The sequence below is a fragment of the Phocoena phocoena genome, chromosome 2, assembly GCF_963924675.1.
Source record: "Phocoena phocoena chromosome 2, mPhoPho1.1, whole genome shotgun sequence".
Lineage (NCBI taxonomy): Eukaryota > Metazoa > Chordata > Mammalia > Artiodactyla > Phocoenidae > Phocoena > Phocoena phocoena.
Window position 1 is genome coordinate 109,328,735 of NC_089220.1, and position 141,938 is coordinate 109,470,672.

Below are 141,938 nucleotides of genomic sequence, written 5' to 3' on the forward strand. Positions count from 1 at the left end.
TTAAAAATTAAGTAAATAAGCGTCAATAACATGTCTACACTGTTCAGATGTTCTTTCGCACTCTCAAATATGTAATGCAAGTCATGCTGGTTCTATCTTCAATATGTCCAGGATCTGACCTCTTCTCCCATGCCAGCATGGCTTCTCCTGGGCCACTGCAACAGTCTCCCACCAGGCCCCGCTCCCCGCCCTGCCCCTGCAGTCTGTTTTCCATATGGCTACTAGAGGGAGCCAGTTAAAACAGAAGGCAGATATGTCCCTCCCCCTCTCAGAACCTCCAGGGGCTCCCAGCTCAGAGGACAAGCCAAAGACCCACCAATGGCCTGTGTGACCCTATAATCTGCACGCCCCCTCCCCCTAGTATTTCTCCCATCTCATCACCTCTTTGATGGTCCTGGGACATGCCAGGCATGCTACCACCTCAGGACCCTTGCACTTGCTGTCCTCTGAGCCTGGAACATTCTTCCCCCAGATAGTGTCAGAGAGGTTCCCTTCACCATCAAGACCTTGTCCAAATGTCACCTTCCCAGAGAAGCATTCCCTGACCACTTTTTCTGAACCACATCTACCCTCTCCTAGCATTTCTGTCTCCTCTTCTCCATTCCATTTTTAACCTTGGCATCTTTATCTTCCAAGATGCTGGATACCTGATGATTTTGTTTATGGTCTGTCTGTCCTCCCACTAGACTCCTTGAGCTTGGGAATTTTTGTTTTTGCTTGCTGCAGGATCCCTAGCACCTAGAACATGGCTTGGCACCCAATAGGAGCTCGATGAGTACATGTCATGTGGGTGAATACAAAGTTCCATTCGTGCACATGTGCATTTTTCAAGAGAGAAAGGGTCCAAAGCACTCATCAAAGTCTCAGAAGGGTTGTCTGCCACCAAAGGGTACCCCAGCTCCCCCATTTGGGACCATGTTGGCCAATTAGATTTACTTTCTAAAGGGGCAGACAATACCACTTAGCCAGTTGGGCCTATAGTTTTTCTCCTGAGAGTTAATAAGTGAAGCCTTGGTTTATCCATTTGTTTTCTGTGAAGTGGGCTAGGATGAGTCAGTCTCCCTGCCAGTTCATCTCACCATAGCAAGAGGTGGCCCAGACTCCCTCTGTAATGCCTCTGTTCATAAGCAGTGGTCTCTAGAGCCTGCCTCTTCCCACCACCAAGAAGCAAGTTCTGCCTTGTATTATTTCTGCTGTTTCATACCTTGTGAATTCCCAGCTAATGTGGAAACATCCCAAGGGCAAAAGACCATGTTTTCTTTTCTAGGGTCAGATATTCAGAAGATGAACATTCAACTCAAGCAGCCTGGGGTTAATGTCCCATCTCTGCCACTTGTTGGCTGTGTGACCAAAGACAAATTACTTAACCTCTCTGTTTCCTTCTCTAAAAAAATGGATTAAGAATAAGGACTTCCTCATTATGCTGTTGGGGGGATTTGATGAGATAGTGCATATAAGTGTTTGGTATGGGATGATGATGAGCATGGAGCTTGGTGAAGTGAGGGGTTTTAATCCAATCATGTCACAAATATTAAGTGCCTGCTATGTGACAGGTGTTATGCTAAGGACTGGGGAGAAGAAATAGGGCAGGTGCTGTCTTGTGTGAATTAGCTTCTTTGATGGTACAGACAGAGTGGCATCAAATGGCCTGTTTCTGACTCGCTCAGTGGGTCTGTGGGTGGCCTGTGCCTGACAGTTTCACCATCTCTAACCACGTGGGGCTTACATTCCAGAGGCAGAGGAGAATGGACACGGGGTTGCATGGGTTTATGAACTGTGAGAAAACACAGGGTACTTTGGGGGAATATTAGAATAATGGGGAGGGGGCAGATTTAAATCTCAGGGGTTAGAGTTATTTCTTTGTGAGTTACTTTGTGAATAACCTGGCTGCAGAGACCTGAGGAGCAGCAGCTGGGACCCTACCTTTCTCCTTTCCTGCACCCTCAGGGAATTTGAGCTTATTCTCCAGAGGGGCAGTTTAGGAGGGTGCCCTAGGCTGAAGCTCTGAGGCCCTGCCCTCTGGGCACTGCCACACACACCCTCTAGTGGTCACAACACAGGCAGGCGCTAGGCTGGATGGGCCCTGGAATCCAAGGACAGTGGGACTGACTGTCACCATCCTTCTCTTCCTGATACTATCTCCATTGAGACTTGGTCTTCTTGGAATGAGGGATGACTCCAGGACCTCATGTCGTTTAACTTTGGTAACCAACTGTAGCATGATTCCTATTCCCATTTTACAGATGAGAACCCCGAGGCTTAAAGAGGCGAGGGAGGTTAAGTGGGGTCAGTACTGAACTCAGGCCTACTAGACTCTGGTTTCCATGCTCTTCAGGTGTCATCCAGCTGGCACCTAATGGCACCCCACCCACAATGCCACATCTCTGGGTGAGCAGGAGCAGAAGGCAAACTTTGTCCAAATTACTGCCCAGGGAAGAAGGCAGCCCTCCCCAGGAAGGTTCCTACTTCAGTCTCTCCTCGGCCTGAGGCCCCAAGCACCGGCCTGATATCCCTCAGGGTGCTCCACCAGGAACCCTGCAGAAAGGGATGCCCTGGTACCTTAGGGAGGTATGGGGGAATGGAGGGGGAAGGAGTCACAGTTCACAGATTTGCATCCAGGAGTGCTGAGCATTTGTGGAAGCCCTGAGAGGTAATCCATCCACCTGCTATCCTTTTCCTTTTGCTTCCCCTCACACACACATACCTCTTCCCCCAGCCAATGGGTTCAAATCCAACCTCTGCCACTAACTACAAGCTTGTGCAAGTTACTTAAGGTCTTTGTGCCTCAGTGTCCTTTAATGTAAATTAGTGGTGAATAACCATGCCTACCCCTAAAGTGTTGTTATATGGAGTCTGGGGCCTCAGCCCACAACACTTTGATTCAGCAGGTCCAGTGGACCACATTTTGGAAAGCAGTGTCCTGAAGGGTGTGCTCCAGCAACACAGACCCACACCACTTTCTAGCTGTTGGGGTGAGAGCACATACTGGTTTATGCCTCTCTGGTTTTAGTATCTTAGCAGTTTCAAGACTGTCTTCATTTCAGTGGCAAATTAAATGAGTAAGTTCCTGTTCCTCAGTTTCCTCATCTGTGAAATGGAGGTAATAGTACTAATAGGATTGTTGTGAGAATGACTAAAATCTTTGTAATGCTTGCTTGGAACATGGCCTTGCCCATAGTAAGCACAAGCTATTATTGTAATCCACAGCCAAACCAGCAGATACCCTGATGAAAGAAAACACTTTACATCACATTAAGTTTCTCCTTGCATTTTAAGACGCATTCATTTCCCCAGGGGTCAGAAGTGACTGAAAAGGGGCCACAAGATCCGTTGTCCTCTAGGTGTTGCTTACACAGGTGTTTTGTTCACTTGTGAAAATTCACCCTGTTTGCTTACGATTTGTGCACTTAAAAGGCACTGTCTCCTAGGATCCTCATGGTTCTGTGAAGAAGGCAGGGCAGGCATCATCATCTCCGTTTTTCAAACGGAGGCCAAGACAGCTATTTTGATTGGGCCAAAGAAGAAGGGGATGAGGGTTGGGAAGCTTCTAAGTCCGGCCCTCCATTCGCGAGAGTAAACGCCTCTCCCAGAGGGAGCGGAGCGAACAGTACCTGGCTCCAGGTAAAGCTCAGCAAAGGGTTCTAAGTCCTTCCTGCAAACACCGGCCTTCCCCCAGCGCACACACAACTCGGGCACGCCCTGGGACTAGCACCGCAGCACGCTCACAAGGCCAGTCCCACACGTGGGAACTCCCGAGGGAGGCCCGCGCGCCTGCAAACCCTCGGCCCCGGCGGGGCGAATGGCGTCCAGCCCCGGGCCAATGAGAGTAGCGGAATTTCTTTCATTCAGTGCTGGTCTGGTTCTTGCCCGGAAAGGGGCGGGACACCACGCCGGAGGCGGGGCCGCCGCGCGCCGGGGAGAGGGCGGTGCCCGCTCAGTGGCCCGGCCAATCGGCGCCGCGCCCGGGGTGGGAGGGGGGGACCAAGCCTTTTTTCCCTCCGCGCGGGGCCAATCCCGACTTTACAAGCTTGAACTTTTGCCACCCTCGGACTAGCAAGAGCGCCCGAGGAGGTACCCCGCCGCGCCGGCTCCAGGGGCAAGAGCGGCCTTAACCCTTACCTCGCCGGGCGGCTCGCTGCTGCCGCCGCGCTCCCACCAGCTCGCCCCGGATCAGGCGGGCCCCGGCCCCCCAACCCACCCCCATTGCCATGGTGAAACGTCGCTGGGGAAATCACGAGCCCTACCCACATCCCTCTTCGTGGTGCAGAGAATAAACTGGGGAAGGGAAGGGGGTGGAGGAGTCGCCCAGCCCCGGGACGGCTGGCGGCCCGCCTAGCTCCGAGGTAAAGAGACTTGGCGACCGAGAGGAGCCCGAGAGAAGACCTTCTCCGCCTCTACCCCACCCTCTGCAACTCCCCTACCTCGAGCAAGCCTAGAATCCCGCTGCGCGAGGCATTCCACGCCCCCCGGTTGGCCAGGCGGCCAACCCCTGACTTCGCGCAGGGGGTGTGGAAACCTCGTGCTATCACGCTAGCTCCCGCTACTCCAACAAATCAGCCGCCCCCTGCTCCCAAGAGACGCAAGCCAGGGAAGCATACACGCACACCCACTTTTATTAGCCTTCCCTGGGACGTGTGTTTGTAAGTTTGTGCACAAGCCAGGGAGAGGCAAAGCGCCCCGTTTGTGTCCGAGTCTTAGTGAGTCCGCCGAGCCCTCGAGGAGCCCGCCCGTGGTTTGTGTAACCGCGTGTGTGTGTGTGCGAGCGCGCGCTCGCATCCGTGCCCGCGGCGCACGCGAGCCAGAGAGCAGGCCGTGGGCGCTGTCAGGCCCGGGGCGGGGGGGCTGGGGCAAGCGTGGGGCGGGGGCCGGGGCTCGGCCCGCCCCGGGAGCCGGCCCCTCGGAGCCTCGGGCCCTGCAATGGGACGTGTTCTCCTTTAAGAGTTAAGAAACTTGAAACCTTGTTTGCGCAACAATCAGCGCCGCGGAGCCGCCAAAGTGTCTAGACTGGCATATGATGGGAGGCAGCCAATGACTCCGCGGCGCTCCTCCGGGGGCCCTCAGTGTGCGTTTGAGGAGAACAAAAAAGAGAGAGCCGAGCGGGGGAGCGAGCGAGGGAGACGAGCCGAGAGAAAGAGCCGCCGGGCGCTGCCTTGCCAGACCTCGCCGGGACCACGGGGCCGCCGGGAGGCACTTTTTGTGGAGGGGGGAGGGGGGCGACCTCTGCAGCCGCAGCGTCCGGGGCGTCCGAGCGCAGCGTGGGGCGGGCTACGACCTCTGCCTCGGTGGATTGCATTTTTAATTAAGGATTCCCAGCAGCTCTTTGGGATTTTTACAGTTTCCACTCATGTGTTGACACCCGCGTTCTGGAGAAATTCGCTCCAAGTGCATCTAGCGCCTGGGACCTGAGACGGAGTTGGCTTTTCGTGCATGCAATTCCAGGGATTTTGGTTTTGTTTCGGGTTTCTTTTTCTTTCTTTCCTTTTTTTCTTTTTTTCTTTCTGCAGGGAGTAAGAAGGAAGCCGAGGGTATCAACAAGCCTGCCTTTCGGATCCTGCAGGAAAAGCCCATGTAGTGAAGTGCTTGGGTTTTAAAGGCAGGGCTTCCCAGACACATTTGGGGGGTTCGGCGCGAGCGCTTTGTGCTCATGGACCAGCCGCGTTAACTTTTGAAGGCTCTCCGGCCCATGCGGGGTCTTGCTGGCGGCGCGCAGTCTGCAGTCCCTCTAAAGCGCCGGGGCTGGAGTTGCTGAGCTGCCCGGGCGCCGGGGTCCATGTAGTCGCGGGCCGAGCGCGGACTGCGGCTCGGCGTGCGCGCGTTCCCCGCCGTCCTGCCCTGGCGAGCTCCCTCATGTTGCAGCCCTGCGGCGCCCCTTCGACGACAGGCTGTGCGCGGTCTGCACGGCGCCCGGCGGCAGAGCTTCATGTGGGGCTGCGGCCCGCGCAGCCGGCGCCTCGCTGAGGAAACGGACCCCCGGTAACCGGAGACCGCCTCCCCCCCACCCCCGGCGCCAAAGGATATCGTATGTTCAGGTCCAAACGCTCGGGGCTGGTGCGGCGACTTTGGCGAAGTCGTGTGGTCCCCGACCGGGAGGAAGGCAGCGGCGGCGGCGGCGACGAGGATGGGAGCGTGGGCAGCCGAGCTGAGCCGGCCCCGCGGGCACGAGAAGGCGGAGGCTGCGGCCGCCCCGAAGTCCGCCCGGTAGCCCTGAGGCGGCCCCGGGACGCGGTGGGACAGCGAGGCGCCCAGGGCGCTGGGAGGCGCCGGCGCGCAGGGGGCCCCCCGAGGCCCATGTTGGAGCCGGGGGCCGGCTCTGGGGGCTCCCCGCTGGACGTGGCGGAGCCGGGAGGCCGGGGCTGGCTGCCCGAAAGTGATTGCGAGACGGTGACCTGCTGTCTTTTCTCGGAGCGGGACGCCGCCGGCGCGCCCCGGGACGCCGGCGACCCCCTGGCCGGGGCGGCCCTGGAGACGACGGGCGGCGGGCGGAGTCGTGAAGCCCGCTCGCGGCTGCTGCTGCTCGAGCAGGAGCTCAAGACGGTCACGTACTCGCTGCTGAAGCGGCTCAAGGAGCGCTCGCTGGACACGCTGCTGGAGGCGGTGGAGTCCCGCGGCGGCGTGCCGGGCGGCTGCGTGCTGGTGCCGCGCGCCGACCTCCGCCTGGGCGGCCAGCCCGCGCCGCCGCAGCTGCTGCTCGGCCGCCTCTTCCGCTGGCCCGACCTGCAGCACGCCGTGGAGCTCAAGCCCCTGTGCGGCTGCCACAGCTTCGCCGCCGCCGCCGACGGCCCCACCGTGTGCTGCAACCCCTACCACTTCAGCCGGCTCTGCGGGCCAGGTGAGCGCGCCGCGCCCGGCGGGCCCTCGGGGTTCCCTTCCCGCCCCCTTCCGCGGCCTCCTGTCTCTCCTTGACACCTCTGGCGGGCGGGCGGGCGGGCGGAGCTGCGGGTGCTCCCCCGGGTGCCCCTGGAGCGTGGGAGCTCCCAGTGGAGGCGCCTCACGCTGGCAGGAAAGCCGGGGAGTGGGGATGTGGGCGCACACGGCAACTTCGTCTTAAGGCTCCGGCAAACTCAGAAGGGTGCGTGTTGGAGTTTTCTCTTCAGCTTCAGGGACCTGAGGCAGGCTCCGGCTTTCCAGACGGTGGAAGAGGAGCGCAGGTCTAGAAGAGGCCAAAGACTTGAGCGCCCCCCTCCTCCAAGCCTATTTACCCCCAGTCCGTGCCCGGGCCTGTAGCATTTGTGTGTGTATGCCTATACCTACGGTATATTATGCTTTGTCGTATCCAGGTAGATATATGTCGTGAAATTGGGTGTAGGCAATTCATGGCCAGAGTCCAAAGTGTTTGTAAACTGTCCTGCTTGTTCCTGTCTATACTTAGGAGCAAAGCTTTTGCGGGGTAACCCTTCTCAAGAGTGGAGACCACTCTCTTGCTCTCTTGCCTCTTGATTGTTGCCAGCATCCCTTGGGTGTCCAATGCCAGGACCTTCTGTCATCATGATTCTCAATCCTGTGCCCAGCTTTTCTAGAGAGCTGAGGGTCCTGGAAGTGTCTAGGTAGGGAAGGAAGCTGGATATTTTAGTACTTTTGAGAACTGCCCCCCTTCTTTGTCCTCTTCTTGGGATTTTTCTGCACACACCATCTACCCAGTCCTGCTTACCTGAGCAGGCCCTGGGTGCTGTAGCAGAGGTGAGGACAGAAGGAGACTCCAGGCAGGCCGGAAGCTTGCATCCTCACACACCCCCCCCAGCGCCCCCTTCCCTTGCACTGCAGGGATCACACATTTTTAGCCTGTAGCATCTTCTGGGTGTATGCATCTTAAGTGGCACTGGGGGTTCTGCAGGGATGGGACTCTCTGAGGGTTATAGACTGTTGGGCCTGGGCAGGCTCTGAGTTCCTGTGGCCTGGCTCCTCTGGAGAGAGGCAGCACCCAGCCTGGGGGCATTTAAGAGGGTCAGATCACACAGGTCTCCTGACTCCCAGCGTGGAAGGGGAGGGTGGGGCTAGAAGCATGGATTGGTCCCAGGTGTCTTGTTGGTGTCTGGGGTGGTGGCTGGAGGGGAAGGACGGTGCCTCACTGGTGGTTCCTGAAGAGAGAGCACTGATGGGGGCTGGGGTGGGGAGAGGCAGCATTGATCTGGCTGCCCTGCGCCCCGCATGGTCAACTCCAGGCCTGATTCTCAGGGGCTTTGGGCAGTCGCTGGCCTGTGGCCCTCTGCGGGCTTTCTGTGCTCCTTGTTCTTCTTCTGACAGCTTTCCCTGGAAGTGGCTTTCTCTCCTCTTCCACCCTGGCTCCTCCCTGCCTCTGAGGAGGAGGGCCCTGTTTGTGGTTGCCCTGTCCCTGGTCCCGTTTTCAGGGGGAGAGAATTGGTGGGGGCCCCTCTGCTCTTCTAGAAGGCCCCACTGGGCATTTCCTCTCTCACCACATCAGTCTGCTAGCGAGTATTTGTTGAGCACTTACTCTGTGCCAGGCAGCATGCTGGGTGCTGTAGTGGGGAGAGTGGAGATATGAGTAGGATCCATGCCCTCAAGAAACAGAATCTTCGGGTTGTGGCGGGGGGGAGAGTTGGGACAGAGATGGGGGAAGCAGGGCCAGGCCAGAGGGTCTGAACTCTCAGACCACTGTGGGGTGTGCATGTAACAGGAGCACCTCTAGGAGCCTCACAGCTCTAACCTGGAGCGGGGCCTTGGAGGATGGATGGGTAAGGGGAGGTGGGTGTCGAGGGGGAGGAGGAGAGGGCCCGCTGGGAGTCAGGGTACCAGGCAGGCTCAGGTGTGAGGGTGGGAAGGGGTGGGGTAAAGAAAACTGGAGACAGGCAGGACCCACCCTGCCCGTACTCCTTGGATAAGTCAGCTTGGGTCTTGGTTTGAGTTTGGTGGCCTTGAGCAGTTTTAAGTTGATGGGCAAACTGCAGTGGAATGGTTCTGACCCATAGACCTGGTCCTAGGCTCTGCCCGGCCGGTATCGACAACTTGACCTTCGAGGAGTAACCTCTCCTCTTAGTCTTTCTGTGGGTCGGTGCGGGCGGCTCTAGAAACGTTCTCCACCTCAAAATTCCAGACTAAGCATTGGCACGTGACTCCTCTCCTCCTCCCAGAAGGAGGCGCTGTTGCAGGGACTGTGCCTGTTCTCCTGCTACTTCGTTTGCCGAAGCCCCGCCCCCCACACCGCGTTCAAGCCACCCCGGGGGCCGTTGGGAGGACTGGTGGTCTGGGAAGAGTTTCCGGTAGGCACCAGGCTGACCCTCTTGCTCCATCCCATGCCTGATGGCTTGGGCCGCCAGGACTGAGGACTAGGGGAGCCCTTTGCTGTCCACCCCACCGCCGCCTCCTGGCCGCCAGCCTGGCTCCCGGAGCTGGGCGGGTGCATAGCTGGAGCTCAGCCGTGCGCGTCCTGATAAGGAGACTGCTCCTTCCCGGGCTCTGGGGGAGAGGGCTGGGGCACTGGGGCAGGTACACCCATAGAGAGTACGCTGGAACACCCAGCGGGCCAACTGAGGGACACCCACCGGCCCCCCAGTGCCCCCCAGGCCCCCACCGGGATCCCTAGTGAGACGGCCCCTTTCTGGGCAGTGCGGCCCCCTGCTGCTCAGGGCAAACCCTGCTTCATCTTTCAACTTGCTTTGGGGCATTGGGGCCAATTCCCCTCTTTGGGCCTCTTTCCTCATCTGTAAAGCGAGCGAGTGGTGAACAGAGTCTCTGAGGGTCTGCTGGGAGGATTCCAGGTGACACAGCCCTGCCCTCTCCCCCATGCTTGTCTCAGAAAGTGGGGTCCTGTGTGCCCAGCTCTGCCCTGGGCTTCCCGCTCCCGTGGGAGTCAGGCCCTAGCTTTCCCTCCCTCTGGTGTATCTTTCTGTCCCTGGAAAAGCCAGTTCGCTGAGCTTGGTGCCTATGTGGACGGAAATGTGGAGAAATACTTTAATCACAGTTCTAACCTGTGTTTATAGAGCTCCTTTCTCCCGAAAGTATCCATTAACTTTGGAATAAATCTCCTGCTCTTTGCTTCACCACTTTTTTTTTTTCTGTAATTATATTCAGTAAATTACTATTATCCAAATTGCGCCAGGGAAAGAGAGACGGAGCGAGAGAGAACTTCTAAACGACTGGAGGAGGCCGCCTAGGAAAACACAGGGTTCCCAGGCCAGGACTATAGGAATTAGAATGGGCTAGAAAGTTTTCCTTTTATTTGGCCTGGCATTATCCCTTTGAAATGAGATCAATTTCAAGTTGGGCTTCCAAGCCCCCGCCCCGCCCCTCTGGCGGCCCCTCTGGCGGCCCCTCGGCCCTGCCCGCCCTGCTCCTCCGAGCTCCTCCTTGGAGGTGAGGAAGGGGTGATAATGTGCAGTGTGCCTCTTGCTGGCGCCAGCCTGCCGCGCTGTTTATCTGGCTGCCGGGGGAATCTGGGCAATTAGGCTCTGCCGGCCTTAAAGCACCAGGAGCTTCTCTTCTGTGTTTCCCACCCTGGGCCTTGGGGTTGAGCCTTCAGGTCCTGGGGCTGGAGGGGAAAGGCACCCAGGAGGGCACCCCTTGGGAGGGTGAAAGCTGGGAGGCCCAGGGAGGCGCGTGGACCTTTCCTAAGCAAGATGCTAGGCTGTACAGATCGGGGTGGAAGGTAATGTCTTCAACTGAAAGGTTACCAGGCAGTGGGAGAGGCTGTGAACTCTTCTGGCTTTAGAATTAGGGTCTAGATCCCGAAAGGCTAAGTACCCCCTGGGGGCTGACCAGAGCCTGAGCTGCATTGGGCTGAGCGCTAGCCTTCTGGTACACTCGGCCCCTGGCTGACTGCTCTCACTTCTGAAGGAAGTTGGAGGAGATTCCTGAAGTTGATGCCTGAGGCTGGCTGTCTGGGGGGGCTGGAGTTTCTGATCTCTCTCTCCCTCCCTCCCTCCCTCCCTCCCTCCCTCCTGCCTATGATCATTTCTTTCTGAGAGGCCTGCAGGGCTCTAAGAGTTCTCCCCTTAAAGTTTAGAGAACGTAAGTTATTTAGAAATCAACACAACTTTTCTAAGTACTAAGCTTCTAAGACGGGAGTGTGGACAGAGGGCCTGGAGGCAGCCTACACTTTCTCTTCTGACCTTTTGTCCCACCTGAGTTCATGTCCTGGGGCTCCATCCTCCCAGATCTGTGGAGGGAGGGTGGATGTGTTGGAGTGAGGCCGAGGTGCCAGTTAAAGGTTCCTCAGTGTTGTTCATAGCAGCGTTATTCCTGAGAGCCAAAAGGTGGAAACAGTCCGAATGTCCATTAGCTGACAGATGGATAAACAAAATGTGTGATATAGTCACCCAGTGGAATATCATTCAGCCATAAACAAGAATGAAGTACGATAGAAGTGACAGCATGGAAGAGCCTGGAAACCAGTATGCTAAGTGAAAGAAGCCAGACACAAAAGGCCTTCTGTTGTAGGAATCCATTTGTGTGAAACATCCAGAATAGGCAAACCCACGAGGATCGTCAGTAGATTTGTGGTTGCCTGAGGTTTGGGAGTTGGGGGAATAGGGACTGACTGTGAATGGGGCAGGGTTCCTTTTGGGGTGATGAAAATGTTCTGTAATTAGTTGGTGGTATTGGTCTCACAACTCTGAATGTACTAAGAACCACTGAATTGTATATTTTAAAAGAGTAGGTCTTAGGGTATGTGAATGATAACTGTTGTTTTTTTTAAAAAGTAACTTGCTGTTGGTCCTGAACTGGCCTCCCCCTTTGTTCGGCTGAAGAAGGATAACATCTCCTGCCTCCCTGTGTGGTCTTGGGTGGGCCCTTTACCTGCCTCCACCCCACTTGCCCCATCAGTTAAAATAAGAAACTGAGTTGGGGGGGATCTCTGACATTCTAAATCCCCGTGTCTTGGGGTGCAGTCTCTTTTTTACTTGCCTAGGGTGCTTCCAATCTCTGTGCAGGTCGTTTTGCTGGAACGAAGTGGGGTGTGGGTGCTGGTAAAGTCCCTCCTGAAAGCTTTGCGGTTCCTCACTGGCTGGTGTGTCTGATGTCCCAAGTCTGTAGATTTGCTTTCTGTCTCACTCATGCATTAGAGCCCCCAGCCCAGGTGTGGGCATGGGTGGTGGGTGTCACTCAAGGCCCAGACGGCTCCTGTGAGGGGGATCTTCATGAGCTTCCCGCCCCCCCCCGCCCCCCCGCCCTTTACAGGTCCCAGGTAAGCAGCCCCAGGCAGAGATGCTGGGGTTGATTACAGTGGCTTGACTCCAGCTTCCACAGCCCATAGCTGCCAGGTTTCACTTTGGGGGACAGATCTGGGGGCAGATGTCCAGAGCTCCCTACTATGTATGGACTGGGCCTCAGCCAATTAGATGTTTGCAAGAGGAACCCGGACACAGGAGTTGCAGACCTTCTGATAAGTTAGTGGAGTAGTGGAAAGGACATGAGGCTGGGGGTCAGGATACCTGGCCTCTAGTTCTGCCTCTACACCAGCTCCCTGTCTGGCCCTCAAGGAGTCACTTCTACTCTTCAGGCCTCAGTCTTCTCCTCTGTACAGTGGGAGCACTGGCTTCAATTCTCTTTCCCTGTGGAGCGCTAGCCCTACCTGTATTTTGCCTCTTGTCCTGACAGTCTGGTCTCTAGCCCCTCCAAGACTGGTGGAGGCAAATAGCCCCCCTCCTTGAGTCTTGTTTGAGGTCTCCTTTGGGTCACCCTTTTGGCCCCATAGGTCCTCTTTCTCCACACTTTCGTCCACCGATGCCCCCAACTTTACCATTATCCTTGTCACCATTGTCTTTGTCCACATCTGTTTACTGAACACTTTTCTGTGCATATGATGTACCAGACCCAGCTGGGATGAAGGGGTAGAAGATAGGGTGCCTCTTGACTGCCTGTCTCATTGGGTTGTAGAGCAGAGTCAGGCCTGGGCTCAAATCCCAGCTCCACCATGATTGGCTGGGGAACAGTGGGCAGGTCAGTCTTCTCATCTGTGAAATGGGAATGATAATGGTCATCTTATTAATTTTTAAGAAAGGAGGAAATGAAAATAGGCACCCAATGAGCATGATTAACCACTGTGTACCTAAGGTCCAAAAGAATAAAATACAATGAATGAAATTGAAAGGTCCCAGCACAGAGAGAGACACAGGGTACACATTCAGCAAATGTTTGCTTCGCCCCCAGTGGCTAATCCATGATTCATTTTCCTTCTCCCTATAACTCCAGTCCACAAAAGACTCCCTGTTTCTAGACTGCAGCGCCTTCACTTTGTTGAAGTCATTTCTAGCTGGAAAAGCCGGGGTGGGGAAGAGGTGAAGCCGCCTGCTCCTGCGACTAATTGTGCCTTATTATAATCGTGAAAAACACTTATTACCCCTTGTGTCATTCCTGATACCTGCCTAATAATAGTTATTACCACTTTACTACCACTGAGAGTTTGTTTTAGTTTGCGATTTGATGGCCTTTCGTTTCTTTTAAGGAAAATGAAGGGTCATTTCATTCGTGCAAATTGTTACTTAGTTAAGCAAATTGTTACTTCCCAGAAAGCAAGAGGCCTGAGGAATTCTTCTGAAGACAAAGTATATGTTTTTAAGGACAAGTATTTTAGGCAAATGAAAGGAAACCCAAAGAAAAATACCATAGACAATAAAGAATCGCAGAGGGTCTGATCTGGAAGGCCACGGAGATTGTGTGTACCGCCCCTTCTCTTTACAGAGGGGGAGACTGAGGCCAAGAGCTGGCAGTGACTGGTTTAAGGTCTCCCATCGGGGGAGCTGGATTTGGCTTCCTGGGTTCCAACCAGTCATGTCCTCCTCCTTGCCCTGAAGGTCATTTGCTCTAATGTAGTTTGTTTGAAAGGGAGCTCCTGTGTCTGTGTGGGCCTCTGCAGTCAGTCAGTTCTGACTAGAGTTGCCAAACTTAGCAAAGAAAATTACAGAATGCCCTGTTAAGTTTGAATTTCAGGTAAACAACACATAATATTTTAGTATAAGTATGTCCCAGATATTGCAAGGGACATACTTATGCTAAAAGTTTATGCCATGTATATCCAAAATTCAACTTTAACCAAGCATCCTGTATTTTAACAGGCCACCTTAGCTTTGACTTTCCCTGTACCCCTGTTTCTCTCATTATAATAATAATAGTTACTGTTTGTGGAGGTAGTTTTCTTCAATACCAAGAGCTGTACTGAGCATTTTACATACATTATTTCCTTTTGCCCTCCTGGCAAACCTGGGAGGTCGCTATGATTATTGTCTCCATTTTAGAGCTGAGGAAACAGGCTCAGAGAGGTGAGGTAACTTGCCTGAGGTCACACAGCCAAAGGTGACAGAGCAGGGATTGAGCCCAGGTCTGTACCCCAAGTTTGTGGCTTTCCCTGTTGGCCAGTGCTGTTCCAGGGGACTGGGGCAGCAGAGGTGCTGGGTTCCTGGGAGCTGGGTTTATTATTTGAGGAAACCAATAATCAAAAGCATGTAGAACCCCCATGTGTGAACTCTCCCATCCCAGCAGTGACATGTTGTCTCCTGTCTTCCAGAATCACCACCACCCCCCTACTCTCGGCTGTCTCCTCGCGACGAGTACAAGCCACTGGGTAAGTGTGTCCTCCTTCTGACCTTTGGGGAGGTGCCTCCTTCCCAGGCTCCCACAGGGCCCTGCCTCAGTGCTGAAGGGCCAGAGAAGGAGGGGAGGGAGGGATCACCAGCCTGGTTGCCTTTGAAATGGGATGGGTGAAGTTTTACAAACACAACCCCAGTTGGGCCAGAGCCGACCCAGCCTTTGCAGCGCCTTTGCAGCGCCTTTGCAGCGAGCTATTTACATCTTGAAATTCCTCGCTCATCATTAACCTCTCTGTGACCTTTAACCATGGGCCTGTGGGAGACGAATGGGTTTCAGCTTCAACATCTTGTTGATGCTGGTGGGTTGATGTTTCTGTTTCTTTTCCTCTCCTTCCCTCCCAGCCTTACGTGGTTCTCCTTTGGTGTGTGTTAATTAGCACTGTGACAGATAGGCTGAGCACGATCACTGTTGAGATGAGCTGTATGTTCCCCCCCCCTCTTTTAAGCCGAGAAGTTCACCTGGGCAGAAGCAACAGCTGGAACGTTTAGAAAGCAAGTGTCTTGGTACACCAAGCCCCTGGCATGGAGGGTACCCCTCAGTAGTAGTGTCATTGTTGGCAGGGCCCATTCAGAGGTGGAACGTGTTTTCTGTAAAGCCTTGGGGCTGAATGAGCAGCCCGTACGCTGGGGTAGATGCATGTGGTTTTAAAAGTAGAAACGGCTCATTTCCTGGCCCTCCTGGTTCCTCCAGTGGAGAATCCCAGTGGTGGGGTGAGTATGGCCTGAATAGTACCGGGAGAGTAACTTTGTGACCGTGGGACTACTGTGGGTAGCTGCCGTGGGACTCGAGCTTTAAATGTCAGATGGCGTGGCACTGATGCTGACACATTCCACCAGTGACCACAAAAAGTGGGTTTTGTTTTGTTTTTGGTAAAGGCCTCTTCCCGGTAGCGTGTGTCAGCATCATCTGGGAGGTCACTTCTAAGTGTCATAAACTCTGAGGCATCCAGTCCAGTTTTCCTTTCAGGCCGCCCTGTGGAGACAGGAGTGCCCACCGGGTCCCTTCAGGAGTTTGTCCTTCTCAGTCTAGGAGGACAGAGGCTGTCCCATGACGGTGTATGAGTCAGTGGCTTAACGATGGCAACTTCCTCATTGTTTTTCTTGAAGTATCGTCACACCGTGGATGGAGGAGCTTCATTTAGTTCTCCGGGGAACTGGAGCGATCATCTGGTGGGACCCTGTCACTTTGTAGACAAGGAATCAGGCCGAAGGTCAGGGAGAACCGCCCAGCTGATGAGCAGTGGGGCTGAGGCGGAAACCCAGAGCAGCCCCTGTTCAGCTCAGCGGTTCCCCATCCTTCCCTTCCAGGCCCGTCTCAGCATTTTTCTTTTTTTTTTTTCTTTTTTGCGGTACGCGGGCCTCTCACTGTTGTGGCCTCTCCCGTTGCGGAGCACAGGCTCCGGACGCGCAGGCTCAGCGGCCATGGCTCACGGGCCCAGCCGCTCTGCGGCATGCGGGATCTTCCCGGACCGGGCCACGAATCCGTGTCTCCTGCATCGGCAGGCAGACTCTCAACCACTGCGCCACCAGGGAAGCCCAGCATTTTTTAAGTTAACATAATTGCACTAGTCGCTTAGAAGATCCCTCATTCTAGTAGAGGAAAAGGAAAACCCTCAAACATTCTTAGTAAATGTAGCACCTGAGCTTGAATGTCAAGGATCATTGCCCCAAGGAATCGTGGGTCAGCCGGTGATAAAGCCACAGAAATCAGGACTCCATCCAGCGGGGCAAAGTGACCATTTGGAAATCAGCAGGTGTCCCGGTTATTTTACAAATGGACAACTGCGACGGAGAAAGAGGAAGTGACACTTGCTGGTGGTCATACAGCTCAAGGGTCCAAAAACGACAGGCCACCATTTGTTTTTGTGTGGCTCTTGGGCTAAGAGTGGTTTTTACTTTTTAAAACGGTTAAGAAAAAAAAAAAAAAACCACCAAAAGCAGAAGCATGTCTTTTGTGACATGTGAAATTCAAATTTCAGAGTCCGTAACAAAGTTCTGCTGGAACCCAGCTGTATTGTCTGCGGCCGCTTCCGCAGGACAGGAGCAGAGGTGGATAGTTGCGATGGAGATTGTAGAGCTCACAAAGCTGAAAATATTCACTACGGGGCCCTTTGCAGGCAAAGCTGGTGACCCCTGATTTTGCTGAGTAAGAGCGGAAGTGGGACTCGAACCCGGGGCTCCGGCTTCCAGATGAGGTTCTTCCTTGGGGCTCGAGCAGTGACCAAGGTTGGAGTGTTCTTTTTCTACAGCAGCCTCGTAGGGCCTCACTAGAAGCACTAGACGTGAACGTTTGGAGAGTGCATGGCAGGGACTTATAGCTGCGAAGGATGGAAAACACCCATCGCCCCCACTCCTGGAACGTTCATAAAGCTGTCTGTGTTGGCTCCACAGCGGTTCACTAAGAAACAGGGTTCGGCCTGGGGTGTTGCTACTTCAAACAATAAGTGGCAGTAAGACTTGGGGCCTGAACACTTGGGGAAGATTAGGTCTGAAAAGCAAAGAGGTTCCCACTTAAGCATTGAGGTTATTATCTTCTGTCCCTATTTTCCTCTAAACACATTTGACCAGCAGATAACTTTTTCAGGCCCCGATAAATAGTCCGAGTTATTTTTTGTATTATTTTCTTTTCCTTGCATTGTTAGTTTTTCATAAACAAAAAGTCATTTCACTTCTAAGCCACTGCGATCACATAAAACCAAAAAAAACCAAAATAAAACCCAGAACACCCAGTCAGCATCTGGCAAGTGGGAGACAAGAAAGAAAAAGAAAGAAAAAGGCCAAATTGTTTAAGGTTTCATCTTCCCGCTCCCCAAGCCACGTGGTAGAAGGAAAAAATTCCTACAGGATCGAATGGAATTCTAGCTAGCTAGGGCCTAGGCTAACGGTTTTTGTGCCAGGATTCCCCAGCTTGGAGTGGCTTTCCTGAGCCAGGTGGGACCAGCCGAGCCACATCTGGGTTGTGCTGGGTGAGAAGATGAAAGATACTACAAGCCTCACAGAAAGAACATGCCTTCCATCTCCTGGACAGACCTGTCCCTTAACGGGGACAGCACCCCGTTACTGGTAGCAGAGGCAGAGGCCCAGGAAAAACTTTCCAAGTCGGCCTGCCCCCCAAGGCATCCGCTTGTCCCACTAATAGCTCAGCGTTCAAGAGAAAACGTGCAAAAGAATTTCCCTTCCCCATCTAAGTGCACTGCGGACAGGGGAAAGCAAATAGCGCACGCCATGTGAGGTACTTAAAACTATTTAAACAACAATGAACGCCTTGAAAAAAAAGAGAAAAGAAAAAAATAGTCTAGACATTGAAAGTTGCTCTGGGAGTGGGTTTGGATGTGAGGGTAGGGGAGGGGAGAGAGAAAAAAGTTAATCTGGGAGCAAATGCTTGAGCCCTTAATTAGAGGGGTGTAAGCGGGACAGAGTGAGGATGGCTGGTAACTTGTTAAAACAGAGTTTCCCCAGCTCCAGAGGGAGGAAGGAAGGAAGGAAGGAAGCAAGAAGGAACAACTTCAAGAATTTTAATGGTTGTAATTAAGTACAGCAGCTATGAATTGTTTAGGGGCTTAATTTAACCTTACTCAAGAAGGCTCCAAGTTACTACTTGCTCGGTCCCCTGAACTTGGGTTATTTCTGTGGCCAGAGCAATTGAAACTTTTTCAGGTGCCAGGGCTGCAGCAGCCAGCATTTTCCAGAAGGGTTCCAGGGTTGGCTGGCCTGGTCTCGTGCGATCGTGGGGCGGGGAGTGGCAGAAGAAAGTTGTGGGGGACATACTGCCTTGAGAAAGAAGAGAGGAACACCCCACAGCCAACTTAAGTTCTCTTTCTCTTTCCTCCTGTAGATCTATCTGATTCCACATTGTCTTACACTGAAACGGAGGCCACCAACTCCCTCATCACGGCTCCGGGTGAATTCTCAGGTTGGCATTTTTTTTCCCTGTATGTTGCCATTGTGTTGAACTTTATAGGAGGGGGACAAGTGGCAGGGGCCTGACGGAGGTCTTGTTGATGTCCCCCCTCCTTTTCTTTTCCCTGGGCCTCCCACCCCTCGAGGAGAAGACTGCCAGGGTCTTCATCACAGGTGTTCTTGGGGTTAAGAACAATCTATATGCATGAGGCCTAAGGATGAGAACTTTTCAAGTGCCTGGCAATCCATGCTCTGACCAGTTTTCTCTTGTGGACATGATAAAAACCCAGCCCAGTTCTCCATCCCGATTTTGCGAGGGGTCCTCTCCCCAAGCTGGCTGAGAGGCAGCAAAATGGACGTGTTTGTTTACATTTGTCTTCTTGGGTTTCTCCTTCTGTCCCTGCTCTGGTGAAGGACCGATGCGCAGGGTCAGAAGAGGGGGAAATGGAGTGGGTAGAACGATCATGGGGAAGAGTCTAGCAAGCGAGGAGTTTTCCAGAGGCTGGTGGTTTCCGTGTCTCTCCCTGAGCACTGGGTGCTGGGCTAGGAAGCAGAGAGAACCCTGATTTGGAGCCTCCCCTACTTCCCACATTTAAGACTTGGCCATAGGGACCCTCACATTCTGGGGAACACTTAAATCAAGCTTTCCTTGAGAAATGACATGTTGGTGGTGACCCGGGGGCTTCGAGGGCCAGGAGGGGCTCAAGTGCCGAGGTCTGTGTGGCCTTTTGGGAGCATGGTGGGTAGGGTGCGCTGTGGGGACAGCTGGGGCTTGTGGCCTGGCTCTGTGCTGCGTTGGGTGACAGCCCCTCGGGCGGGAGATGCTTCCCCAGCAGGCATGGCTGGATCTCTTTGAGAAGGCCTGTGTTTGCCCACATCTGAGCCGTCCACCCCGGACCCCACACCCTGTCATAATGGCAACAACAGTCATTGTAGCTCTCTATTGAGTGTTTACTTTGGGCCACATCCTCTACTCGGGCCCCTTTAGAATCATCATCTCAGAACAGCAGTAAAGTGACTTGCCCAGGATCACGTAGGAGCAGAGCCATTTGCCACTATGTCACTATGCTTCTGACCACTGTTCTGTCCCCCACTTCTCTGCAAGGGCTGGATGTACCTCCAGTGAACTTATTTCTCACGAAGCTCTGTCATTCCTGCCGTACTCTCCCCACGCCTCTACGGGTGTCACAGTGTTGGCTGCTCAGGGCTGCCTGTCCAGTCCCCGTGTCCAGAGCCCTTCCCCATCCGTTCCATGTTCCATCACAGCCGTGGGAGACCACAAGAGTACGTCTGTTTCGAAGATAGAGAAACTAGAAACCAGAGCAGGAAGTGACTTGCCCAGGGGTACAGTAGAGCTTATGGCGCAGCTGGTACTGGGGTCTAGGTCTTCTGGGTCCCACTTGCCTTCTGGTCTCTGGTGGCCCCTCTCATTGGCCCACTTTGTTTTCATCCCCGCCTTTTGGCCTTACTTGTTAAAATGTCTTTCCCTGAAAGACCCGACCAGATGAACGCAAGAAGTGGACGTTTTAATCCATTCTTCTTCCTCTGTGCCTACGTGGTTGGAAGCCACATATAATTTTGAAGCAAGAGGCTTAAAAGTATTTCTGAATGCGAGATTCCACGTCCCTGCCAACCGTCAGAGTGTACTTAACTTAGATGGGTTGCGCTGGCGTTGGTTGTGTGGACAGATGGGTAGTTTTTCATCATCTCTTCCCCTCCTTGTTAATGACGGAAACTGCTGTGTGTGGAGGTGTCTTACGGGTTCATGGTGTGTCCTCAGATGTGATCTCTTTTGATCTCTGTCATCCCAGAGCTGGCCTGGTGTGTGACACAGGCTGGAGAGAGCAGACCCCAGAGCACCTGCAGGAGGCCCCTCCCTACATCCGGTTCCCAGGGGAGAGCACCCTCTGGAGGCTGGAAGGTCTCCGGAGACCCTGAGGCCATTAGGTTGGGCTGCCTTTGGGGCCCAGTGGGCCTGTGTTTGGGATTCCCACGCAGCTATCCCAGAGCGACCTTTGGTGCTGACTGGTGAGAAGGCCCTGATGTGGATGAGGATTGCATGGCTCTCATGAGGAAACCTGACATCCATTGCCTTGGGATTCTCAGGGACCGAAGGAACTGGGGAGGAAGTTTGGGATTTCCTTTTGGGGGTTGATCAGTCTGGGTTGCAGGTGGTCTCGGTAGGCGTTCCCCATTGTAGTTATCCGGGCCCCTCCCAGGGACGGCGTGGGTCTCCTCCCACTCTGCGGGCGCACAGTGCAGCGTTTGTAGCCTACTTGTGCCGTGGGGATCCCAGGACCGATGGGTGGGCCCTGCCCCTGCCTCCTGGATGCGTGTAGAGCTGGGGCTCTGGGTGGCTGTCACCTTGGAGGACAGGCTCAGGGAGGGAGGCCCTGCAGGGTGAGAAGAAGGCCCAGAGCGGGTCTCAGTGGATGGTGAAGCAAGACTCATCCTGCAAAGATGGGAGGCAGGGCGGGAGGCGAGGTCAGAAAGCTGAGGAGCACAGGCAGGTAGAATGCGTGGGGACAGACCAGGCGTTGGATGCTGATGCTGACATTTATCTAACGTTGACATTCACTACTTAGCACTTTGCTGACTGCTGGTCCTTCTTCATCTCGCTGACTCCTTATCACAACCCAGTGAGACGCATTTGATTCCCCCTGTTTCAGAGGTGAGGAAACCGAGGCTCATGGCCAGGCCAGCTGCCCAGATTCCCAAACTGTAAGTGGCAGGCTTGGGGCGGGAGACTGAGCAGTGTGACTGCGCAGCCTTCCACAGCAAGGATCCCCACCCATCCTTCTCCCTGAGCCACACCTGGCAAGGTGGAGGGATCAAAAGGAGGCCCGGGACAGCCTGTCCTGATTGAAGTACTAGGGACAGGGCTGGGGCCTGGCTAGAGGCACAGGGCCCTGTGCTTCTCCGTGTCCCCACCGGGTGAAGCTTGCCCACCACCCGGAGACCACCCGCAGCCCCCTCTGTGTCCCTGCATCCTGGGGGGTGGGGGGTGGGCGGCGCTGTCCCTGAGAGCCTGGCCTCTCTCAGCGTCTTGGGATGGGTGTTGCCGGAGCAGGGTGTCTGCAGCTCCGGGACGGAGGCTGCCCTTGTTTGTCTCGTACAGTGACAATCCCAGCACCTGACCTGAGGCTGGCTATTTTTATCCAGCGCCAAGGTCTCTGCTTCACTTTCCCGTCCTGTTGCTGAGGCCACGTTAGGGGAAATGGGGGGATTCTGAGGCCGAGTCACAGCCAGGGCAGTTGAGGATGCATCGGTGGGCAGGGTGGGGGGCAGCAGGACAGGAGACTGTCTTGTTTCAGCCTTCTGCTGAACGCTTGACACCCTCTCATCTGATCTCTGCGTCGGCTCCAAATGTCGATACGTGATCTCCACTAAACAGACAAGAAAACTGAAGCTCAGGGTGGCAAGTGACTTCACCAAGATCACCCAGTAGGGGGCCAGAACATGGAGCTTCCACTAAGTAAAGACCCTTACACCTGGAGTCTTCAGTGGGACTTGAAAGCCTAGAAGTCCCCTTTTGGGGTGCCTTCACTTCAGGTCCTCGACACTCTGGTTTCCTTGCCTAACTGCTGCCCCTTGACTGTCTAAGGGGCATCCTCTTCCTCTCTGCAACATCTCCAACCGCCCCCCCCATTCCCTTTATTTCGATCTAGTTTGCAGAGGAAAGCAAGATTAGCTGGTTAAATTCATACTAAGGTGTGAGTGGCCGGTGGGCAACTCTGCTTGGCAAATTAAAGGCAGGATATGCGATAATTCAAAGAAATTGCAGGATCAAGGGCCACATGGGAACGACCTCTCTGAGGGCTGGGTTCTCTTGGCTCCAGGCTAGAAGAGAATGAGCGTGACGCAAGGAGCTTTTTGCCCTGGATGAGGTAGGAGGAGCTAGGCCAGGCTCAGTGCTGGGTGCTGAGTGAGCTCTGGGAGTTGAGCAGGGCCCAAGGTGATGGGCTGTGTTTAGAAGCCAGGCCTGTCTAACTCCAGTGCTGTGGGGCTGGAGCGTAGAGCACTGGGCAGACTTCTGTAGGAACCAGTAACTCTCCTCTAGTATCCTATTCTAGTGCCTATTGGATAACCGTTCGAGTGCTTTATTAAGCACCCACTGTATGCAAGACATGGTGTAAGCTGCCTGTCATGGGGACCAGACAGTCCCTTTGTCTGACTTTGGTTGTGTGTACCAGTATCTCAGTCCTTGGAGCATGCCGCTTTCTTTAGAGTGTCAGTGAGGGCGAGCCCCTCACTTTGAAGAGAAGGCCCGGGAAGAAAAGGAGCTACTCAGGACAGTGTGGAGAGTTGGGGGCTCAGCTGGATGTGGGTATCTTTCCTCCACCAGCCAAACTCTAAGCTCCTCAAGGGCACAGATCATTCTCCAGGATTCGTGCATTCTGTAGATTGGCAGAGTTTGGGAACAGAGGCTCAGAGAGGTTAGGAGAGCGTCTGAGGGCCGCACAGCAAGCATAGGAGGTGGAGCCAGGCCATAACCTAGATGGATGGGTCCATGCTGCCCACCCACCTGCCACCTTTCCTCTCAGTGGTCCCTGAAGAGGTTCCCCTTTGTGGTCAGTGCTGTCTGATGTGTGTCAGTGCTCACAGAAGCCAGGAGAGGAGTGAGTTAGCGCAGTATCATTTCCTGCTGCTTCCCGATTCTAGGACCCAAGCTTGCTCGCCTCAGAGGCCCTGGTCCAGAACGACCCTAGAGCTCCTCATTCTCCGGGGTCCTCAATTCAGCTCCCTCAGTGTGTGCTGAGCCTCTCTAGCAAGGTGGGCCAAAGAGCATGGGCTGCGCACCTTTGGGCCCTGGGTTCAAGTCCCGGCTCTGCCATTTCCTAGTTGTGGGGCTTTGGGGCAGCCGCTTAACCACTCCCACCCTTGGTTTTCTCACGTGTAAAATGAGGATGAAAATAACAATGTGTCACCTTATGGTGAGAGTGAAATGATGCCAAGTGAATCAGCCAAGGCTTGGCACACATGTGGTAGGTGTGGCCATTATGGTGTGCCAGGCACTGTGCTTGGGCTGGAAGCACAGAGATAAAAATTACATCATCTCTGCCCTCAAGGTACTCACAGACAGGTGAAGACACAAATAGTAATAATGAGAAGTGGAATAAGAGGCAATAAAGAGAAAGAAGGGCTTAGTGACTGACTCTTGGTATGGTGGGGAGTTGACCCAGGAAGACTCCCTGGAGGAGGTGATATCCAATTGGGTATTATAGAACGAATAGGAATCTACCAAAGAGGCAAGGTTTGGGGGGCGGGAGATGCGGTCCACGTAGAAGGAAAGCAAGTGCAGAGGCCTGGAAGTGTGAAAACAGCCTGATATTGAGAAACCAAAGGAGGGTAGAGGGGTTGGGAAGCAAGGTACCTGACGTTAGTGGGAGACGAGGCATGAGGAGGCGAAGGCCTGGGTAATAAAAAACTTTCTGCTATAATATACAGAGTACACAGGTAAGTGTCTAGCTTGGTGAATTTTTACCAACTGATCGCACCTGGGTGACAGGCAGGTCCCGGATAACATTGCCGTCACATGACTGTGCTCAGTCCCAACATGTGACAGTGCTCAGAGCCTGTGGGTCTAGGGGTGCCACGTGTTGAGTGAGTGGTTTAGAAGAGAGAGTGGGAGGGCAGGGGGATTGAGTTTTAGCTGAAAAGAGGGTTCCATTTGGCTTTGGAGAGCAGGAAGGACGTTTTACCTGGAGTTTGGGGCAGACAGTGCCCTGACACTACTCGCCTTGAACCTAGGTAGGTCCCCTTGGGTTAAGAGGTGGCCTTGGATGTGGCCCACTCCTGCTCTGCCTACCCACTGGGTCAGGCTCCAGCTTGGAAATTTGTGGATGGGTTGCAGGACTAACGCTGGGCTCTTGGGACCAGCTTACCATTTCCAATTCCGAAATAGCCCCAGACTCCTTGCCTCCTCTTGGGGCGGGGGTGGGGAGAGGGCACACTCACCTCTGCTCTGGTTCCTTGCATCATATCTCTGCCGTGTGTTTTTGTTTTTGTTTTAGCTTTGGTCAACAAAAGAAAAAAAAAACCTTCTTCCCTCCCTAAAACCTCCCAGGTATCTCACAGGGGGACCTGCTCTTCCTGGGCTAGTTTTTTGGAGCTGGAGGAGAGGTGGTGAGGGGGTCAAAGGCAGGAATGACAGAGGACCAGGCATTTGTGGAGGAGGCCTGGCCAACTTGGTTTGCCAAGAAGCATGTAGGGTGGTGAGCACTGCACTTGCGTGGGTTCCAGGCTTGGCCTTGCCCTTTACCCTATGGTGTGACCTCAGGTAAGCTCCTCACTCCCTAGTCTCAGTTTGCTCAGCTGTACATTGGGGCCATTGGGCCACTGATCTCAGGGGCCCCTTGATGCTTATGTGTTCCAGGTGGAGGGTACCAGCTCCTAGGCCTTGAGGGGTTGTACAGAGAGCTGGGGCTTCTGGCCTGCAGCATCTTAGCTTCTCATCATTGTCTCAGAGCCAAACTACAGCCTGGGACAAGGCCATGCAGAGGGAGGGGGGTTGGTGTACTGCCCCCTACCCTGGCAGCCCGGTCCCAGAATATGAAAACTTGGGGACTAGAGTGAGGGTACACTTAACTCATGACAATCCAAGGCCCAGAGAAGGCGACTGATTCACCAGAGATCACACAGCTTTTACATCCTCCAGGGTCCCTGACAGAGGATCCCAGGGCTGGTGCGTTTTCTGACCGTAGGCTTTGGGGAGACAAGTCAGTGTACTGAACATGTAGTAAGAGCCTACTGCATGCCAGTGCAGCTGCTACAAAGTGAAGAAAGCCAGGACCTTCCCCTTTAGGAGCTGATAGTCTAGGAGGAGAGGTAGATAACAAGCAAAGAATGGTGAATGATTTTGCTGAGTGCTGTGGAGATGTGGGCAAGCCTTAGCACCAGCACAGAAACAAGAGCAGGGGACTCTGTTGGGGTGGGAATGAGGTGTTCAGGGAAAGCTTCAAGGAGAAAGTGATTCTGAGTTGGGTTTTGTAGGATGACTAGGAGTTCACCAGGAGGACAACAGGATATAGATGGCCTGTCGGATAGAAGGAATGAACAGCTTGTACAGAAGCAGAGAGGTATGCAAATAGCACTGTGTGTTGTGAGTTTATTTGTGGCTAGAAGGTTAATACATGAGAGATGGAGAATAGGGTAAGATGAATCCAGAGATGTTGTCCTAAATCTGGAGGAATGGACTGGAACCGAGAGGTAGTGGGTACTGGGCCCAGAGGACCTCTGGGATATACTTGGTACTGAAGGGGCTCTGAACCTTGCCTAGCATCCAGCACAGGGCCTAGCCAATAGCCGGAGGTCATCGTGGGAGAAATAAATGAATGAATGGATTTTTGCCTGGGACAAAGAGATCTAGAAAACAGAGAGAACACATAAAAATAAAGACAGATCATAACACATTTAATAATCAGATTTCTGAATCCTCCCAAGAACTCTATGAAGGAGAAGGAACTGTGGCTCAGAGAGTTTAAGTAACTTCCTGAGGTCTCCCAGCTAGAAAGCGGTGAAACTGGGATCAGACCCACGTAGTCTGGCCCCTGTTGGGTTCCCCAGGGTCTGGCGAGGTACCCTCTCTGCCCCCTGGAAGATACAGTACTCCAGTGATTCTTGGTCTTCTTTTGTGGGGGCTTTTGTGTTCCTGGGTACCCGAGATTCGGCATGAACAACTGTCACCGGGTCCTAGAGAGACTCTGCTCGTCGGATGGTTGCTGGATGAATACATGAGTAAATCAGTGAGATGGTGGGTGGGTGGATGGGCTTCTGAGTGGAGGCTGCTGGGCTGAGGGGGAGCCCTGTGCCCATCCAGGGCTGTGTGCCTCTGAGCTGGAGGCAGATGGCCCCTACCCCTCACTCTGCCTTGGGTGGCCTGCATCACTGGGGGAACCGGCAGGTTTTCTGAGGAGACCTGAAATTCCAGAAAATGCACTTGGTTGCATCCAGCCTAATCACAACCATCTGTCTGCCGGGCCCCATGGCTCGCCCTCCTCCTGTCCCCACTGGCACGCTTTCCCCGGGTGTCTGTAACAATTGGGAGCTGCGCTCGAAAGTTTCCTTGTCAGGGTAGAGCACCTGTTGCCAAGAGCTCCTCCTTTGATGCAGAAAATATATCCCGAAGGTACTTTGTCAGATGTTTTTATATTAAACATTCTCCCTCCGTGGCCCTTGGCTGCCAAGGGAAGCGGAGATGCATCGCTTTTCCAGTTGTCCTTTGTGGAAAGAATTCCTGGTGTTCACGGGCCCTTCCCCTATGCCCTCCCCTCCTCCCTCCACCCCCCCTCCCCCAGTCAGGGCCTGGCACCCCCAGCCTGAGAGGGTAAGGCCTGGGAGGCTGGCACCTCTGCAAAGCAGGTCCGCCCTGGCCCGAGGGAGGGACGCTACCCTCACCCCGTGGTGGAAGTCTCTGGAAAAACAGAGGTCTCATGTCTGGAGCAGACATCAAAGGCACTGTCCCAGACTGCAAGGTGAATCATCGCCGAGGCTTTAATTGATCTTTAAAAGGAGAGGGGGAAACTCAGAGATAGGAGCCTGGAAGCCGTTTTAATCTGAGTCGTCCAGGGTAGCGCCAGCTCTGGACAGAGCAGGGAGGAGCTGGGCTGCCAGGCCTTCTGTGCCAGGTGGGGGGAGAAGGTGGAGAGGTGGGCTCCCGTCACACAGTCACACAGCCTGAAATCGGGAAGGGAAGGGGCAGAGCCGGGAGCTGCATGGCTCCTGAGCAGCCCGGGGAAGCAGCGAAGTTGGGGGAGGAGGCTTTGCTGGGGCAGACGTGGTGAGTGGGGTGTGTTGGGAGAGAGATGGGGGCAGAGTGCAGCTTCTCTGGCTCCAGCTCCAGCCTCTTGGGGTGAAATGGGGCACCCAGCAGCCTGTTCATGTCAGGGTGTGTGTGCCCAGCAAGTCCCAGACTGTGTCCACCCCCCCCCCCCACATTCTACCCACATTCCCCAGCCCTCCTGTCCACCGCCTTACGTCCGGCACTGAGGGGACGCGCTCCCCAGCCCCTTGTTAGGTCCCAGCCTTCCGCTCAGCAGCTGTGTGGTCTTCCTCAAACTGCACATCTGCTCTGGTCAAGTTTTGCCCTGCTGAGTCGAGGGATGTGCAGGGTCACTCCCAGAGCTACCCGCAGGGTTACAGCAAAAGGCGACGGTGTTTCCAAGACAAGGCTGCTCTCAGAGGGCACACGTTGGGAATGGGGTTTGGCGGGCTTGGCTGTGAGGGCAGGGCCTGGGTCATCCCCACCTAGCACCCAGCTCAGGGCCTGGCATGCGGTAGATGCTGGGATTGTTTTGTGATTCACAGAAGGCCCGCCACCCCACAAAGAGTTTAAAACAAAATGGAACAGATTTCACAGAGTGGCTCTGGCTTCTCCACATCCCCGGACCCTCAGCTCACGTTGTCTGTCTCGAGCCCAAGGAGACCCTATTTGGTTCGGGGAGAGCCTTGTTTCTGGGCCCTCTGCTGCTCTTTGACCTGGGAGAGGAGCCGAGGAGGGCAGGAGAGGGTCCAGGTGCTTGGGGAGACAGACCCCGTCTCCTCCAACCTGGCTGCCCAGCTGTGTCTTAGCTCCCTGCCCTCTTCCCTCTCAGGGCAAAGCCAGACAGAGCCCTGGGGGCTTCCTCTGAGTTGAAAGTTAGTGACACAGCTGGCCCGGGGGCCCAGGAGACCCGGGTCCCAGTCCTGGCTCAGTCCCACATCTCTTGGTGGTCTCAACCTGCTTCCACTCGGCTTCTTTATCTGTAAAATGGGTCGGTTGGTCTCACTCATTGGTTCTCAACCCTCTTTGCACGTTAGAATCCCCTGAAGAGTTTTTACAAAGCTCAGGCCCCACTCTAGAAATGGTTGGGGGGAGACTGGGCATCAGGGTTTTAAAAATTCCCCAGGTGATTCTAATGTGCAACCAGGGCTAAGAGCCGCAGATCCAAATGGACCTAGAAGGGATCTAGAGCATCTGGGCCATCTTCCCCTCAAGACAGGAGCCTTAGCTTGGTCACTTCTGGGATGGGCGTGTGGCATCTTAAAGCGGTTGGCTGCCCGGCTCTAGTCCCGTCAGTTACCACTCGTGTTCTGGGGGTTAGTGGTGGGAGAGCACCAGTGAGGTCACGTCTGACCCTCCCTCTGAAAGTCACCAGGTGCCTGCTCAGCACAGCCTGGTGAAGTGGGAGTTGTGACCTCCAGTTTTCCGGGAAGAAAACTGAGTCTGGGAGGTGGTTAAAGTGATGCTCAGAGACACTCAGCTAAAGGCAAGCATCTGACCAGTGCCTCCATGAGAAGACTGCCGTTTTCATCTTGTGCAGGAAAGTGGGCTCTCTGTGGTTGCTCAGGAAAGCGGGGGACAGCCCCACCTGAGCCCTGAGGCCCTCTCCTTGCCCAGATGCCTCCCTTGGGTCTGAACAGCTTTACTAAAAAAATAAAATAAGCCACTTAGCCCCGCCCAGATCTGCTTCTAGACCTTGGAGTAGGATGTGGAGTGAGGAATATGAATGACAAGGGATGCTCGTGAACTCAAGAGGGCAAGGGTGAAAAGCCCAGGCCTTGGAGCCAGACAGACCTGTGATTTCAATCACTTAGCCTCAGGCTTCCCGGTGGCTCAGTGATTAAGAATCCACCTGCCAATGCAGGGAACACAGGTTCGAGCCCTGGTCCGGGGAGATCCCACATGCCGCGGAGCAACTAAGCCCGTGCGCCACAACTACTGAGCCTGCGTGCCTAGAGCCCGCAAGCCACAACTACTGACCCGTGTGCCACAGCTACTGAGCCCGCACGCCACAGCTACTGAAGACCGCACGCCTAGAATCTGTGCTCCACAGCAAGAGAAGCCACCACAATGAGAAGCCCGCACACCGCAACGAAGAGTAGCCCCCGCTCGCCGCAGCTAGAGAAAGCCTGCACACAGCAACGAAGACCCAGCACAGTCAAAAATAAATAAATTAATTAAAAAAAATTTCACTCAGCCTCCCTTTTGCAGCCTTGCCTCACTCCACTTCTGGCAAGTGGGCTGGGCAGCACCTCATGGATGCCATGGAGATCCCGTATGTACCATAGGTAGCAAGGTAGCTGAGGAATATTTAATTTTCTGTAAGTGGTAATTAAGTGAATTGGTAACCACGTATTAGCATGAGGGATAGGATTGTGTGACGCGGATACCCAAGGAAGGTCCTTCCCAAGAAACTTAGAATCTAACTGGGAAGATTGGGGAAAAAACCGCTTCCTAGAGAGGCAGGGAAAATGCTGTTTCCTAAGTGCATAGTGTGGGGCTGGGAGACAGCCGCTTTCTGGGGTGGCTGCAGGGCATGCTGGGAGAGGGGCTGGGTCAGGAGGCAGGGGGTGTGTCACCAGGAGGGGGAAAGGGCACCCCAGAGCCAGGGACATGCTGGGCAAGGGCAAGGCCATGTGATGATGCTTGCTCTGGGAAGGGGAGCAATCCTGGCAGGGCAGTAAGAAGTGAGGCCCAAGGGGAAGGCCTTGAATACCACTTCAAGGAAGGCTACACTTTTCTCTATGGTGGGCCATGGCTGTACATCCCAGAAATACTTTTGATTGCTAGGTGCTTTAGAGAATAGGTTTGCATGGCTCTATCTTGACTTGGAACACTGTCGACTAGTTTTCCTCTTTCTAGAGTTGGTATAAACAGAAGCATACACTGAGGGCTCTTCCTTTTTCTGTTTTCTTTTTTTATTGAGATATAATTGGCATATAGCATAGTATTAGTTTTAGGGGTACAAGGTAATGATTTGATACATATGTGTGTATATATTGTGAAATGATTACCATCTAAATTTAGTTACCATCCATCCCCTCACATAGTGACAAATGTTTTTTTTCTTGTGATCAGAACTTCTAAGATTACTCTTAGGAACTTGCAAATATGTAATACTATAATGTTAACTACAGTCACCAGGCTGTACATTACATCTCCAGGCCTTGCTTATCTTATTGCTGGGAGTCTGGACCTTTTGACCCCCTTCATCCACTCTTCCCCACCCCCACCTTTGGCAACCACCAATCCTGTGGGCTCTTCTTCAACATAGCAGATGTTTGTGAGACTCACCCATACTATCGTGAACATCTGTGATCACGCATTCATTGCCGGGTAATACTGTATGGGCACAGCCATGGTTCTCCTAGGCTAATGTATCCATTTTACTCCTGACGGGCACTTGGGCAGTTCCCAGTTTCTGGCTCCTACTGGTGATGTTACTAATAAATATTCTTGGACAAGCCTTTCTGTGGACATAAGGAGATGCTTCTCTTGGGTAATATACCTGGAAGTGGCATTGCTGGGCTCTCCATCAAACATGTGGTCAGCTTTATTCCATGCTTTACCAGACTGTTGTCCAAGACCATGACAGTCAGAAACACTTTTAAGGTTTTGGTTCATCCCACCCATTTTACAGATGAGACCAGAGAGGGACAGTGCCGGTCCTGGGCCCCACAGCTCCCAGGTGGCAGAGCCCGGTCCAGACCTGGGGTCTTCCCACTCCGTGCCCAGGCCTCTGCCTACATGGAGGTGGTGCTCAGCCCACCACTCAGACATCTGACCTCAGGTCCCATTCCCCACCTCCCCGCTACCCCCCAGGCAGGATTCTAGGTCCATATCCTTTCTGAAGACCCTGGGCACTGCACTCTGGGAAAACAAAAAGGAGAAAAGAGTGAAAGGAAACCAAACATTGGAAAAGAAGTGTGTTTCCAATAAACTGGGCCTTTCACCAGTAGCCAAAACATTACATTCCTGTACCCCGGGAGCAGCCGGTCGGGTCTGCCTCTCCGGGCTGTAAATCTTGTGGGTGCTGGGTCGGGACTTTTGCCTCGTCTGGGGGCACACAGATGGGCAGTGTCCTTGGGGGCTTTGGATCCCTGGGCTGGAGGGTTGGGGGACATGTCACTTTTACAGTGGGCTGGCTTGGCCACTGCAGGGCCCCTGACAACCGGGCAGCTGGGCCTTTCTGAGGGAGCAGTGTGTGAGTTACTGTAAGAGATTTTCCTCCCCTACCCGCCCCCTCCCTTACTTGGGTGCTTTGATGGGTTGGAGGTGTTTATAGGCTTGATTCATGACCGAGTTACCAGGGTTTTCCACGGAAATAACTTATTAAAGGGGCCATGCACACAGCGACATTGAAGTCTGGAGAGGGGGCGCATCAAAGGCGCCCGTGGCCCAGAGCTCCAGACACGAGCGGGCAAGGAGGGGCAGGGAGGGAGCGGACCTGGGCTGCGGAAAAAACACTTGGGCTAAAGCAAACACTCCCCAGACAAACCCAAATTCAGGTCCCTGGAAAAAAGTGGGGAGAAAGTGAAAGCCCCACATCCCAGAGCAGCCCTTCATCGGACCCTTTGGCCCAGATGTGGGGACACATGTGGGTGCCCGGCATGATACCCGGACTTTCTGCTGTCATGCCTGTACCTCCCCTTGGCCCAGGGCTGGTCCTTGGGAGGAAATGCCTTTTGCCAGGGATGGGTGGGGGAGAAGTTAGGGGTAGAAGGATTTTCTGGTTCTTCCCTTTCCCGATGGCGATGGTGCCTCTCCTTTGATTTAATTATATCTAGTTTGTCTTTGTTAGTAAAATCCTTCCTTTTCCAGGAAGCCTTCAGGGATTACGTAGTCCAGAGTGGCTTCTCTCTTTTCTGAACTTTCAGTAGTTTTCATCTGTACACTCTCTTGGCTGTGGGTTGATTTTGCACGGAGTCTGCCTGCTGTCCCCAGCCAGACTGTGAATGCCTTCTGGGCAGGGCCTGGGCCTGCCTCTGCCCCTTAGGGAAACTGGTGGTCCTGGTGCCTGGCATCGCACACCTCATGCAGGAGGACGTGGATTGAAGTCATTCCCTGCAACTCAGTCCTTGCTCTTCGACAATAATAATAACAATAACAGTAGGAGAAGTAATAATAATGGCTAAAATTTGAGTACTGCAAAACGTGTGTTTTTATTCCTCAAGCTCATTCAGTCCCAATAAGGTAGGTTCTATTATCACTTGCCCTCATTTTTCAGATGAGAAAACTGAGGCTCAGATGGGAGAAGCAATTTGTCCAGGGGCAACAAGCTAATAAATGGCAGAGCTGAGGTCTGAACACACATCCACCTGACTGCAGAGCTTCTGTCCTTGGACAAGTTAATTTACCTCTCTGGGCCAGAGTTACCCTCACATTTATCTGACTGGTTGGAGAAACAAGACGAACCCTCGTGAGACTACACGCGGTTTGTTTGGTTTGGTTTTTTAAGATACCGTCTGCATACAGTAAAACTGTTTGAAAGCGGACTGTCCTGTGAATTTTGACAGTTATGTAACATTATTACATAATCAAGATACAGAACATTTCCATCACCCCTCAAAAGTTCCTTGGTGCCCCTTATGGTCAGCCCTTACCCCATTACCCAGCTGCTGGCAACCACCCATGTGTTTTCTCTCTAGTTTTGCCTTTTCCAGAACATCCTACAGATGTAATCATGTAGCAAGTAGCCTTTTGTACCTTTTTCTTTAACCCAGAATAATGCTTTGAGATTCATTCATGGTGTCGCGTGGGTGGACATTTGGGTTATTTCCAGTGTTTTTGGCTGTAAACGTTTGTGTTCAGGTTTTTGTGTGAACATAAGTTTTCAATTCACTTGAGTAAATACAGGAGTGGGATTATTGGGTGTAGGGCTGAAGGTATGTTTAACTTTATAAAAAATTGCCAAACTGTTTTCCAAAGTTTGTACCGTTTAGCCATCTCACCAGCAGCGTGTGAGAGTTCCAGTCACTCCACATCCTCACCAGCCCTTGGTATGGTCAATTTGCTTTTGAGTTATTCTAATAGATGTGTAGTGGTATCTCATTGTGTTTTTTTTTTTTAAATAGATTTATTTATTTATTTTTGGCTGCTTTGGGTCTTAGTTGCTGCACACAGGCTTTCTCTAGTTGTGGTGAGCAGGGGCTACTCTTTGTTGTGGTGCGCGGGCTTTTCTTGTCGCGGAGCACGGGCTCTAGGCGCGCGGGCTTCAGTAGTTGTGGCATGTGGGTTCAGTAGTTGTGGCTCGCGGGCTCTAGAGCACAGGCTCAGTAGTTGTGGCACGTGGACTTCAGTAGCTGTGGCGCACAGGCTCCGCAGCATGTGGGATCTTCCCAGACCAGGGCTCGAACCTGTGTCCCCTGCGTTGGCAGGTGGATTCTTAACCACTGCGCCACTAGGGAAGCCCTCTCATTGTGGTTTTAATTCACATTTTCCTAATGACTAGTGATGTTAAACTTCTTTTCAGGTGCTTATTTGCCATCTGTATCTGTGGTGAAGTATCTGTTCAGATCTTTGCACAGTTTTTATATTGGGTTGATTGCTTTTATATTGAGTTTTGAGAGTTCTTTATATATTGGTTATAAGTCCTTTAAAAGATATGTGTTTTGTAAATGTTTTCTCCCAGTCTGTGGCGTGTCTTTTCCTTTTCATAATGGAGTCTTTTGAAGAACAGAAGTTTTTATTTTTGCTGAAGTCCAGTCGGTCATTTGTTTCTTTTCATGTTTTTGTGCCATATGAAGAACCTGCCAGACCTAAGGTAACAAAGATTTTCTCCTATGTTTTCTTCTAAAAGTTTTATAGTTTTTGGTTTATAGTCCATGTTGAGTTGATTTCTTGTTCAAGGTGTGGGATAAGGGCCTAGTTTCTTTTTTCTTTCCTTTTTTTTTTTTTTCACCTGTGGAGGTACAGTTGTTCTAGTCACATTTGTTGAAAAGACTACCCTTTCTCTTTACCCAAATTATGTTGGCCCCTTTGTCAAAAACCAGTCGATCATTTATGTGTGTTCTCTTTCTGGACCCTGTTCTGTTTCATTGTCTGTCCCTTTACCAATACTGCACCGTCTTAACTATTGTAGCTTCATAGTAAGTTTTGAAATTGGGTAGCATGAGTCCTCCAGCTTCATTCTTTTTTTAGAGTTGTTTTGGCTGTTCCAAGCATTTGCATTTCCATATTAATTTTAGAATCAGCTGTTGATTTCTACAAAATCCTGCTGGGATTTTGTTTGGGATTGCATCAGATCTATAGATCAGTTTGGGCAGAATTGACATCTTGAAAATATTGTCTTCCAGTCAATGAATAGGGTGTGTCTCTCCATGTATTTGGGTATTTGATTTGTCTCACTGGTGTTCCGTAGTTTTCGGAATACGGATCATGCACGTGATTGTTAAATTTATACCAACGTAGTTCACGTTTCTTGGTACTGTTATAAATTGTAAAACATTTTCCGGTTATTCACTACTAGTATCTAGAAATACAATGGACTCTTATATATTGACCTGGTATGCATAGGATTTGAATGGCTTTGGTGCTTGGTGCTGGGTGCCATGTCTCAGAGGAAGAGTTGCAAAGGGGAGAAGTTTTTTCTCCTGGATTCTCAGCAACATCACCTCTGCCCCCATGACATTCCCTGAGGTAGTCAAGTGTGAATTTATCCTACCAAGACAGATGTGACATTTTGGGCGAGTTGCCTCAGACTTCGGGTGTCAGCTTCCTGTCTGTAAAATGGAAGGCAGTGGAGACAGCTGGATCGGATGACCTGGTGAGATCCTTTCCAGCCCTGAGCCTGCTGTTCACAGAAACCACAGGGTGGGAGCTTGGCAAGAGAGCTGAGTCCTTACCTCAGGGAACCCTCTCCTGATTTCGCAGAACGGAGAGGGCAGGGGACTTGCCTGGGGTTGCCCGATAGCTGCTGAGAGGACAGGTCTCCTCTTCCCAGACCCAGGCCCTCACCCCTGATTTGGACAGGGAAAGACAGCCCAGTGTGGTGACGGGAAGGTGACTCCACCTTCGGGAAGGAGGGAGAGGCTGGCGAGGCAGCTATCAGTGCCAGCCGCCAAGAGGCTGCTGGGAGCTGTGACCCTCAGAAGGGGCCAGTTCACGTTTGGCTGTTTTCAACGTTTAAAAGCACGGTGCTTGGAAATGCGGGTTTTGGCTGACCTCGCCCTGAGTGCAATTTAAAGGCCTTTGTAACTCTTTGGTTTGGAACCGGGTCCGGGCATGGCGAAGGGAAAACACTGGAGCCCGTGAGTACTCGTTCCAGTTGCCCTGCCTCTGGGAGAGGAAAGCAGCCTCCTTCCCTTCGTCACTGCACACAGCCCAGGAACCTAAAGGGTACAAGCAGGGAGGAGAGGACAATGGAGGGGAAGAGCATCCTCGGCCATAGAGGCCCTAGCCTGGCCTGGATGTAACAGTGCTAGGAGCAGCTCAGCACCTTATCCCCATCAGCTTTGATTTTCCCGGCACCTCCCTTGAGTTCTCGTCCCTTTTTTTTTTTTTTTTTTAATTAATCAATTTATTTATTTATTTACTTATTTATTTATGGCTGTGTTGGGTCTTCGTTTCTGTGCGAGGGCTTTCTCTAGTTGCGGCAAGCGGGGGCCACTCTTCATCGCGGTGCGCGGGCCTCTCACTATCACGGCCTCTCTTGTTGCGGAGCACAGGCTCCAGACGCGCAGGCTCAGTAACTGTGGCTCACGGGCCTAGTTGCTCCGCGGCATGTGGGATCTTCCCAGACTAGGGCTCGAACCCGTGTTCCCTGCATCGGCAGGCAGGTTCTCAACCACTGCACCACCAGGGAAGCCCCTCGTCCCATTTTTACAGATGAAGAAACTGAGGCTCAGAGAGGTTTCAGAACTTACCTGCCAGGGTCACACAGGGAGCGAGTGAAGGGGCTGTGACTTGAACCCAAGTTTTCTCTGAACTCAGAAGCTGGGGTGAGGCAAGGGGCTGCTCATGGGCGTAAGGTTTCCGTTGGGGTGATGGAGAAGGTCTAGAGCTAGACAGTGGCGTGGCTGCCCAGCATGGTGGGTGTTCTTAATGCCACTGAATTGTATGTTTGAAAATGGTTAAAATGGTTAATTTCTATTATGTGTATTTTACCACAGTTAAAATAAACCCTGGTGTGCCTTTCCCCCCATCCGTGCTGCCTCCTGCATAGCAGACTCCTTGGCATGGCAGAGGGTGGACCCTTGCTGCTGTGCCTCCCGGTTGGTGGGACCGCCCAGGGTCCAGGTAGAAGGGCAGGTAGGGGCTTTGGCCAGCAGATAGCCATGGCTGGGTTGGCCTTTCCATTGCCACCCCCTTCTTTAAGAATAGAGAGATGCTTAAACCCTGGCAGCATCCCCAAGAGGATGCTGGGACACTGTCCCAGAGCTCTTGAACCACACAAAAGAGGTGGGACCTGGGGTGACCGTGGTCTGCCGGCCACCAAATCCACGCCATAGTCTAGGGCTGGGCTGGAGCCAGAAATGGCCTGGTGCCCGCCTGGTTGGCCTCTGGTCTCTGTCCCTTGGCACTGTCCCCCACAGGGGCCTTCCCCTTTGGGAGGGAAATCGGAGAAGGAAAGTCAGAACCTTAACTGCTCACATTTTTTTAGAGATGCATAATGAAGGATGCAGGGGGAAACGATAGGAGGTACTTTAGCCAAAACAAACAAGCAAATAAGTAAAAGGGGCTAAATGTAGCAACTTAATAATTGTTGAATCTGAGTGAGAGTTAGCTTAGGTTGGGGGGCTCTGAGAAACAGAGCCTGAGATGGGGATTTGGACACATGCAGCTTATTGGGGGGCTTCTTCTCGGGAGAAGGGAGTGAGGGAAGCAAAATGGGGCAGCAAGGATGTGGGCTTAGCTGGAGTCCAGCCTCAGCCTGGTCCACGGGGAGCTCTGGAGCGGGAACTGCACCCCAGAGTTGGTCACACCTTGAGGCAAGGGATCAGCCTTTTGTTTCCGTGTCAGTTACTCATTGGCTGTGGGTAGGTGTGCGTGCGCACACACGCACACACACACGCACGCACGCACACACACTGGGAGGGGGGACTATAATCGCCTGACCAGGACAGTTCTCCCAGTAAGGGGCACCTGCGAACCATTAGCAGCCCAAACCCTCCCAGTAGCTGGGGACAAAGGGGACCTGGGAGGGGCATGTAACATCATCCACTCCGTGGGTATATAGGAGTTTATTGTTACTCTTCTACTTTTGTTGTACGCTTGAAATTTTTCATAATGGGAAAAGAATCTCTGCTGAGACAGGGTTCTGAGAAGAAAGGAAGAAAAGGGTAACTTTCACCCAGCGAGTGCTGGGTTCATGCTCAGCGTATCACCGTTTTCTTTCACCTGGGTTATTTCCCTGGTGCAGACGGAGGAGTTGATTTGGGACATACTTAAACTAAAAGTTATTCGTGGTTTATCTGAAATTCAGATTTTAAGTGGGCACCTTGTACTGTTATTTTACCTGACAACCCTACCTAGGCACATATCTTGTAAGTGGTGGAGCTAAGATTCATACTCAAGTGGAGCAGACGCCAAAACTTACATTTTTCATCCCGGACGGGTACAACACTAACAAAAGGTTTTTGGAGGCAGTATCTTGCTAGGGCCTCAAAAAGGTCTTGCCTGACGGCAGAGCCCAGTTACAATCAATCAGGGCAGCTTTGAAAAATATGGATGCCTGGGCCGCACCGCTTTCATTATTCACGAATGCGGAAAGGAATACACGAGACCAAGAGGGAACCTTGGTCTGGTACCTGGAAAGTACCCAGGGTGCCTGCCCTGGCTGGGGCCCAGGAATGTGCTGGGGTGAGGCAGGGAGTCTGGGCCCCCATTCATCACCTCCCCAATTCAGCATCCTCCCACAGCTCCCTGCCACCTGCAGGCAGAAGTTCAGCCTGGCACACAGGCCCTACCCCAAACTACCAGCACGCCAGGCTCTTTCACAGCCCCCAAGCCTTCACTACTTCCTCCACTTGGAATGCACTGCCAGGCTGTTTCTGTCCACCTGGCCAACTCCTCTGATTCCTTGCAAAGGTCCAACTCATGTCACTTCCTCTCTGGAGCCTGCCTTGGCCACCATGGCAGAACTGGTCATCCCATCCTTCATCGACTCATGGCACAGACTCAGTGATAGCAGTTCACGTCTTAGCAGGGATGAATGAGGGGTCTTCTGGTCCCTCTCACTGCTAGCTCGGTACTTCTCCGTGTCCGAGGGTAGTGCCTGGTATGGGGAGGAACTTGGTAAATGCGTATTGAATTGAAGGGAGAAGGAAGGATTTTGTAGAGGGAGTGGGGTTCCAACTTTCTTCCTTACCCCGTTGTCCCCTTGGAGGGTCCCCCTTTCCTGCCCTTCCTCTTGGCTGGTACCTAAGTTCGTTCGCCTGGAGCCTGGGCCCCACGTAGCCCAAAGGTAAACAGGTTTAAATGACCTGAAGGAGGAAAAAAAAAAAAAATGCAAGCGAGCCAGGAAGTTACGCAGTGCCAGCTCTGGACCTGGGTAGGTGGAAAAAGGCCCCTATGGCAAACCTGGAGCCTTGGAGCCAGGCCCCAGCCAGCCTGGGCTGAGCCTTGGCTTCCCAGAACTCCACTCTGGATAAACACGGAAGTGGGGAACGCAGCCTCCCCACTTTTGAGATGGGCCGTGGCCCGAAGGGGGCTAAGGAGCTGGGGAGGGGGAGGGGGAGCCAGGACCCCACTTAGGAGAGGGAGCCCTAAGGCACTTGCTCCTTTGGCATTAAAAGAATGGCTTAAAAAAAGAAATTGTTGCAAAATACACAGAATAGAAAAATTTAACCATTTTTAAGTGTCCCATTCAGTGGCATCAAATACATTCACATTGTTATGCTACCATCTCCATCCCTTTGTCTCGCAAAAGGAGAATGGCTTTTTAAAGCCTTGTGTTAAATTCTGTTGAAAATACACACCGAGAGGCTATTTTCACATCACTGGCTGGGGACACATATAAATAAAACAGCCACTGGCCCTTAGGGAGCTCTCTTTCTTGTGGGACAGATAGGACCAAGGGTCCAAGGGAGGTGGGCAAAAGAGAGTGGTGAGGGCACGGATGAACGTGTGTGGCAGGGCGGACATTGCTGGTCTCAGGCTCCGAATGGTTCACTGGGTGATGGTGCATACGGACCACTCATAAATATATCTGTTCATGTCATCCCCATGAAAATTGGGGGTGGCGGTGCATGAAAACGAGCCTCACGATAATCCAGGAGGTTCAGAAATAGAAAAAAAAAAATCACCCTCACACAATTGCCATGCTCCATTTCCCCTCTGTCCTTCAGTGTCTTGTCTCCCGGGTATATTTTCACGCCGTCTCGGTGCAGTGGCAAAGAAGAGAACATTTTCCTTTCTGCCCTTCTTACCTAATGTCATCTTAGAACCACTTTTCCAGTGTTGCACAGCCCTGCCCCCCGCCCAAGGCTTCCAAATGTTTGTGAACAACCCTGCTTTCTCCAGGGAGCAGTTCTGCCATTTTCCCCTCCAGGGGGTAGGGTGGGGTGAGGGTGCTGGCTCCATTTGGGACCAGAGAACAGGTTCAGGTGGAGGGGCTGAAATGTAGAAGGAGTAGCCCAGGCACTTCGGCAGCTTGTGGGGCACCCACTTTTTTGACGAAGCTCGTGGACGGTGCACGCCGGGACTATCGATGCAGCACCTTTGAGTCCATGCATTGCACTTGCAGGCATCTCTCTCTTGGTCCTGTATCACCTGTGGGGGGAGCCAAGGCCCTCGCCTAGCCGCAGACAGAACCCAGGTGTGGATTGCTCAACCCGGCAGCCTTTCGGACACTAGAGGTGGCCGGGGAACGTGCGGCATTATGTGTCCATCTTCCCAGGACGCGGATCCTCACTCCCAGGGCTTCCAGCAGGAGAGAGCCTCAGCCAGGCCTGTCTGTCTCCCAGAGCAGCTCCCTCATCCTCTGCACAGAGGGATGGGGGGACAGGAGGTTGGGGGTCAGCAGTGGTGGTGTTTGGGTTCACTTAAAACACACCCATTTGCTTTTGTTTTTCAAAGAAGCATATGGCTCATTAATGGAAAATGTGGAAAGCATAGAAAAGCGCAAAGAGGTAACCCTCCCCCGCCAGAGATAACCACTGGGAACATTTTGGCTTATTCTGTTTAAATTGTTTTTCTGTTAAAAAAATACAACTTTGTATCCTGCCTTTCCCCCCTCAGCATTAGTAAATATTTCCCTGCCTAGTTAACACTTTTCGTAAACATTGTTTTTGATGGCTGCCTTCTCTTCCAGCCTATGGATCTCCCAGGGCTGATTCACTCGATTTTAAGCGGGACACCTGGCCTCCCAGGTGGGAAGATGAACCCCATGCGTGTGGAGGGCTCTTGCTTCTTACCCACCGCTTCTCTGGGTTGTGTTGCTCCCTGCTTGAGCCTGGCCCAGGGAGGTGGACACTCTGAGTGGGTGGTGCTGACCACCCCCTCCTTTGAGCTTCGGCAGCCCTGAGCACAAATAGTGTGGCTCTCCCAGGTCACCTTCTTGGAAGCCTTCTCAGGCCACCCCAGCTTGGGGTGGCCAATGGGTGTTTGCCCTCCTCTGTCAACTCCCAGGAAGGAGGATACTTTGCACATCCTGCCTGGATTGTGTGTGCTTACAGGGTGGCCATCGCCCCTGCCACGTCTGCCCTCTTTTTTTTTTTTTTTGGATGCACCGTGCAGCATATGGGATCTTAGTTCCCTGACCAGGGATTGAACCTGTGCCCCCTGCAGTGGAAGCACAGAGTTTTAACCACTGGACCACCAGGGAAGTCCCTTGGACTCTTTTCTTGCTTGCTTTGCAAAGTACTGGCTTTAGAGGAGGCCTTAGTATTCACTAGCTGTGTACTTTGGGGCAAGTTCTTTAACCTCTCTGAGTCTTGGTTTCTTCGTCTGTAAACGCGAGTGGTAATAAGGTCCTGTTTGCCTTGTTGTTGTGTAAATGAAAAGAGATCACGTACACCAGGTGCCTGGTATTGTCCGGGGGCCTGCTGGGTGCTTGATAAGTGGTGGGGTTGTTTTGAGTGGACACCTTGAGGTTGTCCTGTCCTGCCGTCTCCCCACTAACCCGCAGGAGTGAGCAGCCCAGTGGGGAACGGTTGACCTCGACTGTGGTTGACTCAGCTACAGTTGAATGAACTACCTTTGTTCCCTTTTCTTCTGCCCACACTTTGGTTGGGGAAACTGAGGCCACCCTGAAATTGCGCCTACACTCCATGACTCTTGGCAGATCCCCTGAGGGTGGCTTAGGAAAGGTCTTTGAAGATTCAGGAACACACTGGATACATCCGTCGGTGAGCCAGGGAAATTAGCAGTAACGAGCTCATTTTGATAGCAATGAGCTGAGTCGTCTCCCTCCAGCTGCCAGACATTTACAAGGCTGGCTGGGTGCCGGCGGCCAGAGGCCTCCAATGGCCCTCACCCCTCGCTCTGTCTTCCGGCTGGAAAGAATTCATATTTAAAAAATAACAAAAATTAAAAAAAAAGATCTCCATCTCCTCTGGCCTTCTGGTTCCTTTGGGTCCAGGTGGGGAGATGGTGGATGCCTTTGCCCTGTGAACTCTGTATGGGACAGTCAGACAGGAAAGGATCCTGCCCAGGGTCCTCTGCAGCCCCAATGTCTGTGGTCTCAGCGCCCCACGGGGTGTCCAGCCAGCCCTTTGGGCAGTAATTGGTAGTCCCAAGATTGGGACTCGGCCACGACGCTCTTGCTGGTTGACCCTTCCCCGGGGGAAGGAGTGACTGGTGGGCTCTTTGCCCCCTCCTTGATGCAGCTGGTGGTTTTCAGGTCGCGCCTGGCATCTCTGACCCTGTCCATCGTTGGTGCCCCTTCCGGAGCCCCAGCCTTACTTGAGGAAGTCCAGTGGGTCGGTGGACATGGCCTTTCCTCTGGGCTGCCCACTCGGCTCTCTGGCCTGAGACCTGGCTCTGCTTCCGGCCTTGGGTGGGTGCGTTTACTGAGTTCTTGCCTGAGTCCTCAGTGCCGAAATTCTTTTCCCTGGAGCCCCCACACTTGGAAGTCCTGCATTCCAGAGCGGCTGCCCCTGCACGGTCAGCATGTGGTAGGCCACACCCTGACTGTGTGACTTTTCCTTCTGTGGGCCTCAGTTTCCACATCGGGACATAACCATGCCCTGCCCTTCTATGAGTCACTCCTGCCTTGGCTGTGGCAGCTGCCCAGAGAAGGCTGAGCGGATGAATGGATCCAGCCAGAGACCCTGCAGGGCCTATTCCTGTGGGATTCTGAGAGTCCCCTGCAGTGCGCAGTGAGAATGTAGCAGCTGAGAGTTTGCTTTCTTAGAAGCGTTGGTGGCTCTGTGGTGGTACAGGTTTTTCCCAGCTTCCCACCCAACCCCCCACTCCCAGCCAATCCCACAAGGTTGACGTGGGCTGCGTTCTCTTGGGGTGGCTGGCGGTGGGGCTTGGTGAGCAGAGGCCTCTGGGCTGGCATGGAGTCAGTTTCTGCATCTGTAAAGTGGGTATCTACCTGAAAGGGCTTTTGTGAGTGTGGAATGGGGAGGATGTACGACACCTGTGCGGGTATTGTCTTTCTAGCTATCAATGTCACTGATGTCCTTGTTAGATGAGCAAAGGAGGCAACTACAGACATTAGATGGCCCAAGCCCCACCCCAATATCATTTCCTCTTTCTTCCTTTTTTAAAGTAATACATGATTAATGCAGAACATTTAGAAAACAAAAGCACTAAGGAAAAACAAAGTACCCTTAACTCTACCACGCTGAAAGGAAATTATTACTTAACTAGCTTGGAATATTATTTTTTCATGTTATCCTCTGTCTTAGCAAAAAATGGGAAGTAGAAATCTGCTGAATATGTAGATGTACATACTGCCAAATGAAAGGAAGGGAGTTATTAAAAGTATATATAGCTGTTTGTAGTGCTCTGTTTTGCTCTTAGCAATATTGAGAACAGTTGCCTAATTCAGCACATATTCAGTGTGCTTTTTAGTGTCTACTTAGTGTTCCATCTCATGGATGTGCCGTATTTACTTACCAATCTCCCGGGGCCTGGACATTTAGGTTGTCGCAGTGATTGTTTTTTTAACTTCAGGAACATTGCCTCCTGGTAAGCGTCCTCGTACATACGTCTTTGTGCGCATCACTGGGTATTTCCTTAGGATAAATTCCTAGAAGTGGGACTGCTAGGTCAAAGGCCATGCACATTTAAGGTCAGAGTGCTCTCCGGAAAGGCTGTATCCGTTTTCTCTCCCAGCAGCGGTGGAGGAGAGGGCCCGGATCTTGTAACTCACAACCCTTTGCTATTTCCAAACCACGAGCCCAGAAAGAGTTGAAAAAAAAAAAAAAAAACCACCGTGCTGGGAGCGACTTCCTGCCAGAGGAAGGGAGGCATTTGGTAAATAGTCCACTCCCAGTTTTTGAGTGGATGCTCTGTGGCCTGCCTCTGGCCAAGCCATTTGGGAGCAGAGAAGAGAGCCAAGACCTGGTCCATGTCTCAGGCGGCTTCCCATCCACCTGGATGGGGAGGATGATGACTACCTGAAAGGCCACAGGAGCTTGACCACAGGACGTGTGACAAGTTCAGGCTAAGGGCGGGGCCACAGCGCCTTGGCCGCCCTTGGCGTCTGCTTCGGGGCTCACGTGGACTAGACCTACGGTGAATGTTTGTTGAATAACAAAAAGCAGCTTGTTACCAGCGGAAGCTGATATGAGCTCTTTGAAGTAGGGTTTGAGTCTTGTTCACAGCTGGCTACACCCCGAGCCTAGAGCCATGTCTCTTCTCTATAAACACCGGCTGGGTGAACCAAGGCTCCAGGGGACAAGCGAATCCAAGAACATGGTGGAGGACTGGTCCAGATCTCCACAAGAAAACGGATGAGCCGTCCATCCCCCACCCCTCTCGTAGGTGCTGGAAAGTGCCGCACAGGGAGCCTGGGTGCCAGTTTCGTGCCCCCGATCCTGTGTGACTGGGGGCAGTTGCCTCACTGACTGACCCTCAGTTTCTTGAGGGACTAGACTTTGTTCTCGGGGCCCCTTTCTGGCTCTCAGGCCAGGAATCTGGGTGCCCGTGGTCAGGATGGGAGCGAGGAGGGTGTCAGTTGGCAAGACTCTTGCCCCACACGTCCAGCAAGATGGGGGGGTCCCCAGGTGACCTCTGGATGGATGGCAGCTGCTGCCCAACCCTGGTCCCTGCCGCTGCCTCCCACCCCACCGGTCTGAGGGCCCTCGAGGTAGCTGGTGGCACTCCCCTGGGGAGGGGATATGGAAATAAGGTGACCAGGCCCTTCCCCAGTGTGCCCCTCTGTTTTGAATAAGGTTGTGGATTGTTTATTTGGAGAGGAGAGGCCCCAGCCAAACATCCTGCTTTTCAAGTCCGGAGCTCCAGCCCCAGGCCGTCCAGCCCCACCACTGACCCGGGAGGCCTCTCTTGCAGCACCCAGGCTGGCATGCCCTCTGCCCCTCAACTTGACTCCGATCTCCTCTCATCTCCCTTCCTGGGCCCCTGCAATAAAATAGCTTTTGGTGACTCCCTTTTCCCTCCTGTTCTGTTCCCCTCCACTCCTTTCCCTAAATGTCCCCTTTACTCAGGCTAAGAGAAGGGCTTCCTACTACTCCAGGAGGGCACTTTTATTTTGGCAAAACACTTTCCCATCTTGGACTTGAATCTTCAAGGTCTGAGTGCTGAATCCATTTTGTTAGTGAGGGCACTAAGAAAAGTGAAGCCCCTTGCTCAGGGCACCCGGCCTGTCAGCGGCCTAGCACAGGACAGACAGTCAGGCTGGGAAAGCTGGGACTCCAGCCCAGCCTCTGCCTCCAGCTTGCTGTGTGACACTGGACAAGTCTCGTTCCCTCTCTGGACCTCAGCCTGCTCGTACACAGCATGAGTGGATGGTCTCTTGAGTTCTTTTCCACCTCTGCTTCTCTGTCTCTAGGTGAGGATCATGTGACATCAGGTGGGGAGGCCCCTTGCAGTGCCTCCGGGGCCTTGTGGCACCCCTGCCCCTCCCTTGCGCCCCACTTCCTGCAGCCAGTTTGGAGCCAGAGACAAAGGCGTGCTCCAGGCGGAAGGTGCAGCCAGTGGGGATGTGGGCTGGTGCCTGGCTGGCGGGCCCTGATAAGAGGCCGAGGCTCCCGGTGAATCAGCTGGAGGTGCTGGAGGTGGGGGGAGATAGGGCAGGCTGGCACCGGTCTCGCCAGCCTCTGCCCACACCCTCTGGGGCCTCAGACAGGTGAAGGTTTCAGGGCACATACAGAGAGACAGGGACCCCAGCAGCTGTGCAACTGTGATGACTCTTGTCCTATTACGTGTTTGCAAGCCTGGGGGTTTTCTGGCCCCAACAAACCTGGGATCTTCCGAAGGCCACGTGACCTTGGGGCTCTCTCCTGGTCGCGGGACAACGTGTGGGATGGGACGTGTGTGATTTCTGGAAGTTAAAGGTCTCCCTTTCCGGCGAGCCAGCTCTTTGTTCCACATCCTCAAGGACCCTGACTTCAGCCTATTGTTCCTGCTGCTGACACAGAGGCTCCAAGTTCCTCTCTGGACTTGTGCTGGGGTGGGGGGTTCCTGGTGTTGGCGGTGGGTGGCTGGGGGTTGGGATCTGCGTGTACCTGCTTATGAAAAGTCATCCGCTCGTTCAGGGAGAGCGTCATTTGGGGACACCCTCTGGCTGTGTGGGAGGCTGAGACAGCGACTTCCAGGCTTTTATGTCTTGAGTTTTGTCAAACTGAGGCTCGGCCACTTCTGGCTGTGGCTGATTTCATGCCCTTGGTGGGCGTGATCATTAGACTGCTCGGGTGGCCAGTCAAGGACGAGGTTCAGTTTGATGGTAGCTGACGGGAGGCAGTGCAGAGAGGGCTCACTTCCAGATGTGAACGGTTACGAGGACCCGCTAGTGAATCCAGCAAGTCCCCCCAGTGTGGCTTCATGCGACACTGGAGTCCGACTTCGGTGTGAGGAACTGAATCCTCCAGAGTTGGGAGGATGATCTCAGAATGCAAAGACATTGGCTCTGTAGGGTTAATTTCATTTTAACGCGTAAGGAGGGGGAAGGGGTATTTAAGCTACTTTTGGGGAATGCTGTACGGTTGGATGTTTATTATATCAGTTATTTGTATAACAGGCCTAATACAAAATTCCTTCTGGCCTGATTTTCCACTTACAAAGAACAACCCAGTTGAACCAGTAGATCTTGCACGAGAGGATCCAGCCAGGAAGACAGAGCTTCTTAGCTCCAATTGGCAGGTGGGGAGACTGAGGCTTGGCAGGAGTCGCACAGTCTGCTGTCGGGATGTGGATGGGCCCTGCGCCTCTGGCTGCCAAGGCCTGACCCTTGCCACCATACCTGCCCTTCACTTGAGAGCCTCGTCTGCCCCTGCTAACAAGCTCGTCCTTGATTTGGGCCCCTTTGGTCAGTGGGAAGTTCTGGCCAGACTCCTCAGCGCCCCCGTGGGGAACCCAGCCTGCCGATCCCAGCTGGTCTTTGAGGGTCCCTGGCCCCATCTTCTTGGCTGTCCCTTGGGAGTAGAGAGGTTTCACGGTCGGGGGCTGGAGATGCCCCCGTTGACAGAGCCCGCTGGGCCAATGGTACCTCCTCATCTGTCCACCGGCGTGGCTTCTTCACCTGAAGATTATTCACAGATACAGTAGCTCTTAATTCCGGATTAGCTTTCCCTTGCCATCATGGTTTCCCCCGTAGTCACGTATACTTAGTGAAAGTTGAAAAGTGAGCAGCGTAAATTTGATAGAGGTTGGACAAAACACCCCACCTGAGAATGCACAGCAAACCGAGGGGACCTGGGGATCATCAGACGTGGGGGATGTCTGCGGAGGCTACTTCTGCTCCAGCCACCATTTCCTCAGAGGGCAGACCGCAGCCACCTGTCCTGTGTAGGAGCCACCAACTCACCCTTTTCACCCCTGCAGAGATGGCCTAAAGTTTCCCCCTGAGAGCCCCTTGGTTCCCCCACCTCTCCCCTCCCACAAGGCGGTGTTTGCGGGGTGGGGGGGGCACACACAGCTGCCCCCATATCCTAACTTGCTCCGTTGCGGCCAGCTGCCCCCTGCCTGAATCATGAATCCTGCCTGGGCTCCATAAATCACCCTAAGAGCACATTCCTTGGGGGATTTGTAAAATAATCAAAATATTTGGGGAAAAGACCTTAAGATTACTTATGGCTATTAGTGGGATCCATATATTTTGGCACCAAGCATGGCCTAATTGAAAAAATATGTGTGCTTTGGTGATTTCTTTCCATCTTTTTTTTTTTTTTCTTTTCATAAGGAGTAGGCCCAGAGAGAAGAGTGGTTAGGGAAAAAAAAACAGGGAGGAATTGAATATCAAAAGGGTTTGTGTGGAGGAGCTGTTTACAGAATTATGGAAAATATAATGCTAAATGGAAAGTAAGCCCTGCCTATATAGTCCGGGATTATTAATAGAACGGAGTTACCAGGCACATAATGAACCTTTTAAGAGACCTGGGACAACTTTCCCCGTTGCAAAACAAGTTTCCTTCGAATAGCACCATTCACGCAGCTAAGGGCATTGGGTTACAACAATAAATAAAAATGAACAGTGCCCTGAGAAATTCAAGGAATGCACCAACGATTCAGTGATTTAGTATGAGAAAACACTACTTAAACATTTAATTGAATCGCATACTTTCATCTTTAAAACGCAAGCGTTTGAACTGCCACCTGAATCTTTCTCTTTGCTTCATTAGATGGCAAGGCTCCTTGGGGGAGGGGTCACGCTCCCATCCCCTCCCCAGGTTTTTCCGCTTCCCTGCTGCACCCTAACTCACTCTTGCTCAAGATCATCGGGGAAAAGGAGACAGGACAGGCGCTTCCTTGCAAAGCTATAGGGAGAGGCCTGTGTGGCATGTGCTTTTCCAAAAGCTTTACTTGCGGGGACTTGGTCTTAGCTTTGGAGCCCTGGGTCAGTCACCGCCCCTCCCGTAGACTCAGTTTCCCCTCTGTTTAATGAGGGGCTTGGATTAGAGCCTCTGATTGGAGGTCTTTGTCACAGTCCACGTGCTTGATGGCCAGTCTGATTCAGCGGGCTCCCCAGCTGCTCACTTCGTGCCTTCCTGGTTAAAAATTCCTGGAATAGGGGCTTCCCTGGTGGCGCAGTGGCTGAGAGTCCGCCTGCAGATGCAGGGCACACGGGTTCGTGCCCCGGTCCGGGAAGATCCCACATGCCGCGGAGCGGCTGGGCCCGTGAGCCATGGCCGCTGAACCTGCGCGTCCGGAGCCTGTGCTCCACGACGGGAGAGGCCACAGCAGTGAGAAGCCCGCGTACTGCAAAAAAAAAAAAAAAAAAAAAAATTCCTGGAATAGAAGCTCCTGAGGGCCCTTCCGGGTCTAGGAAACCAGAGGGCAGGGACGCAGTGACCACTGGGCACCTCTTGGGACCAGGCCTGCTGAATGCTGCCTCACTCAATCCTCTTGGGTCTAGAGACTTCACGATTTTAATTGTGGGAGGTGGGCTGGGCTGATACCTGCCCCAGGAGGCCTGGCCCCAGGCCAAGTCCTGGCCCCAGGCCGAGTCCTGGAGTCCAGTCTGTGTGTGTGGACAGTGGTTCTGAGATGTCGGGACGGCAGAACCGGCCAGGGCCTGCTGACAGATTGGGTTTGGCGTCCAAGAGAGCGAGGGGAGACCATGGGTCTGCAGCACATCTTCCAGACTTGGCTGGGTGCTGTCATCCGAGGTTAGTGTGTACACATGGGACACACATACGGGTACTTCCTCAAGTGTTCACTGCGGCTGGGGCGCCTGGTCTTTCCGTAAAGATTAGCCAGTGGCCCTTTACTGATTCCCTCCCTCGTCCAGGGCACGCTCTGAGCTGCCGTGGCGGGGACACAGAGGGCTTCTCTCAACCCTGCCCTTGAGGAGCTTGTAATCTGTTTTCACACCTAGACAGAAGAGCCACGTGACCTTGGGTAAGTCAGCTCTCAGTAAGACTCGTGACCTTTATCTAGACACCTAGGAAACCCCCTGGTACCACACTCTTCTTTTTGTGTGAACAGCTTCACAAACTGTTTTATGTCTTATTTCCCAGCTAGACTGGGGCCTTCTCTGGACAAGGACGAGCGTTCCATGTGATGACCCAGTGAATGAGCCATCTCACGTTCATTTCGCTCCATTTATGGGCACCTCCCCGCAGCTTGGCCTGGGGCCTCCTGTAGGGGCACAAAGCAGGGGAGACCCAACTCTGGTTCCCAAAGAACTTCCCATCTCTCTAGGAACTTGGGCCTGGGAACAGCTACTGTAGCTACGATTTGTTTGGGGCCAAGGCAAGGTTTTCTTAGTTTGGGGGTTCCCAGAGCAGACCCTGAGACAGAAATTCAATTGCACGGTTTATTGGGGCAGGGGGTTGACCCAGGAAACATCAGTGGAGTGTGGAGAAGGAACAGGGGGTGGGGAGGCCAGGCGTTATATGAAGCCAGTTACCTCTGTGGGTAGGAGCAGAATTCTGCTAGGGACTTTGGGAAACAACATGGAGCTCACCTCAGAGTTATCCTGGCCGAGGGGAGAGGGAGCTGGGGCACCAATCCACCGCTCCTTGGGTGTTCATTCCTGGTGCTTCCAGCTCTCAAGCAGAGTAAGGCCCCAGCAACCTCTCAGGCACGTCCTGGGACAAGAGCAGGTGCTGGCATTTAGAAGCTGGGTCGTGCCCTGAACCGGTGCAGGCTGAGGGGACGTGGGCAGAACACCAGCAGTGTTTGTTGGACACCCTCCATGTGTCAGGCCACTGGTGGCCCCAAGACCCCCGCCTTGACCAAAGTTTGTTTTCAGCAAAGGAGAGCCCGACAAGCCCCTGCCCTTTGGAGGTGAAGCACTGAGACAGGCCCTGTGTTTGAGGTTCTCTGGGTGAAAGTGCTCTGCACCTTGTTGCGTTCTGTTCTGCGGGGAGGTCGGAGGAGGATGGTGGTGATCGGGTGATGGTGGTGATTGTAGCTCTGCATAGAGGGCTCAGACCATCTTACTCCAGAATCAGAAGGCAGGGCCAGTCGCTACCCTATGGCCTTGGGGAAGCCACTGAACCCACCTTGCCCACCTACCGTGAGCCCTAAATGGTAGCCAAGTATGGTGCCCAGCCTGCTGCCTGGCACAAAGATACTCAAGAAAAGGTCACTCCCACTCGCATCCCTCACAGGCTGTTATTAGCACGTGCCTTTCTGCAGCCCTTCCAACACGCTGTGCGGTGGCCGGCGGGAAGGGTTCTGTCACTGCCTCTTTCACAATAGGAAACTGAGGCTCATAAGAATTAAGACCGAACCCGGGACTCCTGAGCCCCCTGGGCCACACTGTTTTCCTGACATGACAGGTGTGTGTCGAGGTCAAAGCAAATCACAAAGCCAGCCTGGGAGCGGGGAGAAGATAGGCCGGCCACGTGCTCTGGCTGTACTCACCTGTCTCGAGCAGGTCTTGGCATGAAGATATTCAAGGCTCCCTGGGACTCGAGCCCCTGATTTGTGCGTGCTGCGTCCTCAGCGCCTTGATCGTGCTGGGCATAGAGCAGGTTATTAGTGCCAGAGGGGCTTTGGCGGTCAGCCAGCCCAAACCTTTGTTTTGTTGGGAAGAGGAAACGGTCCCAGAGACACCAGTGACTTCCCCGAGTCACAGTGACTTCTTGACGACCGGACTGCAGCCAGGTCCCAGGTGGCTGGCATGCTTTCTTCCTACTCCTTCCGTAGGAAGCTGCTATGTAAGGTATGCTTTGTTATAGTTGCTTATAAACATAATAAATATCCCTTACATTTAATAGTGCCTTTAAAAAAAAATGCAGCTTACAACCCAGCTTTTCACTTGCTCCTTAGGAAACCCATTGAGGGGCAAACAGGCATTGCCCATTTTCAAGCTGCAGTAGCTGAGGCTTGGGAAGCTTACTGGGGTCTTGAGATCCCCAGGGCAGTGATCTTTCAGCCATACACAGATTTTAGTGGGTCAGGACGGCCCGGGGCAGTGTCGGAAGTCTTGACTGTGAGGTGTCCTCCCTGCCTTCGGACAGACCATAGACATTTTGGGGCGGAGGGCTTCTGGGAGAGAGCCCCAGGCTGGTGCCCGGAAGGCTGGGCTTCAAGGCCACCTCTGGCTTGGCTTGCTATGTCACTACAGGGAGTCACGTCACCTCTGCGCTTTTGAGTTCTTTCACTAGGCTAGATGGTCACATCACCCTGCCAGCTCTAGCCTCTTCCCTTAATGCTCACAGTTTGATGAAAGCAGACACCTAATTTAAAAATTACATACAGAAATCTTTTTTATAAAGATGTGAACAGATCGCTGTGGGATCCCAGCGGGGGTTGCCTAGGCAAGTGTGGGAAGGCTTCATGGAGGAGGTGACCTTTAGCCCTGGCACGGGACAGTGAGGGACATTCCAGGGAGAAGGTACAGGGGGATGACAGTAGCATTTGCCAAACATGTACCACATGCACTGAGCTTTACATGTATTGTCTTGTTGAATTCTCACAACAGGCCGCCCTGGGAAGGTGGTTTAATTATTTTCGTTTGGCAGACGAGGTCATTGGGCGACAGAGAGGGGAGGTAGCTTATTTGGGGCCACGTGAAGCAGGTTTTAAAGCCCCTCATCTTCCACCTCTCCGAAGCCTCCCATGTCACTGCCACAAAAGGCCCCGAGGCCCAATCAGACTTTCCCATCACTTTCAGGATCTGAGATCTGCAAAAGGTGCTGAGGCCGAGTGGTCCTGTAAGACAATGTGCCCAGGCTGGGAGTGGCGATGCCAGTGCCACAGTGCCAGCAGTTCCATCCCCCAGCCTGCCCATGTATCATCCCAGCCGCGGTATCTGGGCACAGTTGGGCCTTCTGTGAGTCAGGCATCTCCAAGGAGCCCCCAGGGTTCCTCCCTGCTCCCAGACCCCTCAGCACTGCCCCTCGGGCACCATCTCTCCACTTCTGCCCTCCTCCTGCCTCAGCTCCCTCAGGAGGCCTCCAGCCTCCGTCAGAGGCAAGCAAGTATGGCCACGGTGGTCTCCACATGCCTGCCCCGCTCCCAGCTGTCTGGGTGGCCTTTTTTAAGGATCCTTCCTCATGGGTGTGAAACATCAGGGGTCACTCAGCTCAAGATATTATTGCGCAGGTGGGGTGGCCGAGGCTCTTAGAAGGGAAGTGACTTGCTCAAAGTCACACTGCATGAGGGGCTGGGCCAGACCTCCTGGTGATCCCTGGTGGGGAGTGACTGTGGTGGACCCTGCAGCCCTCCACCATGATAGGATGGCTAATGGGATCCAGTATGTGCTTCTCGCCTGACACAACTCAGGCCCCCCCACCCCAAAGAGCCTCATGAACTTGAGAAGGAAACTTAGAATTTTTTTCTCCCCTTGCTGCAAGGGTTTCGCTAGTCTTTTGGAGAATTGTGGGGACGTGTCCTGCTGAGGCTCCATTTCCTCACCCAGCTTCCTGGCACTGCCTGCCTTCACCATCAGAGGGCCGGAAAGGCAGCACGTGGGGTGCTTGGGGATTGAAGCTCTGGGGTCAAATGTCAGCCCCACCACGCTCACCGTGGGTGGTCATGGGCTCATTTGTCCTCCTCTGTAAGAGTGGGGATAATGGGAGCCCCACCTCAGGGGCCTGAGTTAATAACAGGCATGTAGGAAGTGCTCCATGAATGGGCGATATTGTTATCTGGTCCTGGGAGACAAGGGGGCATTTCTCATCCCTCCTGTCTCTCCATCTGACTCTTGCGTTCTCCAGACTCGCTCAGTCCCTCTTACACAGTGGCCTCTTGCTTGTGCTCTCTTTAAATCAAGGCAGGGGTCGCACTCAAACTCACACTTGCAAAAAGGTCAGAGTTTGCCCGGCTCCAGGTGACACTGCCTGGGGAGTTGGCTCATTGCACTGCTGAAAGACTTGGCTGCAGTTTGCAATATGCAGGGGTTCATACTCACTTCTTCCCTATCTTCCACTGGCGCACAAACACACACACACACAATTCACCCAAACCCTCGTGTGAAGTACATCCGGTGGTACTTGGTATGAGCTCGATAAATGCATGTGCCCGTTTTATTTTCTGTCCGTCAGGGATGATGGTACCAGGTGGTACCTTTTGTGCTACGCATAATAGGGTTGCGCAGAGTAAGTGCCTACTAGCTGTTCAGCACAGAGTTGGGTATTTTAATAGAGTCTCCCATAATCCTTATAACCGTTGGGTGTAGGAGGAGTGTAGTTCATTATAATCCCCATTTTATAGGCGGGTCCACTGAGGCTTAGAGAAGAGGCACATGTGAACTTAAGGTAACAGCGCAGGGGTTAAAAGTCCATTTAATGATACAAATGCACTTATTTACAGAACAGCCGTAGACTCAATTTATGGTTACCAAAGGTGAAGGGGTGGAGAGGGAGAAATTGGGAATTGGGGATTAACAGATACACACTACTATATGTAAAACAGATAAAACAACCACGACCTAATGTATAGCACAGGGAAGTATATTCAATATCTTGTAATAACCTATAATGGAAAAGAATCTGAAAAAGAGTATGTGTATATATATGAGTCACTTTGCTGTACACCTGAAACATGGTAAATCAACTATACTTCAATTAAAAAAAACTCATGTTAAAAAAAATGATCTCATAAAAAAAAAAAAGTCCATTTAAGACAAGAGGGCGCAAAGGACAAGATGAGCCTTATGGCTGCCTTCAGAGCAGCAGTGAGGGGCTGGGGGAGGGAAGGGGGAGCTCTGTGGTTTGGGGGTGCAGTGCGTCTCACCTCATCCAAGAGGTAAGACTTCACTTGGAGCTAGGGATAGGCTGCTTTGTTCTTGTCCCGAGTCCCCCCTCTGCTGTTTGCCTGCTGTGTGACCTTAGGCAAGTCCCTTTCCCTCTCTGGGCCTATAAGGACTGCACATTCATTCAGTCTGTCTTTGGATTTTCTGGAAACTCTGGCAGGCGTGTTCAGAAAGGGGCTGTCTCTGTTGGTTCCAGTGCTGTCCTTACTCTTCAAAACCTCCTTAGGACTGTGGAGGTCATGGCCCAGCTCTGAGGGTGACCTTCATGTTCAGGAGTCACCACCAGGCTGGGAAGCTGTCAAGAAATTTGTTTGCTCACAGGAAGGTCCCAAGCATGCCCTCATGGATTCATAGGCCTCGTCAGCATGCCTGCAGGGCCACGCTTCCCAGAGGCCCCACCCTCCGTGAAATAACAAACCATGGTCACTGACTGTTGCTGAGCCTCAGTTCCCCTTTTTGTACCAGAACCAAGTAGATGATTTCTTCTGGCTCAAGTCTCTTGTGATGAAAATATTATTATGCTAAGGTCATCCTTGGATGATGCCCCAGGGCCGTGAAATTGCCACTGCAGCCTTCTGCTTACCTGTAGAAATGGCCCTACCTGGGCTCTAGGTAGAAGAGCCCATAGCATGTCCCTGGGCTTTGTGGGTTCTCTGTGGCTTACAAGGTGCTCACCACTGATCTCCCAGCACTAGCCTGGGCAGGACAGCTGCTGTTACCACCCCATTTTAGGGATGAGGAACTGAGGCTCGGGGCGGGAGGAGTCTGCCCAAGGTGAGGGGCTGGGTGAGTGGCAGGGCCATCGCAGTGGGGTCCGGGTGGTAATCTCCCCCTCCCTGGGCAGGGCTGGGCTTGGCCTCCACCTCTGCATGGGGCTCCCAGCCAGGGGAACCCACAGTGGGGTTAAACAGAAAGGCCTCCTGGAGGAAGGAAAAGATTCCCAGAGTTCTGTGCTTCAAGCCATTTTGGTAAAAAAAAAAAAAAAAAACCTAATTAGAGGTGACAATGGTGACTTTGTCTGTGTGCTCACTTTTTCCTCCCTCTTCCCCACACCTCCCCCTTCTCTGTGTCCCTCATTTGTTATATCCATGGGAAAACTAGGTAATGTTATAATTACTGAAAATATTGTGGGTCCTTGGAAGCTAGGGGGAGGGGCATGCCTGGGCGTGCAGGAGGCCCTTTTTCCCAAAAAAAAAAAAAAAAAAAAAAATTTTTTTTTTTAGGCTTTATTTTATTTTTTTCCTTTCGTTTGGAAATGGAGCCCTTTGCAGTCATGCTGTCACAGTTAAAATAAGGTTTAAATTACAGGCCAGCCCGTGGCTTTTCCCCTTTCTTTCAGAATTTTTGCCAACTTGCAATTTACTTAATGAAATCCTGCTATTCCGTTTAACGGGGATATTTTTTGCAGATGTTGATTTAACTTAGCTTTGCAAAATATGTGAACTGTACCGTTTCTTTTCCTATTTTTAACGGTTTCAGGATTCTAGTTCAGCAACTCCACCGGCGCTGCCATGCCAGCAGTGGTGTTTACTCCCATCCTTGAAAATATTTGTTTTCCATTGCTCTGTTTGCCCTCCCCTCCATCCCACATACCCACAAAGGGGAGGGGTCCCATACACAGCAGATTCTTCCAGAGGAGGCTCAATCAGGTTTAGTAATGGATGGAATTGGACTGAAGGGACATCAGAGTTTCTTATAGTCCAACCCCCTTGTTTGGAGGGAATGGAGGCTCAGAGTGGGGAAGTGACTTGCCTAAAGTCACACAGCAAATGAGGAGCATAGTGACTTGAGGCATCAGCTGGGTTCTCTGGACAGAGGTGAGAGTGGGGAGCAGGGGGTTCTTCCCTTGTGGCTATTTTGACTGATTCTTCTCCCTAGGAAGAGACTCACCACCACCACCCCGGCCCCAGGAGCCTTGGGCTTGACTTTCATGTGCTGGGAGGGGAGTTCTGCTTCATGTCTCCCTGAGGCACTGTGGCTAGTGGAGAAAAACCCCACCAAGAGTTCTGAGACTTGGAGTTGTGGGGAAGGGCTTCTGCTGCTTGACTATCTTCCGTGACCTGGGTAAATTGCTTCCTCTCCCCAAACCTCAGTTTCCCCATCTGTACGGTGTAGGTGAGAGTCCTCGTCTCCTCTGCTGTTGTCAGGATCTAATGGAGGAGGTCGGTGTGAGAAGGTCTGGCCTGAAGCCCAGCAGGTGTTCAGAGAATGCTTTTATAACATCCTCACACACTGCCAACCCTGGTCCCCATGGGAAGACACGGGAGGAGAGGTGTGACATGCGAGTGAACCTGGTGTCTGTGGGTACCAGGATCCGGGTCAGACATAGCAGGACACACCCCTTCCCTTCGATGGGGGACCTCCTCCAGCCACCCTTTCTTTAATGACAGGGACTCCCATGGAGTCAGGAGAGAGCAGGCAGAGGCCCAGACTGGCATGGGACTTGCCAGGGGCAGAGTCTGAATCCGGGGCATCACTCCTGGTGGCTCCCGATATACGGTCCAGCCCCCTGAGGGTGGGTCTTTGCGTGAGCCCCCAGGCTGGGGGCTGGTGCATCTTGATCCCGGCCCCTTTCAGGGCCTTGCCCCCAGTCTCTTGGAGGGTTTGCCTGGCTCTAGTGTTCTGGAGTGTGCTGGAGGGGGCTAAAGGAAATTCTGGAGGTGGGGCCAGCTGGGAGCACGGGGTCGGGGGGTTGGGGGAGCGGTTCAGTGCTGGAGGGCGCTGGGCTGGGCCTTCCCCGATCACTGCATTCCGCACACACGCCCTGGATGCTGGAATGGCCACTGAGCTGCGAAGGAAGTGCTGGCAGGACAACAGAGCCGAGGGCGGGCGGAATGCGATGGACCCGGGCACTGGGGATCGGGCCCTCTTCAGACGTGGAGATGACCGGGCTGGGGCCAGGGAGGGAGGGACGGCCACCTTGGCAGGCCGGGTGACCTCAAGGAGCAGTTTCCCACGGCTCTGAGGGGCTGGTTTCTGGTTAAAATGACGGAGAGGGCCAGGGACCCTCCTTGAAGCCTACTCCACATTATACAGACCCCGTTTATATAAAGTTGTTGTCTTTGTGTATGTCTGCGGGTGGAGATGGTGGGAGGAAAGTGTGTCTGGAACTTTCGTCGCCTGAAGAATTCATCACACAGATCCTTCTATAGTCATGACCCTTGGTTCCTTAGGGCTCTCCTTTGTATTACTAAATATAAAGTAACATGTCATCACACAGTCAATATAGTTATAGTCTCTTTATATAACATTCGAAATACACTGGTAAAGCAGAAGTCTCCCTTTCTTCCCCATCCCACTTTCCTCCTGAGAGTGAACTACTCTTTTTTTTTTTTTTTTTGCCGCGCTGGGTCCTCGTTGCTGCGCGCGGGCTTTCTCTAGTCCCGGCGAGCGGGGGCTACTCTTCGTTGCGGTATGCGGGCTTCTCACCGCGGTGGCTTCTCTTGTTGCGGAGCACCGGCTCTAGGCATGTGGGCTTCAGTAGTTACAGCACGCAGGCTCAGTAGTTGTGGCATGCGGGACCCAGAGTGCGCAAGCTTCAGTAGTTGCAGTGCGTGGGCTCAGTAGTTGTGGCAACGTGGGCTCTAGAGCACAGGCTCGGTAGTTGTGGCGCACGGGCTTAGTTGCTCCGCGGCATGTGGGATCTTCCCAGACCAGGGATCAAACCCGTGTCCCGTGCATTGGCAGGCGGATTCTTAACCACTGGACCAGCAGGGAAGTCCAGTTAATTACTCTGAAGCTGAGCAGGATGAAAACAGCAACGAAACAGAGTAGATTATTTTTTAATCACGGCAAGTCCGAACGCTGGTGACAGTAAACTTCACAAAAGCTCTCAGACTGTTTTTATAAACCCAGCTACATGCTGGATTTTCGGGAGAGACACATCTAAACAAAATCATATAGGCAGGTTGAAACTGAAGAGGACTGGTGGGGAAAGATACACTAAGTCAGTGCTAAACAGAGAGAAAGTAAGTGCAGCAGTATTAATATGAGGTAATATAATTCCAGACAAAAGGGCATTAGAAGGAACAAAGTGGCAAATTTTACAAAGATCAAGGGTTGGCAGAGTTTTCTGTAAAGGGCCAGATAAATATTTTCGGCTTTGCGGGCTGTTCGGTCTCTGTCCCACTGCTCAACTCTGCCATTGTGGCATACACAGACAGCATATAGCACAATGCCTGTGATTGTGTTCCAGTAAAACTGTAGTGCCCAGAACAAGTGGCGGGCCACATTTGGCGTTTGCTGACGCCTGACGTAGATCAAAGCTAAATTATGATATCTCAGGGAGATATAATAATCAAGGATCTTTATACACCTAACAACATAGCTTTGAGATCTCTAAATGAAAAGACAGATAGAAATAAAAAGGGAATTTGACAAACCCCCAGGAGAATGGGACTTTAAAACACAGTGCTTTCAGAAGCTGACAGATCCAGTAGACAGAGAATTTTATGAACAACACTGCAAATATGTTGCAATATGTGTATTTGTGTATTTACAGGTGCTTGTCCCATTGTACCATGCCAGGTCCCTGCCTCACCCCTTGGATTTTTTAAACTAGAGTGGTCTGTCTTGTCTCTAAACGGGCTGGACAAATCAAGATGAGGTAAAAAAAAGCTCTGCATCTTTAGCATTGGGTGCTTCCTGTAGTTCTAGAGTTCCCACTTATAATGTCCACCTGTCTCTCAGTATTCATCACACCCAATTGTAGGCGGGGTCACCACCCTGAATGAGCTAGTAGTCTGTGGGGTGTAGGGATGTACATGCCCATGAAACAGTGGAGAACCAGTCAGGCCGTGACCCTCCTTGCCCACCACCTTCCCGTGGCTACCCATGCCCACAACACACCCCAGGGCTCAGCCCTAGCCAACCCCTATAGACTCTCTTTTCTCCACGAGCCCTTCCGTGTTCTGTGATCCGGCCTTAGGAGACTGCTTTCGCCTTGACTTCTGCCTGTGTGCCTTCGCCCAGGTCGTCCCTCAGCCCTGGAGCGCCTGGCCGTCCTCCCCACCCCTTCCACCCCTCCGGGGTACCAGTCAGCATCCTCTTTCCCTAGGAGGATTTGGTGGCCCGACCTTCTTTGCCTCGCTGCCCCTCATTTACGATGTTCTTGGTGGTCCTGTCCTCTCTTCCCCTGGCTTGGAGCTCCAAGGGCAGAGGTGTGCCTGGTCCCCTGGCCCCACAGGAGACCAGCATTGTGCCCTATGGGGGCTCTGGGCAGTGCTTGTGCATGGAAGGGGGCATCTGTGGAGAGAGCGCCTCCCTGCCTGCTGCACGCCCCGCCCCCCACCAGGAGCAGAGGTTGGACTGCCTGTTTGTGAATCCCAGCACCACCCCTTACCAGTGGGTGACCTTGGATGGGTCAGGAGGCCTCAGTTTCCTCCTTGTCCATCAAATGGGCAATTAATAATATTTACACCCCAGGGTTGTTGTGAGACATAGGTGCCTGGCACATGGTGAGCTGGCAGGACGTGTCAGCTCCTAGCACAGTCGTTCCCTGTCCCACGATTCTTTGTCCTGGCCGCCCTTGATCCCATTTCACATATGGGGAACCCAAGGCCCAGAGAGACTAAGGCCATTCGTCCCTAATACACAGCTAGGAAGTGGCAGAGCTGGGATTGGAGCCGAGGCCCTTGATGCTGGATCCCATGAGGAGGTGCACGCTGTCCCAAGGGCCTGTCCTCAGACACGCCCAGGTGCACTGAGTCAGGGCCATCCGTGGTGGCTCCAGAGTGTCGCCTTCCCTGCTGGTCTCCTGGCCCGGCACTGGGACCGCCACGTCCGTGTAATGCTGGTTTGGTCTCCTTCCTGGCCCTGTCATCCCTCCCTCGGGGAAGCCAGCTCTCTCACTGCTGTGCCAGGCTTCTGAACCCTCTGCTCGTGGGATAGTGACATATCAGCCAGAAGAGAGGCCTCTTAAATCTTGTGAAAAACATAGATTCCCGGGCTCCACCCAGGACCCGTGAATCAGAATCTCCAGGGGCGGGGCCTGGGAATCTGGACATAAGGGCCCAAAGCAGGGGAAACACTGGCTCTTTTAACCCTTTTGTTTTTCGGTTGAAGAAGACGGCCTTCGGAGAGGGGTCTGTGTTGCAGGGAGGCCCAGTGAGCCTGAAGAGTCCTCCCTGGAGTCTAATCTGAGTCATAGCTGCTGCCCCTTCCCAGCACTGTCCCCCCGCCCCATCCCCCCAGCCTCGAATCTCTAGGAACCCTGTACAATGGAAGTGGTTGCCAGTGGGTGTGCAGAGACCTTCTGGAAACTCAGGCTCTGCTCGGAGACTTCCTGTGTCTTACAATGTTATCTTCAGAATAGGAAACTTTGCCCCATTTTTGCAACGCACATCCTTTGCCTGAGAGTCTGTGGTGGTGCCGGCCAGCCGGGGCGGGTCACTCCTCAGGCAGAGGCGGGGAGCTGTTCTGACAGCCATGCGAGGAAGGACTCTCTCCCTGCAACTCGCAAGAACAAACAAACAGACCCTTTTGCAAAAATAATTCATGTCGGCCAGGCTCATCAGGAGTATTTGTTCCTTGTGCCCAGTGGCTTTGATAGAACCAAGTCATTCCTTAGAGACAAGAGCACTAGCTGTGAGACCCGGCTCTGCTGCTGCCCAACCTCCAGCAAGTGATTGCTGCTCTCTGAGCCTCGGTTTCCTCTTCTGTAAAGGGAGGAGGTTGGGCTGAATAAGTTCTAACGCTGACACTGAGCAGCTCCCCAAGAATCCTTTAGATACCCCTACTTCCTCCAAGTTTCTCTTTGAAATAAGCATGCTTTTGCTGTTAGACAGTATGTTCCGGAGCACCCTATAATTTTCCGAGTTTCCACCAATCCAAGACTGGTATGGCCTCCCCCACCCTCAACTCTCAGACATTCACATGACCCACCAGGGCGGTGGGTGGATTCCCCAAGTGACAGGTACCATTTTGAATTGGGAGCAGGGAAATGCCCCTCAGAACTCACAGGGAGTGGGACTTCTGCAGGCTTGCAGTTAGTTACACGCCCGGGCCAGTGCGCACCTCCTGGGGGCCAGCTGCAAAGAATGTTGATGCTGTTTCTTTAATTCCCCTCAGACTGGAGTCTTAGGGAGGGCTCTTTTGGTTTGAGGGAAAAAACATGTGTGTGTAGCCCACTAAATAGCTTGGAACTGACCAGAACGAGCGACGTTTACAGAAACGAGAGCCTCTCTGATTTCCTTTGACATCGCCGTTATTCTCTCGTCCCTCCAGCCTCCAGCACGCCCCTTGCCGCAGAATTGACTATTCCTTCTTCCGGGGAGTCCGGGTTGGTGCACCCTCACACACAGTAGGCATTTAGCGAGCGTGAGAGAGGAGCCCTACCTCGTAAGCAAATACTGCTCTTGCCTCTCCGTGGCACTTCTGTTGGCTGGACCCCAAACCCACAATGAGTGGTTCTTGAAAACATCCTTCCCACTCTTTCCCCTCAGGGAATTTGCTTTCAGGGTTTCAGGGTGGGGCCCTACATGTTCCAGGCCTGGGCAGGGCAGCTCTCGTGGCTGGGTGGGAGAGGTCAGGAGGGGCACCTTGGGAAGGTAGAGATGGTCAGGCTGGCGTGAGTGACCTACTAGGATGTGGTTCTTTAGTGGGTCTTTATAAGTAAGTGAGTCGGTCTGCCTGTTTTACGGTAAAGGCCATGAGGAGGGAGAGGGTTAAACCAAGTGGATGCCCAGATTCCAAACATATGGGTGAAGATCCTTCTGGTCAACCTGCGGGTCAACTACAGAAGCCATGGTGTCTGTGGCAGGACGTCCATCTGGGGGCAGATGCATGCGTATGGTAGGTCCCAGCCTTCATATTTTCGTTGGTCTTACCTGATAGCAGTATATGAAGCCCAAGGTGGGGGGTGCAAAGGAACTGGTAGGGAGAGGAGAAAAAGCGTCCGCCAGCACACCTGGCTTCCCTGCCCCACAAGACACAAGATGAGTCTTCCCCGCAGGGCAGAGCGGAGAGGCCCCTGCTAGCCTAGGGAGCACCTCTGAGGCGGGCTCCATCACCCAGTGGGTCCCACAGGGTCTTGGTGATCCAGAAGATGTCTGGAATGCGCAGAGGGCAGGAGCCGCAGAGCGGTGGTCTCGGGGTGGGAGTGGGGCTCTGCTGGGCAGCTCTGGAACTAGGAGACGGAAGGTGCAGGGAGAAGGACCATCTTCCGACCTCGAGGCTGAGCCTGAGGTCAGTGCCACTCGGAGGGGCTCTGCCTTCCCCTGGGCTCCGCAGGCGGGCGGTCTCCGGGGTAGCGCCGGGACAGGGGCACCCGGGGAGGCTGCGGCTCCGGGTCTTCTTGGCACAGCTCCCCCCACGTGCCCAGAGACACAGGCGGCTGCTCCTGACTCGGTGGCCTTGCGGACCCGCCTGGCCGGAATCTGCCTTTCGCCTGTCAGTGCCGCCTCCCCGACTTGGCAGGGCCATCTCCTCGAGCTGGAGCAGCCCCCCGTGTTTCCAGCTTGGCCCTCTGCCCGCCTCTCTGGGGCCTCACAGTCTGTCCTCCCGGGCCAGGACCAACACACCCTCTCAGCTTGACGGCTTCCCGGCCTTGCCCGGGCCTCTTCCTGCCACCCCAGACTCCCTGCGCTGAATCCGCGGTCCCCTCACCTTGCCTGCTTCTCAGAAAACATCAGTGACCACCACCGCCCGCCCCCGGAGGTGAAATGCACTTCCTCTCAGGGAGAAAACATGGGGCCTGGCTCATTAGACATCACCAAGGAGGCCATAAACATCCCGAGTTCCCCTACTGCAGTTGACGCCTGAGGGGTTTCCACATGGGGTGGGGCCCCTCCCTACCCTCTCTCACGTGGAAACGCCCCAGTTGGCTGGGTCCCCTGGCCATACCCTAGGAAAGCAGCCCTAGGAAACGCTGCTTCTTTCAGATGGGCACGGAAGTAACTGGGTGGCATGTTGGCCTGTGGGAGCCGAGGGCTACCTCTCCTTCCTGGACGGCCGCTGAGGGACCTGGGGGTGCTGGAGGTACAGTCGCCCAAAAGTGGCCTCCTTTCCAGTTGCACAGAAAGGGAACACTGACAACTCAGAGACTCATCAATTCAGGCGACTGACTGGATGGTGGCTGATTGGAAAGGTTACTGTCTAGAAACCAAATTTTGTGATGTTCGAATACCACAGACGGTGATGCTAACCGGGGATAACGTTTCCCGTTAGAGGTCATTCGGAGATCTGCTTTAGCGCACAGATAAGAGCGATTTGTGATTGGTATGCCAGTTGTTTACACAGTGCTAGTAGGGTAAACAGTTCTCCTGAACCTTATTTATATTTTGCATTTGTTTATCAAAACTTTTTTTTTTTTAACTTCAACCCAGCTGCTTTCGGAATTATTACAAACTCTGGATTTATGGGTCCTAATGAATGGTACTTGATGTATGTGCATGATCATTTATCTCGCATGCTTTAACCGAGAGCCTCAGTGCTCAGGGTAAGGGAAGCCAAAAGTGTCCCTTCCCCCCCCAGAATGTCAATGTTATAGGAAGGCTTGGGGGACAAATCGTTTGTTTTATCTGATCGGAAGCAGACATGTCATGGAGTAGAAAGCATGAGATTTCAAAGAGCTTTCCTAGACTACACCCTAAGGGATTAAGTCCCCGGAGCTTGACCGGGACACACTGGGACACTGCGGGTGAGGTTGACACGCTGTGGGGTGTGTGTGGGGCCAGTGGGGGATGGAGGAGAGGAGGTGACCAAAGGATACTTTCCAGCAACAGCAGATGTTTATCCCTTTTTATGACCTGACATGTTCCCTCTATCATTTTTGTCTTTCACGGGCCGTACAGCTTACCTTTGACATTCATCCCAGTAGCATTGGCGTCAACCCTTCAGCATTACTTCTAATCAGGAATTAGTGGTCCCACTTGGCCCAAGGCTTCGGCACCGATCTCAAGAGAGCCGTGGTCTGATTTCATAATTGGACCTCACTGTCATAGGGGGCTACCTTTCACACCAAGGTTGGTCACCTTGCTCTGTTTGATCCCCACATTTCTTGGGGTGTTTGTCCATGCAAAGACCTCCCATAGACTTGACCCAGACAAGGAGAGGCTCACACTTCCATCCTCTTCCTCACGCCCAAAGTCGCCTGAACCACTTGAATAAACCTGAGCTCGGCTGTAGCCTCTCCTGCCTTCTGCTCACCCAGCTGCCTATCAGTGTTCTTCATCCAGTGAGGATAAAGCGAGCAGGAGATGTCGGCGGCAGCACCTTCCCGTGCCCAGACTCTGGATTGCCTCTTAGCTTGTTTTAAGTCTTGGTGTCTCTCTTTCTGGCTAGTGAGAATTCTCAGAGGGGAGGGCTCCCCAGCTACCCCCTTCCTACACACACACACACGCACGCACGCACGCACGCACGCAGCGGCTTGTGTGTTATGGGAGGAGATGTGGTCACCGGCTTGTGTGTTATGGGAGGAGATGTGGTCCCATTTCACACCTGAGCAACTGAGGCACGCTTCGCTTTTGCACACAGGTAGTGCTGGCACTGTGGGATGGAGTTGGGAAAGGGGACTTCTGGGTGTTTGGGTTTTCTCCTGTTATTTTTAACTCTGGTTTTAAGCGTCCTTTCTTGGCAGCTATGGCCACAAGATAGGGCTGGGATGTTGTGAGACGCTTGATGTAACTAAAAGGGCCTGGCCTGTGAGTTCCTGACGGAGGAGGAAGTGGTTAGGTGGCCAAGAATGCAACCTGCACCTCCCAGATTAATTAATAATTGAGCGCTGGCCCCCGGCCAGGCAGAGCCAGCCGCGAGAGATACAGTGAACCCAGAGTGGTTAACTACAGTGGGGGAAGGAAGAGTTTGACTTGGCCTGTGGCTAAAAGGGAAATTCACGATGGCCATGATTTATGGGCTGAGTTACTTCAGGTCCCCCTTAGTGGGCCCAACTTGGGCATGTGGCTCCAGGAAAGCAGACGCTGGTGGCCTGCAGAGTCATTTGTGCCCACGGGGAAGGGAGGCAGTAGAGGTGTGGGGGGCTGGGGGCGGGGCGCGGAGGGGCAGGCACCAGCGGCGGCGGAGGAGGTACAGGTCTCAAGTGGAGGAGACGGCCGGGAGAGAGACTGCACAGATATCTGGTGGAACCAGTGTAGGCTAGAAATTGAGTGCCCCTTGGGTCACACTCTGCAAGGAGGGATGGAAGGAAGAGTGGGTGTGGAGTCTGGCTCCCCTGGGTTCACATTCTGGCTAATTGGCTTTGTGACCTTGGGCAGGAGGGGACTTAACCTCCATTTCCTCCTCTGTAAGATTCTGCACCTCCTAGGATTGTTCTCAGGGTTAAATGAGACGGGGTATGTGGACGGACAGTGGCCAATAGCAGCTGGATGCCCATAGGCTGACGGGAGACGAGGCCTCAGTAGCGACCCAGCGATGGCAGGATCATTACTTAGCAAAGCTCTGCTAATGTTCGCTGGGCCCATGCATGCCAGGTGTGTGCTGCTTGCTAAGGTAGACACGCTTATTCATTTCCCTTCCCCAAGAGCCTCTTCAGGCTTCCCCATGATTCAGGAAAGGCACTCCTTCCTCCCCTTATCACACAGGTCCCTGTGGCTGCAAACAGCCCTCAGGAGGGGGAGGCAGTTCTAGAAGGCACTTGGGCATTGCCATCGGTTGGGTTCTGCCCATAGGTCTCCCTGGTCCCCTTGTCTTTCCTAGAAGACAATTAAGGATTAAGAATTGGATCATGGCAAACAAGCCTTGTGCCCCTCTTGGCTGAAAAGTTAGCCTTGGGAATAGGAGGCTGAACGGAAGCACGGTTGACAGTTGTGACATTATTGCTGCATTGACTTGAGTCGTGCAGTGTGTGCCCATGTGTACCTGGACACAGACTAAAGAATTACTCTGAGAAACTGTTACTGAGCTGATGACTCATTTTCCCAAGGTGCTTGGCCGGGGGTGAGCGGGGGTGGGGCACCGCGCAGACAGTGGAAGGAGCACCTTTGGCCTCCGAAGACGAAGACGTGGATGAGCCCTGGTCCTCCTTCCTGGTTAACCCCCTGTGGGCGGTCACCCAACCTGTCTGGGCTTTATATTCCAAAACCTAAAATGGGCTTGGAGAATTGGAAAACCCTCCACAGTTAGAAACAGTATTCCTCCATCACTGTCAATGGGGGTAGAGCCACCTTCTTGGCTCGGGCTACAGGGGCTGTGAGAACCAAGCTTGGCCTCCTTCTGCTTTGGAAACGGGTCCTGGACTTGGGGCTGAGGCATGGGGCGCAAGTCTGTGGGGCTGTGTCCACCCGCTGGCCTGATGTGATGGACGGACCGCCTGGCACGCTCCCTTCTCTGCACCTCTAGCCCCATATCAAACAAGCCATCCCTTTCCAGGCAGCTCGGAGCTTGGGCACGGATGGTGCCGAGCAGCTTCAGTTTTACGCAGCAGCACAACCACAGACAGGAGGCCGGCTCGCAGGCGTGAGCTTCTGCCAAGCCCTAGGTCATCTTGCAACATTTTTGCAGGGAACCTTTAAAGCTCATGTTACTGTGCTCTTTACGGCAGATATTAGTATTTAATTGGGGCTTAATGGTCTCTCCAGTCAATATTAGCTTTTTGCTTATTATAAAGCACTCTTGTTTGTTCCAGAAATGTATGTGATCCAGGCAACCCTCACTTTAAGAAAATCCAGTATGTAGGACCCTGTGTTCACTAAAGAGGTGTGGATCATGTACCTTTGTGTTACAAAAGGATATTTTTAAGGGAAGGATTTAATTTGAATGCCCCCACCCCGGGACTTCAATTTGGGGGTGTTTATCCCAAAGCGCATCTTTAATGTACATAAAGCAGGTGTATTTGACTTGCAAAGGTCACATGATACTGGCTCGTTGGTAAACGACACCAGGCTGGTGTTAGATGAGGCTTATTTTTGAGAACTTTGCAAATAAGAAAACCAGCTCCCCCATCCTATTCTTTGGCTCTTCCATTGACAGCCATGCTCCCTGTTCCATTCACCCTCATAGACTTAGCAAGTCTGAGAAATTAAATCCACCCCCATTGCCAGACAACTGTAGGCTTTAGGCGTTTTTTTTTTGAGCCACTGAAACAAGTGTGGCACATAGCGAGCTCATCCGGCATTCCATTGGTGGGGCTGCGTCGTGAGGATCAGCAAGTAGGGATGCTGCCTCTCCCTCCCCCGCTCAGTGTCCTGGCTTCTGAGCCTCAGTGGTGTCGTCTGTTCAATGGGAACGGTACAGCTGCTGCATCTTTTTCAGACCTGGGGAAAACCCGATGATTTCCCAAGTGCCCTCCCAGCTCTCGGTTGTGAAATTCCATTCAGCGCCCATTGTTGACAGCGCCCCGGTCCGGTGGCAGGGTGCCAGGTCTCAGGGGGAGGAGGGGCAGAGATGAGTGACGACGCCTCATGGCAGGCCAGCCAGCTTGCAGGTGGGTGCGGTGGAGACACACGCCCTCCTGATGATGGCATCAAAGAGTGTCATGGAGGAGGGGCCGCGCGGTTCAGACACAGGGACTGAGGAAGGCTTTTCAAAGGAGGTGACATCGGGGTCTTGATGGTTGAGTAAGAGTCTGACAAACTTTGGGGAAGGAAGGAGGAAACTCATGTTCATCAAGTGCTAGTTACCGTTGTTAGGCCCGTCATGAACCTGCCCCCTGCCCTCGACCCCTTTGAGTGAGTTATTATGCTGGCTTCATGGGTGTCCAGTGTGTGCCCCACTCAGGGCCCGTGCTCAGAAGGGGCCTCAGCTCAATTTAAGGCTATGCTTTCACTACTGAAATTCTGAATACTCTCTGAACAAGGAGCCCTGCATTTTCACTTTGCACTGGGCCCCCCAAATTCTGTAGCTGGTCCCGGCCCTCAGAGACGTAGTCGCCTGCCCACAGTAACCCAGCTGTTAAGATCTGCACTAGTTCACCTCTCTGCTGCCTGTGGTCTCAGGGAATCTTCCAGATCAAGAGAGAGTGGGATGGACAAAGTAAACACAGAGTGGGGTGTTCAAAGCACAGGGAACTAAGGGATCCCAGTAGCAGAGGTGCCTCCCCTGGGATGTTTCTGCACCAGGGCAGGTTCCTGCCCCACAGAGCTGCTGAGACAGGCTCACTGAGGGCAGTTTTAAGGTACTTTGCTTTTATGGCTTTACACTGGGTCCAAGTAGAAGTTTAAGGCAGGAGGTTTGCCAGTAAAACTCAAATTGTATTTGGGAAATAAAAGAGAAACGGAGCTGTCCTGAATTCCCCCAGCTCTGGTAGCCTGCAGGGCAGGGAAGTACCCCCAAATGGGCTTCCTTGAAGCACACCGCCAACTGCCACAGATCGCGCCCCCCAACGCACCTCTGACACATGCCCAGGCTGTCCCCATCTGAACCCCCAAAGGGCCGATTTTCTTCAACAGGGAAGTCAAGGTTGGGCTGAGTCAGTGAACTTTGGCACTTGAAGCCTAAGGTGTGAAAACCCACGCTCCGCCAAGACAGGAACCCAGAGAGCAGCCAGGGGCCTGGTTCTTGCGTGAATTCAGGAGTTTGGCCATCGGCAGGGCAGACCCGCAGCCAGGGAGGACTGGGGGGCCCCTTCCCTTCTCACACCCGCCTTCTCTTTCCTGGGGACTGAGGTACCCAGCTTCATTATCGTGCACAGTGTGTTTTTAGAATCTTTCCAGGGGCAATGTGAAAAGCCAGGCTTCCCCATCCCAGGGGGTCTCTGGCTAAGAAAACAAACAAACACACTCAGAGTCTGACTTTGTGATAAAACAAAAGAAGACCTGGAATGGGAGCAAAGTTCAGAGCCTTTTGCGGCAGAAACTGGTTCCTTCTGGAAAACGTGGGGCTGATTTTATAAGCCGCTTATCGCCGGCTCTCCCCTCCCCTCGAAGACAGATGCTTTTCACCATCCTTCCCTCCAGGGCACAGGGAACCAGAATTCTCCCACCCGGACCTGGTTCCCTGTTAGAAGTCTGAGTGGTTCCCCTGCCCTGCCTCCTTGGGGTCTTGTCTTTTCTGGCTTAGGGGGTTGCGCTTTCCTTTAGGAGCATCGGGCCAGGCCAGGCCGGCACACCAGTGTTTCTGGGGTAGGGTCTGAATGCTCAGCTCTGATGGAGAGTGATCTGATGGCGTCCTCTGTGGCTCTCAGAAGGTGGAGCTGCCTGCAGAGTGTTTTTAAGAAGGGAGCTTGGACCACAGAGTACCGAGGTCTGGGGAGAAAAGCCACTGCCCACTGGGCCCAGGGAACCTGGAACAATCTTGCCAGGGAGGCAGGGCGAGAAGGATGCTGATAGAAGTCATAGGTCCTGGTAGGTGCCAGGGAAACTACCTGTGGAGGAGACTGAGCAGGCCTGTGTGTATTAGGGCCCAGGTGAAAGCTTGTTTTACGTCAGGGTTACAAGAGGAGTTCGTCTTTTCAGGATCTGTTTTGACTACTGCACAAGATAGATGAATGGAAACCTTCTCCACCTCAGCCCAGGCCGCCACTTTGTTCAACCAGAGACCTGGGGCCGAGCAGGCTGGGGTCAGGGCGCCAAGGCCAGAAGAAAGGCCTTCCTGCCGGGCCCAGCAGGCCTCTCTCTAGAGAAGGCCAGTTACGACTCAGCTGGGCGGCCACTGACTATCCTCATACTCACATCCCTCTAAACCCCTCAGGGCAGGGGTTCCATGGACTCCCCAGAAGAGCAGAGGGGGCAGATGAGGGAGCACCAAGGGCACAGCAGAGAGGAGCTGGGCTCAGAGGCCGTCGGTCAGGGTTCCCGTGCTGCATCGCTGTGTGGCCTCTGTCCCTGGGGTCTGTCCTCTGAGAATGGAGGTGATTCTGCTTCCTGGACTTGGTGCAGAGCACAGAGCACCCGGCAGCTCCCACACTCCAGTTACTCAGCCGGGGTCAGCAGCCCTTTCCCAAGGTCACCCTTCGTTATTGCAGTGCATTTAGAAAATGCTCATTGTGTTGAGGAGGGGTGGTGGGAGTGCATGGGAGAAACTGTACTTACAAACCAAAAAAGTGTATGTGTTTGCAGGGCTGCGTAGGGGACCATAGATAGCTGTTATATGGCATGGTTTCTGAAAACCCCCTGTCTTCCTAGAAGGTGGGCAGCGTGTGCTGGGGTCCCCACATTGCCACATCCAGGGGCCACTTTTAACATCCAGTCTTTATAGAGTCTCCACGCGCCAGCTTGGAGTGGACACGAGTGGATTATTACAGCACAGTCCCTGTGCCATTACCCGGCAGGCCTCTGGAGGTTTGCAGCCCATAGGTTGCAACCACGGGAGAGTAATGCAAAGCCCCCTGTCTCTAGATGGATGTGAGCTTGAATCCCAGCTTTGCAACTTCCTAGCTGAGGACTGTGGACACACTACCTGACATTCAGGCCTCAGCTGCATCTTGAAATGGGAATTACTGAGAGGATTGACAGTATGTTGAGATACTGCATTTAAAGTGCTTCGTACTCTGCTCGGCACTTGGTAAAGGTTCATTAAATGTTGGCTGGTAACTCATCATCATTACTATTACTACTACTACTACTAGCTGCCTTATTTTATTGTTATTATTACTCCTCCTCCTCCTCCTCCTCCTCCTCTTATTTCCCCTTGGTTCTCAATTCCATTGGCACATTGCAGGTATTATTATTACCTGATATGAATACCCTTATGAGCTATACAGGCTGAGTCAATCTATTAAATAATTTATGCAAATAACATATAGAGATAAGATGGTGGTAATAATACTAGTAAAAAATAATAGCTGTTACTTGTGGAGTGCTTATTTTGAACCAGGGATTATTCAATGCACTTGAAATTAATCCCAGCAGCCCGAGGCAGTAAATTCTGATTGCATCCCCATTTTACAGATGAGGAAACTGAGGCCCAGGGGGTGAAGTCACTTACCCAAGATTTCACCACTAGCGAGTGGCAGAGCTGAGATTCACATGCAGGCAGCTTTGCTTCCGGGTCCTGTGCAGGAGACACCCAACTGGTCCTAGCCACTGTATTGTGCATTTTCTTTCTTTTTTTAAAAAAAAAAAAAAATTAAGGGTACTTTAATTAATTAATTTATTTATTTTTGGCTGTGTTGGGTCTTTGTTTCTGTGCGAGGGCTTTCTCTAGTTGCGGCCAGCGGGGGCCACTCTTCATCGCGGTGCGCGGGCCTCTCGCTGTCGCGGCCTCTCTTGTTGCGGAGCACAGGCTCCAGACGCGCAGGCTCAGTAGTTGTGGCTCACGGGCCTAGTTGCTCCGCGGCAAGTGGGATCGTCCCAGACCAGGGCTCAAACCCGTGTCCCCTGCATTGGCAGGCAGATTCTCAACCACTGCGCCACGAGGGAAGCCCCTCTATTGCGAATTTTCCCTGTAACCTTGGCAAGTTCCCTTCCCTCTTTGGGCCTCAGTTTTTGCATCTGCAGAATCATGAATTTTGGCCACATGGATCACGCATTTCCTGGCCTCCCTCCTCCCCTTGCTGTCATTCTCCTTTTGCACCACACACAGCACGCGCGCGCGCGCACACACACACACACACACACACACACACAGAGCAGAGAGGCTGGTCGACTGTCTGCAAAGTGGTGGCAAAGCACAGTCCTTGGCCCCAGAGACCAGCGGCTGAAAGAGCCCCCAAGGTGGACCCCGTGCAGGCAGTGGCGGTGGCTAGACCGCCCGTGATGTAATGACCGATTAGGAACTTCCTCTTGGAAGCCTGGCTTCCTCCGGGGGCCAAAGGTGCTGGAGCTGAGGTGGGGGTGGGGAGGGGCGGGTGGGAGCGAATAAGAGGAAACTCCTGTCAGCTGGGCCCTTGCTTTTGGAAAGCGTTCAGTGGAGAGGCTTGTTCTAAGCTGTTGACCATTAACATGGCCCTGTGCACATTCCTTCTCTGCTTTTACTGCCGGATCCCAGTGGATAAAGGACTGGTCTCCCCCTCCCTTAACAAAGAAAAAAAAAAGAGCTTCTAATTAATGCTGTATCTCTGGACTTGTTTCAAAACCTGAAGCCATTTCTGTAGCTTAAAATGACAAAGGAAGGTTAAGTGGAAACTTCTTTTTCCCTCTTTAGTTTGATAACAAAAACTACTTATCTAATGGGCAAACAAGGCTTTTAAAGGGGTGTTAGGTTAACCAGATGCAGGGCCACGTAATTACTCCCAGGCCTGGGAGCCTCAGATGAAAAAGCTGCTGGTTGGATGGGAACTTAAAGCCACAGGCATGACATGGGACAGAAGAAAGGAGTTTTCCAGGAGGGTAGGAGGCCCCAGTGGGGCCCTGTGCAAAGGGGATTGGAAAAGCCAGCCCTAGGCTCCTCTCTGGCTCTGCCAACAACTTGCTGGGTGACCCTGGACAAGTCACTTAACTTCTCTGAGTCTCTGAGTCTCCCTTCCCAGCTCTCGATGGGGACTGCCCATGTTTCATCGCTCATTGAGGTGCGGCTGGGCCAGCCCCAGGAGAGGCAGGGAGGCTGCTGAGGCCCAAGGGGGTGTGAAGCAGCAGCAAAAGCTTTGAACATGGAGGAGCATGAGCGGCCCAGCCAGGCCCTGGAGACCCGGGGACTCAGGGTCCAGCTTCCTGCGAATGCTCTGAGCCTCCACATCCAGCTTCCTTAGAGTCTAAGGGGTCGGAGACTTTAATCTGGGCATGTCTCTGGTTTGCCTCCCAGGATGGGTGAGTCCAAGGCGGTCTGGCCCAGTGGAAAGGGGGGAATCACAAGGAAAACAAGCTGCATTGCGTATGCTCAGGCTTTTGGAGCGTGCGGCCCACGGGGGAGCACACAGGAACGTTCCTGCCCTTTGTTTTGACAGAAAACTGCTGATTTGAAGAAGCTAAAGGCTTGCTTGGGATTTCAGCTCTCCCCGCCTCCCCCAGACGCAGTTGGCCCCCTTGGTGCCCCAGCACCCCAACAGAATTACACGTTGGGCTCGAAGCACCCTTGCTGGGCGGAGAGGCCAAGAGGAAGGAACGCCAGCCGTCGGAGGGGCCGGCTTCAGTGCAGGGGACCTACTGTCAGGCCAGTCTCCTCCTGCCCGCCGCAGGCATCACCACCCTCTGGTGGCAGGAATGTGGGTGCCACCGGGCGGCCAGGCCGCCCCTCTCTGGCCGGGAAACACAGGGCTTGTCCCTTGGACCACCTGGGAGCCCTGCTGGGACCACTCCAGGATGGCCACAGAGGGCTGGCCTAGCAGCACATTTCCACTATCTTCGTTGTAATTCTTTCAAGGCACCATACGTACAATGAAATGCACAGCTGTCTAGTGCATAGGTTATGATTTTTGACAATGTCTACACCTGAGTTCCCACTGTGCCAATCAAGATATCAAACATTTCCAGCACCTAAGAAAGTTCCCTCGTCCCCTCTCCCCAGAAGTAATCCCTGTTCTGATTTCTGTCATTGTAGGTTAGTTTTATCTACTCAAGAATTTCGTATTAGTGGAAACACACAGTACACATCTTGTGTGTCTGGCTTCTTTCACTCGGCCGGATGCGTCTGAGATTCACCCACATTGTGGTGTGTTTCAGTAGTTTGTTCGTTTCTATTGGTGAGTCGTATTCCACTGTATGGATGAGCCTTATTTTTGTCTATCCATTATCATAGTCTCTTTGGGCTGCTATGATAACGATACCATAAATTGGTGGCTTAAATAATGCATATTTATTTCTCACAGTTTTGGAGTCTGGGAAGTCCAAGATCAAGGGGCCGGTAGATCTGGTGTCTAGTGAGAACCATTTCCTGGTTCATAAATGGCTGTATTCTTGCTATGTCCTCACACGGTGGAATGAGGGAGCTCTCTGGGGTCTCTCTTTTTTTTCTTGCGGTACACGGGCCTCTTACTGTTGTGGCCTCTCCCGTTGCGGAGCACAGGCTCCGGACGTGCAGGCTCAGTGGCCATGGCTCACGGGCCCAGCCGCTCCGCGGCATGTGGGATCTTCCCGGACCGGGGCACGAACCCGTGTTCCCTGCATTGGCAGACGGACTCTTAACCACTGCGCCACCAGGGAAGCCCTGGGGTCTCTTTTAAAGAGCACTAATCCCATTCATGACCTAATCACTTCCCAAAGACCCTACCTTCTAATGCTGTCACATTGGGGTTTAAGATTTCCAACATGAATCTGGGGCGGGGTGGGGGGGGGGGCGCACACGCAAACATTTAGTCCATAACATCCATCCTCCTGTTGATGGACATCTGAGCTGCTTTCCAAGTTTGGGTGATTACGAGTAGAGCTGCCGTGAACGTGCATGAAATCACAGAAATGTAGAGCTCATTGGTCGGAAAGGAAGACTGAGGCCAGGAGAAGGGAGATGGCCTGCCTGATCAGGGCCAGGAGGCTGGACACCGGGCTGCAGGCCTCCTGACCCCCGGCCTGGTGCCTCTCCACCAGATCTGCCCCAGACATCGCGCCAGACTGCGCCTCTCCTCTCCCCCTTCCCCTGGAACCCTTCCAGCTGGGACCCAGAGTCTGGCTGGGAACTAGGCCAGGCCTTGAGCAGGGGGTAGCGAGCAGGAGTTTCGGTCAGAGCGCGGTCATCTTTGATGTTGTTCACTCGGGTCTGACTCCGCGGTATTTATTTGCAATTAAGGAGCTGGTTCCTAATTAGGCTGATGGCGGGACCACAGCCCTGGAGCCACGAGAAGCAAAAGATCTTCTGCAAGAGACTGTCCCCTCGCGGCCTGAGTGGCAGCCCAGGCCGCAGACGAGAGGTGTGGTGGGTCGGGTGGGGCTCTGCGTCTGTGAGGAGTGGAGAGGTGACCCTGGGTTTGGGGGTGCCTGCCTTCTCACAGAGGGCGGGTCAACTTGTTCTGAACACACGGCATGAGATCTGAATACGTGTGTGTGTGTAAATAGAACCCCAGGAGCACTCATCTGTGTCCCCCACGTTCAGTTATTCATTGCTTCACCCTTCATTCCTTCGCTTACTGAGCATCTCTTTGCATCTCACGTACCGGGCTGGGAGCTAAACCTTAACATTTGTGAAGTACTTTACCGTTTGCAAAGGGCATTGCCGTCCATTGTCCTATTGTAACTTCCCGTGCTGGTGACCCTGGGTCGTGACCCGTGACACCCCTAAGGAGCCCTAGCCTTGGAAGGGTTAGGCCAGCGCTGGGACGGATAAACAGACAGCTGCTTCTTTCTGCTCCCGATTGGTCTGCTGCCAGAGTTGCTAGAAAATCCAAAGACGGACTGTGCAAATGAGGCGCTCAGTTATGAGCAAGTCCGTTTTACAAATGGGGATACTGAGGCTTGGGGACATTCAGTGGCTTGTTCATGGCCACATATCCAATCAGTGGTGAGAGCTTAGGTCTGTCTCACTAGGAAACCTTTTGGATCATGTGACAAGCATTAGGTTAGAATCTGGGGTCTCTAGTTCTGGTCCCACTTCTGCCACCCACTGCTGTGTGTCCTTGGGCAAGTCACCCGGTACCCGCGGGGGGTGCCATCTTGGAGGCACAAGGACATTGGACTCAATTGATAGTACCCACAGGCCAGCCTCAGGACTAAGTTTTCATTGGCCCATGGTGAAAGAAATAAGAAAATTTCTTATAATCTAAATGTATCAATTTAAAATTTTCTGATTTACGTCCTACCTATTTTGTGAGTATCAAATTACTTTCTTCTGTGCTAGTGATAGTAGATGGTCTTGGGGTTTTTAATAAGTCTGTATGTGACAAAATAAAACCGTGGTAACCTTATGACATTCCCAACCCCTCCATTAAACAGTGTATTGGTTTGTGAAAGCCCAAAGCATCAGCGCTCCCTGGATGAGATGATGCCGGGGGAACCCTCCAGCTCTTGGAGCCCAGAGACTCTAAGAGCTAGGTGGAGACGGGGATGCCCCAAGCATGGTGATGGGCTCACCTGCCGGCCTGCTCTCTCAGGATCAGACCTGAGACCCTAGTCCTTGCCCAGCACCCCCTTGGGCCTGAGGGCATCGGTCCCACCTGCTGGGCGGGATTCCTGTGGGGGGTAGGGGTGAGGGCAGTGTGCCAACACTTGGGATCTATTTTATTTCCTTCCTTCTTCCCTTGTAGGTGTTCTAAGAGCACCCTGGGGATACATGCAGACTTGGGACAGCTGCAGAAAGGACTAAGACCCACCCCTTCCTCCTTGAGAGCTGAGGCCAGCCAGGGGCACAGACACCTGCTCAGGCCAAGGGAGGGACTGCATTTAAGGCTCTAGGCGCACAGGAGGGAGAAGTCAGAGAGGGCTTCTCAGAGGCGGCAGTCCATCCCCTGGAATTTGGAAGACGTGGCCTGGAGCCCAGGCCTGATGAGTTATTACCCAGTCTGTTCAACCAAAGAGGCCGCGGAAAGTGAGGCCTGGCCCGGGTAGTGTCCCTGAGCGCCACGGATGGGGCAGGCTGGGCCCTAGGGCAGCTCCGGGGCGGGCGCTGACTGGGGCAAGGCCAGGGACACAGGTGTTGATGAGATGGGGGTAGAGGGTGAGGGCTCATTTGGCTCGGCTGGGGTGGGAGGTACTGAGAGGAGGGGGACAGGAAGGCCCACTTGGCCTTGAATTGAAAGCCTTTTAGGAGCTGGGAGGGAGGAATTACCCCACCCCCTCAATCCCATTACCCCCACCCCCTGACTGTTAAACTGCTTCTTTGCCTTTTACAATAGCGTGGCTCCCTCCTGGGGCAGAGCTGCCACTTCATGACTCGGGTGGTCCTCTCTGAGCTTATCTGTGGAGGGGATGGCAGCACTCCCTCACTCGGTGGGACTGGCTGAGTCTTCAGGGAATGAAGATCTTTCGTTTCTGGGGCGGGCAGTGACTCACTGGCTTGTGGGTGAGCACCTCTAGGACTCAGACCACGAGAGCAGTCGTGGTTACAAACGGGGTGAGGTTTCGAGAAGGGGGGGATTTGCTTGGTGCATGGGTTTTGGGGGGTGTCTGCCCGGAGTATGGAGAAGAGCTCCCCTCGGGAGTGTGGCCTGGCACTGATGCTGGCTCCAGCACTCACTAGTGTGTGCCCTTGTCTGGTTATGGCACCTCCCTGGGCCTCAGTTACCACACCTGTGAACTGGGGTGATAACAGGTGCAACCAAGGCCGTTGTGAAGAAGGCGCCTGGCTCGTGCAAGGCACTCAGGGATGCCTGTTGTCTGTCTTGTCACCCGACATTCTCCAGGCATAGCTTCTTTGCTTCCCCGCCTCTCTGTGCCTAGTGCAGTAATGGAGTTCTTGTTGCTTGGTGAGAAGGTTGGTGTTGCAGTTTCACGGCCAGGCTGGGATGGTGCCGCTCTCCTGGCTCTTGGAAACTCTCAGACCAGTGCTTGATGGATGGATGGAGAAAGGGGCAATGGCTTGGGGTGTTCCTAGCTGTCCACCTGCTGGGGCTGGCCTAGTGCCCGCAGCTGTGCCACCTACCACGGGCTAGAGCTGTCTCTCTGCGCACTGGCTAAGGGGCAAGTCAGCTGAGGGCAGGGAGCAGGGCCTCCTTCCCCCATCCCGACCATCAGCTAGAACCACGAGGCGCCTGGATGGGGGACTGTGAGACAAAACGATATGTCCTCAGGGGCTGGCCTGGGGGCCTGCGGCTGGGATCTTAATGCCAGGCAGAGGGCAAGGGGCATGCCCTTTGGGACTGTGCCCAGCCCCAGGCCACAGCAGAGCAGGCAGCCCACAGGAGGCCCCTCAGGTGGACATTTTCCTGCTAGGTGGGCCTCCCAGCACATAAGACAATGTCAGGAGCCCTGTCACCCGGCTGCTCTGGGGCCTCTAGGCGGGGCTGGGCTGAAGGCAGAAAGAGCTGACCTCACCCAGGCTCCTGACGGAAGTTGTTGGCAGTGCTTTCTCCCTCCGGTTTGATTGGACTTTTTTTTTTTTTTTTTTTTGCGATACGCGGGCCTCTCACTGTTGTGGCCTCTTTCGTTGCGGAGCACAGGCTCCGGATGCGCAGGCTCAGCGGCCATGGCTCACGGGCCCAGCCGCTCCGCGCCATGTGGGATCTTCCCGGACCGGGGCACGAACCCGTGTCCCCTGCATCGGCAGGCGGACTCGCAACCACTGCGCCACCAGGGAAGCCCCTGATTGGACTTTAATCTGTTTCTTTTGGAGAAGCCGAGCCATAAAGGGCCTCAGTGCGTCCTCATCAGGCCTCCAGCAGACCTTCGCCCTCTGCAAAAGCCCCAGCCAGGGGCCTGTGTGGGAACACATAACCCCACCGGGCAGTCATGGGTGCCCACCTGCTTGTCAGAGCCCTGAGCTCAAAGGAGAGACCAGATGTCAAAACGCTTCAGAATCTGAGAAGCCGGCCACACCCGAGAGCAGTGAGGAGGGGGCTGCCCTTCAAGATGGGACCCTTGCCTACCTGGTATTACGCCTGGTCTCAGAAAATTGTTAAATTCATGCAGACATGTAGAGATGCCCCAAGCTGGAGTGCGGAGGGATCCCAGTCATCACCCAGGCCACCCTTTTGCCGTCTATGGGGAAACTGAGGCCCGGAGAGGAGCCGCTGGCAAACTGGAGCCCTCGAGGAGCGATTTCCTTTTGCACTTAGAGACCCTCTGCTTCTCTGTCTCACAGAGGCGGCTACAGTTCTAGTGGAAAGCTGCACTTCCTGCCCAGAGAGCCAACTTGAGGGGCCGGGGGTGGGGGTTACTGGGAGACCCTGCGTAACGCTCCAGGCTGAGGCTGGGCGCCGTCCGGCAGCCGCGATTCCCATTCTGGGCCGGAAGAGATCCTGGGGGCCACATTCCCCACCGCACCACGCCTTCCGAAATGCCTGAGTCCCCTCTGAGGGGCGGTTTATGCCCTCTGATGGCTTCACCCCGCTCTGTTCAGGTTGAGGCTTGGACTGACCGGGTTCAAATCCCGGTGGTGCCACTCGCCGGCTGAGTGGCCTTGGGCAGGCTGCTTGGTGGCTGCCAAGTCTCAGAAGCTCATCTGTAAAGTGAGAAGGTGGCCTCCGCACAGTTATGGGAGGACCCAGTGAGTCACGTGCGGAGTGAGGAGTGCAGAGCACAGCACCCGGAACAATGTAGGTGCTCACCAGTCAGTCCCTCCCTTGGGTGTGTGGGTGTGTGTCCCTCTCCTGCTGGCTTGTAAAATTCTACAGGCAGGAGCCGGGTGTGGCTCGTGTTTGGGTGCCCACAGGCACCTGGCACAGTAGGTGCCTTGCCTTCGTGTGTGTCTGGGGGTGCGGTGGGCGGTGAGGTCCTGCTGTGGGTTAAATCTGAGGACGGCCTGGCCCGCAGTAGTGCTCCCCATGTCTGTTGGGCGCCAGAGACCCCCCTCAAAGCCCACCGGCCAGGCGGCAGTGCCACTTCCGCTGCCCTGGAATAACACCCGCGTGCCCTGTGCTTGCCCCGCAGACGCCAGCATGTCTCCGGATGCCACCAAGCCGAGCCACTGGTGCAGCGTGGCCTACTGGGAGCACCGGACACGGGTGGGCCGCCTCTACGCGGTGTATGACCAGGCCGTCAGCATCTTCTACGACCTACCTCAGGGCAGCGGCTTCTGCCTGGGCCAGCTCAACCTGGAGCAGCGCAGCGAGTCGGTGCGGCGCACGCGCAGCAAGATCGGCTTCGGCATCCTGCTCAGCAAGGAGCCGGACGGCGTGTGGGCCTACAACCGCGGCGAGCACCCCATCTTCGTCAACTCCCCCACGCTGGACGCGCCCGGCGGCCGCGCCCTGGTGGTCCGCAAGGTGCCCCCTGGCTACTCCATCAAGGTGTTTGACTTCGAGCGCTCCGGCCTGCTCCAGCACGGGCCCGAGCCCGACGCCGCCGACGGCCCCTACGACCCCAACAGCGTCCGCATCAGCTTCGCCAAGGGCTGGGGTCCCTGCTACTCCCGGCAGTTCATCACCTCCTGCCCCTGCTGGCTTGAGATCCTCCTCAACAACCACAGATAGCGGCCCGCCACCCGCCCCGCCAATGGGGGCCCCGTGCCCAGAGACACAGCCCCCACGGACGACCCCCCCCAGATATCATCTACCTAGATTTAATATAAAGTTTTATATATTATATGGAAATATATATTATACTTGTAATTATGGAGTCATTTTTACAATGTAATTATTTATGTATGGTGCAATGTGTGTATATGGACAAAACAAGAAAGACGCACTTTGGCTTATAATACAGATATATTTTCTTTCTTCTCCTCCTTCCTCTTCTTTATGGTTTTTTGTTGTTGTTGTTGTTTGTTTGTTTGTTTTTTTTAAAGAAAATGATACAGCAGAGCTAGGTGGAAGAGCCTGGGTTTGGTGTATGGTTTTTGAAATATTAATGCCCAGACAAAAAGCTAATACCAGTCACTCGTTGATAATAAAGTATTCGCATTATAGTTTTTTTTTTTTTTTTAAACTGTCTTCTTTTTAACAAAGAGGAACATGCAGGGCTTCTGTGGGTTTCTGACCCATCAGGCATCCCGAAACTTGACTTCAATCTTTTACCAGTTAAAGAGTAGAGGGAATTACATTGAAAAGGGAGGAGGGGGGCTTCCCTGGTGGCGCAGTGGTTGAGAGTCTGCCTGCCAATGCAGGGGATACGGGTTCGAGCCCTGGTCTGGGAAGATCCCACATGCTGCGGAGCAACTGGGCCCGTGAGCCAGGGCCACTGAGCCTGTGCGTCTGGAGCCTGTGCTCTGCAACGAGAGACCGCAACAGTGAGAGGCCCGCTCACCGCGATGAAGAGTGGCCCCCGCTTGCCACAACTAGAGAAAGCCCTCGCACAGAAACGAAGACCCAACACAGCCATAAATAAATCAATAAATTTATTTTTTTAAAAAAAGGGGGGAGGAAGGTCATATGTTTGCTCTTAAGGCCAGAGAAGGTTCTGTTTTTCCTTCCCACCCATGGCTGTAGTGTGTCCACAGGATTCAGGGGGAAGAGGGAGAGTACATGGGCCATCCATCCTAGGTAAGCTCTTCCAGTCTGATGGGAGAGGCTCATGCTCTGGCCTAGAGGAACTCTCAGCCTGATGGGGAAGACTTGGGTCCATGCCTCTCATCTCTGAGCTGTCTGCAAGCTAGAAAACATTAATTCTCACCACTTTGGGGAAATGGCCTGTGGAAGAAAGACTGAGATGGTGGGTCTTGAACCCACCTACCATCTCACAGAAGCCACCTGAGCCCCAGGGTGAAACTCCTTTTAGGACCTAGATAAGCTACCCTCCCATCCCCCGACCAAGTAGCTCAGAACCTGCCCATCTGGAACTGTAGTCATGATTGATGCAAAGGCAGGTGGTTTCTTTGTACTCTATAAAAGGGAAAAGTTAAGGTTCTGGAAGGGTAAAGGACAAGCTCATGAGACAGATCAAGGTTAGAAGTTAACCAGAGCCATATCAATTAAATCAGTTTCCTCTCTTGAGAAAACTCAAAAAAGAAGGCCTTCTTGGCCAGATAACTAAGGTGAATGTTACATTGTATATCTTCTTTCTTGGAGATTTACATTAGCCTATTAAATGCTCTGAGAAGTCCTGCGTGTTATCTATTGCTGCGTAATAAATGATCCTAAAACTTGGCAGCTTGAGACAACTCGCATTTATTATCACACAGTTTCTGTGTTCAGGAATGCAGGAGCAGCTTAGCTGGGTGGATCTGGTTCAGGGTCTCGTGAGGCTGCAATCAAGCTGTCTGCCAGGGCTGTAGTCATCTGAGGCTTAACTGGGGCTGGAGGACCCACTTCCAAGCTCGCTCACGTGGCTGTTGGCTGGAGGTCTCAGTTCCTTGCCACGTAGGCCTCTCCATTGGACTACTCATGACGTGGCAACTGATCCAAGAGAGAGAGACCAAGTGTGAAGCTGCTGTCTTTCCTAACCTTATCTCAAAAGCGTCCTGCCATCACTTCTGCCATATTCTGTTGATCACACAAACCATTCTTGCTGCAGTGTGTGTGTGGGTGGGGGGGTTGGGGTGGGGGGACCACACAAGAGTGTGACTGCAGAGGTGGGAATCGTGGCCGTCACGTCCTCCAAGAACTACACTCTTTCACTTGGTTTCCCAAAGTTATATTCCAGTGGACTCCTTCTCCACGCCTGCTAATTCTGTCCCCATACCCAGGCCGACCAGCCCAGACCCTTTCACTCTACTCTACCACCCTCAGACCCGAGCTTCCCGGGAGGCCCTCCTCCTTCTGCTGTCCCCACTATCCAGGCCTTGGTCCTCCTGGGGCGCAGTGAGCAGAGCGGTGCTGTGCTGTGTGGGGATGGGCAAGGAGTCACTGTTTCTGTCTTCTTTTCAAGTCAGTGACAACTGACACTAACTCACTGTTTGTGAGTCCTTCCTACTCGTGAAGTGACTTTGATGCATCCTGTCTTCGCAGAAACCTCTGCGGGGGTGTTCTCTGCCATTCTCCTCTTCCAGATGGAGGAATGGATGCTTACACAAATGCTGTCATTTGCCCAAGCTCCCTGGGGGGGAAAGGAACAAACCTCTGTCTCAGATGTCGGCTGGGTGTCGTCTTATGTGCTGGTTGTGATCGGCTTTGCTGGAGTGGGCCTGCCCCTTGGGGATGGTCCGTGAGCCTGAAGGGCTGAACTCTGGGGGCCCAGGGGCCTCAACCTTGCAGCAATCTTGGTCCAAGGCCTGCCCTGTCCTGAGGCTGAGGACCTCCCTAAGGTCCTTGGGTGGCCTCGAGTGTTAGAGAGAAGGCCTGGTGGCTGCCTTTCTTTGTGGGGGTCTGAGACTCCAGTTCTAGCCCCTCAGTTCACACAGGGAAACCAAGTCCCAGACAGAACAGTCTGAGTTGCTGAGGGCACAAGTGGCGCTAGGACCTGCTGTCCTCCCCCTTTCCCGGTTGTGGTGCTGGAAGAAACTCTGTGGTTTCCCCCAGACCACCCAGGGATCCAGTGACTCAGGCTCCAAAGAAGACACTTTCTAAACAAGGCCCCGTCTCTGGAGAGCGTCGTGGGAGCCTGGTCCCTGGAGGCCCACTGGGAAGCGAGGTGGGTGGGACTTACTGCCCCCAAACCCAAGCCCAGGCCTGGGGTGAGGGCGGAGAGGGAATGGATTTCCTTCTGTTGACTAGGTTCTTTGAGAGGCCTTAGTCCCTCCATTGCTTCTTCGTCTCAGCTTCACAGCCCACCCCCATGTCCAGTCCCTTCCCTGCTTAGTCTCTGGGAATGTCTGTGGGTAGGGGCTGTGGAGGGATGGATCTACGAGTGAGGGAAGCACAGCTGGGAAGAGGGGGTGCCTGGAGATCTTGTGTTCATGCTTCAGGTGAGAAAACCCAAGGCTCAGAGAGGACCATGAGGAGCCCAAGGTCACACAGCAAGTACAGGGCAGAGCTGAGCCTAACACGCATGTCTCGAGACTCCTGGTCTGGCTGCTTCCTCTGTGTCTGGGCATGGATTCCCCCAGTGCTCTGGAGGGCATGCACACACCTCTGTTCACCTCTGTGAACTCCCCCATCCCCCTGCCACCTGTCCTGGAAGCTCCCGTCCCACACACACATTTCAGGGGCCTTCGTTGTTCCGGCTGCCTCTGGCTGCAGCTGCCTGTTCTAATCTGGACTCTGCTACTTACCAGATAGGTGATCTGAGGCAAGTTATATACTTAACCTCTCTGGGCCTGAGTTGCCTCATGGGAATAACAGGAAGAGTATCTGGGACTTCCCTGGCGGTCCAGTGGTTAAGGCTTCGCCTTGCAAAGGCAGGGAGTGCGGTTCGATCCCTGGTCAGGGAGCTAAGATCCCACATGCCTTGCGGCCAAAAAAACAAAACATAAAGAACAGAAGCAATATTGTAACGAGGTCGATAAAGACTTTAAAAATGGTCCACATCAAAAAAAAAAAATCTTAAAAAAAACCAAAACACAGTAAGAGTGTTTACATCCTAGTGTTGTCAGGAGGTTTAACTGAATTAATGCCTGTTGAGCACTCACAACTGGCAAGTATTAAGATGTCAGCAAGTGCCCCCTGGTATTATCTTGGGGCCTGGAAGGTAGCCCAGGTTGGCGAAGAAAACCTGGGTTGGGGTCTCAGCAGGTATGAGGACTGAAATCCAGATCTAAGTCGCTGTTGCCTTGGGCCATCAGCTGACCTGTGTGAACCTCAGTTTCCCCAGCAGGAATAGAGTCAGTGACCCACTGGGACATCCCTTGTTGGGGACGCCAGGGCCTCCCCCTGACAGCTGCTGTGGCCTCTTACTGGGCTTCCGTCCCTCTCCCACCCCCTCCAATCCACTGTTGACCCAGAGTCATGGTCTGCACCCAGATCTGACAGTGTGGGTGTCACTGTCAAATCTGTCAGTCCTCCGAGTGACAGTGACCTCTCTGGTGACTGCCTGTGCCCTCAGGATACAGCGAGTCTGTCCGTGCTCCCTCCTGCCCGATCCAAGACCTGCCCACGCCGCTGTCCCCTCTCTCCTCCCTGGGAGTCTCCCAGAAGCCAGAGATGTCTTATGTCCCTTTGGCCCCCCTGGCCCTGGTCCAGCCCAGTGCCGGGCACAGAGGATAGGCTCCCTGGATGTTTGTGGAATGAAAGGGTCATGGAGGTAATAGATGTGGGTGGGTTTTATAAACTCTAAAAGAACGAGCAGTCATCCAGAGGGGGGTGTGTTTATTAGTATCATATGTCTCCATGACAACCCCAGCTGGCTTCTCCTTACAGGCCCCTAAGAACCCTCATCTCCTCCCCTAGCCTCAGGCCCCAGGTCCTATAGCCTTATTCTACCCTCCTGGGGATGTGGTAGCAGGAATTCCTGATGGCGTGTTCCTTTGATGATTTGGAACACAGACTCAGAGAATGGCTAAGCTGGGAGGGCCCTTAGAGGACATCTAGTTCCATCCCTGTCATAGAACTGAGGCTCAGAGAGGTCAGGGTGGTGACCAGGGTCACACACCAAGGCAGTGGCCAATGGGGGCCAAACCCTTGACTTGGGGCTCCTTCCAGAGCTGATTTCTCAGAGATGCTGCAAAGGCTTCTGTGTAGACAGGGTCAGCCTGAGCAAAGCAAGTCAAGAGGCAAGAAGGGTAGGGGCACAGATCATTTTTTGGTTTTGTTTGTTTTTAATTGTGGCAACCTGGATAACCCAGGGGAAGTTGTGTGTCACCTTGGCCTGGTCGGGGGTTTGGTGGAGAATGCTGGGGAAGAGGGTGTCCAGTCTAGGCTGACCGTCACCCGGGATAAAGGCTAGAACAGCCTCTCAGCCTTGCTGTTTTCAACACAGGTCACAGCGAGGCTAGCGGAGTATAGATGAAATGCCTAGAATTTCTGAGGGTGACACTGGGAGCTCATGTGATGAGGAGGGGACACGGATGGTTTTTAATGTGACCTCCTTGGACTTCCTAGGGGCACCGTGGGAGACCTGGCTGAGTGATGCTGGGAGAGACCCCTCTTACTGGGCTTTAACTTCCCTTCAAAACTGAAAGGTCTAAACCAGATGGCTTGATGGTGCCTTTTGGGGGAGCCCAGGGGCTCTAGAGAGCCCCTGATGCTCACTCCAGAATCTAGGGTGGGCTTTCCTATTAGATCTGCTGAGAGGAGCTGAGACAATTGCTAGTAACAGAACCCTTACTTTGTTTAGCAATAATTATAACAGTTATCATTTACTGAGGGACTTGTTATGTACTAGGCACTTTGTATCATCTCATTTAATCCTTATTTCTGTTTTATAGATGAGGCTCAGTGGAGTCAAGTAAGTTGCCCAAGGTCACACAGCTAGGAAGTATCAGATGGGGGATTCCCACCCAGATCTCTCTGGTTCCAGAGCTGGTGTTCCTACCCACCCTCACCCCCAATCCTGCTAATGAATGGCAGCAGTTCTGAACTTGACTTTCCATGGCTGCTAAGCACACAAGCTTTGGAGGCAACTCCCAGGGCTCCAGGCCCAGCTCTGCCTCCAGCTAGGTGACCTTGGGTAAGTTACCTAAGGTCTCTGAGCCTCAGTTTCCTTATTTGTTAGAATGGACACCTCCTAGGATAGTTAGGAAGATGAAATTAAATGGGTTTATATTTGTAAAGCAGTTAGAATAGGGCCTGCTTGTAGTCACATTTAGCATTTGTTGAATTTTTAAAATACTGTGTTTATTGCCAGCTTTTTGAGGTCAGTTTTGTTTGAACCAGCAAATTAATTGGAAATGTTTATTTGTAATAGTTTCACTTTCTATTTCTCATCTTCGAGCAGTGAACAAAATGGAGCTTTAGGAATGCCTAGAAAAACACACACATAAACAACACTGTGTACACGCATGCAGTCTAAGATGTCCTTTCCTTAACATTTCAACAGAAACACATCTATTCATAAGTTTTTGTAGAGAAGGGGAAAAAAATCTTCTCCATAGGCCATAGAATGTTGGCCAAGTTCCTTAAATTGTCTGAAATGGGCAGCATATCGGTGCTTTCTAAGTGTGTGTATTGGAAGCAGACCCTTTGGCAACGGTGACCCCACTCCCACCCCTGCTCCCTCTTCCCTTTCCTCGTCCACCCATGGAGGGAGGATGGTTGCTGTTCCTGGACCTGACGACAACTATTTTGACTCTTTAAGAATCCCCTGCTTTGTGTTGCCCAACATATAATGTCAATACATGTCAAAAACCACATCAGTTCCCCAGAAAGCCGAGTGGCGCCTTGGTGACAGGCCTTGGCTGGCTCCTAGGCTCTCCTCACTCTGGGGCTCCAGGGGGTTGAGGTCTGACCCTTGGGGCCACTTGGCCCCATCCGGGCCCACAGCCAGGATCTCTGCCAGGCCCTGGCTGTGCTGAGGGGTGTCCCTGCCACGATTCACAGGGAAGAAGAACCAGCTTGAGCCACACAAGGTTTTAAATTGAGGAATCGTCAGTTTGTATATTTGGGATCCCATTCTGTCTGATTCTGAGCCTGATGATTCCAGGGGTGCCCCGCTAGGGAGCAGGCAATGTCATCGAACACCTTCTGTGACAGTTTCTAGGCTTCAGGGGTGGGCCCCCAAGCGACCGGGAGAAGCCAAAGGCCTTTGAGGTGAGTCTCTTCTGGAATGTGCCACGGCTGGGGAGAGAGGGGACACAGAGCCGCTGAAAATCATCTTTGAACACGAGATCTTGCCACCTTCTCCGTCAAGCCTTATGCCCGAGCTGCTGCTGCTGAAGACGCAGGGCCAGCTTTGGAGAAAAGTGAAAGCGTGTGGATGTTTGAATCTTGGCTCCGCCATTTTCCAGTCTCTGTGAACCTGGTCTTTTCATGTGTTTCCTCTGGGCTGTGATTTTCTCATACGTAGAATGCAGATGATATCCTCTACCACAAAGGGACCAGATGAGAACGTTTGTACTGTTGGGCGACAACTCTCCGTGGGTCCCTCTGAGAATCTTGCAAGCAGAGGCACTGACTGCCTTCTAGACTCTCTTCAAGGGTATATGATAGCCAACAGACTTAGAAGATAGAGATCGTGTCTCCCTCTTGTGCAAAGCACCATCGTTTTACTGCCCGTTATAAAAGATTTGGGCTCCCTAAGCTCAGGGTTCCTCTCCTATAAAGCACCCCACTGAGTGTGAAGGCGTCGCTCGTCTCTCTTTGCACCACAAGAAAACCAGTACTGCTCACATTTGCCAGTGGTGCTGTGAGTAATAAAAGTCTGTTGTCTCTGACCCAGGAGTCTCGTGTCTTCCACCAGCATCCAGGAAACAGGGCAAGCTAACTTATTGTCTTACAAATAGGCTAAAATCTCAGATCCTTCATAGATCTTGACAGTGATGAGAAAGGGATGCTGAGAGAGACATGGCTCTCTGAAAGAGGAAAAAGGAGGGGCTTGCAAGCCTATTAATGGGATTTTGAGGGAAGCAAATAGGTTGACCGAGTTGTATGGCCAAGTGGGCAATAGATGGCCCTCTATTTTATGGCCTTTTAATGAGGAGGAATTGGGGAGGTGGTTGCAGGCTGAGTACTAGGAAGGAGGTTCAAAGACAGCTGCCAAAACACTGCCCTGGTCGTGGCTAACTCTCCGGGTGGTGGGACTTCCTCGTCAATCTAGTGTTCCGCCTCCATTCCTCCCCCATGAAAACAACCACCACTAGGATTTCTCCTGTGTGGACCGAGGTCACTCTTGCCTTTCAGATAGCAGTTAGGGAGACGGGCACTTATGCCAAGAAAGGAGGGAAATTCACCACTGCTATGGGGAGAAACCAGCAGGATTCTTAGAACTCTGGCTCGTTCACTTGGAGACAAGAGGGTGGGACAGGTCACACTCGCTAGGGAAGGATGATGACTCAGCCCCTCATGCAGTCTGTCATACCAACTTTAGATCCAGGCAGAGATGACAGTCAAAGGTCTGTGGGTCCTAGCTGCTCTAAGGAAGTTTTGACCTTCTTGGGGAAATTTCCCCGAGACAGACAAACTCCCAGAGGAAACCATAGGTGGAGGATGGACAGGTATCAGGGCTCTTACTGCTGCAGGTTGGGTTTGTCCCAATGGTGTCTACTGGACGGCTGCAGCTACTCTACCTCAGTGGGCAGATCTCAAGACTGTTCTCACAGCTCCAGCCAACACTGCTCTTGATGGAGCTTGCTATAGTTTTACTGTCTCTTAGATTTAGCCAATGACCTAGCTGTTTCATCTACTGCTTGGAAAACTACAAGCTGGCAGGTTAAAGACACCTCTCTGTAGGGTCACAAACTGTCACGACAAATTGAGGCTATTGATTGAACTTTGTGGGTCACTCCTGCAGACGCCTACGGGAAAGGTCTGTTCTCTGATGAGACCGACTGGCATGCCTGCCCTGCCCAGGCTGCCCCCACTGCTGCCTGGACCTATCATCCCACGACTAGCCTCAGAGGCCTGAGCAAGTAAAGGATGCCATGTTCCTACACTGCCCACCGACCTGTGACTGCCGCCCAAAGTTGACCTGGCTGTCTTGCAGTGGGCACGGGTCCTGACCGCTTTTGGGAGATTGACTGCCCTGGACCTTTGACCCCGTCTTGGGGCTGTGGGTGGGTGCCTCCCTGCTGCTGACACATTTTCAGGTTATGGTGTTGCTGTTCCAGTCTGATCAGCCAATTCCGGCCGCCACGTCGTGGCACCTGAAACTGATCTGGGTCATGTTTTCAGCTTTCGGGACCATTTACACTTTAATAATGGTGCAACTGTATTGCAGAAGGCACTTGACCGTGGGCTGACGGTCAAGGTGTTCATGACTGTCCCTGCTCCCTGCCATCCATAGGGATGGTCTTGTCGAGTCAACATTCCCAACTTTATCTCCCTCCCCTCCACTTGGTCCATACACCTGAGTAAGGCAGTTTGGTCTTTGATGGTGGCTGCCCGCAGAAAGGGATCATCCACTCTGGGCCACCTCCTGGGTGATAACCAGGATGAAAAGGGTGGGGGTTTATATGGAGATTCTGCCCTAACCATTCCTGGGCTGGCTACTTCTTACTTTTCCTGAAAGCCCAGCCTAGTTAATGCAACCTATGCATGGTAGTCCGACCAAAGGGGAGTCAAATGGAATTCGGGTTAAATTGTATTAAAATGCCCTGTCACTAGCGTACCTGGCCCTTATGGGAGAGAGGTCTGGGTACAAGCAGGGAATGAGTGGGGAAAAGATGAAAGTATAGACACTGGGAGAGAACACGCAGCTTTTCTGGCAGTGGAGGAAGAGCAGCGACCCAGCACCTGGGAAGGGCACACCTTGGACACCAGGATCTTCCTCACGATGGACAGCACCCCGTACAACCCTCCCACACTGATGCGCATGCCTTAAATTTACTGCTTGGTTAGCCATCTGCCGCCAGATAGCTCTGACCATAATTTGATCGCCATTTCCCTTAACCTTCCCAAACCAAGAAGTTATAAGAAACAGCATGAGATAGCCCCAACTCCATGCAGAACACCTGTCAGCACCTCTGAATGTCTGCTCCCATCACTCAGGCATCTGGTCAGGCTGATAAATGCCATCTAACTGGTGGTGTTGACAAACGGGACAGGTTGGACTGACTAGTTCGGGGAGATAGTCTCTCTAAAAACAAGGCAATTTGTTACACAGCAGTAAATAACTAATACACCACCAGTTCTCTCATTGCATGCCCACGGCAGTGCTTCAGCATCTGTGGGATGATGCCTGCTTTATAGATGAGAACCAAAAGCTCTGAGAGGTCAAGCGATCACCTGAAGGTCACACAGCCAACTGATGGTGCTGGGTTGTTACTGGGTCTATCTGATTCTTGTTCCAGTGCTCACTAGCTTTCCCTCAGCCAAGGCACTGGGATTCTTTCATGTGCCTCACAGACCCTGGCTCATAGCTTTTCATGCCTCTCAGCCTGTGCCCTGGCTCTGGACACCATGCTTGGGAGGCTAAAAAGACTAGGGGAGCATGGAGTAGCCAAGGGGCTCACTAACACCTCCTCCCCATATGGGGATGGTCTCAGTTTCTTCATCTGTGACATGGATCTAAGGCCTGCTTTGACAGCGTGGTGGCAAGGAACCAATGAACTCAGGAGCAGGAAAGTGCTTTAGAAAACTAGAGGTACTGATGGGAACATTGATGTGGTCTGAGACGTGACTTAGGAGAGAATAAGGGCTTGACAGAGGGCTGGGATGGAAAGAAAGCAGAGTGGAAAGGGCTAGTCAGACGCAGAAACTGGGCCAGTGTTCTTTTATAAGCTGTAGTTTGTCGGCTGCGATGCCACCTGCCTTCCTGGACATTCCTTTGGGTTAAGCAGGGCCTTTTCTAAGCTCTCTTTTTAAAACACTTGTCTTCTTTAGGGCGGTGGTGTTGTACTGACATAAACTGAGCCTCTCCCACAGGCAAGGACCTTACATACACGGTCTAATGGAATACTCACACTGGACTCTCACACTACCACTTTTTGTAGGTATGGCTGTCCCATTTTATATATATGGAAGAATGAGGCTAGGAAGATCTCAGTACCTTGCCTAAGGTCTCACGGGAGGTGAGGGATAGAGCTAGGGTTCGATTGACATTGCTCTTGCTTCAGACTCTGGTTGCCTTTGGGCTCCGTGGTTTTTATATCCTTGACCTTCACCCCCAGAGAAGCCAAGCACGCTGAGTCTGGGGCCTGGGCCGAGGGGGCCCAGAATCCTCCCTCATGGGTGGGATCTCATAGTGACTGAAGGCCAGGTGTGCACAGGCTGAACTTGTTCAAGGACAGACTTCCAGGCTGGAAGGGGCAGCCCCAGACCACCATGGCTCTGGCACATCGTAATCTTTCTGTGACATTGCCACAGCCGCCTTATAATGGGTCCCTCCACAGGCCTCCAGGAGCTCCTTTTGTTCCCCTCGCTACACTGCGGCCAGATGGACCTTCCTAGAATGCAGCTTGGCAAGTCATTCCTCTGCCCTAAAGCCATCCATTGGCTGCCCATCAAAGTCCAAGCCCCTTATGGGATGTATCGGGCCCTTTTTGGTCCCCTCACGCTCCTGAGGCTGAACCAACAGTGGTCCCTAAATAGGCCAAACTGATTTGTGACTCCAAGCCTTTGCTTAAGCTGTTCCCTCTTCCTAGATACCCTTCACCTGCTCCAGTGCTTAATTGTCAAACTCCTTTCCTGTCATTTAGAGTAGTCACCTTATGAGTGTTGAATGTATGTATTAGGAGATACACACATGTGTTACAAATGGATGGTGGGAATCATCTTCTCCCACCCAGGCCCCCTTGGGTCACCTGTTTGTTGGGTGCTTTTATGTCCTTTAATATGTTCACTTCTCAATGCTGCAGCTCCCTGTCAGTTCCTCTGGGACCCATCCCTTAACAGCCATCCCTTCACCTGGCCCAGGTAAACCTGCCTGCGGAGACTCACACGGCACCCAGATGTCCGTCCTTGTCTGTTGATTGGCCTGTTTTCTCTCTACTTGTGAGCTGCTTGAGGGTGGTAATGGTGCTATGGTGGTTTCTGTGTCCCCAGTGGGGGACAGAGAGCCCTGGTGCCTGATGTATATACGTTAAAGGTATTGCTGGAGGACTGGGGGTGTCTTCAGGTGGTGACGGCCCAGTGCCTAGGGCTGCTACACTTCATAGAGTCCCCTAGAAAGGAAGGTTTGCTTCACGAGTGGTGCTGGGGAAAACAAGGAGATAGAGGAGGGGGGAGGGGAGGAGAGTGAATAGCTCCATTTTCACCTCACCCTATAGAGCAGAATAAATTCCAGATGGATGAGACTGCAAAATGTGAAAACAATGAAACTACGAAATAGCTAGAATAAAATGTTCATGATTTTGATCTCTGGATGGGAAGGGTCTCTCTTTTTTTTTTTTTTTTTTTGAAGGGTCTCTTTAAGCACAGCAGTAATGGAAGAAATAATAAAGAAAAAGACGTATATATTTGTGTGCTTAAAACTGGAAACTTCTGTACATCAAAATATCCCATAAATATAATTAAAATAACAACACATATGTAAAGAGCACTTGCAAATCAAAAAGAAAAAAATTTAAGAACCTCAGTAGAAAAAAAAATGGGCAGCAGACACAAAAAGAAAATTAACAAAAGGAAAAACAGTGACTAAGTTTATGTTTATGTTTAAAAGTAAGTGACTAAGAATATGTTTAAACTCGTTAGAAAACAAAACCTCAATTAAAACTGCGAGATGTTATTTTTCACTTATCACCTTGGCAGGACTATAAAAAACAAATAGTGCTCAACGGGGCTGAGACGAAGTGTGATGAATAAGATGAATGTTCTCTTTCTATGCTGAAGGGCTTGCAAACAGGGGCAGTTTTCAGGAAATCAGTTTCTCAATATGGATCAAAAGGCTTAAAAATGTTTATGCCCTCTGTTCCAGCAGTTCTGCCTCTGGGGATCTTTCCTGAGAAATACTCATTTTTTATGGCAGCAAAATTTCTAAAACAGTCTAACTGTCCAAAAATAAGGAATGACAGAAATGATGGCACATCTATGTGACAAAATGTTATGCAGCCTTTAAAAATCATGTTTAACTGCTGATGGCACTTGTGCCTGAGAAAATGGGAGGGGAGATCAAAGTGCACTTGGAGAGTTTTTTCTTTCCACTTTCTATTTTTCTGAATTATTTACCCTACCGTAAGCATGTGTTATTTTTATAAAGAAAAATTATCATGTTTTAGAATATTTTCAATTATTTGGAAAAGTTATGATATAATGCCAAATGGAAAAAAGCAGGTGATACATCTACATATATGTAAAATACTTCATTTACATATATATACACATAAATAATGCAGTAAGCACTGGATTCGGTCCCTGGCACATATAAAGTGCTGACTATATACATACATATCAATATTGTGGTATTAATGCATATACATGTATATAAAATATAACCAGTGAATATTTCTGGGTTGTGGACTTAGGGGTGGTTTCTTCATTCTTTTTTTTTTTAAATACATTCTCACATTTTTCAAATTTTCTACAATAAGCATGCATTATCTTTATTATATTAAACTTTATTATAAATTATAATTATAAAAAAGACTCTCCACTATAAATGTTGAACCAAAGGGATTTGGTGGTGTCTTAATTAAACATTTCTATCTGCCAGTGTTCTGCTTAGTTGAAGTTTGACTGTATTAAATGACGCTTACATTTGTATAGTGTACTTCCACTGGCTCACCTGGCTCCCTTGACCCCTGTAGCACCTCTGCAAGGTCCTGAGATTAAGGGAACTTGACAAGACATAATGGGAAATGTGGACACACATACACACACACGCACACAATCTGCCGTGACCTTGGGTGAGTCACAGTCTCAAGGGCTCCAATCTCGTATAAGCCTCACGCTGTGGCTTTAGATGACCAGGCCACAGCATGGCTTTCTAACTGGGCTTCCTGGCCTCGCTGCCATCTGGCAGGCACAGGTGGGAGCTGGCAGGGCAGGAGGGGAGGAGAGGAGCATGCCCACAGTTCCCAGAGAGGTGATGGGGTGCATCTCCCCTTTCATTTGACTTTCAGAGAAGACCTCCTGGCTACTGTTCCTGGGAGACCCCACCCTGACGAACGAGGCTCCTGTCCCTCCGGATGCCCCACAGACCCACCCTTCTCAGCCCAACAGTGGGTTTGGCAAAGAGAGGACATTTCCTTGGAAGAACAGAAGATCATGTCCTGCAGATGCTTCCAGGGTAACTGCTTTCCGTTCTTTCAGTCATTGGATTCATGTGTGATTTGTTTCTGGTGTGCTCAGGATACAGAGGGTTCTCAGAGCCTCAGTGCAGAAACCCTAGTTCACAGATAGACTAAGAAGTCTTTGGGGGAAAGGGGACACAGCTCAAGCAGGATTATGGGGCAGCATTGCCCTAGACTTGTTGTTCCTACACGCTGGAGGCCATGCCATAGAAGAGAGTTTAGGAAGAGAATAATGATGATGATGACGAAATAACTATCGTTTATTGAGCACCATCTATTATCTCATTTAATTATCCCATCATCCTGTGAAACAGGTAATGTTGTGTCCAATTTACAGATGGTGAAACTGAGACTCAGGGAGGTGAAATAACCTGTCCAGATACTCAGCGAGTAAATGGCAGAGTTGGAATTCAAAGCTAGGTGGTTCTCCCTCCTAAACTAATTTCCAAAACTTACCTGGCTTATGGTATTCTCCGTGGGAATTGTTTGAAATAGGTGGATTTAAGGAGTATCTGCTGAACGCCAAGCCCTGGCTTAGGTGCTTTTTATATGGTATCTCATTTAATCTCCAGAACAGCGTTTGTGGGGTATGTGTAATTACTCCCATTTTACAAATGAGAAAACTGAGGCTCAGATGTTTGTCCAAGGTCACACCGAGCCAAATAAAGGTCTTTTTAGGGAAGCAGTCCCGGGGAGAATGAATCAGGAGCAATCTGGACCTAGGATCAGAGCCCAGGAGCCAGAAAGGAGTAGGGAATTGGGGTGATGGTGCAGCTAATTGCATGCTGTCTCCACCCGCAGAAGGCAGCAGAGGGTCCAGGGGTAACTGTGATTTTGGACAAGCCACCCCAGCCTCAATTTCCTCATTTGAAAAATGGGGCCACCAATACCTTACTGTACAGGGTTGTCAAGAGGATTAAATGAGATAATGCACATGACATGCTCGGAGCAATGCCGAGCTGACGACTGTGAGATCCCGCTCCTTCTACCCACTTTCCCTTCTCTACTGGTTTCTGTCAGTTGGTCAACATTCCCGGCATCTGTAAGACCGGCCCGGCATCCCACCCTACCCGTCCCCGTCCCGGACCCAGCACCAGTGTGTCATGAGGGTTTATGGAACGAGAGCCAGCTGAGCTGCTCCCTGGCCGTTTGCACTTATGCAGCTCACTTATCCTCTCTGGGCTGCAAGGGTGGGCTGGGGGCCGGGGGTGCTGACTGGATCATCTCTGGGGGCCCCACCGTACCCAAGTAAGCCCGTTATCCCCTGGCTCTCCCTCCCCTTCACCCCGACCCTGTACACGAAGGCTCTGGGGGCCAAGCCAGCTACCCACTCCCCAGGGACCATCCCTGAAGGCATCTCCAGAGGGTGACAGACATGTCACCTACACGTGCCAGGTGACAGGCCCATCCTTCTTTTTCCCACAGCTCCTGGTGGGGCCCTGCCACTCCAGCAGGGGACAGGAAAGTAACTCAGCCTTCACAACCCCTCCTCAGACTCACACACTCGCAGCCTTGCTTTGGGAAATGGGTGGTTTTTCTTTCTTTCCCTTTTTTTTTGTTTTGGTCTTCAAGCACTCTTACTCGTCTGTCCCTGGGCTGTCTCTCCCACAGGCCTCTGTGGTCTGGGCCAGGAGCCTGTGGCCAGCCCTTCTCCATCCTCTCTCGGCGGAAGGTCCCGCCATCAGGGCGGGTTGTGTGGCCCTACTGTGCGTGGTGGGAAAGAGGCTGGCCTCTGGAGGCCCCAGCTGGCCCCTTATTATATTGGCTTCTATTAAATTGAAACACATAGCACATCTATTACACAATAAACCACAGCTATTTCATGGATCAAATTAAGTTTTATTTGGGCAAATTACAACCTTTCCTACAGTCGTGCCTTTGTGAGGCCATTCCTTTTTAATAAAAGCAAGCATTTCTGGGGCTGGCCCTCCTGGACCAAAGCTCCATGGTGGGTTGGGGGCTCAGGCCAGGGCTGGCCAGAGTGTGTGTGTGAGTGTGAGAGAGAGATGGGAATTCTTGGGGCCCCTCTTGGGAATGGATTTATCCACCTTCTCCCCCTGCCTCCCCATCCTGAGGTTGCCATGGAAGTCTGCAGAGAACTTCTCATTAAGCAAGAAAAAAGCAGCAGCAGCAACAGGAGGAAAGCATTTCCCGGAATCTGGGAGGAAGCGTGAGTCGCTGGGGCTGCTAAGTGAGCCCTGCGTGGCCACTGCAGCGCCTGCCCAGGAGGCCTGGAGCGTGGGGCCAGCCATCAGGACTGCGCCAGGCCTGCCCGCATAGACGTGCCCGCTGCCCTGGCTGACGCAGGCTCTAGGAATGCAAACAGAGCCGGGTGGAGGGGCCTTCTGAGGGCCGGGGCGCTGGGCCAGGCAGGAGGGAATGGGCCTGGAGGAGAGGCCTGTGGAGGGGCCTTGGGCCTCAGATGAGCCCCTCTCTGGTGTCCTCGGAGCCCAGGCTGCCGGGAGGGCTCCTACCTCTCGGCCTGACCTGCCCTGGCACTGCCAGCTCTGGCCTGGCCTCTAGGCTTCCCGTCATGGGGCAGGGGCAGGAGTTCCCCTAGATCAGAGGATCTCAAAATTGGCGCCTGGATCAGCATCACCTGAGGACTGGTCAGAAATGGAGGTTCTCAGCCCCCACCCCCCAGCCCTACTAAATCAGAAACTCTGGGGGGTGGAGTCCAGAGATCTGTGGTTTAACAAGCCCTCCAGGTGATTCTGATGCTCACTCAGGTTTGAGGACCGCTGCACTTCATTATCGGTAAGTCAACTTCAAACCCACATTTGCTGGTTATTTATTGACAAAATTCAGAGGTAATGCTTAAGGAGTGCCTCTTGTGTGCCAGATTCCAGGCTAACCGCTTTCCACGTGCTAACTCATTTAATCCCCACATCAACCCTGTGAGCTCAGGTTGTCATCATCTCTCCATCTTACAGGTGACATAAGCGCTGCTTTTCAGCCAGAAGCCAGTGTTCTGGGACCTCAGAGGTGATGGGAGATGCTGGGCCCAACTCACATTTGGCCCATGTCGATGAACTAGTTTACAGGGCTGACCTTTCCCAGGGTAGCTTTTTCATAAATGCCCTTCAGAGGCTGCCCTGCCTCATAAGAGGTGGCGGTGGGGAGAACTCTCACTCCAGAACTGGGAGTACAGGGGGAATCAGGCAGGTGGAGTGTGAGAAATAAGAATGATGGAAGAAGATGGGCCTGAGATGCAGGGTCCTGTAGAATCTTGTTTCTTCAGATGTGGTCCCTGGAACAGCAGGATCTAACTTCCCCAGGAGACTGTTAGAAATTCAGAATCTAGGATCCTGCCCCAGACCTGCTGAATACAGACCTGTATTTTAAAAAGATCTCTCTGGGTTTGTGTGCACATTCGGGTTGAAGAAGCGTGGGGTGGGGCACACAGGCATGTGCCCCAGCCTCTTCCTGCCACACAGAGGGACAGGATAACAGGATCTGGGATCTGCACCAGCCTCAGCCCAGCTCCTGTGGGGCTCCGGCTCCCGTGTTAGCACAAGCATCCCCTGAGGACCCTGGAGGGAGCCTCCAGCCCTTAAAACCCACAGCCAAAGTATCAATAATACAATGGGAGGGACTCTCCCTCTAATGAGCCCTCTTCTCAAGTTCCAGGATCTTCACTCCTTTCCCCTCTCTTCCTAGAATGTGCACTCTGGGTTCAAACCCAGGCTCCGCCACTTACTGGAATTATTGTTGTAAACTTCTCAGTGCCTTGATTTTCCTTTTCTGTAAAATAGGGTAACAATATTTCCTAGATCATACAATTTTGTGTGTGCAGATTAAATCTGTGAATACACATAAAGTACTAGAAACAGTGCCTAGTACATAACTCCACGAACAGTAGCTACTTGCTTTCAGCCTGCCTTCTTTCCCTCCTCTGGCTGGCCCTTGAGCTGGAGTGGGATGGAGGAAAGGTGGGGCTGACCTGTGAGGTGTCAGGGGCCAAGGCAGGGCTACTGGATTGGCTTCTGAAGGTGACAGGGGCTCCTGTGAGGGGGAAGAAGGAAATGTGTTTGTATGATACCTGTGATATGCCAGGCTCAGTGCCAGGCATTTCCCTCGTCTCCACAGTTGTACCAGGGAGGTACGGTTATTAGCTTACAGAAAGGATTGAGGCCCCAGAAGTGCAGTGACCAACCCAAGGTCACACTTAGTGAAGGATAGAGCTAGTGCTTGATGGGTCTGCCTGGCCAGCCTGACCTCAGTCCCATACCCACTTCGTGTGACCCCATGCTTCCACCTCCACTACAGCTCAAGCTGGTCCCTCAAGGAGATAGGGGGATCCAGAAGGTCAGAGTTGGCAGAGGGATGAGGAGGCAGATGCGTCCTGGGGATGTGGTTCACGACTCTTTCCCCAGAACCTCAGTTTCCCCTGGTGTTACCTCACTCTTGCAAGGAACAGGGAGGGTCTTCTGAGTGGACCTGTAGTGAGGTTAGCTGCTCCAGGCTTTGCCCCCCACTGCCCCCAAAACAGTCTGCCCTTCCTTCTGTTCCATGACTGGAAGGCAGGCTTTTGGCAAATCTGTTAAGACCCCAGGAGGGGGGACCTCTGGTTTCAGCGCCCACGTATAAAGCGCTTGGAAGTTGTCCCTCCCATCCTCACAACGAGAAAAAGCTGAACAAACTGGAAGTCAAAACTTTTAGATCCATCAGAGAATTAAGGTCCCAGGGCAGACTGCCACTCTGAAATCTGGAAAAGCAGGTGGATACAGAGAATCACAGCTAAGATCAGCTTACCGAAAGCAAAAGCTACCAAAGCTAGTAACTGTTAGGAACACTTAAATTGTAATTTTTTTAATTAAAAAAAATTTTAATTGAAGTATAGTTGATTTGCAGTGTTGTGTTAGTTGCTGGTATATAGCAAAGTGATTCAGTTATATCCATACGTATATATGTATATATATTCTGTTTTTTAGTTTTCTTTAATTTTTAAAATTTTATTGAAATACAGTTGATTTACAATGTTAAGTTCTGCTGTACAGCAAAGTGATTCAGTTATACATATATATACATATGCTCCTTTTAATATTCTTTTCTTTTACGGTTTATCACAGGATATTGACTATATTGTAGTTCCCTGTGCTACACAGTAGGACCTGGTTGCTTATCCATTCTGTATGGATAGTGTACCTCTACCAGCCCCAACATTCTGCTCCACCCCTCTCCCAAACCCCTCCCCCTTGGCAACCACAAGTCTGTTCCCTATGTCTGTGAGTCTGTTTCTGTTTTGTAGATAAGTTCATTTGTGTTATATTTTAGATTCCGCATTAAGTGATATTATCTGGTATTTGTTTGTCTTTGACTTACTTCACTTAGTGTGGTAATCTCTAGGTCCATCCATGTTGCTGCAGATGGCATTATTTCATTCTTTTTTTTTTTATAAATTTATTTATTTATTTATGGCTGCCTGGGGTCTTCGTTGCTGCGCATGGGCTTTTCTCTAGTTGTGGGAGTGGGGGCTACTCTTTGTTGCGGTGCGTGGGCTTCTCATTGCGGTGGCTTCTTTTGTTGTGGAGCACGGGCTCTAGGCGCGCAGGCTTCAGTAGTTGTGGCATGCGGGCTCAGTAGTTGTGGCTCGCGGGCTCTGAAGCACAGGCTCAGTAGTTGTGGCGCATGGGCTTAGTTGCTCCACGGCATGTGGGATCTTCCCAGACCAGGGCTCGAACCCGTGTCCCCTGCATTGTCAGGCAGATTCTTAACCACTGCGCCACCAGGGAAGTCCCTATTTCATTCTTTTTTATGGCTGAGTAATATTCCATTGTACATATGTACCACATCTTCTTTATCTATTCCTCTGCCGATGGACATTTAGGTTGCTTCCATGTCCTGGCTATTGTAAATAGTGCTGCAGTGAACATCAGCATGCATGCCCCCTTTCAAATTATGGTTTTCTCCAGATATATCCCTAGGAGTGGGATTGCTGGGTCATATGGTAGTTCTATTTTTAGTTTTTTAAGGAACCTCCGTACTGTTCTCCACAGTGGCTGTACCAACTTACATTCCCACCAACAGTGTAGGAGGGTCCCCTTTTCTCCATACCCTCTCCAGCATTTATTGTTTGTAGATTTTTTGAGATGGCCATTCTGACCGGTGTGAGGTGATACCTCTTTGTAGTTTTGATTTGCATTTCTCTAATAATTAGTGATGTCAAGCATCTTTTCATGTGTTTGTTGGCCATCTGTATGTCTTCTCTGGAGAAATGTCTATTTAGATCTTCTGCCAATTTTTTGATTGCGTTGTTTGGTTTTTTGTTGTTGAGTTGTATCAGCTGTTTGTATATTTTGGAGATTAAGCCCTTGTTGGTTACATTAAATGGTAATTTTTAAAACTGCTCTTTTGAGGTATGATTGACATACAAAAAGCTGTACATATTTAATGTATACAACCTGATGAGTTTGTATATACATATACATCCATGAAAACATCACCACAATCTATGCCGTAAACATATCCATCACCTCCCAAAGTTTCCTCCCTCCCTCTTTATTTTTTTATTATTATTTTTTAATTTTATTATCTTTATTTTTTAATTTTTCTTTATTTTTAAATTATTATTAAACAGTAATTTTGATGAACTGCTGGAAGCTGAGTGTGGACTAGCTTGAAATTTAAAAACTTCAAATAGTTTTTAGGGGGGACCTCCCTGGTGGCCCAGTGGTTAAGAATCCGTCTTCCAATGCAGGGGACGTGGGTTCGATCCCTGGTTGGGGAACTAAGATCCCATATTGCTGCGGGGCAACTAAGCCCGCACACGACAACTACTAAGCATGTGAGCCACAACTACGGAGCCCACTTGCTCTGGAGCCCATACGCTGCAACTACATAGCCTGTGCACCACAACTAGAGAGAAGCCCGTGCACCGCAATGAAGGGCCCGTGTTCCACAACTAAGACCCGACGCAGCCAAAAATGAAAATAAATAAATATTAAAGACAAAACAAAAACAAACAAAAAAACAAATAGAGGCCCAGTCTTAGGCCTACCATACATTCAGGAGTCTTACCCCCAGGAACCCTACCAGGTTCACATGGTAAAGATCAGAGAAAAATCCCCTCTCTTTTGGGCAGGAGAAATAGACCTTTGAAATACGCCCAGAACTTTTTCCATAACAAAGGCCTATCCCTCTGAGAAACTACTTTACCAGAGCCTTGTCTGACCTGGAGGAAGGGCAGTTAAACAACTGCAGCCCTCTTTAGCCATACTGTCCCATTTAAGGGGAGAAAAAAATAAGGGCTAAGATATGCTTCTAAAGGTCACAGCCCAGGGACTCAGACCAACTAAAAAATCTGAGATTTGGGCTTCCCTGGTGGCGCAGTGGTTGAGTGGCCGTCTGCCGATACAGGGGACACGGGTTCGTGCCCCAGTCCGGGAAGATCCCACATGCCGCGGAGCGGCTGGGCCCGTGAGCCATGGCCGCTGAGCCTGTGCGTCCGCAGCCTGTGCTCCGCAATGGGAGAGGCCACAACAGTGAGAGGCCCGCGAACCGCAAAGAAAAAAAAAAAATCTGAGATTTAATAATAAGAATATAGAATGTTTTCCCTCCCCAACATCTTACTGCTAATACAGCAGGTCTTCAGTATAATAACAGTGGATTACAGCTGAAAGAGCTGCAGACACAGGCTCTTTCTAAGAAAGAGTTCTTAGGGAAACCCAAAGATAACAGGGGAGGAGAAAACAAACAGACAAGGAAATTCTAGGGAACTGAAGCCTCTGATACCTACAGCTACAGCAAACCTTAAACACAGATCAACTCCTAGCCAGATTAACATAAAGCCTTGTACTAAAAGTCTCATTACCTCAGTACCCATAACCTGATATATCATGTCTGGCTTTCAACAAAAAATTAAATGGCATGCTAAAAGACAAGAAAAAACTGTCTGAAGAGACAAAGCAAGTGTTAGAACCAGACTCAGATATCACAAAGATTTATGGAATTAAACAGATAGAGGATTTAAAATAACTTTGGTTAGTATTCCAATGGAAAAAGTAAATAACATGCAAGAATACATGGGGAATGTAAATAAAGTGATGGAAACTCTAAGAAAAGATCGAAAGGAAATGTGAGAAATCAAAAACATTGTACCAAAATGAAGAATGTCTTTTTGTTTTTTTTTTTTGCAGTACGCAGGCCTCTCACTGTTGTGGCCTCTCCCGTCGTGGAGCACAGGCTCCAGACGCGCAGGCCCAGCGGCCACGGCCCACGGGCCCAGCCGCTTCACGGCATGCAGGATCCTCCCGGACCGGGGCACGAACCTGCGTCCCCTGCACCAGCAGGCGGACCCTCAATCACTGCGCCACCAGGGAAGCCCAAAGAATGTCTTTAATGGGCTCATCAGTAGACTGAACATGGCCAAAGCAAGAATCACTGAACATGAAGATATGTCACTAGAAACTTCCCAAACTGAAATGCAAAGAGAAAAAAGAATGGAAAAAAACAAAAAGAACTGTGGGACAATTACAAAAGGTGTAACATATGCATAATGGGAATACCAGAAGGAGAAGAAAGAGAAGAAGAAGAAGTAGAAGAAATATTTGAAGTAATAATGGTTGGTAATTTTCCAAAATTAATGACAGACACCAAACTATAGATCTAGGAAGCTTAGAGAAGACCAAGTAGGCAAAAATATAAAAATATCTACACCTAAGCATATCCTGTTCAAAAACCAAAGACAGAGAAATCCTGCAGAAAACCAAAGACAAAGAGAAAATCCTGAAAGAAGCCAGAGGAAAAATACACTTTACCCACAGAGGGATATATCGGGCTTCTCTTCAGAAGCCATGCAAACAAGAGGAGAATGAAGTGAAGATTTTAAAGTATTGAAAGAAAATAAAACCCCATCAACCTAGAATTCTGTATCCAGGAAAATTATACTTCAAAAGTGAAAGAGAAGTAAAAATTTCTCAAACAAAAACTGAGGGAATTTGTTACCAGTGGGCCTGCCCTCCAACGTATATTAAAAGAAGTTCTTCAAAGAGAAGGAAAATTATGTAGGTCAGAAACTGAGATCTACATAAGCAAAGGAAGAATATCAGAGAAGGAGTAATGAAGATAAAATTAAATCTTTTATTTTTCTTATTCTTAATTGATCTAATAGACAACTGTTCAAAGTAAAAACAGCAAAAATAATAGCAAAAAACCGGCAACATAAGTATTGGGTGACTATAGTATATGGATAGGTGAAATGAATACCAGCTATGTTATAAGGGATGGGAAGAAAAATTGGGAATACTCTGCTATAAGGTACCATGAAGCAATATAGTTATTGAAAGTGGACTTAGATTAGTTGTAAATGTTTATTGTAAACTCTAGGGCAACAACTAAAAAAAGTTTTAAAGAAATTTAATTGATGTGCTAAAAGCAGGGAGAAAATGGAATCATATAAAACCAGATAAGTCAGGAGAAGAAGGGAAGATTAAAAAAAAGAAACAGGGGCTTCCCTGGTGGCGCAGTGGTTGAGAGTCCGCCTGCCAATGCAGGGGACACGGGTTCGTGCCCCGGTCTGGGAAGATCCCACATGCCGCGGAGCGGCTAGGCCCGTGAGCCATGGCCGCTGAGCCTGCGCGTCCGAAGCCTGTGCTCCGCAACGGGAGAGGCCACAACAGTGAGAGGCCCGTGTACCGCAAAAAAAAAAAAAAAAAAAAAGAAACAAATGCAACAAGTAGAAAACAATTATAAACATGGTAAATATTAATCCAACTATATTAGTAATTACCTTAAATATGAATGGTATAAATATACCAGTTAAAAAACAGAGACTATCAGGCAGAACAGAACAGGACTCAATTATCTTTTGTCTACAAGAAGCCCACTTTAAAAATAAACAGATGAAAAGTAAAGGGATTTAAAAAAAAAAAAGTAAAGGGATAGGGGAAGATAGACCATGCTAACACTAATCAGAGAAAGCTGTAATTTCAGACAAAGCAGACTTCAAAACAAGAAAAGTGATCAGAGATAAAGCGGAGCATCACATAACGATAAAAGGATGAATTCTCCAAGGAGGTATAACAATCCTTAATGTATATGCACCTAACAAGAGAACATCAAAGTACATGAGGCCAAAAACTGATAGAACTGCAAGGAGAAACAGACAAAACCATTATTATATTTGGAGACTTCAACACCCCTCTATCATTCATGGACAGATCCAGTAGGCAGAAAATCAGTAAGGATGTAGTTGAACTAAACAGCACCAACCAGATCTAATTTATAGAATACATCATCCGACAACAGCAGACTACACAATCTTCTCAAGTTTACATGGAACATTCACCAAGATAGACCACATACTGGGCCACATAACCCACCTTCACAAATTGAAAAGAATGCTATCTGGGGGATGGGCATTTGGTTCTGTTTCCCAAGAGACCAAGTTTGTTTAGGGAACAGGGCCTCTGAAGCCTGACAGACGTGGGGAACCATCCTAGGTCCATCACTTACCTGCTATGTGACCTTGGGTCAGTCATTTAATCTCTTCATCTGTAGAGGGAGGACAATAATAATAACTACTTCATGGGTAGATGTTACAAGCATGAAATAAGACACCCCATGAAAAGTGATTTAAACCCTCCCTGGCCCAAGGTAAGACCTCAGTCAACTTTCCCCGCTCGCTCATGGTGTTAGTAAGGGAGAAGGAACACAGTCTGAGCCCCTGTGGACAATCTGTGCACCATCCCCTGCGGGTCACGGGAGACTCAGACCTCAAACTTGGGCTCCCCTTTAGTCCTGGAGGTGCGTCACCTTACCACCCTCAGGGAGCAGATGCCACCAGCTCCTGGCAGGTGGGAGTACAATGTGAGGCAGGCTTAGCTCAACTGAATTCAGGGGCACAGGGTTGGAAGGGTTCCTGAGATGGAGCATTTGAGGAAGGTCTCAAAGATGGGAGTCCATTCCAAACTGAGGACACAGCCTGAGCGAGGCTTGGAGGGTGGCTAAAGCACAGTGCGTTCCAGGCCTGATGAACAGGCTGGAGTGGATCATGGACCCCAGAGATGGTCAGGGTGCAGAGGTCACTTGGCCCAGTCATCTTGCCTTGGAGATGAGGAAACTGAGGCCCAGAGAGGGAAGAAGAGTCCTCCCAGTTGTCACACTACTAGATTTGCTTCCATCCTGGGACCTCACTGAACTTGGAGAATGCAAATTTTGATTAGAAAGAATGGTAATTTAGCGATGATGAGGGAATGATATCTATTGACTGGTGAATATGTGTCAGGCACTGCTGTAAGGGCTTTATAGGGGATATGTGATTTTATCCTCACAAGTAACCCTATGAGGTAGGAACCATTATTTCCATTTTATAGTTGAGGAAACTGAGGCACAGAGAGGTTACTAATGCCTCCTCAGCGCTTTTAGGATTTTAGCAGACACCACTCACTGCCTCGTCCACATCCACCCCGGCATTTCTCCCTTGCTGGCAGAGCAACCACACTTCCTCTGTCCCCGTATCCCACAACTGCAGCTTCAGGAGAGGCCTGCTCCAGGAGAGGCTCTTCACCGGCCTCAGCCACTTATGATGGGTCCATTCCTCCTATGAGAGATTGATTCAGGGACAGGCATGGGATGCTTTCTGTCCTGTTAGAAGTGGAGGGAAGTTAGGGGAAATCTGGAAGGAGATTCTTTTTTGTTTGTGCGGTACGCGGGCCTCTCACCGTTGTGGCCTCTCCCGTTGCGGAGCACAGGCTCCAGACGCGCAGGCTCAGCAGCCATGGCTCACGGGCCTAGCCGCTCGACGGCATGTGGGATCTTCCCGGACCGGGGCACGAACCCGTGTCCCCTGCATCGGCAGGCAGACTCTCAACCACTGCACCACCAGGGAAGCCCTGGAAGGAGATTCTTGATTGTAAAAGGGAGAGAGAGAGACCTGGAACATATCATGGCCCCTCTTCCATCTCTGGACATTGTGATGTCTACATGTGATGTTGGAACTATGGCAGCCACATTAGGTCTATAAGGGGACAAGTCTGAGAATAGTCTGACACACTGAAGATGGCAGAGTAGAGGCAGGTATTAATGGGGTTCTCGAAGATGTGGATGAGCTGCTGAGTTAACTAACCCAGGATGCCCTTCCTCTCATCTCCTTGACACGTGAGCACTTACATCTCTTATTTGCTAAGCTGGTTGCATCAGTGTTTTCTGCTCCTTTCAGCTGAAAGCATTTTTGTTGGTGCAAGGATGAACCCCAACCCTCTTCAAATGTCACTCAAGACTCAGAATCCCGGCAGCTTTGTTTCTCATCAGCATCTGCTGTTCTAGCCAGAGTCGAAGACTGGCTAATCCCAGGATGGGCCATGTTCTCCGGGGCCTCCAGGTCTTTGCCTTTGCTGTTTCCTCTGCTGGAGGTGCCCTACCATGTGTCGGGCACACCCCCCCTCTCCTCTGCTGAACCGGTGGCTCTGTCACCTTCTGTGCAGCCCCACAGCACCGGTCTGTGTGGCCACCATCACTCTCGTCACCCAAGTTCTCCCCTGTCAGTTTATATATCTTCCCCCTTTCCTGGACTGAGCTCTGGACCAAAGGCAGACCCTGGTCACATTCATTTCTGTGCCCTTGTCACCCAGTACAGCATACACACCCTCTAAGGGGCTACGGAATAAATAAAGGTGTGGGAGCTCTCTGGGTCCACCGGAGCTCCCGAGGGAGACTGGGGGGGCAGAGCCCAGGACACCAGCAATAATAACAGCCATCATCAGTGAGCCAATGAGCCTCCTGTGCTCTCCACGAGATCACCAGTCTTCTTGTTTTATAGATGAGGAAACCAAGGCACAGAGGGCTAAAGTGACGTGCCCAGAGCTGGGATTTAAATGCGAGTCTGTTGGTCTTCAGCAAAGTGAAAAAAGATATATATTGAATTGTACATATATGATTGTGTATGGGAGTGTGTGTGTGTGTGTGTGTATAATGTGTGTTTAATTGCCTTATAGTAGGAATATTGGCAATTGACTTTTCCAATTTTCTCAATATTTCTCATTTTGTTTCAGAAGCATAATGGGGAAAATTTTTAAATATACAGCCAAAGGTTTAGAGAATTAATGTTAGGTTGGGCTATGTGCCCTGAGGACTTCATTTTCTTAAAGATTCTGTGGTGGAACAGGAAACCCACATCAGTCTGTGTTCCCCAGATGCTATCTGAACCGTGTAATGTCAAGATTTCCTGATCCCCTATTCTCTAATCTGTGCACTCATGAATCTGGGGACGTTTTCATTTGTTTTTTCTTCCCTCCCTTCCTTCCCTCCTTCCTTCTTCCTTTCTCTTTCTTCCTTCCTCTTTCTTTTCTTTCTTTCTTTCTTTTTTTTTTTTGGCCAGAAAGTGAGGATAAAGAATAAACACTGGGCTTCCCTGGTGGTGCAGTGGTTAAGAACCCGCCTGCCAATGCAGGGGACACAGGTTCGAGCCCTGGTCCTGGAAGGTCCCACATGCCGCGGAGCAACTAAGCCCGTGCGCCACAACTAGAGAAAGCCTGCGCCCAGCAACGAAGACCCGACACAGCCCAAAATAAATAAAATAAATAAGCTTATATTAAAAAAAAAGAATAAGCATTGTTGACATTTTTCTAGCACAACTTAAATTTTTTGCACTTAGAAAAGGTTAAATCATTAGGTTGTTGGCATGTGGATGGGGGGTAGGAGAAAACTCATCTCCAAAAATACACCTCTTGTCTTTCTTATTTATATGAAACTTTGTTCTGAAGGCTTCTCAGGGGCCAAAGAACAAGCACACAAACAAAATCAGGTCATCACCATTCTGCTCTCTGCCCCTCGCCCAGCTGGACCGTGGGTGGAACCCCAGGACAAAGTTCTGGGGGGCACCAGGAAGCAGAGCCAGCGCACCCCAGGAGGGAGGCCCCGCGTGCCCTGCTCAGCCTCAGAAGTGGAGATAAGCAGTTGGAATGAGCAGCCAGGCCCCCCATCCCAGCAGAGGGTCCGTGCTCAGAGAGGGGACGCCCCGGTTCCCGCCTCTGTGAGATGCGACTGTTGTGAGAACCCAGTGGGATGACACAGGCGCCCGGTGGGAGGGAGGACCAGGCTGGGCCGGGAGCTCAGGCCGTGTGGGCGGAACCCAGTCTGTGAAGATGGGCTGGGTGGAGGGAGTTTTTGCAAGTCAAAAAGCATGTGTTTTGAGAACCCCTTGTTCTGTTCTCCGCTTGGGGATCCCGTGCTCCTGTGAATCACTTCTTCTCGCGGCACTGGTGTTTTCCTCATCTCGCATCAAAGTCACGTGAACCCTTAGCGCCCCTTTCTGCTTCCCCCTGGGCTGGCCGCCAGTGGCTGCCTGTCTTTGTCGTCTTGAGGCCGCGTGAGGGTCAGACAAGGAGGCTGCGGGGCAATGTCCTCGTCCCGGGAAGAGGCCGTGCCCTGGACTTGCCAGGTGTTAAGATCTAGCGTGGGGCAGTGGAAAGAACTCTTGATTTAATCAGAAGCCCCGGATCCCTCTCGGTCCCGCCATGAAGCTGCCTGTGCCACCTCAGACCTCAGCTGCCACCCTCCGAAATGGGACGTCTGGCCTCAGCGTCGGGAAGGGAGCTGAGCCGTTTCTTGTGGGCCCCCCGTCTCCATCCGGCCCTGGTCCCCGGCAGAGCTTGAGGCAGTGGCAGCTACTGGGTAACGCAGATCAGATGCAGCCCCTTCCTGGGCCATGCTCGGAGGCCTTCCTCCTCCAAGGCCTTGGGGATATTTGAAACTCCGTGGAGTTTGGCTTCAGAGCCTGGAGTGGAAACCACAGCTCCATTACGTGAGCACATGTGATCTCCCTGGGAGAAGAGAGGCAACCGGCCTCAGAAAATGAGAGACGAGCTGGAGGTCTCTGGCTCCGGAGGACACTTAGGACGGTGTCTGGGAGCCCCGGGGAGGGCAAGTCCAGCGCACTTGGCCAGGCCACCCTGGTGTGACCTTGGAGTTGGTGGGCTCCCTGATACCAGAGGATGGAGCAAAGGCCAGGGCCCATTAGAGGGTAGACCTGAACCCTGAATGAGAGCTGGACGTGCACCAAGGAATCATTCTATCTCCCCCACCCCAATGTGATCGCATATTTTGAAAGCTTTATGTTTGCCAGACAAATTGTTGAGGAAGAAAAATTCCTTTGAAAGGGAATGACCTCCCCCTCCCCCTCCCCCTCGTCCAGGGCAGACCAAGCAACTAAGTTTACACAAATGAGTGGGAAATGATTCCAAAGTCACTGCCAGTTAAGATACCCCGGCTTCTACCACTGCCTGGTTGGGGTAACTTTGGGCCAATAATTTTTTTTCTTTTCTTTCTGGCTGTGCAGCATGCAGGGATCTTATCTCCCCAACCAGGGGTCAAACCCACGCCCCCTGCAGTGGAATCGTGGCATCTTAACCACTGGATCGCCAGGGATGTCCCTGGGCCAATAATTTAATACCTCCAGCCTCAGATTCTCATCTGCCCAGTAGAAATACTGAGCCTCACCTCAGGGGGGCTCTAAGATGTGCACGAAGGGTCCAAGCAGAGGCTCACAGAGACAGGTGGGTGTTACTCCCAAATGACATCGATTAACCCTCACTTCCCATTTCTAAGTAATCCGAGACCATTCATAACAGCTCATCAGCACTGTGGTTGGCAAAAATAACTGAGACACCCCTTGATGGTGGCGGTGGTCCAGGCTGAGGCGGCCAGTTGGTGGCCTGAGACTAGCACCTCCTGGCTGGAGTGATGGTCGGGGATGGGCACTTTGAACACTGCTGGTGCTTGGCCGTCATGACTCTTAAGGGCAGAAACCAGGGCTGAGACCATCTCTGCCGGCCCTTCCAGCCTGAGGTTCTTTCTCTCCAGGGGCGGAAGCTCAGGCAGGGCACTGGGACCCCAGGCTTCAGTTCTGCTTAGCATCCACTCACCTGGGGCGCTCTGGGCTGGTTACTTGGCTTTTTCTGTGTGATACAGAACTGACCTGCTAGGTCACTTAGCAACCTCAGTTTCCTCCTCTGTGAAATGGGAACAGCAGTCATGACAGCTCCCTGGCAGGGTATTGTGAGGGGTAGGGAGAGCGGTCAGTGGGTTTGGTTGTGTGATCCTTTCCACCGTGCAGGGGAGACCTCACGCTTCAGGGCACCAAGGAACCAGAATGCAGAGTGGGTGGCTCCTCTCAGGGATCAACTCCTAGGAGAAGGTATACTCTTGGCACAGGTTCCGGGAGTGGGTGGGGCAGGTTCTCGGTAAATCGAAGATTTGTGGAAGGAAAGAGATTGGACTTGGTAATGGACTTTGAAACAGGCCACCCAGGCCTGATAATGCAGGCTTTTCTACCCCTGCCAAACCGTGCCTTTCCTCATCCATCTGTTCATTCACGCAGCTACTCATTCCACAAATACTTCCAAGGCACCCTCTCTGTGTCCTGCACTGGGATACAGCACTGAGCATGGTGCCTGCCCTCATGGAGCTCCCACTCCACATGGGGAAGAAAGACCTTAAACAGATAGCTGCACACATCAGTACAAAGTTACAACACTTAACAGGAGCTAGGAAGGAAGAGAGGGGATATTGCAAGTGCGTAGCAAAGACCAACTCCTCCTGAAGGCTAGTACTTGCTACCTGCCTGGCAGGGCCCTAATCCCTTGACATTGTCCCACTGAATCCTCGCCACGTCCCTGTGGGGTGGGAGCCATCATTACCTCCATTTACAGAAGCAGAAACTGGGCAGAGCCCAGATCTCAATCGTTCCCCCAATTCTGTGCCCTAGGAGGGCAGGCTTCCGTCTTCCTTTTTCCACAAATGAGGAAACTGAGACTTTGGCCGGAGTCAAATATTTTTCTCAAGGTCACAGATAGGAATAGCTGAGTTCCCTGGTCCTTCTCCTCCTACCAAAGTCCAATCAACCTAGGACAGAATTTTTAGCCCAGTGAGGAGAAATCCTCCCTTGAGGAATGAACGCATGGTCTAGTAGGAAAGATGGACATTGTGGAAGATCAATTGTATTCATAGTCCCATAATTCTTCACCCCTCCGTGTATCTACATCCTTCACCCAGTAACTCCACGATGCCCTCCAACCCGGGATAGAGTGTTCTGCCCAATCTTTGATGCTGGGCTCAGCTCTGTGACTTGCTTTGGCCAGTAGGATGTTAGCCCACTTGGTGTAGAGGCTTGACAAAGCACTCCCGAGTTTCCTCTTTTGCCCTTTCTCTTCTGCTGTGGTCATGAGAACATAACAGCTAACTTGCTGAGTGACTAAGACATGTGGCCCTGGGCCGAGTCACCCCATCATCCCAGCCGAGGCCATTGCAGGTCAGCAGCTGACCCCAGCTAGGATCAGCTGAGCTAAATCAATGAACCAACTCATGAGCTGAGAGAACGTTTGCCACTGGGGTTCTGGGTTGTTTGTTATGCAGCATGACTGTGGCAATCAGTGACAGATGCACACGTGTATGTGACCAGTTCGACTGTAGATGCAGTGCGAAGGGCTCTGCACAAAGCAGGGGAGGAACAATACGTTCTGAGCTGAGAGGTCAGAAATGAGTCATAGAAGCGCAACACAAAGCTGAATCTCGAAGAAGTAAGAAAGTGTCGCAGGCAAATAAAGCAGGCTCAGGCATGAGGTGTACAACTACGAGGCGTGTTTGGGGAAGGGCTGTTTGTGGCTGGTACACGTAGGGCAACGTGGGAAGTAAGCCTGGGCTGCTCCATCAGGGAGCCCGATGGTGGCAAACCCCGAATGCCAACGTGGCAATGCTAAGTGGGCAACAGAGAGCTATGGAAGGTTGACAAGCTGTGAGGGAGTGCAATGGACTGAATGTTTGTGTCCCCTCAAAATCCATATGTTGAAATCATATTAGGAGGTGGAGCCTTGGGGAGGTGATTAGGTCATGACGGATAAACCCTCACGTATGGGATTAGTGCCTCATCAAAGAGGCCCCGGAGAACTCTCGCTCTCTTTCTGCCATATGGGGACACAACGAGAAGTAGGCCGCCCGCAACCCTGAAGAATGCTGTCACCAGAACCCAGTCATGCCAGCACCCTGATCTTCCACCGTCCAGAACTGTGAGACGTAAACTTCTGTTGTTTTTAAGTCACCCCGTCTATGATACTTTTTTATTTTTACATAAATTTATTTATTTATTTTTATTTTTTGGCTGCGTTGGGTCTTCGTCGCTGTGCGCTGGCTTTCTTTAGTTGCGGTGAGCAGGGGCTACTCTTAGTTGAGGTGCGCGGGCTTCTCATTGCAGTGGCTCCTCTTGTTGCGGAGCATGGGCTCTAGACACACGGGCTCAGTAGTTGTGGCACGTGGGCTCAGTAGTTGTGGCTCACGGGCTCTGGAGCGCAGGCTCGGTAGTTGTGGCGTACGGGCTTAGTTGCTCCACGGCATGTGGGATCTTCCCGGACCAGGGCTTGAACCCGTGTCCCCTGCATTGGCAGGCGGATCCTTAACCACTGCACCACCAGGGAAGCCCTGTGATCCTTTGTTATAGCAGCTCTGACTCAGACAGGGAGGTTGACGCTTGTTTTGTTTTGCCCCTCTATTCAGGTGCCAGGCCCTGCACGTTTGGTCCGTGCTGGTGCCCCACTCCCACCACTCTGGCCTGATTCTGACCTTCTCATTGGGGCTTTTGCTCATCCTCTGTATGGAATCCCAGACCAACCCCAACAGTCCTTCCCTAGAAAAAGGTTAATTAGAACTTCCATCTCACAAGAGCCTTTTCTAGCATGAAAGTCAAGAAATTCATTTTTGAAGCTCCTCTAGGACAGGCCTTTGCAGCTGGGAAGGCTGTGACCTTTGGAGTCTGAGACGACCTGGGTTCCAAGGCTGTGTCACCATGTACAGAGGGCATGACCCTGGGGAGTCCCATCCCCTCTCAGAGCTCTCCTAGCCCTCACTGCCTTGAATCCTCACTATGCCCTGGAAGGCCAGTATCCCTGAAACTTAGAGGCTCAGAGAGGTGGGGTGATCTTCCCGGGGTCACATAGCTAGAATGCAGCCCAGGCAGGATGGGACCTAGTCTTTGTGTCCAGGTGCCATTGGGACTTGGCACCTTCTGGGACTCCTTCCTGAAATCCTGTGAGGTAGGATGGTACATTTTCTCCAAAGGCAGTTGCCGAGAATTTCTCCCTACCTGAACACATAGGATGCTCCTCCTGGAAAGAGGAAGGCCTGTTCCCCCAACTCCCTCCCCCACCCCACCCCACCCCCGCCTTGAATCTCGACTGGCCCTGTGACTTTCTTTGACAAAGAGAATATGGCAGAAGTGACCCTGCCAGTTCCAGGCCTAGCCTTAAATGGCCTAGGCCTTCTGCTTCCTCTCTTTCCTTTGGAGGCCAGCTGCCATGCACAGCAGCCTGGGCAGACTGGAGTGATGGGAGCCATGTGGAAAGAAAGGCCATGTGGAGGGGAGCTGAGGCACCCCAGCACAGGCATATGAGGGAGGCCTTGTAGACGTTTCAGCCCAGCCACGCTCCCAGCTGGACCCAGCCATGCTGACTCCACGTGGAGCAGGGGATCCTCCCAGCTGGCCCACGGACTGTGAGAAGTAGTAAATCACCATTATTTCAAGCCACTAAGCTATGGGGTGGTTTGTTACACAGCAGAGATAACTGAAACAGGTGGCCCCGTGGATGCCTGGGTTCTATAAGTCCCCGGGGACCTCTAACCCCCTCCAGAGCCCTGAACCCTGGTTGCCATGGTTCCCAGGCAGATGGTGAGTGTTTCCACCTGTTTTACTCTTTCTAAGGAAGGTGAGGGGAGTTGTGTGGTTCCCCCCACATCCCATTTGAAGTCGTGCCTATGACAAGCTAATGGAGCTCCTATGACAGAAATGACAAGCTAAGAACTTGAAGTCTGTGGTCAGACTCCTGAGATTTAAGTCCCAGATCTGCCACATTCTAGCTGTGTGACCTCGGGCAATTTACTTACCCTCTCTGTGCCTTGGTTTTCTCATCTGGAAAATGAGGTTAATGCTCATGCCTATCTCATATGCTCAATTCCTATGAGGATTAAATGCAGTAATATACACAAACTCAAAATAGTGCCTGACTCATTGTAAACCCTCAATAAATATTATCTGTTGTTTCACTACTATTAGTATTACTAGGCTCCAGGGATTCTGAGCTGGATATTTCAGTATTCTGGAGAAGTATAGCTGACACCCAAACAGGAAAGTTGTAATACAGAGGGATACAAATAAAAATAGGAACATGGTCAAGTCTAGGAGGGATTTCTTCTACCTGGGAATTAGGAAGTCTTCCTGAGGGAAGTGACAATTGAGCTGGGTTTTAAAGACTGACAAGGAGTTTGCTGGTTTTATCAGTTAGGTTTACACTTGGCTCTGAAGGAAAACATAAACACAAAATAACAGTGGCTTAAACAAGATAGAAGCTTATGTCTGACTCAAGTAGAAATCTGGTGGTGGGAGGCCCAGGGCTCATAGGGTGCTCCACGGTGACAGGTACCCAGGTTCCTCCTATCTTCTTGTTCCATGTGCTTGGGCTCTAGCCCAGGCTCTCCTCCTGGTGCAAGGTGGCTGCTGGAGCTCCAGCAACCATGTCTCTTTAAGGACACTCCTGAAAGTTGTACACTGCACTTGGAAGCCATTGTCTAGGCTCTGTCCCATGGCCAATCTAACTGCAAGGGAGACTGAGAAACATATTCTTTATTTTGGGTGGCCATGTGCCCAGCTAGCTAAGGCTTGGGGGTTCCATTGCTAAGGAAGACTTGGGGAACAGACATTGGAGGTCATGACTGGCCAAGTTGACCACACAGAGGACAGATGTTAGGAAAGGATTCCTACTAGAAGGAACGGCATATGCAGAGGCCTGTGTACATGAAGCACATGGCTGGTTCTGTCTCCACAGGGCCTTTGAGGGTCTTCACTCCTCTCCTGAGGCAGTCACTGCTTCAGCGTGGCTGCTTCCATGGACTTGCCTTTAGATCAGCTTCTTGTCAGGCAGACACGTCCCACTCCCAGCTCTCCTGTTACTCTGGAAACTCCCACCTACCCAGTGTGTCCACGGGAGAAACTGAGATGCCCGGAGGAGCTTCTGGTCACTGAGGAGACAGAACTGTGAGTGGAGGGGCCACAGGGAGAACGGCCCGAGCTCTCCTCGGCCTTCTGACCTAGGCCTGGACAGGGGCGGGCCCATTCCCAGGGCTCCCAGGCCAGGGGAATGATGTAAACGAAGGCCAGGAGGTGGCTCTTAAGAGACTAAGGGGGCCCTTGAAGGGAGCTCTCGGGAAACAAAAGCCCACGTGCCTACAGGTCACATCACACGGATGTGCCGGTCAGTCATGGCGGGCTGGGGCCATGGAGTCAGTGCTGTTGGAGATGATTGGAAGGCACAAAGGACAGGATACTGAAGCGAGCAAAGGAAAGCACAGGCCTCACTCCCAGCCCCCTCTGGGGCTGGAGGCAAAGAGTGGGAGATCCACCTGGCACAGGTCTTTGTGTGGGACTCCAGTTCTGCCTCAGACATGCTGGGTCACTTGAAGCCTCGGTTTTCTCATCTGTAAAATGGCGCCTGCTTCTCAAGGGCATGATGAGGGTTCCAAACGATGGATAGGAAAAGCCTGTGTGAGAGCTCAGATGCTGTGCACAGTGCCAGTTACTGCGGAAACTTCTGAAAGAAGGGCCTCCCACGGGCCTGGGCTTTCAACGAGGCAGGGTTGCCTGGCCTCCAGGGCCTAGCTGGGGCCTTGGTTTCTCAGGCAGCCGCCCTTGACCGCCTGTGCACCCCTGCCCTCACCTCCTAAGCTTTCATAGCCTCTGGCTCCAGGAGCTCCAAATGCAGACTCGAGCCTGCAGCCCAGTCCCCGCTAACAGGCCATCTTCCAAGAGGCTGGAGACTCAGGCGATGGTGGCCTGGTGGCTAGAAAACCCCAGTACTGAAGTGAATACTCACCCAGCGAGGACTCACTGCTCACACGCCACAGCGACTAGGCAGGCAACCCATGTGGAAAGAGGCTCAGGTGGGTGGCAGGCAGCCTCTTTCAGACTGGGGGAGGGTGTGCCCACCCAGCTCAAAGGAAGCGTCTTTATACACTGTATTCAAAGCACCAGCACTAAGAGGCAGAACTGCAGACTGGAAGCTTTGTGACAGCCAGCTTGGAAGAGAGCAGTACCCATTTGCTTTGCTTCTGTGACAGAGGTGGGGTGGGGGTCCTGAGTCTGACTTGGGGGTAGAGTCTGAAGCATGCAAGAGACGCCTATTGTTTTGTTTGTTGAGTGTTGCCCCCTTGCGGGAGCTGCTCTCCATCATCATTGGCTACAGGTTTCCGGCGGGATTTGCCATATTGATTCTCCCCAGGTGGGGATCACCTGACCGCACTGAGCCAATCTCTGACTTCTGCAGAGAATTTGGAATCAGAACCAAAAGACTTCAGCTAAGGCCGGCTGTCTTCACATCTAGAGGCCCCGGAGGCTGTTGACAGCCGTGCTTTCTACTACTGGCTGGAGAGGTGGACGGAGCCAGGGGCTGTGAGGAAGATGAAGAGACAGCAGAGAGCAGCAAGGTAAGAGAAGCGGGGGAGCCCCGCTGGGCACCCCGCAGGGCTCTTAGCCCTGGCTGCACCCTTTCCTGAGGCCGACTAGGTCCTGGTCCGCTGGTCTGGGGTTCCAGAAGGTACACGCCGGCTCCTTTCAACAACTTCCATGCCCCCATCCCACCCCTCACCCCCTGCCAGTATCTTCCTTCTCTTGCTGTAGCTAGTTTAGGTGAGTTTGCGCTTCTACTCAAATAATCCCACCGATATGAAGAAAAGCAGAATAAGCCCTGTTTTTCTATGACTGCCACTCACTGAGCCAGCTGCTTCACCTGCATTATTTCATTAAATCCTTATGATGACTCTGTGAGGTAGGTGTTATTCTTATCTCCATTTGGCAGATGAGAACATTGAGGCCCAGAGAGGCTAAGCCATGTGTCCAGAGTCACACAGCAGACAGGAATGAGTCTGGGCTGGCTGATTCTAGAGGCCAAGTAGGAGTCTTCCTGTGCACTTACCCTCCCTGCTGGAGGGGGTTGCATTTGAAAGTCACTGGCCTGGAGGGTTCTGTTCGGCCTCATGCAGAGCCTGTGATTCCGTGGGCTTGTTCGACTCTGTTTTCTTAAATAGGTTTGAACATCTTGAGAAAGAGCCAACCTGGTTGGGCTTTAAGTTTTCAGAACTGGGCTGGAGGTGGCCTCCTTGGGGAGCCCAGCCAGGGCCTGGCCGAGCCCCCGGACCAGGCCGCCTGTGGATGCTGACATCATGTCCTGCCACAGCTTTGAGGCCCACCTCAAACCTAAGTCACCCCCTCCAGGAGGCCTTTCAGGGCCCAGGCGGCTATGACCTTTCCTCTATTCTCCCTGACACTCATTTTGCCGTGGTCCCGTCTCAGGACTCTGGAACCTTTGACTGGGTTCTCCTGCTGAAGAGTCGTGTTGGAGAAAGCCAACACCTGGGATAAGCTTGGCCCCTGTCCCAACCTTGGGGGGCAGGGGGCTGTTTGTCTTTGGAGGCAGAGAGAGAAGACCCAGCACTGGCTGGGCCATGGGAAGCCATGGGGTCTTGGAAGAAATACCAGGGGACCTGGCAGCTCCAGGAGGCTCAGGGGAGACTCTCAGGGGCCTGGCCGTGTGTAGACAGGGGGAGACAGAGACAAAGACCAGCTGTCCCACCCTTTAAAAATCTTTAAAATTTGCTCATTAGAATTCTATGAATGTATAGTTTTCAAAGTAAATGGGATCATATGATATGTTTTATATCCATCCATCTATATTTATCTATCAGTAGATAACAGACATCCTTCCAAATGAACAGAGATCTATGTCATTCTCGTTATAGAATGGGCAGCTCAAAGAAAACTCAGGACTGGTTTCATTGTGAATGTAGATAAAAGAATTCAAAGCAATATATTAGCAAAAGAAATCTAGCACTGTAGTCAGTTAAAAGAATAATACCTCGTGACCCAGTAGGAGTTGACTTCGGGGATGCCAAGATGGTCACTCTTGGGAACTCCACCAGCAGTGTTCACGGCACTGACGGATAGTGGAGGGAAGCCATGTGATTCTCTCAGTCGATAGTAGAAAAGGTTTGCATGCCGATTGGTAGCCCGTCCTGATAAAGCAGTGAGAAAGAATCCTAAACATGGCCAGAAGTATTTACCAAACCCTAACACCAAACAGAGGGGCAGGTGTATTAAAAGCATCCTTGTTTAAGCCCAGAGCAGACAAGGCTCAGGGTCCAGCCCATGATTGTTATTCCATGTTGTCCCAACTAGAGGCCCAGGTAGAGTGGAGGTGAGTGGGGACCAAGGGCAGTGGTGGAGGAGCTGGTGCCAGTGGCCTCTGGGCTTTCCTCTCTCTGGAGTCCCTTTTGCCAGAGGTGAATTTACCCTGAAGCTAAAGCAGTTTCAACCTCAGGGCCCCTCACTTGCAGTGGCCCTTCCAAGACTCTGTAACCAATTCTATATTCACAATTTGGTATTCTTGTTCTTAAAATGGCCCTTGAGCTGTTTCAAGCCTCAGACCCTCACACCTGGACCCTCTTCTGACTCCAGCTCAGCTCTTTCCCCCTGGATTTTAGTCACTGCGCCACCTTGAGTCCCCAGCACCCAGCCCAGTCCTGGCCAGGTGTGAAGACAGGTTGTGGAGTGAATGAATGAGGAAAGCAGAGGAACATGACTTGTCCAAGGTCACTCTGCTGTCAGTGGCAGCGCCGAGACAAGAGCCCGGCTCTCTACCCACCCTGTGCAGGGACCCGCCCACCTCACCAGGTGGCAGCTTGGCTTGGGTTTTGCCCTCATGACGTCCAGGAGGTGCTGGAAGCATAAAGAGCGTTGAGTTCTGACCTTGGGTAACCAGAGAGAGACCCGGCTGTGGGAAGATACCCAGGCCGCCCATTGCATGTGGCTGTGGGGCTGGCACCTGTGTTCCTGACCCTCCACCCGCCATCCCCTTAGGGACCCTGTAGCCAAGCGTTCTGGGAGCCACCCTCGAGACAAGCCTAATTCCTGAGTCCTCTCCCTCCCTGGGTCCTTCAAGCCCTGTTGAGTTTCTGTCACTTCTGGGACAGCCTTGAGGAGGGGGTGAAACAGAGAACAGACAATAAACATGGCCGTGTGCCTTCCCCACTCGGGCTGTACTGTATTAAACGAAAACAGCAGCTTGGACGACAAGATGATCCCATTTTTGTGAAAATGAGTATATATTGATATGTGTGTATTCACATGGGGGGAAATCTAGAAAGACATACACCTGAAACTTTAACAAAAGTGATCTCCAGGTAATGGAATCCCAGTGGTTTCTCCTTTTTCTTTGAGCTTTTCTGTATTTTCTAATTTTTCTATCATTTTTATGTATTACTTGTGGAGAGGCAGCGTAGCGCTGCGTTTACGAGTCAGGACAGAGTTCGCATCCGAGCCCTCCCTCATTCTAGCCGTGTGTGTGTGTGCGCGTGCCGGTCACTGGAGGTCTCTGAGCTTCGGGCTGTTCCTCTACAAGGTGAAGTGGAGGTGAACATTGAGCCTAACTTATTACAATGGAAAAACCTGCTGGACCCCACCCGGTGATGAAATTTAATACCACTAGTAATGGGGCAAACCCACCCGAGAAGCACCCAGCACCCAGGTTCCTGCTGGAAACCACGACCCTGGATCTAGTCTTGAGGAAACGTCAAGACAAATCAAATAGGGTGACATGATGCGAGGCATCTGGCCTGGACTTTTCAAAAACGCCAATGGCATGAAAGGAAGGAAGAAAGAAAAAGTCTGGAGAACTATTCGAGGTTAAAGGAGACGCGAAAGGTGATGCTTGATTGGATCCTGAGTAGGATGGGGAGGCTACGAAGGGCATGATTGAGACAATTGGACAAATTTGCAGATGGAGAGTACATTAGGTAACAGTAGGACAATGTTAACTTTCCTAAGCGTCATCACCGTATAGGGACGGTGTAGGGAAGTGTCCTCATTCTGCAGAGGTATTTGCTGAAATACTTAGGGAAGAGTCCAATGTTGTCTGCAGCTAACTCTCCAACGGTTCAGAGATAAAGTAAATGTAGCAAAATTGAATTGAACAGAATGCCCAGCACAGGGCGGATCTCAGTCCTGGCAGCCACTACTCCACCCGGCCTAGAGCTGCCTCCGCCCTGTCTCCTTTTCCTTCCACCCCCTCCCCTGAGCCCCCTTTCCCAGGGGAGGTGGCCACGGGGGACGCTCTGGGAGAACGGCAGGGTGCAGGCCACTGGCCATCTCCCTGATATTCAAGCCTTCCCCAGACTCATGTTCCAAACAGCCTCATTCCAACTCTGCCCACACGCCCTGGACCCTCATTCATTACAGACACGCGTGGGCCATCCCCCTCCTCCAGTCTGCTCACACAGTTCCCTTAGCCTAGAAAGCCACCTTTCCCTTTCCTGTCAGTAAAATCCAACTTACCCTTCAAAGAAAGCCCACTTATGTGCTCAAAGGGCTACCTCTTTCCCAACCCAGGGAAGAAGCATGCTTTCCTGGAATGGCCCCCCTTGGGCTGTTATCCCACTCTGCAATGCCCAAGTTGATCCGTCACCTCCACGAGCCTGGGAGCTCCAGTTCGCAGGGACCAGGTTGCAACCACCCCTGTGTCTCTAGGACATATCGAGGGCCTGAGCCGTAGGAGACACCCTCCATGTGTTTACTGCCAAAGGGTTGGGTGCCAGCACGAATCCACTGCCATTCTGGAGACTAGTTAAATACACGTTGGTATGTTCATATAATAGAATTACTATACCGGTATCAAAAGAATGACTTGGACTGGTATGGAATAATCCAAGATATAACAATAAGTGAAAGCAGTGAGCTACTTACTATTTGTGTAAGAAAAAAAGCATGTATACTTGTAGTAGCAAAGGTTGCCTCAGGAGAGAGGCAGCGGGGGCTAGGGGGACGGGGAGGGAGTGAGAGTTTTTGAGTTTGTATCTTGCATACGTGAACCTATTTAACAAATCTACATGATTTAGATTTATAATAGAGCACCCACTCTTTGGGGGAGGTTCAGGGAACCCCAGAAGTTGGATGCTGAGGAAAGAGGGGAGAAGCAGGTGAGCATTGCCCCCGGTGGAGGAGGAGTCTGGGCTGCTTGCCTGCGACTCTTGCTGGAGGACCCTGACCTTGAGAGGCGGGCAGCAGCCTCCCAGAATCCTCAGCGCCATAGGCATTTCTCACTTATTCGAGTGCCATCCTCTGGGCCCTGCAGCATCTTATGCCATGACTTCACTGGAAATGTCCTGCCTCCATTTTCATGTGTGGAGTCCTACACCCACCCAGTTCCTGCCTCTGGCCCAGTGTTCCCCTAAGGCCCCCGTCAGAGTCCTCCCTCTCGTCATCCTGCTCCCCGACGTCCTCAGTGTTTGCTCCGAAGTCCTCAGAGCTGAGCGGGCCCAACTGAGAGGGAAAAGGAGGGAAGAGCATCTAGAGATTTTGGCCCTGCTGGCCTTTCTCAGGCCCAAGGCTTCCTGCTGCCCAAGCCCTTTGCTTGTTCGTGTGTTGGGATAGAGGACTGCCCACCCCAAGCCCACACTCCCCTTCCACTACGGGGAAGCAGTGGGAATTTCATGCCTCCTGGGGCCCGTTTACACAGGGAAGGGACTGGAACGTGTATATAATAGGATGCATGGTTAAAGGAAAGTTATTCTGCCATTTGTTAAAATGGTTAAAACAGGTAAGGAAGACTTTATTCGGGACTATTGCCATAGGTGTCAAGACTCTCACAGTAGTGGGGAGAGATGAGGCTCAACACTGAGTACAGCAAAGATAGCCAGGGTTTATAGCCAACAAGCAGAATGAGGGGTCAGTGGATGGAAAATTACTAAGAGGAGACCTCAGGGGGAGGCGTGATTCTTACTAAACCAAATTAACAGGATTCTTGCTGAAGGCAGGCCAGGGTGATCAGATACCAAGGGTGGAGGATTCTCACTAAACTGATTTAGCAGGATTCTTGCTAAACTTGGGTGAGGTAGGCCAAAGACAAGGCCCAAGGACAAGGCCTAGTTGAAAAGAGGGCTCAGAGGAGCCTCTCTGAAGTTTGGTCAAGGACAGAGTCTTTGCCACAATGTTATAGGATCTGGGGAAAACTCCCGTTTTTATAGCTGAGGAATGGAGGCCCAGAGCAGTCATTTGCCTGGGGTCCGCTTTAATCTCCCTCACCCCCAGGAAGCTCAGCCCCAAGACTCCTGCTGCACCTGGCCCACAAGCTGTGGGTAAAAGGGCCTGAGCTCCAGCCCCGCTGTGGCTGCCAACTCATTGCTGTGTTACCCTGGTTTAGTCTGGCCCATCTCTGGGCCTCGCAATGGGACCCAAGAACAAAGCCACCAGAGTACTCTGGCCAAGCCATGGGAGCTCAGGGGAGCCGGGTGGTCCAGGCCTAGGACGGGCAAGGCAATAATTAGCTGAGAGCTCCTCTGGAATGTTAAGTACCCAGCCCTGGAATGCAGCTCCTGCCGGCTGCAAATACCCCCCACCATCAGACAGGCCCTGCAGTAAGATAAAAATCAGGGTGGGCAGGCACTGGGGACCCTGTCTTGGGAGCCCTCCCCTACATTTCTCTGGCCTCTCCCAGGATCTCCTCCATTTGGAATTCCCTCCATCTTAGGGCTCGCTTGGAACAAGCCTTTGCAGATGTGGTAGGGGCTTCTAAGATGACCCCTGCCTCCGGGATCAGTATAATCCCCTCTCCTTCAATGTGGGCTAGACCCAGTGACCGCTCCTGACAAACGGAGGACAGCAAAGTGATGGAATGTCACTTCTGATATTAGGTTACGAAAGGACCATGCCTTTCATCTGGGGCATGCTTTTGCTCTCTCTGAGGGAAGCCAGCTGCCAAGCTGTGAGCTGCCCAACAGAGAGGCCCATGCAGCAGGGCTCCGGCCAACAGCCAGCGGGATCAGCGAGGCCAGCGAGGAGCCGAGGTCTGCAGTCCAGCAACCCACGAGGCCCCAAATCCTGCCAATAAGCACGTGAGTGGGCTTGGATGTGGAGCCATCCCCAGATGAGCTCAGATGACTGCAGGCCTGGCTGACGGCTCGACTGCAGCCTGTGAGAGACCACGAGGCGGAGGGCCAGCTAGGCTCTGCCCAGACTCCTGACCCACAGAAACTGACTTGCCCAAGGTCAGAGAGCCTGGGACTGCCAGGTCCAGGATTGGAACCAAGGTTTTCCAACTCTCAGCCCAGTGTGCAGGGCCCTAGACCAGTGGTTCTCAAACTTTAGTTTGCATCAGAATCATCTGGAGGGCTTGTGAAAACCAAGAGCTGGGCCCCATCCTTGGGGTTTCTGATTCTGTAGGCCTGGGTGGGGCCTGAGAATTTGCATTTCTGACAAGTTTCAGGTGGTGCTGATGTGGCTGGCGGAGGACCACACTTTGAGAACCAGCGCTGTAGACTCTCTGTCTCCCACATCACTCTCCTGATGGGCCCCCAAAGCACAGACCAAGGGCAATTTGCCACGTCATGAATGCCTGTCTAGGCGCCATTTCCTCTGAGGGAGTGGGGTGTGGTTGAAAGAACCACAGAGGGCAGTGCCCTGTCTTGTTCATCTTTGCAACTGTTTCTGACCCATCAAACCCACAGATACATGTGACATTCCACAATTTTATAAGGTTACATTTTGGGGAAAAATTAATTTCTTTTTATCAAAACCATACCAAAAATATTTTACTTTGTTCAGATGATCAAGTATTATATGCAGGAATCGTTTTGTTAAGGAAACTACCGATAGGACATCAATAGGAAGTGAAATAATTCTCTCTCTGCTGTAATGTTTTCCATGTTTTGTCACTTAGGGGCTGGCTTTATCCATCATTGTATTTTACCTTTTGGGCACTAAACCTTCTTAAAGTTGTTGCTTTGGATACTAGGTAATTGGTAGATCTATTGATATAGATATAGATTCATATGTGGATGTGGATTCAAATACGGATACAGATGAAGATGTAGCAGTGATGTTCCCTAAGGAGAAAGGACATGCTCCCTCCCTCTGCTTCCCTCTGCCCAGAATGGGGATGGTGGGGCAGCCAACTTGGACACATCAAGATGGCAGAGCAATAAGGTGGAAGGGGCCTGGATGCCTGGACAAGCTCGTGGAGTAGGATCTCCATTCCCGTCCTAGACAATCTACCCCTAGGTCATCATAGGAGAGAGAAGTGAACTCCACTCTGCCATGGCTCTAATACATCACACGCACGTGTCCCCCCCAGCAGACCACAAGCTCCTTGAGAGTAGGGCTAGAGGCCCCATCTTTCTTCCTACGGCTCTCAGAACAGGGCCTAGCACATTTCAGTTCTGGTTCTGGCCCTTAGTAGCAGGCAACCCGGGGCAAGTGACCTCCCTGGCCTCTTCTACAAAATGGGGCTAAAAAACATTCTCATAAGAGTCTCATCGAGCTTAGTGAGATGATGTGCATAAAATACTTAGCCCTGTACACCTAATAGGAGCTAAATAAATGGTGGATGTTATCATCTATAAGTTTTCAGAAATCGGATCCTGTCCCCTCCCACCCTGCTTTAAACCCCCGACTTCCCTTAAGATAACATCTAACCTCCCTACCGTGGCCCTAAGACCTTTTATGCTTCAATCCTGACCACCTCCCTAGTCTTATCACTCATACCTGAACTCTACAGCCAGATAGAGTTGCTCTGGCATCCCGTCTTTTCCCAAGGTCAGAGTAAAGGGTGAGAAATGGAAAGAAAAAAAAAAAAAAAAGTGAGAAACGTACCAAGTCCAAATGACCCTTGAAAATCCCTTAAACTGAACGTAGGGACAGTATCCAGACCTAGTACCTCTCAGTGAGGCAAGTCCAAAACAGGTTTCCTCCAGTGTAGAAACAGGGGGCTATATCTTCAGTTGAGCCCCAGATAAAGTAGCTGGCTTGTGTTTAGGGGCCTCATGAGACCAAAAGTATGTGTCTTTCATCAGCATCACGTTCAGGATGAAGCGTTCATTGATTCTTCTCTCCTGTACTCCCAGTCCTTGTAACATGCACTGCCTCTCACGTCCAAGCCTTTGCACATGCTGTTCCTTTTGCCCCCAACCCCCCACCCTCCCTGCCTCCCCCTCCACTTGGCCTGGCCAATCCTCATTCCTCTTTCAGGCCTCTGTGCAGGTGCCACTTCCTCAGGGAAGCTTTTCCTAACTTCCATCCCCTGAAGCTCCTCTGTCCTGTGCAGCAGGCCTCCCGCTATACAGTCAGCCCTCCCTCATCCATGGTGCCTGCCTCTGCAATTCCATCAACCCTGGATGGAAAATATTTGGGGAAAAAAAGCCAGAAAGCTCTAAAAAGCAAAACTTGAATTTGCTGTTGGCCCGGCAAGGCAATTATTTACATAGCATTTACATTGTATTTACAACTGTTTACATGGCGTTGTATTAGGTATTGTAAGTAGTCTAGAGATGATTTAAAGTACACTGGAGGACGTACGTTTGTTATTTTGGAACTACGACCCCATCTTATATAAAGGACTTGAGCACCCCTGAATTTCGGTATCAATGGGGGTCCTGGAACCAATCCCCCCCAGCCCTCACACGGGAGTGATGACTGTATATTTTTGCGTGGCTGCCTGTGGGTCTTTTCTAAGAAGTCTTTCCTTCTCTTTTGTTCAGTGCTCGGTCCCCAGCGCCTAGCACAGAATTTGGCGCACAGGCGATGCCCCGATAAGTGCTCACGGAATGAATGGGCCCATGAGGAAACGGGTGGCAGTAGTCCGGGATGCCTTTGCCTCCATCAGCCAGCATCCTGGGGAGGGCAGGAAGGGGAAAGGGAGCCCTGCGGGGGCCTCTCCTTCCCCATCATCCTCCCAGACCCCTTCCCTGCCCAACAGGGCGCCACTGGCCTGTCCCACACCCTCTCTGCCGCCTGCCCAGTGACCTAATTATTGTTTTTTCTTCCAGCCCCGCGGAGGGGAAAACAGAAATTCCTGGTGGATGACACAGGCCCGGCGGCCGCCTGAGAGCCGAGCACGGGACCGGCTGGGCCGGCTTCGCCCGCCCTGAACCCACCGCCCGCCCCGCCACCAGGGCCGCGGGAACCCGTCATCAGCCTAAGTACAGAGCGGGCGGCTGGGCGGGCGGCCGGGAAATTGCTGGTTCCCGCTGACCCGCGGGGCCTGCGGGCGCCCCGAGTCTGGGGGCCCGGAGCGGGCGGGCCGGGGGACCCCGGGGGTCACGAGCGCCCGGGCTGGGTTGGCCCGTCCTCACTACCCGACGCCTGGCAGGCCCGCGGAAGGGGAAGGAGCGGGGGGCTCGCAGGGGCCGCGCTCGGGCAGCTGGGGTGGCAGGGGGCGGCGGGAGGCGCCAGCGCGGGGGTGGGAGGGGAGGAATTTGAGCGGCTCGGCCCAGGGTGCGGCCCCGGCGCGAGGCCAGGGCCCTGCGGCGCACAGCCCAGCCCAGAGTGCTCTGCGAGGGCTGGGGGGCCTTCAGCACCCCTTCCCCCTTCTGGGCGCCAACCCCCAATCTTACAAGGAGCATTGGGCTCGGAGCCAGACTCGTGGGGTCGCGCATCCCCACCCCAACGGGCTGCTTCATCTGCCGTGTGCCATCTTTCCGTCCGTGGGCCCTTGATGCTGGAGGGAGCCTCAGTTCCCCCATCTGTGAAGTGGGTTAACATCTAGGGATGACTGAGATGTGCGCGGGTTCACTGTCCTCTGTGCCTAGCAGATAAGAGATGCTCCATTTTCTTTCAGTTATTAGGGGAAAAGGCACTCCGTCTCTCGTGCTCTCCCTCAACGAATACCGATTGAACACCTACTCGGTGCTGTGTTAGGCTTTGTGTTATAGTGATGAATAAGACAGATAAAATCTTACATTCTCGGAGGAGACAAACAAGCAAACAAGAAATGAATATGCACATCAGATAAGATAGCGCTTCAGATGGTGATAGGTGTTACTCTAATGGGCTAAGGAGAGTGGGAGGAGTTGTTCAATTTAGACTCAGTGGTCCTAGAAGGAAGGTCTTCTTGGTCAAGTGCCCTTTGAGCTGAGATCTGAGTGAAGTGTGGGAGTGAGCAAGGCCGTTATCTAGGGGAAGGCCTTTTGGATAAAGCAAACAGCAGGTGCAAAGGCCCTGGCTCCCCTACCCACCCCTTGTTGGGTAGATTCTACCTTGTTGGCAGAACCCACCTCTCAGGTTCCTGGCTTCTGAAGCACAAAATACTCCCCTTTCTACCTCAGTCCACGGGAAGGAAGCATGGAGAGCAGATGTGGAGTCAGACCTGGTTTTAAATCCTGGCCCTGCTACTCCCAGCTTTGTGACCTTACGTAAGTCACTTAACCTCACTGAGTGGTAATAGTTCTTCCATCTGTCAAATGGGGAGAATAATGACATGTTTCTTACAGGCTTGTGTGCGATGTCAGTGAGGTAACACTGACACGCGGCAAGCCCAGACTTGGGTGTATGTATGTGCTTGAATGAATGGTCTGTGGGATCCCTAGGAAGACCTCGGTTTTCTTCATCTGAAAATTAGGTCTCTGACTTGGAGTGAAAAGTTTGGGCTAAACTTTTCCTGGTCTTGGTGGTGATGGGGAGACATAGTAGAATTGTGAGCACCTTGGGCAAACTCTCGGAGACAGTTCGTAGCTGTGGTCTGGTGTTGGTCACCCTCTGGGACTCAGAGCCCTGTTTACAGAGAGAGAAGCAGAACACAGCTCCCCCACTCACCTGCCCAGATTATCCAAAGCCCAGCCAGGCATTCAGTGGAGTTCAGAGAGGAAACGTCTAGCAAGCCCAGGCCAGAGCAAAGGCGTAACACTGGCAAAGTTCATACTTTATGTCATCACCCTCTTCCTTGACTCCCTCTCCCTATATCCCTGGATCAACTTGTCCTTCCTTGGGAAAGAACAGGAGGTCAGTCATACCTGAGGGAGGATTTCAGTCTTTGGAGATAGTTCTGCCACAGTCCCGCATTTGACACATGGGAATCTGAAGCCCAGAGAGGGCAGGACTTTGCCAGAGAATACACAGCAGTCCTGAGGTATGAGAATTCATGCCAGCAGACCTTTGATCTAGGACTGTACTTCATGGCCAAATTCCACCCATTTTATAGAAGGAAGAAATGAGGCCCAGGGTTGTAATGTGAATCAGCAAAGGCTTCCCAGACCAGCAAGTGGCAGTAGGGAATGAAGAATGTATTCTAGGCAGGGGTGGAAGGAGGTGGGAACCTTCCTGGGCCCCTCAAATCATTCATTCCCAGGCCCATCATTTTTGAAGATGATCTCTAGGACCCCCTAAGGGAAAAGTCATGTGGGGAGATCTGTGGCCACTGGCTCCCTCTTCTTACCCAGGAATCCTAAATTCCCCCATCCTGAAGGGCCAGCCCAACAGGTATCCAAGTGCACATTGGTGCCCTTGTCCATCTGGCTCCACTGAGAGCCGGCCGTGATGGCTGAGTTGCCGCAGTGCCTGGAGGCCACCAGGGCACCGCCTCACCCCAGCCAATGGCTCTAGCCCTGGCCTGTGGGAGCTTTATCTCAGAACGTGAACGTGGCAGCCGGATCTGGCACCAAAAGCCCCTCCTGGCCTGCGACCTGCCACCAGCTGCTCCTGGGGGTTGCTTTTCATTCATTCATTCAACTCGTATTTCTGGAGGGCCTCTCAGGTGCCAGGCACTGCCCCACATATTGAAGGTGGAGCGGGCACATAAGATTGTGAGGCCTGGCCCTCCGGAGGTCACATTCTAGGGTAGGGGACAGGCAATAAACAAATATACACAAAATATTAGGTCATATGGAGGGGACAGCGTGTGATAGGGGTGCTCTTTTCAACTGGGAAATGAAGCAGAGGCCCAAAGAAGTGGGGGAGAGGCCACGTGGCTGTCTGAGGCAGGAACAGTTCTGAAAGTGGGAGCTAAAGGTGGAAAGGCCGGTGAGGCAGGACCCCGGGTGTCACTTTCAGGGTGTAGCAAGGAAGGCAGTGTGGCTGGAATGAGTGGGAAGCGAGAGGGAGGGTATGAGACCTGAGAGTGGAGGGGCCAGACCCTGCGTGTTCTTTACAGCTCGGAGATGCTGTGCTTATTCTGTGTCTGCCTGGGAGTGGAGCTGTGCCCTCCCAAGGCGGCTTGGACATGCCAGGAGCCGATTACAGAGCAGGCTATCAGAGTCACCCCTTTGCTTCCCCTCTCTTTTGGCTCCCTCCACCCTTGCACCCCCTTCACCTGTTCTAAAAAGCAGGATTAGGGCTTCCCTGGGGGCGCAGTGGTTGAGAGTCCGCCTGCTGATGCAGGGGACACGGGTTCGTGCCCGGGTCCGGGAGGATCCCACATGCCGCAGAGCGGCTGGGCCCGTGAGCCATGGCCGCTGAGCCTGCGCATCCGGAGCCTGTGCTCCGCAACGGGAGAGGCCACAGCAGTGAGAGGCCCGAGTACCACAAAAAAAAAAAAAAAAAAGGCAGGATTAGAAAGAATTTGGAGTCAGAAATCTCTGGATTCCAGACCAGGCTCCATGACTTAGTAATTGTGTGAGCTTGGTGAGTGATTTAAACTCTCTGACCCTTGGCCTCTATGTCTGTGAAATGGGGCTGAACATACCTACTGCCTAAACAGCTATGAAAGCTAAGCGTCCACCCAGCCCTGACCCTGTGGGTGTGCTCCTAGGTACTTAACCGAGGGAGGCGAATGTGCATGTCCAAAAGCCATGGGCAGGGTGATCCTGGGGGTTGGTCACAATAGCCCCGAAATGGAATCAACTCTGGCGTCCATCCGCAGAAGAATGGCTGAATGAGGTGTGGTATCGCCCTGCAACGGAACAATACACAACAACATAAAGAAACTGCGGAGAGACGGATGCAGCAACATGAATGAATCTGACATGCTGTTGAGTGAAAGAAGCCAGGCGCAAAGAATAGGTACGTGTTATTCCATTAATAAGAAGTTCAAGGACAGGTAAAGCTAATCTGTGGTGAGAGACGGTGAGATAGTGGTTGTCCTTAGGGGTTGCGGACTGCAAGGGGGCTTGAGAGAATCTTCTGGCATGTTGGAACTGTGTTTTGTCTTGATCTGGTTGTCACACAGGTTGATACGCGTGTCAAAGTCCATTGAGCTTGAGCTCCATGAACAATTTGAGAGTCATGTGCATCGTGCTATGTATATTTCAAGTAAAAGGTCAAAAGAAAAAAGTGCACTACCTGGAAAACTGGTGAAGAGTAAATGAGATGGAGAACGTAGTTGTGCGTGTCTCAGAATCGGCACCTGTGGACATTCCCTGCGTCCCAGTGCCACCCTGAGGGGCAAGGACTGCCTTCCAGCACCCGTGTCCAAGCATTAGCTAGGCTCAAACGACGCCCTGCTGTTAGAATTGAGGGATGGAAGGGGACTGGGTCTTTTTTTTTCTGTTGCTTTGCTTTGCGATGAGAAGATTATAGTCTTTATCATTAAATGTGGTAACTCGCTGGTGCTCAGGTCCCCAGGGCTGCTGTGCGGTGGAGACGCTGAAGTGGGAAGCGCTTGGCTTTCCTGGTCGGGGGCCGATGAGATGGCATTGAGAGCATCCCCTCTACTTGCAGATGGGCAGGATTCCCCAGAGAGAGCCTTGAGGACCCCAGGTTCACCCAGCAATGGAGTGGCAGAGCCCCACCCTCACCTTTCATTGGCCCACGTCCAAAATGCCCTCAGGATCAACTGGCTGGGGACAACTGTACCACTTCCATCCTTCCACCCTGTCCCGAGGTCACTGTCCCAAGCCCAGGGAGGGGAGTGACATCCCCAAGGCCACACAGCAAGTCTGCAGCAGAGCCAGGCAAGGCCATGGGCAGAGGGGAGAGTGAGAGGCTGAAGGCTTGGACCGCCAACCAAGCTCTTCCCTTATGTCCGTGGGGACATGGCCCCTCCTGAGCAGAGGCTGGGGGTGTGTTCCTTCTGCTCTGAAGAGGGAGTGCATCTATAGTATTAATGCGGGGAGTACTTGGCATGAGGGGGGCTTCTCTGCCGGGTACTGTGGAGGGTGAACCCCAGCCCCTCAGCCCTTGCTATCTTGGGGTCGCGATCCAGGATCCATCTCCCCTTGGTGCCACTCCTTTGCCTGCTTCCAGCCGAAATGTCACAGACTGGCCCTGTTTTCAACCTGCATGAACTTGGCCTGACACAGGCACCCCGGTAGGTGTGAGGCGGGGGCAGCTGGAGGGAGATTCCAGAGATGAGTGACCCAGCCCAGGACCAGCCCAGGACTCATCTCTCACTTCTCACCTGCCTCCAAGTGTCAGTTTCAGTGTCACCTCCTCAGCAGGGCCTTCCCTCCCTGACCGTATGTTCCGCTTCCCGCCCTCTCTCACAGCCCATTCTGCTTCTTCACCACCCTTGTCGCTCACCTGTAGTTCTCTCTTCAGAGGTCTGTCACGCCCCACAGGACTGTAAGCTCGTCCAGGGCAGGAGCTGGGTCTGTCTCGTTCACCATTAGGCCCTTGTGCCTGGCATATACGTGTAGCAGTAGATGTTTGAGGGGAGAATAAATGAATGCACGAGGAAGAGCTGCCATGGCAGGGATGTAGACACCAGGGGAGGGAGTGCCAGGGAAGGAAAGGTTTGTTCCGGGGTGTGTGTGTGTGTGTGTGTGTGTGTGTGTGTGTGTGTGTGTGTCTGTGTGTCTGTGTGTTTGTGTGTGGTGGGGAGGGCCACTTGGGCTGAGCCTGTGTGACTGCAGGGGTTTCAGAGGGAGCTGCCGTAGGTGGGGGAGGGCAGGAGGCCTCTCTCGCAACCTCTGGAACTCAGGTCCTTCCTTTATGAGCCAGAGACCCCCTGCGAAGCTATGTGGAGTCCCTGCATCCGGGAGAGGCAGCGCCTGGGTCCACAGATGCAGGAAACCTGGGTCCCCTCCCTCCACAGCACTCCAAACTAGCGGAGCTGGAGAGACATTCCTCCTCCTGGGGGAGGGGAGGCAGCCCAGGCCTTCTCCCGCTGGACACACAGGCCCTTGGACAGGGACTCTCCCTTGGGGCTTCTCTCCCTGGGAGGCCTTAGAGGGCCCCTAGCCCAATCCTCAGAGAGAGCCAGAGGCCTGCCCTGGGTCACACGGGAGGAGAAGCCGAGCTGAGACTCACTTCCGGCCTGGGGTCTCCAGCTCCCACCGTCTATGTTGTGTAAGGGTCTCATTCAGCTTGGTCAGCACAGAGCAGGCAGCTCTCTGCAGTCAGACTGGGAGCCCAGTGTCCCCACGCAGTCTCGGGGAGCAGGGCCGCTGCCGTCGGGGGGCATCTTCTCTGCCAGCGCCCCCCGCCCATACCTGCTCACCTATACCATGCTCAGGCTGCAGTGAGGGCTGACTTCAGAAATGCCTGTGCTCTGGGCCTTGTCTTCTGACCCCCAGGGCGGGACCTGTGCCTCCTCCACCAGATCCAAGACTCAAGGTCCCAATTCTCTGGCCCTTTGGCAGTGAGTCTCACCCAAGGCTGGCTAGGACCCCCTCATATACCTCCTACTCCAGGCCAGACCCTCTATAGGCTGGGGGTGCAGGCCTGGGTCAGGTCAGGGTGGGGTAGGTCTTCCAGCACCCTCTTCCTGGAAGCTCCTGTACTCGTGGACCATGCCTTATTTGTTCCTGTGCCCCCCACACCCATCCTAGAGCCTGGCATAGAGTGGGCTCATGTGACATGAAAGAGGTGACTCGGGATGTCATTTGAGGGGCTCTAGGAAGAGATTCCAGGCCCCCCCAATCCCTCTCCCCCAACTCCCCAGGAGCCACAGTCTGGAATTCCACTGAGAGAGGCGCATGGCTTGACATTCTCTTCATGGGAATAAATGAGAAGATTAGCTTATTCTGCTCCTGGGCCCAAAGGCCTCGGGAACTTCTGAGAGCCAGACTGAAGATACGGGTGGGGAGGGGTCTGCCAGCCTGGAAGAGAAGGGCTGAGACCCCAGGGAGGGGCGGACCTGTGGAGACAGGCCTGGGCGGCAGGGGCCCTTGGGGCTGGCGGGAACAGCAGGGCCCGTCTGGGAGGGAGCCTCTGACAGACGCTTTATCAGGCCCTGTCGCCAGCGTTATCTGTGGCTTCTCAGCAAAGAAGGAGTCACAGTCCTCAGCCACCCTCAGACCACTCCAGGCCTGGAACAAAGCAGCCGAGTCAGCTGGCAGCCCCATGGCTCCACTGTTAGACCGTGGGTTCTGCAGCCCTGGGGCCCACGTGGGGTGTTCAGGCAGGCGGCTGACCCGGCCTGGCGACGGCCCGTCTACTGGGACTCCCCCGCCAAGTACCGGCTGCTACAGGGACCCCCTCCCTGGAGCCTGTCTGCAGAATGGGGATGGGGCACCGGGTCACCCCAGCCCCTGCAGGGCTCAGCTGAAATGTCAGCCACAAAGGACGGGACACAGAAGGGCCTGTCCAGGAACAAGGGCCAAGTGTTGGCATGGGATGATGGCCGGGGCTGAGCTGGTCAAATGTTTACTTGGAACGGTTCAAGTGGACACCCTCCGGCCACGGGGGCAGCTGGCGTCTGGCACGGGGCCCTTCTACCCACCACCGCAGGGCACTGCAAGGGTTCAGACCCATCCCAGATGGGCTTGACTCCCAAAGCACCCAGAGGGGGCTGCCAGTGTAGGCCTTGGCATTGTCACTCCCCCCCCCACCCCATCCCTACCCACTGTGGGGGAGAGAAAGAGCTGGGAGGGCAGGTTCAACCTCCCTCACTCTGCAAGCACCCGCTTCTCTGGCCTCCTGCAGGGCTGCTGTGAATGGTTGGGCAGGTTGTGCTCTGCAACAGGACACCTTTGCCACCGAAGCAAGTGGACCTGAAATCCTTGCAACTGGGAGAGGAGCTGCATCAGCCCTTAGGGTGCTTTTTTGCAACTGTCTGCTAGGAGGGGGCACCTTTGTGTGCCGAGCATTGTGGACTTCAAGATGACAACATGGTTCTTTTGGTAGGACTAGCTCATAGTCTGTTACAGATAGAGTCGCCTGATATAATACAGGATGCCCAGTTGCAACTGAATTTCAGGTAAACAGCAAATACTTTTTTAAAGGTATAATTGTGTCCCATGCCATTTTGAATGTAATGGGTGAGTAAAGTCTGGTCAAATCAGACTTCCCCCCAAATCCCCCTCAGCACATAGGGTTCTAGGGGTCATGAAGGAGACTGCGGGAGGCTGAAGAGAGGCCAGTGTGGCTGGAGAGGAGCCTGAGAGGTAGCAGGGGCGAGGTGGCGTGGACTTGGAGGCTGGGGTTCTCTGAGACGAGGACACAGGAGGGTTGGAGCAGGGGACTCACGTTGTAACAGGCTCCCTCTGGTGGTGTTGTTGAGAATCGTCTGGAGGGGCCAGGCCGATGCAGGCTGACCTGTGAGGTGATTGCAGCCATCCAGGCCAGATGACCAGGGCAGTGATCGTGAAGCTGGACAGAAATGGCTGATTCTGGAAACAGGAACTTTTTGTTACGGAAAACAGCAAACATGCACAGAAGGAGTGAGAATAGTACAAGAAATAATACAAGGATGTCCCCATCACCCACTTTAACCATTATCAGCTCACAGCCAATTTTGTTTCATGCAAACCTTTCACCCCTCTTGACAACTGGATTATTCTGAAACAAACCCCAGATATCATATTATTTCATCCATAAATATGTCAGTGTATATCACTGAAAGATAAGGCCTGGATATATTTTGAGGCAGGAGCCACCAGGAATTTGCCCCAAGACCTCAAGCAGCTATTAAGAGAGAGGAGGCCCCTGACCTCATGAAACCCATTGCTGTGCAGTTAGTGCCCTGGTCTTAAGACCACCTCTCCTAAAGCTTTCTCATGTTTTCCTCCTCAGGCACCCTGTCTCCCATCCTCCTGTCTGCGTGATGCCCCTTAGGCTGGGGTCTTGGGACGCTGGCATGGACCCCCTGTTGAAAACTCCTGCCTTTTCCCCAGACCTCACAGCAGCCCGAAGCCTCTCCTCTTTCTGGTCTCTTGATAACAGGACTGTGCAGTGTCTGGAACTGAGGCTCCCTACGAGCTCAGGAAATGCAGGCACTCCGGGCGAATGCGAGGGAATCATGGGAAAGTCACAGAGTGAGGGACAAGGACAGAGATTCAGACATGAAGTAAGTTCAGGGAGGCTCTTTGCTTTCAGAAGGCCAGCCCCCAGGAAGCACCCTGGCTTTACCTGTAATTTACTTGGAGATTTTGCGTGGGTTCCTTCCCCTCTCTGGGCCTGTTCATGCAGGGCTTCTTTTTTTTTAAAATTATTATCATTTTTATTTTATTTTATTTACTTTTGGCTGCGTTGGGTCTTTGTTGCTGCATGCGGGCTTTCTCTAGTTGTAGTGAGCGGGGGCTACTCTTCATTGCGGTGCGGAGGCTTCCCATGGTGGTGGCTTCTCTTGTTGTGGAGCACGGGCCCTAGGCACGTGGGCTTCAGTAGTTGTGGCACGCAGGCTCAGTAGTTGTGGCTCGCAGGCTTTAGAGAGCAGGCTCAGTAGTTGTGGCGCACGGGCTTAGTTGCTCCGCAGCATGTGGGATCTTGCCAGACCAGAACTCGAACACATGTTCCCTGCCTTGGCAGGCGGATTCCTAACCACTGCACCACCAGGGAAGCCCCCATGCAGGGCTTCTACCTTCTCCCCTCCTCTCAGATTCTGTTCCCCAAAGTCCCTGGAATGGGAGGAGTTGAGGGGCAAAGGTGGACTTGAGGAGAGCATGCTGGGAACATGCTAACTTTGGACCCAGCCACACACGCGTTGAACCCTGTGATGCAGGCATAGTAGCCCCACTTTACAGAAGAGGAAAGTGAGGTGCAGAGAAGGAAAGACACTTGACTAGGATCCCCTAGTTTGTAGGCAGCACGACCCTTGGACTTGGGTCCAAGGCCAAATGCTCAGTGTTGGTGCCCAGGTGCCCCCATGTTTTTTGAGGCCCCACCCCAGGGCAGGGCCCTCCTCAGTAGGCCTAGTTCCTCTAGTGCAATCCAGATTCTGGCCATCCTGCCACCTCTGAGCCTCCTGAAGCCTGGTGCTCCTCCCAGCCTCCTCATGGTGACACTGGGAGGCTGACCCACCTTCCTACTCCGATCATTTTCGCTCACTGAGCCCTGCCGAGGGCTGGACTCCATGGACACCAGATACACCAACACGTTTCTCTCATTTCATCCTCACAGCAACTGAGTGGGGTGTTATGCCCATTTTACAGATGTGGAAACTGATGCCCAGAGAGGAGCAGAGGCCTGCCCAAAGCCACACAGCCCCACTGTGGTGGAGCCAGGATTGAGACCAGAGTTCTCTGACTCCACGTGCTCCATCCACTGCATTGCAAGGAACTGGCTCAGAACAGTAACCCAGTGCCATTTTGTTGTCCTGGGTTCCGGCAGCCTTTTCTTTTCTTCCCCAGATAACTCCCCTGTCTCAGTTTCCCGTACGTAATCACACTCGATCTCTCTAATAATTGTGGGAGGCGGGTATGATGACTGGGTTTTATAGGTGAAGTGCCACACGTGTCTCCAGGGAGACTGTGTTCTGAAACTTCCTGAAATTTCCCCAAGGCTTGAGTTGCTCCCTTGAGCTGCCCACGGACGCTTATGTTCTTCTAGCGCCCCCTGCAGTCTTTCAACGACATTGACTCACCCTGCTGGGTCATTTAGAAAGCTTTTCCTGCAAAGTTATCTTTCCCCTTTTAAGTCAATACCTCCCACGGTTGCCACATCTGGTCCTTCCCCTCACAAGTTTGGACCCACCTTGTCCCTCCTTTGTCCCCATATTCAGCAACACTTAAAATACATGTGCCTTCTGTAACTCCGTCTTCAGGAAACTAGGATATTAACAAAGGCTTAACAAACTACGGAGGTTGTCAAGCTTGAGAATCACAAAAGTGAATCTGCGTTTCCACCTACCTGGGAGCTCTTTGGGGTGAGATCTGTGTCCTCCCATCAGATTAGACTAATTGTCTTCTAGGGAAGGGACGGTGTCTCCCGCAGGGTCCCCATGCCCTGGGTCGAGGCCCTGCAGAGCAATGACTCTGGCTGTGGGTGGAGAGAGGTGTCTCTAGGCTCTGCCCACCATCAAGCACGTGGGTGGCACTCCATGCCCAAAGGATGAGAGCCCTGTGTTTCCTGAGGCTCAGGCAGGACATAGGAAGAGCAGGAAAGACCTGGTGGGGAGCCACTTTTGGCCCCTCTCTGAGCACCCGCCTGTCTCAGAACTTAGAGGAACTTGAACTTGGGCAGCAGTGGGACTGAATCCTTCCACGAGTGAGCAGGTTTAGATTGAAGCTATTGTTCCTTTAGGTGGCAGCCAGGGACTGGGCATTCACTGTGGGGAAAGGGCAGGGTCAGGAGAGGGGAGGAGGAAAAAGGTCAGCTGATGTCAAAGGCCCGTGGTCTTGGGGACCCCACCCTGCATGTCCTGCTGCCCTTGGTCACCCCCACTCCGGGCTCCCATAGGTCCCCCAACCTCCACCTCAAACAGGCCCATTCCTACTCTCACCTACTGCTCTTTCTGGGTTCTCTTTGTTCACTCATTTATCCGGTATTCAATCAGCATTTAATCCATCATCTACCAAGTGCCCAGTTTTTGTCTGTTTGGGGGAGAGTTTATTGAGGTATAATCCACATATTGTATATTCACCCCTTTTTAGCGTATGAGGTTTGGCAAATGTTTCACAGTAGTGTAAACACCACCATAATTAAGCTGTTGGATATATCCACCAATATTTCCTTCCTGCTCCTTTGTTATCAACACCTGCTCCCACCCCTGGTCCCTGACAGCCTCTGATCTATTTTCTGTCCCTATAGTTTTGCCTTTTCCAGAATGCCACGTAAATGGAATCACACAGCAGGTAACCTTTTGCATCTAGCTTCTTGTACTCAGCATAAATGCTTTTGAGAGTCATTTGTGTTGGTCTGTGTGTTCGTAGTTGGTTCCTCTTTTATTGCCCAGTGAGTTGTATTTCCATCGTATAGAGGTACTCAGTGTATTTATCTGTTCACCCGTTGATGAACGTTTGGATTGTTTCCAGCGTTTGACAATTATGAATAATGCCACTGTAAACACTCCACGTGTAGGTTTTTGTGCAGACGTGAATTTTCATTTTGCGGGGGAAGCTACCTAGAAGTGGGATTGCTGAGTCATATGTAAGTGTATGTTTTAACTTTAGAGGGATCTGCCCAACTGTTACCTGGAATGGCTGTACTATTTTCAAAGTAATAATAAACTTTTAAAGTCTAAACTCTAACTTGAGTTGTCAAGACTGACAAACGCCAGGAGGAATTCCATTCCTAACTGGAAGCATCCCTTCTGGGGCAAATGTCAGCTTTCATTTCTCCAGGTAAACATCCAAGAGTGGGGTTGCTGGATCGTAGGTGAAGTGTATCACAAGACACGGCCAGACAGCTTTCCAAGATGCCTGCACCATTCTGCGTTACCACCAGTAATGTAGGAGTTTCAATTTTTCCACTTCCTTACCAAGTGCCAGGTTTGGTTTTTTTTTTTTTTTTTTTTTAACATTTTATCATGAAAATTTCTAACATCTAAGAAAGTACAATGAATAGTACTTTAATGACACTCCGCTTACTCACCAGCAGCCTTCAGCTACCTCCTCACCAGCCTTAGATCTTGTTTCCTCACCCCTCCCCAACAATGACCAAATTATTTTTGAAGCAAATCCCAGATGTCATTTCATTTTATTCATAAATACTCAATAGTATCTTTCCTGGAGAAAAGGGAACCCTCTCGCACTGTTAGTGGGAATGTAAATTGGTACAGCCACTATGGAGAACGGTACGGAGGTTCCTTATAAAACTACAAATAGAATTACCATATGATCCAGCAATCCCACTACTGGGCATATACCCTGAGAAAACCATAATTCAAAAAGAGTCATGTACCACAGTGTTCATTGCAGCTCTATATACAATAGCCAGGAGAGGGAAGCAACCTAAGTGTCCATCAACAGATGGATGGATAAAGAAGATGTGGCACATATATACAATGGAATATTACTCAGCCATAAAAAGAAACGAAATTGAGTTATTTGTAGTGAGGTGGATGGACCTAGAGTCTGTCATACAGAGTGAAGTAAGTCAGAAAGAGAAAAACAAATACCGTATGATAACACATACATATGGAATCTAAAAAAAAAAAAAAGGTTCTGAAGAACCTAAGGGCAGGACAGGAATAAAGACTCAGACGTAGAGAATGGACTTGAGGACACGGGGAGGGGGAAGGGTAAGCTGGGACGAAGTGAGAGAGTGGCACGGACATATATACACTACCAAACGTAAAATAGATAGCTAGTGGGAAGCAGCCGCATAGCACAGGGAGATCAGCTCGGTGCTTTGTGACCACCTAGAGGGGTGGGATAGGGAGGGTGGGAGGGAGGGAGATGCAAGAGGGAGGAGATATGGGGATATATGTATATGTATAGCTGATTCACTTTGTTATACCGCAGAAAGTAACACACCGTTGTAAAGCAATTATACTCCATAAAGATGTTAAAAAAAACACATTAACGATGTCCCATCTAGCCAATCATTTTTTAAAAAAATAAATGTATTCATTTATTTAAAAAAATATTATCTTTCCATGGTACCGTTATCACACCTAAAATGTGTGCCATTATCCCAGTTCATATCATCACATGTCTAGTCAGGTCTCCCATTTTCCTGAATGTCATCATTTTTCCTTTTTTTTATAACTTGGGTGTTTGAATCAGGATACAAATAAGGTTCAGACGTTGTGATTGGTTCATGTGTCTTTAAGTTACTTTGCTTGGAAGTCATTTGGAATCGTTCTTCTCTTTGTGGTTGTATCACTAACTTAATGTATAGACTTGGTTGCTTCATTTTACTTGCAGTTTTTATGAATTTATTTAAAACTTTAAAATTTTATTTATGGTTCCAAAGTCTATCATACAGAATATATTTACAAAGGTCTAACTTTTATTTGTGCCCATCTCCTTCAATCCCCCCTTCCTAGAACTATTAATTTTAAAAACTTATGCTTTATCCTTACATTGATTTTCATATATACACACACATATATGTGTGTTCCTTACATTGATTTATATATATACACACACACGTGTGTGTGTATGTACGTATAACATACACAGATGTCTACACGTATATTTGTATCCCTCCCTCCTTTTCTTACCATACAGGCACATTTTCCTCCACCTTGTTTGATTCACTGTACATCTTGCCCTGCGATCTCACCCACAGTGGTCTGTTGAGGTCTCCCCTGGTCTTTGCCGCCAGAATCGTCCTTTGTGCTGAAAACCACAGTCTCCTGCTGGTGGACATTTTCCTTCTTTCCAGTCCTTTGCTGTTACAAATAGAGTTGCAGTAAAAAGCCTCACGCTTCCATCTTTCGGCGTACTGGTTGAAGTCGATTCCCAGCAGTGGGATACCCGAGTCCCAGCTTGAACACACAGTGATTTTGCTGGCTTTTGCCCAGTTCCTCTGCAAAGGGATCACACCGTTTTACATTCCCGTTAGCTGCACAGGGCTTGTTTCCCCATGGCCTCCCCAACAGAATGTGTTGCCAAACTTTTGGATTTTTGCCCATCTGATAAGTGGGAAACGGTATCTCAGCGTAGTTTCAATTTGCATTTCTTTTATTTGATTGAGGTTGATCATCTTTTCATATGGCTAAGGGCCATTTGCATTTCTTTTTCTGTGAACTGTCTGGTAATATTTTTAGCCCATTTTTTCTAGAAGGTTGTTGGTTTATTCCTTCTCTACTTTTATTTATTTGTTTATATATTTTTTATATCTTCTAATTCCTGTACCTTTTTTAAAATATAAATTTATTTATTTTATTTTTGGCTGCGTTGGGTCTTCGTTGGTGCACACGGGCTTCCTCTAGTTGCGGCGAGTGGGGGCTGCTCTTCGTTGCGGTGCGCGGGCTTCTCATTGCAGTGGCTTCTCTTGTTGCGGAGCACGGGCTCTAGGCGTGCGGGCTTCTGTAGTTGTGGCTCGCGGGCTCTAGAGCGCAGGCTTAATAGTTGTGGCACACGGGCTTAGTTGCTCCACGGCATGTGGGATCTTCCCAGACCAGGGATCGAACCCATGTCCCCTGAATTGGCAGGCAGGTTCTTAACCACTGCGCCATCAGGAAAGCCCTCCTTCTCTACTTTTAGAAGCTGTTTATAAGTTAGAGACATTAATCTCTTGTCTATGATAAAGGTTCAGGTATTTTCCCCACTTCATCATTGGTCTTATTTTGTTCATTCATTCATTCATTCATTCACCAATCTCAAGCCACCTGATGCTGGGGATGCAACAGCTGTGAACAGGGTGGTCCTGAGGGACTCCACTGCCATGTGATGCTCAAGCCAGACCCTTGGACTGATCCTGGACAGTCCCTGCCCCTGCCCCTCCCCGTGCTGTCCTTTCTGCCCCCTGACCCCTCTCCTGCCGCCCAGTGACCGCCCTTCCTGAGTCCTGCCCTGATCAGGCCCTCAGCACCTCGTAGTCTGTGCTCAGTGGGGGCCAGAAAGGGAACTATCTCTCTATCTCCCCCAACATGCCTGGCACCTGATGAGTGAGGGAGTGAAGAAAGAGCAAGTCAGTGAATGAATGACTCTTAGGAGGATGAAACAGCCTCTCAGCCCAGGAAGCCAAGTCAGAGGGGAGTTTGGAAAAGCAGCTTTAGGGTCAAGGTTTCTTAACCTCTCACATTCTCTTCAGACCTAATTCAGGTCAGAATTGCTACTCTCAATTTGCTCTCAGCCAATATATAATACTGCTGCATTTCATGATTTAAAAACATGTCTGCTTTTTGTAGAAAATGTGGAAAATACAGAGAGGTACAACAAAGAAAATAGAGATCACCCATTACCCAGAGTAAACCACTGTGGACATTTCGTTCAACTTTCTTTTGTTTCATATTTTATTTTTACATATCTATATTTACATGTTTTACATATTATGTTTTTTTAATTTTTTTTTTTTTTTTTTTTGCGGTACGCGGGCCTCTCACTGTTGTGGCCTCTCCCGCTGCGGAGCACAGGCTCCGGACGCGCAGGCTCAGCGGCCATGGCTCACGGGCCCAGCCGCTCCGCGGCATGTGGGATCTTCCCGGACCGGGGCACGAACCCGTGTCGCCTGCATCGGCAGACGGACTCTCAACCACTGCGCCACCAGGGAAGCCCTGTTTTTTACATATTTGATATTTATATGTACATGCACAGACACACAATACCCCTTAACAGTATAACGTACGTATTTCCTCATGGCATTAACCTTCAGCACATCATCATGATTTTAAGTGATCGTATAATATGCCGTGAAATGAATGTATCA

General features: G+C 52.0%; 1 protein-coding gene across 1 annotated transcript; it reads left to right on the forward strand.

Annotated features, from left to right (window-relative positions):
• The first annotated feature begins 5,262 nt into the window (after positions 1-5,262).
• SMAD6 (SMAD family member 6) lies at positions 5,263-79,931 on the forward strand. Its single transcript, XM_065872184.1, has 4 exons — positions 5,263-6,829; positions 14,459-14,515; positions 18,376-18,453; positions 79,144-79,931. The coding sequence occupies exons 1-4, from the start codon at positions 6,022-6,024 to the stop codon at positions 79,683-79,685; spliced, it is 1,485 nt and encodes a 494-aa protein (XP_065728256.1). The 5' UTR covers positions 5,263-6,021; the 3' UTR covers positions 79,686-79,931.
• The last annotated feature ends 62,007 nt before the right edge of the window (positions 79,932-141,938 follow it).

What these genes read in the sequence shown, in the direction of transcription:
- SMAD6 (XM_065872184.1), top strand. Translation starts at nt 6,022, where the DNA reads ATGTTCAGGTCCAAACGCTCGGGGCTGGTGCGGCGACTTTGGCGAAGT. An exon ending in CAGCCGGCTCTGCGGGCCAG is followed by an intron (nt 6,830 to 14,458) that starts GTGAGCGCGCCG and finishes CCTGTCTTCCAG; the next exon opens with AATCACCACCACCCCCCTAC. An exon ending in CGACGAGTACAAGCCACTGG is followed by an intron (nt 14,516 to 18,375) that starts GTAAGTGTGTCC and finishes TTCCTCCTGTAG; the next exon opens with ATCTATCTGATTCCACATTG.